This window comes from Bactrocera dorsalis, chromosome 5, assembly GCF_023373825.1.
Source record: "Bactrocera dorsalis isolate Fly_Bdor chromosome 5, ASM2337382v1, whole genome shotgun sequence".
Taxonomy (NCBI): Eukaryota; Metazoa; Arthropoda; class Insecta; order Diptera; family Tephritidae; genus Bactrocera; species Bactrocera dorsalis.
The window spans coordinates 49,665,663-49,809,841 of NC_064307.1; the positions used below are offsets into that span (position 1 = coordinate 49,665,663).

Below are 144,179 nucleotides of genomic sequence, written 5' to 3' on the forward strand. Positions count from 1 at the left end.
CCGTTTGTATGGCAGTTGGAACAAGAAAAAGCGTTTGAGCAGCTGAAAGAACTACTTTGTACGGCGCCGATGTTGGCTTATCCAATACCTGGAAAGAAATTCATCCTGGATACAGATGCGAGCGCTTATGGAATTGGAGGTGTCCTGTCTCAGCTCATCGACGGGCAAGAAAGAGTAATTGGGTATTACAGCAGAGTGCTCGGGAAACCAGAGAAAAACTACTGTGTGACGCGAAAAGAACTACTAGCTGTGGTGGAATGTGTAAAACATTTCCACAAGTATTTGTATGGACAACGATTCTTGCTGAGGACTGATCATGCAGCATTAAAATGGTTATTACAGTTTAAGAATCCGGAAGGCCAAATTGCACGATGGATCGAAAGATTACAGAATTACGACTTCGAAACGGAACATCGAAAGGGGATTCACCACAAAAATGCGGATGCATTATCACGTCGCCCTTGTCCACTGGAATGTAAACATTGCTCTAAATCAGAAGGAAAAGAAGGTATAATCGACGTGCGATTACTGAATATAGAACCTGAAGATGATTGGACTCCTCACCGCATCAGAATCAATCAGCTGGAGGACCCTGATCTTGCGAAGCTGGTAATGGCCAAAGAAAATGGGGTACGACCACCAAAGGAACAAATAAGTAGCGAGAGTCCAACTGCAAAAGCATATTGGGCCCAATGGAACAGCATAAACCTCGTTAATGGATACCTTCATCGTACCTGGGAAAGCGAAGATGGCAAACATTCTCGTCTGCTGATCATAGTACCGAAGTCCATGATCCCGAAAGTATTGAAAGAATATCACAATGGACCTAGTGGAGGGCACCTTGGAATTACAAAAACTATAGAGAAGATTAAACAACGGTTCTACTGGATCGGCTGTCGAGATTCCATAGCAGAATGGATAAGTAATTGCGTAGAGTGCATGGCAGCTAAAGGTCCTAAAGCCAAAAGTCGCGGTAGGCTACAACAGTACAACGTGGGATCACCATTTGAACGAGTCGCAATGGATGTTGCAGGTCCGTTCCCAACCAGTACGGCCGGAAACAAATATCTACTGGTTGTCATGGACTATTTCAGTAAATGGCCAGAAGTATATGCCTTACCAAACCAGGAAGCGAAGACAGTAGCCGAAGCGTTTGTAGAAAATTGGATAACAAGGTTCGGAGTGCCCGTCGAATTACACTCAGATCAAGGCAGAAATTTCGAATCTTCCATTTTCCAAGAAGTCTGTACATTATTGGGCATCCACAAGACACGGACAACAGCGTTACACCCACAATCAGATGGGATGGTAGAGAGATTCAACCAAACGCTCGAAGAACATCTGCGGAAAATCGTTGATAAAGACCAACGGAATTGGGACAAGTGCATCCAGATGTTCCTGCTGGCGTATCGTTCAGCGAAGCACGAGACAACTGGTTACACGCCAGTAATGATTATTTTTGGATCTGATCTGCGACTCCCTGCTGATCTTAAGTTTGGTACGAATCCTACAGCTGTAAGAAATGATGGAGATTATTGTTCTGCCTTAAAGGAAGAAATGAATGAATTGCATCTAATGGTAAGACAGCATACGCATCTGATGAGCAATAAGATGAAGGACCGGTTCGATCAAGCGGCAAATTCAAAAGGTTTTGAAGAAGGTGATCTGGTCCTGTTGTACAATCCACTTCGAAAGAAAGGCTTGTCCCCGAAACTGCAGACAGCCTGGGAAGGACCCTATATGGTGATGAAACGACTTAATGACGTGGTATACCGCATACAAAGAAATGGAAAAGCACGATGTAAAATGAAAGTAGTACATTTGGAGAGGCTCGCCCCATTTGGTTCAAGAGGATTTGTGCCTAATCGGGACGATTAGGCTTTAGTGGAGGGCAGTGTTACAAAAGTAGTATTAAGTTGTATTTGTATTACTATATGCATCCCTGATTATGAACAATAGCTGTAGGTATATGGAATAACATTTGTCTTGTTGTAAACATCTGGCGCCACGGCTGTCTGCTTGTCGAAACATTAGACATCTGGCGCCGCACTGTCTGCTTGTCTAGTTAAAACATTTGCTGAGTCTGGCGCCGCGACTGTCTGCTTGCGTCTGGCGCCGTATAGCCGTATGTTCTGGTAATTTCCAGACGCGATATTCTAGAAGGACACGTCGGCATCAGCGAGAAGTGCGTGGCTATATAAGCCGTGGCAGCGCCAACGTAATCAATCAGTGCTAAGAGTAAACTGTTATAGTGTAGACGAGTTGTGAAATAAAGAGTTGTTGAATTAAATTAAACAGTGTTGATTTTATTTGTCAATCCAGAGATACGAACCTAACAAAGTAAACTAGCAAGAGTAAATTCGTAACAATATAAAAAGAATGCCACATACGAAAAGTCGAAATCGGTCAGATGGGTCCTGAGATACGAGATTTCACCAAAATGTGAGCGGTGCCACGCCCATTGCCCAATTTTTACACCGGCTCCCGTAAAGCTCTCCCATACCATCTCGTAGGTAGAATTTAATGTCTCTGGCGTATTTAGCTATTGATTTATCGCGCTTTTAGTAGTTTTTAACAGTACCGTTATAATGGGGAGGGAGCGGGGTTATCTTCCAATTTCATCCATTTTCACACTGTCGGTAGGAGTTCTTATAATATTTGAGCTGGGCGAGTTTGGTTTTTGTAGCTTTATTGGTTTAGAAGATATGTACATTGAACTTATTAGAGGGCGAGGCCTCGGGGCCGACTTTTTCAAAATTTTTGTCCACATGTGCCCCTGGCTATTGCGATGTTCTCTGCCAAATTAGAGCTTTATATTTTAATTTAGCTAGGGCACTTTATATGTTTTCGGTTAATGGCGATTTGTGGGCGTGGCAGTGTCCCATTGCGCCTATCTACGAACTCGAACTTTTTTTGTACTAAAGAGTTTCATCAAGATATCTCAATTTTAACTCAAGTTACAGCTTGCACGGACGGACGGACAGACAGACAGTCAACCGGATTTCAACTTTTCTCGTCACCTTGATCATTTATATAAACATAACTCTATATCTATCTCGCTTAGTTTTAGGTGATACGTACAACCGTTAGGTGAACAAAACTATAATACTCGGAAGCAATTGGTTGTAAGTGTGTTATTACACACGGCAACTTTTATTGCGGCAATTCTTAGTTTATAGGCGAGGGGGCGACGAGGAGAGGAGAATCGCCCCGAGTTTCGAGTGTTCAGCAACAGGCTTTGTGTTCTTATTCGTAACCGTTCGCTGCGATGTTTTTCGGCATTCGTGTTCTTTCTTTCGTAGTACATACATAGTTGCATTTGCGTATATTTTTTTGAAATTAATATTTTGAATATATTTAAAAAATTTAACTTCATCTTTTGGTAAGTAATTTGCAAATATGTATACAGATATACATAATATAATATAAATATTTTAGAAAATGGAGTATGACGAAAAAATCGAATTAATCAAAGATATTGAGAAATGTATGGAGGAAGCAATACAAATTGATTCAGACGATAGTGAAAATATATATAATCTTTGTTTTAATTTTGAATTATAAATAAAATGTATTTTTTAATTGACTGAACTGATTAATATACATATGTGATAGAGTGGCCCAAATACCTATAAGGAAAAGGAAACGACAATGGGTTAAAGTAAAGTGAAAGAGAATGAGAAAAAAACTCAAACTGAGTTGCACAACATAAATTGCTCGTGTGAATGTAATGGGCGACAACAAAAGAGAATCGCCCGAGAATTAGCAACAAAAGTTGACGCGTGTAATAACAGACTAAGAGTATAAAATTAAGAGTCTATTCCAAATCGAATGAGACAGATGTAAGAGCGAAATAGATAACTGAGATTTCTTATGGAAGGCATACACGCACCAATTAGTTGGTTGATTGAGTTGGGCTTGAAATTGCCCTTGTCGCTATATACGACACAACTTTTAATACAATTTTAAGGCCAACTTCATTTTGAATATTCACTTCGTTGCTTAAACATGAGTTCGGAAGTTGTTGTCTTACTTATTATATATGACGCGCTCTCTTCGACATCCGAAATAAAATGGCGAAATCGTTTGAAATCGCACGACCAACCCAAACACGATCCAACTAACACAACCAATTTGACAAAATATCAAAAAGTTTTGATGTTCATCCAAACAGTTGGTACAACTCATACAACTGCCCCATATACGTAACAATCAGTTGTACAATTCGATGAAATTGGTACAATAATTGGTGCGTATTTGCCCTGCATTATAAGCAGAATGTGCGTATATATGTACATACATATGTATATGCATATCGTCACCTGTACAGGGTGGCGCACAAGTAATTCTCCTATCAGAAGATGCTATAAATTTTGCAATTGACCTCTAATGTAAGTTCTGTTTTGACATTTGTGTAGTAAACACATGCGAAACACATGTAAATAAACAATGGTACACTACACTGCTCCAGAACGCGGAAAATCCGCGTGTAACCCACGACGAGTCATTACACCCGCCCAAAGTCACTGTTTAGTGTGCTGTTTTCGCTGGAGGAGTCATCGAACCTGTTTTCTTCGAAGACGTCCCGGGCCAAACGGTTACTGTGAGTGATGAACGCTACATAGCAATGAGCAACGAGTTCTTTTTGCCGCAACTTGATGAATTGGGCTTGAAAAACATGTGGTTCCAATAGGACGAAGCAACGGTATACACTGCACGTGCACAACCGATATGCTGAAGGATGCATTTCCCAGGCGCCAAGTCTCCCGCTTTGGTGATTTGCACTGGCCAGCCAGATCGACTGATTTGACCGCTCCAGACTTCTTTTTGTAGGGCTTTTTTGGGAGTTTATGTCAACAAGCCTCAGACACTTGCAGCTCTTAAAGACAATATCCGTCAAGAATGTGAGGACCTATCGCCGGAAGTTCTGGCCAAAGTGATGGAAAATGCCATAAAAAGGGCTCAAATGATACTCAACTATGGCGGCGGCCATTTACATGATATCATATCCTTGACTTGATGTAAAAAAAAACTTAAAGGGCAAATAAAAATAATCCACAAGCAGAATCAAAGTTTTTCATTTTTTTTAAAAATTACAGCCAAAAAACAATGAAAGGTTATTTTTGCGGCAGCTTGTATATCTTAGATAAAAAATAAAGGAAAAATAAAGCAAATTTTATGGTAGGCGTCTTACGTTATTTTGTATTTTCATTTCTGCAACAAAATAACGTATGATCAATCTAAATTTGTATAAAAATGTAAAATTTGCACATTAATATATTTTTTCTTTTAATTTTAAATAAAACAGTTGCAAGTTTTTCATATTTAATTTTAATTTCATTATTAATGTGTACATAGATACTAAGAAAATAAACGATCTCCAGCCAAAAAATGAAGATAATTTTTAATTATTATTTGTTAAAAAATTAATTATTCAAAAGATATATTATCATAAAATAATGACAGTCTGCTGGAATCAAAGCGTTTACGTCCTGCAGATGTTGCCAATTCTTCTTTATTATCGTTAAACTTTAAGGCTGCTGAATTCCTAAAAGAACACGCGTCTAAACACTCACTCACCTTGACTTCATACCGGATCACTTGGTAATCCAAGCGGCATCAACAAAATTGTACACCAAAGTATAGACAGCGAGTGTGTAAGATGCGGTAAAAAGCGACATTGTGAAAATAGTTTAATGTGAAAATATAAAATGCAGGAAATACGATAGAGTTGGACATTTTTATCGGAAATGTCGCACAAGGTTACGGAAGGTAGATGAAAAGGATAAGAAACGCTGGCGGCGAAGAGATTCAGACCATAACAGAGGTACACCCCATAAGTAACGAAATTAGAAATGTACTCGACAGTTCGAAAGGAACTGCGCTATTCAGAGTGGAGAATGAGTCGTCACAAGAGGGGGAGATCCCGTGTAAAATAGGAAGTTACAGAATTACTATGATCATCGATTCGGGCTCTAAATTGAACCTGATTAGCCAATCAGATTGAAAACGATTATGCGAGCAAAATGCTGTTATGTTTAACTCATTACTCAAGATATTACAAGTTTTTGAGGCTCCAATTTCGATACAAAACGGTCTGCAACTGATTAATCAATTTTATGTAATCGGAAATAGAAAACAATCTGTTAGGACACAGCTATTGAACTCAACCTTCTAAAAGTAGGTTTGGACATTGCGTAGAGATGAGCAAGCTGAACCGTTTGCCAAATGGTGGAATGTTTCTGTCAAGCCGTCTATTAACGATGGAGTGCAAAATAACTGAGAAACTGGAAAAACTTTAAAGTTGGACATCATCGAACCAGTAACTGGCCCAAGTGCATGAATATCGTCGGAGATGATTGCCTTTAAAGATGATGGTGATAATCGGGTATGTATAGATATGCGCCGGGCAAATAAAGCAATACAGAGAGATAGCTACCCTTTACTGATTTTTGACAACTTTATGACCAAACTAAGAGGAGTCAAGTATTTCTCTCGACTTGATTTAAAAAACGCCTACCATCAGTTGGAGTTGGCTGAGTCCAACAGAGATATTACTACATTTACGCACCGGGGTTTATTTATTATAAACTTTTAATGTTCGGAATGAATTCTGCCCCATAGATATTTCAGAGGCTTCAGAACTAATATATCCTTGTCAAAATGCATTGAACTATATTGATGACGTAATCAAATAATGTTTTGCTGATATATAACCGAGTGATATATAAACCAAGGAAAGAAAATATTGCGGAATCACTATTAAGGTTTTCCCACGAAAACAACGCTAATCCATATGACTGGACCGGAGAGGAGCATAATTTTCGAGTCGTGTCCACTTTGATACCGAAATCACTTTCCATATCACAGATTACCGATCTCTTAGACAAAGAGATACAAGACGCAATGACGTGTCTAAGCCAGGACTCGTGGAAAGCGAACGGGTCAAGCCCTAATTTGATCCATTTCCATTTTCCCACGAAAGTTGCGAAAAATAATTCTGTGTCTCGCACATGAGAGACATCCAGGAATAAGTCCAAAGAAACGGAGGTTACGCTCCAAAGTTTGGTAGCCTTGTGTGGACAAAGATGCTGAAAAATACGTCAAGGCTTGTTAAGATTGCCTCATAGTGTCAATGCCCTCAAAAACAGCTCCGAAGGACAAGCACCTTTTCCCGAATGAACCCTGGAAAATGGGGATGATATATTAGTACTGATAATCAGTAACTGATTGATTACTAATCCAGATGTATAGAGTTCAAAGTGATCAAATCGATAACATCCAAAACCATTCGTAATGAAATGGAAGAAGTACTTTCAAAATTAGGATTTCCAGAGACACTAATGTCTGACAATGGAAGGCAATTCATAAGTGTTGAGTTTAAAAGTTTTTGCAATAACAACCAACAGCATGGCCACAGGCTAACAGTGAAGTAGAAAATATGTAGAGGCCCATAGTGAAGAAGAATGAAATTTAGAATTTTATTTTAATATACAATACTACTCCATATGGTACCAGGGGCGCTCCACCGACAGAACTAATGTTAAACAGAGTAATAAGAGAGTGCAGAATTTCGTGCACTCAGGACTTGGTAAGGGAAAGGTCAGACTCAGAAGAGAAAGATAAGAATATGCCGGAAAAAGACGAAAGGACACAGTTGACCGATAAGGCCAGGAGTGCGGGAGATATTGGCATCCAAGTGCGAAATGCAATACTCTTAAAGAATTTAATATTTCTGCACAAGTTGACACTTACATTTGATGGTACCACATATACTAAGGTAGTAAAACGAGAAGAAAGTGTTGCGCAGATTTCCGCTGTCGGCTAAACATACACCAGGAATGGAAAAGTGGATCACTCTTTATATACTATGAAGTGGAAGAATCACATTCCACGTAAAGTATTCATATAGCTTGATTGCAGTCTGATTTCGCCCATTTCTCAATGTAATATAAAAATGTCAAGGTATTAACTGCAATTCACCGATTATCACACCGTAAACAAGATTTATCCTGAGCAAGTTAAGCATTAATGAATTAAGAGTGATATAACTATAATATATCTACCTTTATTAGTGTTGCAAATTACCACTTGCCAAACAAAATTGTTATACTGTGCGCCAATATGTAGCGAGGATATAAAAATACAGAATTATTTCGAATTAACGAAAACATTAACTGTCAGGCCAATTCGTTATATGGAAGTTTTCGTTAATTCGAATGCTTACAGAGGTATGTTTTTCAATAAAAAGGAGTGAAATATTTAAAAAATGCAGATTAATAAATTGTTTTTTTTTTTTTGAATTATTTGTTTAAAAAAAAGTGTTACTTGGAAGGAAATAATGCGTTTGAAATAAATATATGAGAAGTACTTGTATGCACATAAATTTGTTCAAAATCTACATTTTTCAGGGCAAATTTATATCTTAATTTAAGAAATCATAAATGTTTGAAAGAAATTTCGAGAAAACGAGTTTTCAGTTTCGAATAAAATTACGTCTAGTTAATTTCTTGATAAACCCTCTATCACTTTTTTTTAGATGTACATTGATTTTGATACAATGAACTTTTTAATATATCTCTGTAAATAAATACAATTTTTTAAATAACCAATATTTATAGTTATAAATAAAAATAATGAGATTTTGAGGAAAAATGTCTGTGGCATGTATTGTTATATCCTATCGTAAAATATTTTTTTAATAATGGACACAATTTTATCAAAATCAATATTTTCTTAATTATATACATACATATAGCAATAATTTGAAGAAATTCATGAAACTCAAGAATTCTTCGCATAAAATTTTAACTTTACATTGTGAAAATCCCATTTTCTATTTTGTTAACTGTATGTCGTTGAAATTGGTTGGCACATTCGACATCTTTCTCTTGCAATATGTAAGATGCTACTTTTTAACCTGAAACAAGAGTTGATATACGAATTACTTCTTCGACCATTTATGGGCATATACAAATGTACGTACCTTTTAAAAATTGTTTTCAAGCAATCAAGGGTGTTTCAAAGTAACAAGTTAACGTTGAAATGACAATATGCTAGCTATATACAAAACTTTCAGCATTATTTACTACTTACCGATATCTATGTACTTATACCCAAAAATTTATAATACAAAATCGCGTCTAGGGTATTTATTTCCAATTTAATCATTTTAACCATTACACACCCAAATTTAAAGATTTCAAGTGCCATGAACAAAACACATTATTATTATTTTGTTTTTGTTTTTTTCACTACACTTATGTTTACGAATTTGATTTTGAAATCTTTATTAGATGTTGTAACGGCAGTTTTATCCATAAAATAATAAAATGTTAAAAGTTTAACTATGTGCTTAGAAACTAATGAAAATGTATACATAGACGAATATGTATTATGCAATTTTTTTTTGTTTTAATTGTTTGTTTTTGTTGTATTTTCCCCTTTTTGGATGTTGGCTTTCACTTTACTTCGTGTTGTAGTTTAAATAAATTTCTTATTTTGTTTGTATTTAATTAGCTTTTGCATTATCCGGTTTTCAGTTATTAAATTCTTTTATCATTTTCAGATGTATAAAGAATTAAAATATGTATACTTTATTATGTACAATTCGCTTAGGACTGCTCATCCACCAGCAGCATAATTTGTTGAGTTGTTGTCTGAGCAGGATTCCTTGTACATTCCACTTGATGAGCGTTCCAATCTTTTCGTTGACAGAATTCAGAGCAATATGGAGTCTTTCGACAAAGCGAGCACTCGGCTAAAGCTTCTCTGTTGCAATTAGCACACTAAATTATAAAATTTACGTTTAGTTAGTATATTATTCAAAAACATATTTCGGTATATAATATTGTAAATTAATTGTAAACGTTAATATAATTTTAAAATAAAAAGAAAAAAAATACGAAAATTCATTATTCAGAAACATGATATGAACGGTTTATTTGATATTGAACTAAGGATTTCATTTGAGGCAAACAATAATTTTTAACTGATTCAACTGATGTCCATTGAATAAGAAATGAAGAAAAAGAAAAACATTTTTTTACAAGAATTCTGAAAATTATATCAAAAATTATTTTACAAATATGTTTGAGTTTTCGCCAGATGTGGAGAAATGCGTCTTTTTATTAAAAAAAAAAAAACTTTAATTTAATATGTGATTCAGAAAACTGCTTTTTCTTTTTTCAATAATTGATTGTGAAAAGTAAACTTTCATAGTGTGACTTCGACAATGGAGTGAAAAAAAGTTTTCAAAATTATTTGCGATCGATATCGCCATCTACCTACTTAATGATTTTTATAAAGACAAAATTGGTCTAAACGAAGTAAAAATACTTTCACGTAATTGGTGTACAAGCAAGTTTTCAAAGTAGAAATCTTCTTTTGCCTTTGCAATAACGTTTACCCATTTTTTTTATTGAGAGGCATATCAATATTACTCAGCACTTTAAATTTTGACATTGTAATTCTTCTAAAATGTCATAACAGATTATATAAGGTCTTGTTTACAAATATATAGGCAGAATCGGAGTATGTAAGTTGACATATATTCTAACGTGTATCTACTTTGTGTGTATTTATGTCGGAATAGTTGATTACATACATTAGTGAAAATAACAAACCCAACACATTTTAGTTTAACTTGTATTGTTGTTAGTTGTGTTTTGGATTAAACGTATATGTACATTACTAAATCAAATTTAAATTGATTTACTAGTATGCTCGGTATGAAAACAATTACCTTCTTTGCCGATATTATTTCGTTTCCATGCAATGAACCAGAAATATTTGGATCTTCAAGGTTTCGCATGGCGGCCACTGCTGCATCCCGCTCCTTTTGAAGAATTTCAATCTTTCGATCATATGAATTCTTTAAATCGGTCAGAATACGTTTGAAATCATTTGTGGCCTTCACCATTGTGCAATAGACATTCTCCAGATTTTTCATTGCTTGACTATTATCCAACAAAGCAATGGAACTAGTGTCATTTATATTGACTACGTACGTCTCACGATCATAGGGATTAATTTGAGTTTGATCAACCAGTTCGGTCGATGTATCAAGGCTGTCATTTAATGTAGGCCAGGGTTCGTCTTTTGATGTGATATTATCTTCAGCAGTTAAGAAGATATTTTCATCAACCACAGTTGCAGTCGGTGGCGGTTCGACGTTATTATTACTGTTATTCGGGTTGTTATTGCGCTTTCGCTTCGGTACAGCATCAACATCAAGATCGGTTTGGTTTCGCTTCCGACGTTTATAAGGAGTAAATAAACGAACAGGACCAGATGCTACAAAAATATATATAATATTAGTATATCTGAACTATGTATGTATGCTTACAAAGAAAGATATTGAATGTATAATTTTATATATTATAATCAAACGACAAAGAATTGGAGATCGCTTAGTAATAAAAAAACATCACTAGTTTTCAAGTGTTTTAATTGCTTACTCCTGTATACATTGGTAAAATTTTGTTGTTTGTAAAAACAATTTTTGATTCTGGAAGTTGAAAGTTGGCCTTTTAATTAGAAACGACTTTGCAGTATATATTTTCTTAATTAATTTAAAAAAAATATTGCCACATTAAAACTATTACTTGGGATAAACGATGTAACACATTTTATTTGTTAAACACAAAAAACACCAAATTCAAATTGAACAATATGGATTTTTAATGTTTTGTTGGACAACCCTTATTTTTAACAATTCGCGGCAAACTTTGAATTAAATATTGGCATATTTGCTCTGATTCGCTGTTCCAACTTTTTTGAAACATTTGAAACAACTTTTCTTTATTCCGCGGTTTTTTGTCCCTAAAATCCCGTTTCACAATTACCCATAAGTCTTCAATTGGGTTGGATCATCACCCACATTTTGTAAGCGCCTCCCTATCATCCGAGCTGACATTTCTTTATACATTTCGCTTATTTGCTGCAAGACCGGCATAAGTCAAAAAATCGATTCTCCAGAAAACGCGTTTAAGGTTTTCAACTGACTACAACCTTACACGGTGACTCCAACCTTACACCTCTTCTCAAGCGGAGCATATAAGAGGTATTCATATGAATTTTTCACTCAACATGAAGTATGATATAACGAACAATTCTGCAGCATTAACTCAAAAATCACTTTTTTTGATTTATGCCGGTCTTGCAGCAAATGAGCGATTTGATGTCCAACTTCAGCTTTTATTTCACGTGTTCAGGGTTGTCTTTGCTTTTTTGTTTTGGTGCAAGCGAACATTTGTGCAATAGCCGACATTGACAATTTCTCCTTTTGATAGCACCTCACAATTAACTCCCTCATTTTTGGAGTACATTACTTTTTCCCATTCTTATAATTAATATAATGAGGTATAACTATAGTCATGCTTCTGGGTAAGCAATTACAGTCGTAGGGCTATAAAAAAAGAGGAAGCTTTAGCGGAGCCACTCCGACATATTCGGTTTACTGAATTCTAATTGCAGCGTCTATTCACCAGAGGTGCAGCCGCGAGTGGGCATCGGTCTTGAAACAAACAGCTCAATTTTAAGAAAATCCTAGAATATAAAGAAAAACCTCAGCGTTCAAATTACGTAGCCAACCAAGAAACACAAACCGGGGTATAACTTTAATTTTTAATAACCAATCAGCAAATATGCGCGTGCTTATTCAGCAAAGCCGTCCATCGCACACATTATGAATAACGGTAAACATAATTTACAGTGCGAGTCTTATAAAAAATATACAGCGATTTGATTTCTTTTAACATATCGTTTCTAATTATAAGTCCACCACTGTGTATGCTATATAAATTACATATTTTTTATTTATTATGGTTATACACATAAATTAAAATGGATGGATCACATTACAAATATGTTTATACTACTTTCGAAACAAAGTTTGCAATATTTTAAAACTAAATATAAATTAGCATTTATTTTTGTTGGAGTTATATATATACAATTATTATAATAAAATATTTTGGATTTATTAACTTGCAGCTTTTAATAAAACTATATAAATTTATATTTCTGTTAAATAATTAAACCTGTATAAACATGATATGTAACGCTAAATAATTTGTTATACGGTAAATAAAGAATTATAGAAGTATAAGGAACGTTTTCTCAATGTCTGGTCAGCAACCATTTGTCAGCTAAGTACTTTCCCGAAAGAAGGTGTCTTGTTTACATTAACCAGAACTTAACTGGCAGTTGGTTGCTAATCAAACACCGAGAAAACGGCCCTATATTAATGTGTTAAATTTATTTTTTATAATTGTTTACTCACCAGCTTCATCGTCGCAACAAACGGTGCAGCTGCAGTTTGTAGCGTGTGGTGTCAAAATTCCATCATCTATTAAGGATTGCAGAGATTTTCCACCATATTTAATGGATCTCTTCCAATCTTTACTCGACCCACGTCCACAAACATTTTCGAATTCGCTGGGCGTATACCATTTATCCTTATATTTGACACAACGTCCACGACCTCCAGATCCTAACTTACTACGGTACAAATCAGCGCTGGTTGTCTTGCAACGAATTGGAAAAACTTCCATATGGGTTGTTTCAGCCCAATTCACTCCTGTCCCTGACCCGCAGCCTGAACCAGCACCCTGAGCAGGGTGTTCACTGGTTGCTGTACTATCATGACTGTTATTACTGCCAGAACCGTCGTGATTGATTCCTACTCCACCACCTCCGCCTCCGGTCGTTTGCTGGATGACAATTGTCTTCAAATCTCCCCCCATACTGCCCACGACAGGGCTGCTCGATATATAACCGTTATCGACACAAAGCATTTGCTTAAAATGCGGTAATTGGTCCGGTGTGATCACATTAAATGATGCTCCTGTGATCATAGAGCCTATTGGCAGGGACACCGGTACAGAGACCACACCTCCACTGCCGCCGCTATTCTCGTTAGAGGTCACCATTCGCACTTTAGTATCCAGCTTTTAATTTTTCGATTTGTTAAAAAGTATAGTTATAAATGCAGAAGCAAACGAGAAAAAAAGAAAAAATTGTGTACACATCAATTGCGCTGTTGAAGACAGAAGGTTGTACGCAAGGGAAAGGGGTGTAAAAGCTGTGAGCGCGGGAAGGGGCTGCGCGCAAACTTGTGCTCAGAACGCCACGCCGCCAGCCCTAACACCAGTTTATTATAATTACCTGGTGACCAGAACTTTCCAAAATCACCTCTTCCTTCACAACATCGCGCGCTTCGTCATTGAGAACACCCAGGTCTTTTACATCTCGTATCCTGCCTAGATGCAGCTCAGCAGAATCGACCTGTTCCATCTTTACACTATACTTTTTTCTCACTTAATTTCACTTTTATTTGGTACTTCGCGCTTCTCACACTATTTTCCCCCGTATTTTAATGAATTTACGTTAAGTTTAATCAGCAAAGTTTTCAATTCGTTAGTTTTGTAAACAATAAATCACATTTTGCTTATAAATAAAATTTTGTGGAAAATATTAACTGAACATGACATTTCTTGATAACAAAAGGTTTGTTTGATTTGTGACCGCTCAAACAAAAATTGACATTTGGAAGGCGACTTCTTTCAAATTCCCTCATTCGTTGATATTGCCATATTTTAAATCAACAAGCTGACGAACATCAAAGTATTGATTTTTTTATACTAATTTTATAGTACTGTATCTAAAATTTTATAGATTAATGAAATCTATAATACATAATCTATCAAATTATATTAAAAATTACTCAGTACAAACAATTGGAACTTTGACAGTTGAAAAAAATGTGGGTTACCACATCAATTTTTAAATGACAACAAATATATTCCATCACATAGTTTTATAGTTTTGTCGTAAAAAAATAATTCATGGATTTCAACAATTTTAAATTGTGTACTCTGAAAGAAATTTGAAATGGTATTTTCAAAGCTTTTATATCGTTCAACACATTTCGAATTTAAACTCTAAATTGATTTAATGTGCATGGATGTAAGTACATATTCTGACTTTCGTTGACACTATAAACAATATCAGCGCTAATATTAAGTGATTTTCCTTTTTCTTATATATTGTCGTTCGGCAATTACTTCAGTAGTGGCTTCTTGCGCTACGACAACAGTATTAAACACATAATTAAATGGGGTTTCGAACTCCAATGACGGAAATGTACATTTGTGAATGAATTTTTTCCACATAACTGCAAGATTTTTTCTCCTTTGCCAATCAGAAACTACAAATTAAACTTAACCTTTCTGATTCCGCTCTAAGAGTGAGTTGATGAACCAATTCAATAGAACTAATACTAATATGTAAGTACGACACTGTAATTAAGGGTTGCCGCTTTTATTGCACATTTGTATATGGTGTGAAATCTATTATTACACCCTCACATTTTCGGTTGTATTTCTTTAGTGTGTATTTTCAACAACTTTTAAGGATTTGCAGAATATCATTGTTAAAAAATGGAGTTGGGTAAAAAGTTATTGGAACAAGGCTGGTAAATATGCTAAACGTTGGAATTCAAAATATTTTGTAAGTGTTTGAAATATAGGTACATAACTGATGAAGGCCTTAAAAAAGTTATTGCTGCAGCCTCTAATGGAGATGGTACGGAAGTCAATGATGTTCGAAAAGTAATTTCTGTCATAATGAATGTAAGGAGCTGATATCTAAATATCAAAGATATGGTTATTGAATTGAGTAACGTTTTGTGTCTGACAGATGGATTTACGAGAAATCGGTGGCGGCGCTCTTCCAATTAAAAAAGACAATAGTATTCCTGGTCGAATTGTTCTCCAATTGCAAAAGACAAGAAATATATCTGCGCCAAAATCAAATGAAGAATCCAAAACCTGTCCAAGGTTTTTACAATTGGAGCTGACTGACGGTCAAACCACAATTCATGCCTTAGAACTAGAAAATATTTCGACATTGAATATGAACTTACCACCGGGAACAAAAATTTATTTTCGTTCCGAACGGCTTAATTTAATGCAAAATTTTTTGATTCTACGTTCGTCAGAACTACAGGTTTTAGGTGGTCGTGTTGAGGCACTGGTGGAAAAATGGGAGCTGGCACGTTCTATGTTAAAATATGCCAAAAGCGGACGTAGAATGAGCGGAGCTAATGGTCCACCACCATGGATACCGTTTGGAAAAAAACTAGAAAATTCACTATCAAATGAGCGTAACTTTAAAAGTTTACAAGCTGCAGGATCAGAGGGAAAAGAAACAAAAGAGAACGAGGAGTTTAATGCAATGCGTAACGAAGCAATAGCTGAAGCAAGTAAAACGGGATCGAAAAAGGTATATATTACATCACTAAAAAAGAATTGCAACTCGAAAAATTCAATAAAAATAATATTTTCTAAGCAAAAGCATATGTATATGATATGTTCGTACTAAATTTTTAAACACATTTTATAGATCTTTGGCGGGGGCGGACAACAAATGCTGGATCATAATGTTAAAAAAATACTTGAAAAAGGTTTTAGTGAAGAAGATGCGAAACAGGTTTTGCGTACAACTAATAATAATTTAGAACGTGCCCTTTATAACTTAAAACGTCGAGGAGAAGTCAAAAGAGCGGAAGAAAATGGGAATGAAAGTGGAAATTTCAGAAATACTCAAGCTGGTACATTTATATCTTCGAAGAATAATCGAGGAGTCCCAACACGAGAAATGGGACCTGGAAAACGAGGAGGGCCATTAGTAAAAGAGGATGCTAATGTAGCGAAACCAGCCGGAAATGTATCCCTCTTTGATTTTTTGACTGATAAATTACCAGTAGATATTGGATCGAATAGCAATCCAGCCAATTCAACATTTACTACGAATATTCCTGACGAGCCGACAAAGTCAAATAAATTTGAAAAATATAAGAAAGAAGCACCCAAACCTAGTGGTACTGAAAAGAAAATAACTGAAAGCATTGTTCAGACTAATTCTAACACAATGCATGCAAGGTTTGAAAATACGATGTCTAGCAGTTTTGCCGCTAACCGCTCGACTGGACAAGTAAATGTACGTCAGAGAACTGATCGCGGTAATACTAGGGGAGGACGTAGTTTTAATGAAAGGACGAAGAATACCCCGACTTTTAATCCTTTTAAAGAACCTGGAAATGATCGTAATAACGATAATGTTCGTTCTTCTGGTTGCATCTCAAATCTAAATACAAACCAAGGTCGTAATAACCGGGTATCGTATGAACGAGGAAAAAATACTAATACTTCCAATGGAGATTTACCAGAAACTGAAATTAATTATGCAAACAAGCGAGGAAATGAAAAACAGCAACAGCAGAGAAATCCTGGAGGAGCAGAATATATTGGCGGAAACAATGAAAACAGAAGCCGATTTGCCAATAAACGTGAAAATAGCAATCAACGTCAAAATAATAATACTGATAGTAAAAATAGTAGTGCAACTAAAAGTACTGCCAGAGTAAGCAACAGCAGTAATACCAGCCAAATAAATAAATTAATTGAAGACACCTCCAAATTAAAAATTTCTGATCTCGGTCGTAGTCCCGGTAGCACAACTGGGGAAGCTTGCTCTAACTTGCAAATATCTCCGAACACATCACAAAATGTCGGACCGAGTCAGCAAACTAATCAAATGGAAAGCACTACGCAAGCTAATGATGGTTTTTCTTACGACACAAGTAAAATAATTGGTTTTCAAAACAAAAAAACTAATGAATTTGCTATGACCTTGTTAAAGAGCCAAGGTCTAGTTTCATCAAAGCCAGCTTTATATGCTCAACTGCAACAGCAACCTTCGTCATCCCGGTTACAAGCACCGTTTCATATGAATTCGTATGTTTCCTCTACAAGTGACTATTCGCTACCCACCCCACCGACAGAATCAACTGTAGCACCAATTCCAAGTCATTTTGGAATGGTACAAGGTGATGGCTGGCAGTGGAAGATTGGAGATCTTTGTTTTGCTAAATACTGGGATGATGGACGGGTAAGTTTTATAACTATCCTCTGGCAATATGTTGCATAGAATGGAACAGCTTTTATAACCACTGAAGTAAGATTCCGAACTGTAATTTCGTACAGAGGATCGCGATAACAAGAGACATCTGTTGATTAAAATGTTTTTAAAGTGGGCGTATGGTTTAAAAGGCTAAACGACATGTATTATAGCATATTAAAAAAACAGTAATATTGACTGAAAAATACTTGTATTATTTTGTGAAAAGCGTGGGGTGTTTGTGCCATATTGTTCGTAGTACGTCGATCATATCACACTTCTCTCAATAATATATGATTCAATTATATACAGTTTTGTATATAACCCAAAAGCTACAATTTGTCAAAAGTAATTGTACCAATAAAGTCAAAATGATGTTATCTTTTGTATTATTTTGTTTTTATGATTCAAAAATATTTTTTTCTAAAATTTCAACCAATCAGAATGCGTTTTAGTATGATAACTATAACTGAATTCGAATAGATTGAATATAACACAAAACCATCAAACGAAAAACAAAAAACAAAAGTGATTTTGACATTATGGATATAAACACTTCTTTCGTAAGAAGAAGCGCTTCGTATCGGCACAATTTTCTATAATTGATTAATGTAAATAACAAAAATTATACAAATGTAAACAGAAAATTCATGTAAGATTAAATCATGCAATAATACATATATTTTCAGTCAATATTACTATCAGTTTGCAATATATTAAGAATTATTTTTTGAAGTGCTTTAAAAGCGTATTTTTTTTAATTTTTCAATTAATTTATTTTAGTAACATTTAGCACACCGCATCTAGTTTGATTTAACTGAAAATATGTGATAGCTTATATCCCGGTTATGTTAAAAGCAAATCACTTCATAAATAAAAAATATACATATATAATATATGTACATATGTACATACACATATTTGTAAGTTTCAGCATAGGTTCAAATTTAAAAAAAGATGTATTATTATCCCAAATCGAAAATTCATTATATTTTCCATTGACAAATATTTGTAAATAATATTTTCCTTCGAACCATTGCACAGCGGTTTCGCCTTTATGGGAGCCTCGGGCAATAAATTCCTTAAGATGTAATATCGTTTCAAAATTTTCACCGAAAATCTATAAAACAAAAAAAAAAACGTTAACTTCGTCTGCACCGAAGCTAATATTGGGTTGTCAAAAAAGTCTTGCGGTATTTTTATTGAATCAATTCGTGTGGCACCCATACATCGAGCTTCTTAGTGACTCCAAGCTTCTTCAAATGGTTTATAACGGTTTGATGACTACTATGCCGGTCTCTTTCGACCAATTCGGCGATTTTATCGCAATTTTCGACGACAGGCCTTCTGGAGCGTGGCGCATCTTCGACCACCTCTACACCAGAACGAAAACGTTGAAACCATCGTTGTGCGGTGGAAATGGAAACTGTATCGGGTCCATAAACTGCACAAATTTTATTGGCGGCTTGAGATGCATTTTTGCCTTTATCGTAGTAGTACTGTAAAATATGCCGTATTTTCTCTTTATTTTGCTCCATGCTTGCGACGCTATAACTCACGAACGACTTAAAAGAAACGACAATCAATCAAACACGTGTTAGCGCGTGAAATGAGCTTTCCAAAAAGGTATAGCATGACCCGATGCGACGAATAAAACTAGAACTACACGCTTTCAGCGCCAACTAGCGAAAATACCGCAAGACTTTTTTGACAACCCAATATATCCTTCACAGGTGCATTTCTTTTAATAACTATATGTCCAGTTTATATGGCAGCTATGTATATGCTACGGTTAACCGATTATATCTTATAGCTCCCATAGTAACAGTCAGTACCGGATGGATCAATTTTTTTTTTTTAGTATAAGGCAAACTGAGCGTGGTTTTACTAATAATCATACAATACAAAAGTTAAATACACACTTTAAATAATATTCGCATTGATTGGTGGTACTCAAAAATGTTGTGATAACAGAAAAATAAGCCAAGAAAAATATTTATGTATTATACTTAGAAAACGAAATTCATTGGCTCATCAAGTAAATCTATAATCGATTTTAGTAGCGTTTATTTGTTATAAACAAATTGTCGTTACCCAGTTATAAAGAGCTTAAAAGCAGCTTTTTCAGAAAACTCTCCTAACGGAACCAAGGAATATTTTATAACTTCAGAACCATGAAGTCAAATTTTATGAACTGATGGAGAGAAATAAAACACTCCGCTCTTTGATAGCAACGAACATGCCCAATTTAGAACACCAATCTTTATTCTTGATAATGCAATTGAATTTTATTTTCCTTTAATCAAATCGATTTCAAATTGAAATTCGTTGAATTTAGATCTGCATCTTTGTATTTAACATTTGATTCCTTCGAAGTAAACGGTTGATGATCACTATCTATTTGGAAATCAACTCCAAGTAAGTAATGGCGGAACGTTTTAGTAGCCAACTATGACAAGTCTTTCATTTTCGATGCCACTGTAATTTAATTCGCATTCATTTAGTGCTGTGCCAATAAAGGTTATAAGACGATCATTTTGAGAAAGTACGGCCCCGCAGGAATTATGAAGTTGTAAAATTGATTCACTTATCAAGTATTTAAGCTTCTCGTAAGCCTCTACATAATTAAGTTTTTTCTTCCATTTTTTCTCATTTCCTTAAGCAATTGGTCATTGGTTTTGCTATTTTAGCGTAATTTCGAATAAAATACGATTTCGACTTCGAGAGAATTTGGTTTGATTCTATCGATTGTGACAATATGAATATGAAAGTTAGCTTCCTTTTTCAGGGATTCTCATTTGTCTAATTGTCATTTTAAATTTGCTTCCGACAATTTTTTAAAAAGGAGTTGTAATGAATTTAAGTGTTCAGCGTGATATGTGGAAAATACAATTATGCCAACCAAATAAACTAAACAATGTTTATGGAGCAATGGTCAAACAATATTACTCATGCATCGTTGGAATGTGGAAGGTGCGTTTCTTCTTCTTCTTCAAAAACGGTCAAGAGATCGCCTCGTTCTGGACGACCTTCGGCCTCTTCAACTGATGAAAAGAGTGAAGGATAAGTTACATGAAAATGGTCAAACAAGTGTTAGAGAGGTGGCAAGAGAGCTCGACATCTCTCGCGAGTCCATTCGAATGATTTTGGTGGATATTTTGGGTATAAGATCGTTTTTGCTCTACTCGTTCCGTCTACTACAGGTCTTCTTATGAATGACTCCATGAGTCATGGATTTATGAGTTTGACATGCAAACAAGTTAACAAATATCAGAATGGAGGGAAAAACGAACTGAAAACAAAAACAAACCACTGGTAAATTTCCATAAATGGATACTTACTTCTCACTTAAAGTCGAATTTTATGTTGAAAGTAATCTCTGCGTAACCGTTAAATCTTTACTTTAGTAAAGTGCACAGTCATAAACACCAAAATAGTTCGTGACCCAAATTAAAAATCACCATGGGAGGTGTCGATCCAAGTAGTAGCGTTAGACGTGTCAAAAACACACAACGCCTCTAGACGACATTTCAAAATCTATGTTATCTCCAAAGCTGAAGAAGTAGCCTACATATTATTCAAGTGAAGTCTTAATAGCATCCACATAGTGAGGTTCATATGCTACTAATTTAAGGGCATATCAATATCCTCTTCAATATTAATTATATTATAATTAAGTAATATTGGGAATAATACTTTCCTAAACAAACTGCCATATACGTATGCTCAATTACAACTGATATTGAGCACCACCAACACAGAGTTTAAAAACGTAATAAACTAGTTGGAGTTTGACAACACTTCCACTGACTTTTTTTTGAAGATTTCATTAAAATTTGTTTTAATGCAGTTGAATCCATAATATGTAACCATAATAGGGCTCGTTATTACATATTGTATATCTACAACAATATTAATAAAACCGTGGACAACTATTTAGAAAATATGAATCTTTATATCTTCGTTAATATTTGTAAAAATGAAGCACTGTATATGGATATTAATTCACATACATACATATATCAAAGTATTTATTTACGTTAATATTATTAAATTTATATTTTGCAGTATTATGAAGCAGAAGTAACCGCGGTGTCCGAGAAAACATGTGTAGTATTTTACCTTGGATATGGAAACCACGAAGAAGTTTTAAAGTCTGATTGTCTGCCAATAACCGATGGCAATCATTGTCCTGTGAATAATTATAACAGTTCTTTGCCTTATCAGCAATCATTTCCAGGAAAATCCAATGCAATAGCTCCAATTCATTCATCTCAACAAATCCAACAGGGTGCGTATCAACGCGGTGGAACGGGCACTCACCGTTTTCGAGGTGAGAGGCAAATGTATGTGCCACCACACAAACGGGAAAATTGACATGTATTAAAATGTGAATAATAAATGTGTTACATTTATTAAATTGACCACTGTTAAATAAATATTCACATTATATAAAAACTATAGATTAATTATGTCCATAGAAGACGGGCGAGTTAGATTACTTCAAAGGGCTTTTCATAAAAAAAATAAGAAAAATAATGTTACCAAAATCATGTATACATCAGAATTATTAAATTATGTAAAAATTGTTCAAATATATTAATTAGAACTCGTTCAATATAATTTCAATAAGACTATTATAAACTTTGAATCTAAATTTAAAAAAATATGTGTATTCCGTAAAATAAAACTCGATCCAATTGATTTATAAATACTACATGATAACGATTAACCTAGATGGCATAAAATACAAAACAAATAAAGTGAATTGGTAGAAGTCAAGGAAAATATTGTTTTTTTTTAGATATTGTTTTAGCGGTTAACTAATCACCGCTTGGGTGGTAAGATTCAAGTATGGTTTTATTGAAGTCATCTAACGGTAGGTCCAGGCAGAATGCTATTTCGACGAGGTCCTGGAATAGCGAGAGAAGTGTTAAATGAGTGGAAAGGGGATAGAGTCATTCGGGGCTCATTGCACTCGGCACATATGTATATTGGTATGCCTGGGGCAATTCTGGAAAAGTAGTAGTTCAACCTGCTTCAAGATATACTGAAGAAGTTGCACAAGGATCACTCTAGATTCTCAAGACAACTGTACCTCTTCGTCTGCTTTGGGTGGTGGTTTGACTCCAAATACGCCATTCAATGCAAATTCTGCTCTCTTGTCACAACAACAACAAAGATATAGAATTAAATTTAAGCAAGGGGCTGTGTGAATCCCCTGTATTCAACGTTACCAAGTTTTGTTTTGCATATTTTAGGCCAGTTTCATCATTGTGAATAGCTCCATGTCAGACTCGTCACCTGAACCTGTATGTATTTCTCCATCAACACCATCAACATCCCCATCAATCACTCCGCTTCAACCAAGTAGCCGTCGTAGAAAGATCACTGCAAGGCGGAGGGAACAGATTGCACAAACACATCGAAACATTTCCAGCTGTTCACCAACACTGTTAAATTTTCTGCAATTTTTAATTGAATATGAGAAAACGTATTATAAGTGTAATATTCTGCGATTTCACGATTTATTATAATTTATATAAATAACTAACAATTATAATATTATATTAATAACTATCGGCCTTCCCGTCCGGCACGGTTGGCGTCCAATATATATCTAATATCAAATGTCATATTTACAGACACGTTACATCAACGCCTTCCTTGTTGATAAATTATGAGAGCGTACTCGTATTGTTACTTTCTTTAACAGGTACAGATCTCCACATTCCTTCCTTTTTCTCCAGACGTAGTTTGAGGTTCTCGCCTAGCTTCTGCTGATCCTCAGATGTTGAGGTAGTTCGGGAAAAAGACTCGGCATCGAGGAAAACTGGCGCTGCAGGACTCAATGGGTTTGTGGTTACAATCTTTTTCAAATGACCAACATTCCTGGTGTATATTTACCACCAGCGGAAATCTGCACAACTCTTTGCCCCAAACAAATTTCTCCTTGCTCCTCATTAGTTTCCTTAGAGGCTCTGTGCTGTCTGCCAAGTCAATTACAAACTTACCCACATATGTAGCTAAACCAAGAAAACTACGTACTTCCTCTTTATTTTTCGGAGCTCTGAATGCTGTGGTCACTTTTACTTTTTCGGGATCAACTTCAATCCCTTCATCCGACAGGATATGTCCCTAAAATTTCAGCCTTTGAGTTCTTATTATGCATTTCTTTTCATTTAGTAAAACATTATTTGTTTTAAAAATTGTCTTAACCATTTCCAGTGCCTTATCATGTTCTTCAATGTTGCTTCCAAAAATGATTACATCATCAATATAGTTCAATGAATTTTGACAAGGAGATATAAATTCCTCCATTAGCCTCTGAAATATCTCTGGAGCCGAATTCACCCCAAACATTAAACGTTTATAACGAAACATACCCCGGTGCGTAATAAATGTAGTAATTTCTCTGCTGGACTCAGCCAACTCCAACTGATGGTAGGCATTTTTTAAATCAAGTCGAGAGAAATACTTAGCTCCCCTTAGTTTGGTCATAAAGTTGTCAAAAATCGGTAAAGGGTAATTTTCTGTCAGTATTGCTTTATTTTCCCGACGCATATCTATACATACCCGAATATCGCCATCATCTTTAAAGGCAATCACCACCGGCGATATCCAGGCACTTGGGCCAGTTACTGGTTCGATAATGTCCAACTTTAAGGCCTCTTCCAGTTTCTCAGTTATTTTGCCCTCCAACGCCGTCGGCACACGTCTCATGGGTTGTTGCACGGGAACCACAGATTCGTTAATAGACAGAAACATCCCGCCATTTGGCAAACGGTTCTGCTTCCTCAACTCTACGAACGTCCAAACCTACTTTTAAAACGTTTTGTTCGATAGCAGTGTCCCGTCCTAATAGAGATTGTTTACCATTTTCGATTACATAAAATGTAGTAATCAGTTCCGGATCTTTTTGTACCGAAATTGGAGCCTCTAAAACTTGTAATACCTTGAGTAGACGATCTGAAGCATATGCCCGAAACAGCCTTTTCCTCGCGTTGCCAATCTGAATGGCTGATCAGGTTCAATTTAGAGCCCGAGTCGATGATCATAGTAATTATGTAACCTCCTATTTTACACGGGATCTCCCCCTCTTGTGACGACTCGTTCTCCAGTTCCCTTCGAACCGTCGTGTCCATTTCTAATTTGGAATGTCCAATTCTATCCCATTTCCTGCATTTCATATTTCTGGCCGGACACTCCATACTATTTTCGCGATGTCCCCTTTTACCACATCTTCCACACTCGCTTTCTATAATTTGCTGTACAATTTTGTTTATGCCGCTTGGATTACCCTGGGGTGTCATAGACTGCGTTTGTTTATTGACTTGTTCATTAATACTACACGTTTTGATGACCTCATCCAAAGTTAGTTCGTTTTCAAGTAACCTTTTTTTTAAACCTAACGGTGCCCAGACATCGATGATTTTATCTTTTAAACATATTTCTTCAATCTGTTCTTTGGTCTCGCCAAATGAACATTTTGCTATCTGGCGGTGTAATCTCATCAAAAACTCCGTAAAACATTCTCCTTCCAGTGGTGTTATAGAACGAAACAAGTGCCTCTCAAAAGCGGAATTCCGTTGGGGCGAAAAATACTCATTGAGTTTTGTTATCAAAGGTGTAAACACATCGTTTTTTGCTTGCTCATCATATGGTACTAAAGCACCAGGAATGCTATATACCACTGCTTGGAGCTGGGATCCTCCCAAATGTAGGAGTTTATTTCTTTTCTTATATATGGAGGTGATCTCCTCTGCGTCAATATATATATAAAACGAACGCAACCACGCCTCCCACTCCGTACGCCATAACGCCTTGTCCATTGCCTGACATAGAAATGGTTTCAGTTCCGTCATTTTTATTTCTCGCTGAAACGATTACCAAAAACAACATTTTATTTTATAAAAAAACAAAAATCATATAAATTAATTTCGATTACATTTGGAAAACTGTGTTTTCTTATCTTTCATTCATTGAGAAAAAACTCAACAGCTAAATTTTCCTCATGCCCTTGTTGTTACACATAAAGAAAACAAATGAATCACTTTACCCTTGTTTCCAACGTTATTAAATTTGGAATATAGTCCTAATTACATTTAGTCCCTTTCTGTATTTCATATGAAATATACAAATATACACATATTCTCAATCATTCATTTCGCTCTTACATTTGTCTCATTCCATTTGGAATAGACTCTTTTCGTTTTTCCCTAGATTTCTCAAATCATCTTTAAATTATTTTCTATTTTTTTAAATATCTCAATTCATTTGCATTTGTCTCATTCCATTTGGAATAGACTCTTCACTTATTTTTCTTTTAATTTTTTAGATTTCTTGAATCATCTTCAAATTTTCTAATTTTTTAAATATCTTAATGCATTTGCATTTGTCTCATTCCATTTGGAATAGACTCTTTACATATTTTCCTTTTCGTTTTTTTTTTAATTATTTTCAATTTTCAAATTTTCCATTTTTTTTTTGAATATCTCACTCCATTTGCAAATTTCAAATTCTTTTTCCCAATTTCTCAATTCATTTTAAACATTTTTATTTTCAATTTATTTCAATCTCATTTCATTTGGAATGAATTAATTAATTATTTTCAATTTTCAAAGTTTCCATTTTTTTTAAATATCTCACTCCATTTGCAAATTTCAAATTCTTTTTCCCAATTTCTCAATTCATTTTAAACATTTTTATTTTCAATTTATTTCAATCTCATTTCATTTGGAATGAATTCCGTTAATTCAATCTCATTCCATTTGAAATGAATTCCGTTATTCAGGTAACGCTTCCCAATTCAGGTAATACTTCCCAATTATCCTCGTCGCCAATGTAATATTCTGCGATTTCACGATTTATTATAATTTATATAAATAACTAACAATTATAATATTATATTAATAACTATCGGCCTTCCCGTCCGGCACGGTTGGCGTCCAATATACATATATCTAATATCAAATGTCATATTTACAGACACGTTACATTAACGCTTTCCTTGTTGATAAATTATGAGAGCGTACTCGTATTGTTACTTTCTTTAACAGGTACAGATCTCCACAATAAGTAATAAAGAGAAAAACTATAGACGTTCAAGCTTGTCGAAATATTAATACTTATGTTAAAACGGTAAAGGCGATACACAATTTTTCAAGAAGAAGAATTAATAACAGCGCAATTTTTATTGTTAATTTTGGCGTTTACGAATAATTATTTTAAATTTATCTAGAGATAGAAACCAAGGCGATTTTTTTTTAACTAAAACTTTCTTTATTGCATATTAACAAGCCGAGAAAGACTCGTAATGTGTACATTGATAATTTCCTCGGAGATTTCACCGTTGCCTTCGAATATAATCCGTGCTAAGTTTTATGAATATATCTTGTAAGATAAACAAGTTTTCTATACAAGAAATTGATTTTGATCGGTCATCGGTTTGCGATTAATTTGTTATCTGTTCAATAAATTGTAATTTTGTTTGGAATGCTTCGGTTACTAAATACTTACATATATTTCTAGTGTCGCACAACAAAACTTTTACAGGACCTAATGGTGGATGATGAAGCCTCAGAGGATTCCTCTTCAATAGAGAATGGTGTGGTAAAGAACACCAAAATTCTGCTAACAGAACATCCCACGGATAATCGAGTGAAAATAACTGAAGTAAGTTTACTAAAACCGACTGGACATTGCTGGCCATGACATCACACGATATCTGTTTAAGGTTAGTGGCGCTTAGTACCTGGATTGGCATAGTAATAAAATTAGACAAAAGAAGCTTAATAAAATATGATTTGTTACCTTTTTTATAATTGCATCTGTTTGGTGGTTATACGTTTAATCAAACCGCTGCCTTCGAAACTGCATGATGAAAGAGAAACTTAACTATATCGCCTATAACATCGAAATGGAACAGCGAGTAGCTTTGGAAACAACTGTGCGTGTCACATATTGTTTACAACTACCGACTGTAGTAAAGAAAAAAATATTATGCCACGAAGCTTGTAACACCCAGGAGCAAGCGTCGAAGTCCCCATAAAGTATATATATAAATGATCAGTATGTTGAGCTGAGTCGATTTAGCCATGTCCGCCTGTCTGTATATATGCGAACTAGTCCCTCAGTTTTGAAGATATCGGTTTGAAATTTTGCAAACGTCATTTTCTCTTCAAGAAGCTGTTCATTTGTCGGAAGGACCGATATCGGACCACTATAACATAAAGCTGTCATACAAACTGAACAATCGTAATCAAGGGCTTGTATGGGAAACTTTCACATTTGACAAGATATCTTCACGAAATTTGGTATATATTATTTTCTAAGGCAACAATGTAATCTCCGAAGAAATTGTTCAGATCGGATTACTATAGCATACAAACTGAACACATAGTTACTAAAAGAAATATTAGGTTCGGTGCAGCCGAGGTTAACGTTTTCTCTTGTTTCTTTTTTCTCAATATTTATTTATTAGATCTGCTTTTTGTTTTAAAAGCCAATAATAATAAGTTATAAAATCTTAAATCTATTTAAAAACTAGACAAACCCAAGCAAGTGATTGAGATGTTTTGGTGATACGTTGCTCTTTTGTACGCAGTCATAAGTATGTATCTCTTCTTTTTAGGCGTGTTTGAGCGCAGGAATGTACCAAAGAATTAGCCAATGGGTTTGGGTGATCTCGGAGTTTAGATATATATACATATGTATATGTCATTCTGCTGTCCTCTACTTCTTTCTTTACAGCGGTTGCCTTCAGACGTGTGAGGAGAATTAAGACCAAATAAAAAATTTTCGAGTATTTATCAATTAACTAACATTTTCAGAAGTATTTTTCATTTTATAAGCGGTAAGTAGATTTAGAAAGATTATTTTTTGTGAAGCTGTTTAACTTCGTGTTTTTCTTTTAGAAAAATGAAGAAAATTACTGACTCTATTAAAAAAACTCTGCTTCAATGGTTGAAAGAAGGGCTCTTATATCGGCAAGTTGCAAATTTAGCAGAATTTTCGGAAATATCAGTACCAAAAAAAACGATCCGGTCGACGATTCGTTTTAATAACCACGATCGACGAACTATCAAGCGTCTGGTGACCTCGGTAGCAGTAAAATCAGGTACTGGGATTCAAAACGAACTAAGAGGACTTACTGTACACCGTGAGTTAAAAAAACAAGGGTTTAAAGCCAATTAAGTAGACTTTTGCTTACTTAACGTCATTAAGAGCTACGTCTAAATTTGGCTAAAGCGAACCAAAACTGGTCCCCAGTATAGTGGGCGATTCCTCTGCGAATGGTAGGCACCTTGCCGCGGTGCAGAGGCTTAGTCGCAAGGCATACTCGGCTCCCCCCAACCGGTGTGGATGGTGCTGAGCCGGGTGTATTCTAACGGAGCCTCTCCAACACCGGGCCGAATTGAGGTGTAACTGTGGCCTTATCACGCCAAGGGGCTCTGCCGTGGCGGACCTCCCAGTTCCCCATAAGACAAGCAGACCCGACAGCACACTCCGTTGAGCCAAGAGACGTACACGCGGCGGCAGCTTCGGCAGTCATAACGAGCAGATTCACAACGGATAAGCTGGGCATCCTGCTGATCCAAGAGACTTGGGTCTACAAAGGAGAGGTCAAAGGGCTCAAGTCGGAACACAACAAGGTAATCTGGGACCTCTCTAGTGAGCGACCTAGAACGTGTATAGTGGTCAGGAATAATATCGAGTTTTTCTGTATTTCAGAGTTCCTGACGCAGGATCTGATGGCGGCACAGGCCAGGGACTGGGAAGGCAAAGACTTCGTCCTGGCATCAGCCTACTTCCCAGGGGAGGCAGCAGCAGCACCCTCTGAAGTGCTAAGGCTAGTGGATTACTGCAAAAGGTACAGGCTGCCCCTCGTTATTGGATGCGATGCGAATGCTCACCATGTGGAATGGGGAAGCACTCAAGGGGTGAGTCTCTATTAGAATATGTATTAGGTAGCAACATAGCGATAGAAAATGTGGGCTGCAAACCCACCTTTATAACTATAAGCAGGAGGGAGGTGCTGGACATTGCCTTCAGCAACGAGCATGCGAACGGATGGGTCTCAACGGAGCCCTCCCTGTCAGACCACAGAATTGTAAGGTTCGCACTGAAGGTGGAGGTCAGACAACTTCCCCCAAGACCCAACCCTCGGAGGACTAACTGGAGTGCCTTCAGGGAAAAGCTACAGGAGGAATTGAATAGGGAGTGGCAGACCGACAATAGCGTTACGGGCCCGGGAATAGAGAGTAGAGTATCTGCACTGAACGGGTCTATCACTAACGCGTACAACGGTAGCTGCCCCCTAATAGTGCCCACAGATAGGCGCAACTGTCCCTGGTGGACAACGAAGCCTGCAGACCTCAGGAAGAAAGTACGTAGTCTATTTAACAAGGTAAAACGTACGGAGGTCTGGGAAGAGTGCAGGAGCAACCTAACCCTTTACAAGAAGGAGATTAGGTCAGCAAAACAAGCTAGCTTTAGGAGATTCTGTGAAAAGGTCTCCTCCACACCAGAAGCGGCTCGGAAAGACTGACACAGTGCTAGCTATCAAAAGGGGCGACGGGGCATTTACGACCAGCGCGGAGGACAGAGTGTCAGAGCTTCTGCGTGCTCACTTCCCAGAGACCATTCCGGTAGACCTATGTCTACCTGTGAGCGAACATAGGCCATCCCGCTCTGATTGGGTAATCGCTAGACAATTATTCACTGCGGACTCGATCAAGTGGGCAATGGCCTCGTTTGAAAAATTCAAGTCTCCAGGGGTGGACGGCATCTTCCCAGCGCCTTTACAACAAGGTGAACAGCTTTTGCTACCTCACCTGGTTCGGCTGCTGTGGGAGAGCCTCGCAATGGCGTACATCCCTGACCCATGGAGGACGGCTGAGGTGATCTTCATACCCAAAGTAGGAAGCAAAGACTATTCGTTGGCTAAATCTTTCAGGCCAATTAGTCTAACCTCCTTCCTACTAAAGACTATGGAAAAGATCATAGACCATGATATAAGGTCGAAGGCGCTGAAGACTGTACCCATGCATGCTGCTCAGCATGCATACAGAGCGGGAAGAACCACCAGTACGGCTCTGTACCAGCTGACCTCTGAGATAGAGAGTTCAGTGGAGAAAGGGGAGATGATGATATGTGCCTTCTTAGACATCGAAGGTGCCTTTAACAACACATCTCACAGGAGTGTATCCAGGGCGCTGGAGAGAAGGAATGGGGCAGCACCGGTGCGTAGATGGATAGAGGCCGTGCTGCGCACCAGGATCGCCGAGACCACAGTAGGTGGTACAAAGATTCGCCTGGGCGCAACAAGAGGCTGCCCACAGGGAGGTGTGCTATCACCACTGCTATGAACCTTGTCGTGGACGAACTGTTAGCACTGCTAACTGACAATGGAATCCACAGCCAAGGGTATGCGGACGACATTGTGATTATAGCAAAAGGCAAATTTGTGGATACTCTCTGTGACCTAGTGTAACAAGATCTAAATCTGGCAAAAGGGTGGTGCAGGGGAGTTGAATTAAATATCAACCCCTCAAAGACGACCGTAGTCCCTTTTACGAGGCGCAGGTCCCTACCCGGCCTCAGGAATCTCATACTTGGGGGCAGAGAGATCGAGATGACTAGCAAGGTTAAATACCTTGGTCTTACGCTGGATTCTACCCTGCGGTGGAAGCAGCATGTGAACCAAACGTTAGTGAATGCAACAAAAGCTTTAATGGTGTGCAAACGGTTAGCAGGAAAATTATGGGGCTGTAAGCCAAGGATCGTTAGATGGTTGTACACCATGATTGTGCGACCGATAATTACATACGGGGCGGTGTCCTGGGCCTCCATAGCGCCACAGGCTTCGGTGGTAACCCAATTATCGATGCTTCAGCGGCTCGCATGTGTATGCATGACGGGTGCTATGCGAACCTGCCCGACGGCAGCTCTGGAGGTCCTGCTGGAACTCACACCGCTTCATATAGTGATAGGTCAAGAAGCCAAGCACTCACTTCTGCAGATAACAGCAGAGGGATGTGGCAAAGGCAAGGTAATAACGTCCCAGAGGATGGAGATGATAAGTGGCAACATTCCAATTGCCCTCCTCCCGAAGGACGGTATTACCAAATCAATTAACTTCACGAAGAAGTTTAAGGTTACCCTCGGTAGCAAGAGTGTGTGGAACGACCCCACTCTTGAGCAAATGCTAAGGGATAGCACATTGAAGTGGTACACCGACGGCTCGAAAACGTCGGAAGAAATCGGTGCAGGTATCGCAGGTCCACGTACCAAGCTCTCCATACCGATGGGAAGCTTTCAGAGCATTTTTCAGGCCGAAGTCTTGGCCATAAGTCGGTGTATAGAGATAAACCTCCACCACAACAATCGCAATGAGGGAATAGCTATACTTAGCGATAGTCAAGCGGCACTAAAAGCGATCTCCTCTTACGAGATCAAATCGCTACTAGTGCAGGAGTGTAGAGAACGGCTGAACAACCTAGCTGAAAAGATCCAGGTGCACCTGATCTGGGTGCCTGATCACAGAGGTATAGCCGGCAACGAACTGGTTGACGAGCTTGCCCGCTCTGCAGCCTCCACCAATATGGTTGGGCCCGAACCGTTCACTGGGGTGGGTCCCCATACTGTGAAGGAGCTGCTCCGCAAGGAAGAAAGAGTGTGCAGGGAAAGGCATTGGCAGCGAGCGCATGGTATGCGACACGCCAAGCTGCTAGTTGGGGGAGATAACCAGAAGAGGTTCAAATCGATAATAAACATCCCAAGGGACAAACTTTAACATTTTACATCGGCCACTGAAAGTTAAAAAGGCATTTATCTAATATGGGCCTATCATCTTGCGCTAACTGTCGGTTTTGCGACAGGGAGCCTGAAAGCCCGGAGCACCTACTAATCGACTGCATCGCAGTCTATAGGCGCAGGTCGAAGGCGCTTGGATCCATGTTTCCGGATAGGGATCACATCGCCTCGCTAGCACCCTGCAGGATATTGGACTTCATCAATATGCTGGGGCTAAGTGAGTCCCTGTGAGTTAGGAGAGGGCACAATAGACCTAAGGTCGCGGTGCATTCCTCAATTATTTATCTATTCTATTCATCTATAGTGGGCGAATTTATTTTGGACAGACGAAAGCCAGATTAATTTTTACAGGTCCGAAGGAATTCATTACGTTGGGAAGGAGTCAACAAAAACTATTACCAGCCGCGATGTCAGCCCAACACCCAAATTTGGGGAAGAATAGGCCATTTTTGGGGTGACTTTTGCAAAAGCAGAGGTATTCGAGTAAAATATGGACGCGAATATGTACGAGTACATATATAGACATAAGTATTAAGGCAACGGTATTTTTCTTCGTTGGGAAAATAAGGTCTGGACAGTAGCAAAATCGGCAACGACGGAATTCGAAGTCAACGAATTGAAACTTTAGAATGACCCCCTCAAAGTCCCGAGTTTGATTGATGCTATCGAGAACCTGTGGTTTGTCTTAAAAAAAAGAGCACACAATTATGCCAGCGGTGATTGCGGCCAAAGGAGGCTTTACTAAATGTTAAAGCGGTAAAAATTATGATGTTTTATATTGAAGATGGACTGAAGAATGTATTTGAAAAAACTGTAACAATAGCTGAACTTGGTCCAGACGCGAAGGGTAGTGCTAGCAAGGAAATTGAAGCCAAGGCTAGAAAGGCCCAAGAAATAAACAACAACAGCAGCAGCCGGTACCAAACCCTGAAGCCGAAGTTTGGCTGCTAAGCAAGGGAAGGGGAAAGATGCCAAGTAGTGAGTAGTACCTTCAGAGAATAGCCAATTTGTAGATTGAAAACCCAGCGAAGACAAGGTATGCGAAGAAGCGACAAGCTGTCTACCTGCTGAGAAAAGTACAGCTGCAACCGCCTCCAAGAATTCATAGATTGCTCGAGAGCAATCTTGCCATATTTTACACTTGAACCCCCAGCAGTGGCGTCCAATGATAAGTCAGCCAAAAGACCAATGAGTAAAGGTGCAAACATCCTAAATCATTTGCTGATGTGGCCCGGAACCGCATTATGATCCTTGTGCTGATTGAAGGATATTCCGATGGAAGAGTCGCCAGAGCTCAATGGAAATGGATGCAAACTGCGCTGACTAATAATGTGGCGGTGAATGTGATATTAACCAATCGGGTATCTCACTGGCTTTACACAGCAGTTGTAAAATCGATTATGACTTACGACAGTTGGTGTGGTGGGCAAAATACGGAAAAAAATACGCGGTAAGACGTATGGAAAGCATACAAAGAGCAGCCAGTATTGCAACAGTAGAGTTCCCAGAACAACGACAAGCCAGGTAGCGTAATTTTACACTTATTGCCAACAGACTTGTTTTGTAAGCAAATGGCAGCGAAGTCAGCTCTAAAACTGGGGGAATAAAGCCTTCCAAGCGGATATCACAGCACTTAAAGAAAGCCTTCTTATTTTGACAAGAAGTTTGCTCACAACAATATATGTATGTACATATGTATGTATGTATACAAATATCTTTAACCCCGGTGGTATACAATGGCCTCCTATGGCCTAGCCGTGGAACAACCACTTTACCTACCTACACGGCCATTATTTTTAAAATTATTATTTTTTTCAAATTTCTGTCAAATCTAGCGAAACCTTATTTAATGATGCTATGTTTTTACTTTTACTTTTTACTAGCAAAAAAAAAAATTAATTGAAATTGTAATTTTTTCATGCCTTTTACTACACATAATCCCATAAACTAAAGTCTCAGCGACTTTTTTGACGGATTGAGTTTATTTCGACAATACCGAAGTTCAAAATTTCAACAAAAACCTAGTTGATTTGAAAACCGTAAAAGGAGCTTCAAATGCCCAAGATATAAACTCGTATGTTGATATACAAATTAGTTCCAATAATATTTACATAGCTCAAATTATCAGGCATTTTGCAGAAATCGAATGAAATTGAATAATTAGTTGTAAAAATTGTTAGCTCAAATTACATGTCCTTGAACATTCAGTGAAGATAACCTCATATTTCAAATATGAAAATAAATAAATACACATACATACATATCAATAATTCAAAAAAAGATCTTGGATTTTTAAAATAGCTATATTTTTTGATAACTTTATCTACATATTTTTAATCGGCTTATTTTGACGCAAATATTGCAAAATCGTGAATAATTAATAATTCTATTTCTTTATTTAGTAAAAAAAAAATCAAAAAAACTTTTTTTTAATAAACGGAATTTTTTCCGTACTTGCAACCTTCGGCCTTTGTCAATATTGCTAGCAATATAAATCTTTAACAATTTAAATTGTCTGGCGAGTTGCCCAGTTAGAAAAGGTAGGAAATACTTACCAGAGAACGAGGTGTTGCCAGCATGCCGGAATGTCAGAGAAGGAAAAGCGCAAAGCAAATGATATAAATATTGGCAGCTGTAATGAAAAGAACATTCGTGCCCCTTTTTTTGAGAATATTAGATCAAATTTTCGAGTAGTGTTCGGAAAAAAATAATTCAGCAAAACAACGAATAATTTATTTAATATTGTTGAATATTCTTGAAATATACCTTGTATAATATATGCAATTGAGAAACGTGGAGAAAACTTGTGAAAGTGCGCAAGAGACGAAACGCTTTGAAGCAATTTGATTATTACACGGAAGTCTTGCAGTAAATTTAATCAGTGGATTGTGCATTTAATTAAACGAAAGTAAAATAATTGAAACTAGCTATTTAAAAAGGCTAACCTACCTCTCCCAGTGAGGAGATTTTAGGTTTATGAATAATTGAAATATATTGAATCACCGATAACATCAACGTGAGACAAACAAAAATGAATTTATCATTTGCTGGATGTGGATTTCTAGGCATTTATCATGTAGGTGTGGCAGTATGTTTTAAAAAATATGCACCACATCTGTTGTTGGAGAAAATTGGAGGAGCATCGGCAGGAGCACTTTCAGCATGTTGTTTACTTTGCGATTTGCCCTTGGGTAAGTTTTATAATTAATAAATTTTAGTATAGCATCTTAAATGTATCATATTTATGTTAATTATTATTATTTTAAACATTTTGGTAATTTTCCATTTTTCTAAAAGCAAGGTTAAAATGTATTTTTATTTTGAACGGTTGTTGTGGAAATAAGTTATACATATGTACATTCAGACAAATAGTTCAGCGACACTATAATATTTTCGTTGTATTTTTTTTTTTTTGATTCACTTTCGGGCTTGGATTTAGAATAGCATCCCCCGTTTTCGGGGTTAAAATGGGTTAGCACTTTTTAATAGTTCCTCTTTTACTTTTGCGCACTTTTAAGGATTTGACTTAATTTTTTTTTTATTAAGCCACACTGCAATTGTTTATTAATATTGATATATTAATATGATTAGAGACCAAAAAATAGTATATTTTTTAATTTTTCTTTTTGAATATGAAACACTGCAGACAATGGCTATATTTTACAGTTACAGTTTAGAATGAGTGTGCGATGTAATTTTACCACCGAAATAGTATGAGAGAACTTTATTGGAGCCGGTGTGAAAATTGGACAATGGACGTGGCACCACCAACAATTTGCTGAAAATCTATATCTCGAGACTTGACCAACCGATTTTGAAAAATTTAGTACGTGGCGTTCTTCTTTCACTCTTATGTCACAATGTAAAAATGAACGAAATCGGACAACAACCACGCCTACTTCCCACGTAACACATTTTTTGAATTCCACTTGATTCGTTCAGTTTCCAGTACACATATCAAGAAGCAATTAATATAACGGGATAAACCTTGCACAAATAATGCCTTGCCTCATGACCAAAAATTATTTAAATTAAATAAAAACTGTTCAGGTACCCATAGTTGACTTCTGATCGAAAATGTCGGTCATGATATACTTACATATATAAGTGAAAATAAGGCATAATACTTTAATTAAGACTTTATTACATATACATATATTTTTTTTCAAACCTCCTTAATCTGCCTAATCATTTTAACAATTGAAGTTATGGATTAGGTTCCGCAATCAACAGAATTAAATCTTAAACAAAAATGTGTTGAAAGTAGAAAAGGTTTGCCATATGCATTGCACCCGATGTTGCCAAAGAGTTGCTAAGATTAGGTAGATTTTACATATGTATGTCTAAACTCTGCATGGACATAATTGCTGCTAGAGGATATAATTTCTTGGTTCAAAAATTGGTTTTGATTTTCATCCTATTTTTAAATCTAATGAAAGCCTAAGATGAGCAAATTCCTTTTGAATTACTTGCTCTTAATAATTGTTTTCTATTGGTCTTTACAAAATCTGAACCTTATTGCTTTGTCCATAACTGTATACGTATGTAGATAAATGCGTGTGAAATTCATGCATTGAAAATATAAATTATAACAATACATGTACATATGTATGTACAATCATTATTAAATGTATACAAATAGTACAATAAAGGCAATAATAAATCTAATGTCCCATTATTGTTCTTTGTTCGTATAATACTTAATTTTCTTTGTGCTTTTTATTATTTTACTGCCAAATACGTTATGTATGCACATTTATATAATACATTTGTTTGTATGAAGATAGGGATTCTAAACTGGGTAGGTATTAGAGTAAAGTTCATTTTTCATTTGTGACGATTATTAGCTGTAATGATTATTAGTATACTCCTAATTATGTTTATTATTATTTACACGATTTTATTCCATTTCACACGTTTCAAAATTGCTGGGACTACATTTTATTTGTCAGATTCAATGTTTACAAAATATGTTCTTATCACAAGTTTAGAGGAATTTCCTTTTTGTCAATACAAGCAAGTTTAGTGGTAAATTGTAAATAGCACAAAATAAGGAACGTCAGTGTCTTTTTAAAACTGTTTTTTTTTTAAATCAATCTACCGTGTACAAAAAGAGTTAGGTTATACGAGTATAAATAATATTAAAACAAAAAATATTCCATTAAACCGAATCCATAGGAAACTTAGCTTTTTGAGAAATGCTCTCGATATCGGATATACATATGTACATATGTATTTAAATCGGCATTCGAGAGGGATTGATTTCATTCATGATTCAAAAATTTGTCTTGATATATGTATGTACATACATACATATGTACATATAAAAATTTGTACATCCATATGTACATACATTGTTTTATGTCAAAAATGGGAGAACCTTAAAAATAGATCGGAAGGTTTGAATTGACGTCAACAATTGTTTTTATTAAATTTTTTTATATAATAAATATTATTCAGTTTAAAATGATATGCGTACTTCTATATGAATGCTTATCTTTACACGTACATACGTATGTATATACTATGTATGTATATGTATATAAAAATGTGTAAGTGCATTGACAAATAAAAAAAAAAAACTGAATATACATACATACATATGTATGTATGTAGGGTATGTGCCGTATGTATGTACATTCACACATTATTCACATTTTCCTATCAATGTAATTTCCTTCTGTGATAAGGAGGTTCTATTCTTTTTAATATACTTACGTATGTACATTCATACATATACATACATACCTAAATATTTCACTCAGTATATGTACTGTGAGCGTCAAAAAGAAGTGAACACAAATTCTTGCAACGTTGAAGTTGTTATTACAATGCAGTAATAACACAACAACAAGATGATGTTTACCACATTTATCAATAATAGTGCCTTTCAACTATTTTTCCAATTTCACGTCAACAATCATTCTCTTGATTAGTAATTGTATCCAAAGAATTTTTATAGCGTTTCCGAAAAAAGTATTAAAAAGCCAACGTGTGCTGTTACTACTTGAAGCGAAAAAAAACAAGTTTACTTTTAGTTTTTGTTTGTTATTTTTAATAACTCTTATAATATAATCCTTGCATTCTGTAGAAAAATTTATTGTTGTTTTATTATAAACGGTTTTCAAATAAAAACATCATTGTTAGTAAAATTGGTGTTTACTTATTTTTAACGCTCACAGTATATACTTATGTACATATGTAGTATGTATATACAATCATGCATATATGAATATATTGGATAGTCGAAAAAGTCTATTCGTATTTCATTGTTGTGCTACACGAACAGATACAGCATTGTCTCCGTAAACTTCACAAGCTTACGTGGCAATTCTTCCCTTTTTTATGAAAAAATAGTTGTAACTTTTTTTCAACTTCCCCGAATTTTTTTTGATAAATGAAGCTTAAAATCTCACCAATGCTCTATGTGATTGGTATAACTGACTATTGACAAAATACGAAAGAATTTTTCGACTACCTAATATGTAGGTATGTATGTATGTATAAAATGAATGTGAATACAAAGTTGCTTGGGGGTAAAAACTATTAAACGTTCGCGGCATCAGCAAATAGATTTGAAATTATCAGTATTCTTTTAATTGAATTGAAACCTTATATGTATGCATGTGTACATATATGTATGTATGTATGTATATAGAGTGAGTCATATATTTTTTATTTAATAGTGATACACCCCCATTCATTTGAATAGGTGCATACATATGATGTATATTATTTTTAAATTGCGACACAAAATCTCTTCATTTAGACATCTCAGGAGCTCCGTAAAACTTAATTTTAAAGATGCCTTAGTAATCTAACCAACATTTAATATTTGCTAATATGTATAATATTGATACCGCTTACATAGAACCCTTTCAGTATTCAGCACTCGAATGATAATTTACTTTACGGAGGCGGGTTTCAGAAGTTCGAAAAAAATTTTAATTTTACCATATTTTTTTAATATATGTTGTATGTATTTGGTTTTTCATCTCTCAAATCTCAAAAAAATTATTGCTTCCCTGGAAATAAAAAACCAAAACATTTTTTGTCAAATTTTCGCCATGTATTGGATCTTTCAGAGTTTTACTCGGATCGATTTAAAGTTTTAAGAAAATTTATTGTGCCATTTCCGACCACATGTGATGTTACCATTTATTTGGCTGAAGGATGACTTTACGGATCGAAAATGAATAAGCATTACTTACCGAATATTTTAACCTCCCGAAATTCAATAAGTTTTTCTGGTATTTTAAGTTTTTACCATAACGTTAATTCATGTATCGTCATATCTCACACAAACTACAAAAGAGTCACTCAACTAAACATTTTTCAAAATCAATTTGTTTCTATACATCAAGTGGTAAAATACTTCTCTTCCTACCCAAGAAATATCGTAAGGGAGTATCAACTATATAGTAATATTTGTAGTTGTCTCACTATTGCTGAAATAAATCGTAAATTGTGTGCTCTATTTTGTGAAGTGGTGCCATTATGTCTGGTAAAAAGTGAATTTTATCATCAGGGTTATTTGAATTAGTCCCTTTCGATGAAATAATTGTCACTTTATCCCTATTCTCCCTTTTCTGAAAGATTTGTATTATATTATGAATCACAAAGATATTGGCATATTAAATACATGTGAAAAATATATTGCGTTCAAAAAAGTAACGTTTTCGTTTTACAAAGTGTTGATAGCGTGTATTGGGAAAAATGTTGTAATAATAGAAAATACAATTTGGTCGAAATTGAACATGTGTAAATTGGAAAAAATAAATAAATCAATAATTTTCCACAAATTGATCGCGCACAGGAAAAACTTATAAAAAAATTAAAATTTCCTAACAATTTCCTAATGTAAATATTCATTTTAAACCGAACACTATGGCAACTACAAAAGAGTCTGTGTATGAACCGGCACTTTCGATAAAAAAAACCTGTCAGCATGAACATATTAAAAGGGCTCGTCTTGGGTGCGTGTAAGCACTTGGCAATAAAACAAGAATTTACGCAGCAAACGCAATAAGAAATAGTTGTTGCCTACAAACGGATTAATGATTTTACCGAGCATACAAATATCCAGATAACAAAAAAACCAGTACACACAATATTATGCTCAAAGGCCGAAACAAGGCCACAGAATGAATATATTATAAAAACTGTACTGTATATACATACATACAATATGTGTACATCTTTGAGCATGTAAATATGTATGTACATTTGTATAATTAAATACGACGTGGATATGCTTACATATTTGTGTACCAAATGTATGCGTACATACATATGTAACTTTTCTTACAACGCAATTAAAAAGAGAAAAAACATGGAAATGACACACCCCTTTTTCAAGTTTGAACTGTTTTCGTAAACAACAGTCTTGCTCGGACCCGTGCCCCCTATTTACTCGTTTCGTACAAGCGATTGCATACTCATCGAACAAACCTGTTTATTGTTTTTAAAATCCATCTACGTATGGTACATACATACATAAATATGTATGTATTTATGTTCTTAAAGAGGAAAGATATTCATACGTACATATGTAAGTACAGTTGTCCACAAAATAATAGGAGTGTCAATATGACGGCTTTAAAAGATTAGTGTTTCCTTTCTAAAATAATTTTTAATCAAAAAAGAATATTCATAAAAATAGAAAAGTAAGTAGAGTTCCATAATCTGGCAGCAATACAAATTAATTATTATTAATTAAACATTGGATTTTTCTTCGGTAGGTAAAGGAAAGCATTCTACTGAGCCAAGGTGAGAAATGAGAAAACAAATGAAAAGTGGTGGCAAATACCTTAAATTATAAGAATAAATATTAAATATCTAGGCGAAAGCGCCAAGCGCTCATTATCAGAGATCCCAATATGAAACACTACTACAAAATTAATGCTTTTAAGTTAGGCAGAAGAAACAGCGATGAATTAAAGTAGTAAGTTTATAATGAAGATATTCGTACGTTTGGCACAGAACAAAAAATCTATGAAAAGTACCACTACTAAAAAGTAAACACAACAAAAAAAAACATACCGCTTGTCCGTGACTAAATGGCGAAATAATTTTTGGTCAGATAAAATTGAAATTGATTTTTTGTGTAAAATATCAATACAAAAAAAAATGTATACATAGATAAAATATAGCAAAAAAACTTCAGGTACTGGCAAAACTTTATATTAAGGAATGTTGCGAAAGAATTCGACATGCATTATTTGACGAACGGGTTAAAAGGATTACAATCATGTTTGGAATCTCATTAAGTTATATTATAGGCTGTAAAATCACTTAGCCTCAATGCTATATTTTTCTTCATATTCGGGGTATTGGTATTAAAATCGGCCTAGTAAACTCAAATGAGATATACATATGTATGTATATGTGTACATATGCGATATGTGTAAATAATATAGAGTCAAACCTGGATAATCGAGAATTCAAGGGAGCACAATCTCATTCTCGCTTATAGAGGTTTCTCACTAACCCGAGTTTCTCGCTAATGCAGGTACATGGGTAGCGTTTCTCTCTTACGAGACATCTCGACAGGTAAAAATTTACCATTGCCATTGCCAAATCTGTATGTGGACATTCGTTATCATAACATAATCATTTGCGAAAAAGCGTCGGGTATATAGGTTCGAGCTGATGTACCGCTTGTTTTGAGCTATTGAACTATTTAAAGTTTTATATGGATGAAAAAAATTATATTGGAAACAAAAAAAGGAGAAATATTATTTATTATTATATTTTTTTCTACAAATGTATTTCTTGTAAAAAAATTTCATATTCTCGGACTATGATAATTATAGCATAAGTTTTATATTAAAATAATAAATTTGATATGAGCAATGATATTTGGATTTACATATGCTTGTTTAAGTTTATTAAATTTAAGACTTCGCTCATTTTTCCTATAAATTAAAAATATTAAACTAAATATTAATTTTTTATTATATAACACAACCGTCTTAATACTCGCCAATTGGATATTCCAAGCGAAACCAGGTTCTTCTCCACTTGGTTCTTCCAACGGAGTGGAGGTCTTCCTCTTCCTCTGCTTCCCGCGACGGATACTGCGTCGAATACTTTCAGAGCTGGAGTGTTTTCATCCATCCGTACAACATGACCTAGCCAGCGTAGCCGCTGTCTTTTAATTCGCTGAACTATGTCAATGTCGTCGTATATCTCGTACAGCTCATCGTTCCATCGAATGCGATATTCGCTGTGGCCAACGCGCAAAAGACCATAAATCTTTCGCAGAACCTTTCTCTCGAAAACTCGTAACGTCGACTCATCGGTTGTTGTCATCGTCCAAGCCTCTGCACCATATAGCAGGACGGGAATTATGAGCGACTTATAGAGTTTGGCTTTTGTTCGTCGAGAGAGGACTTTACTTTTCAATTGCCTACTCAGTCCGAAGTAGCAAATGTTGGCAAGAGTAATCCTGCGTTGGATTTCCAGGCTGACATTGTTGGTGGTGTTAATGCTGGTTCCTAAATAGACGAAATTATCTACAACTTCAAAGTTATGACTGTCAACAGTGACGTGAGTGCCAAGTCGCGAGCGCGACGACAGGAGATATTTCGTCTTGCCCTCGTTCACTGCCAGACCCATTTGCTTTGCTTCCTTGTCCAGTGTGGAAAAAGCAGAACTAACGGTGCGGGTGTTGAGGCTGATGATATCAATATCATCGGCCTAGCGTATTCCGTTTGCTGTATACTGTACTATGGATTGGACATAGCACACTTAAATTCCAATCGTTGGGCATGCTTTCGTCCGACCTTATTTTGCAAAGAAGCTGATGCATGCACCTTATCAGCTCTTCGCCGCCGTGTTTGAATAGCTCGGCCAGCAATCCATCGGCCCCTGCCGCTTTGTTGTTTTTCAGGCGGGCAATTGCTATTCGAACTTCTTCATGGTCGGGCAATGGAACGTCTGCTCCATCGTCATCGATTGGGGTATTGGGTACTCACGCATTTCTCTCGGTATCTATCCCATCCCGCACGTGTTGTGGTCGATCGTAACGTTGCGAGGTAGGCAGCCTGTTTTCTCTCCGCTGCGACACGGCACTCCTCGTCGTACCAGCCTTATACCGAGTTGTTGACGAGTGCTCTCAGAGAGCAGGAGTGCAAGCCGAGTAGAAAATCGTTCGGCTATCTGTCGTGATTGCAGCTTCTCGACGTCAAACCTTCCTTGTGTTTGTTGACGTGCGTTTTTTTGCTGCACAGAGGCGGGTGCGAATCTTAGCTACAACAAGATAGTGGTCCGAGTCGATGTTAGGACCTCGGAGCGCACGTACATCTAAACCACTGGAGACGTGTCTTCCGTCTATCACAACATGATCGATCTGGTTGGTAGTTTTTCGATCCGGAGACAGCCAGGTAGCTTGATGAATCTTCTTATGCTGGAATCTAGTACTACAGATAACCATATTTCGGGCCCCGGCGAAGTCGATCAGCCTCAACCCATTTAGGGATGCTTCCTCGTGGAGGCTGAATTTACCGACTGTAGTGCCAAAGATACCTTCTTTGCCCACCCTGGCGTTAAAGTCGCCAAACACGATTTTGACATCGTGGCGGGGGCATCGCTCATAAGTGCGCTCCAAGCACTCATAAAATCCCACACCAAACTTGCGCTCCTTTATATGGCCACTGTAGTAAATGCTACAAGGACCAGTTTCTTACATTTCGAGCTCATTTTTTAAAGCTCACTAACTTTCAAATGATTTAATCTATAGCTGAATGTGTGTTTGTTTTTAATTGTTAAAATTTTTGATAAATAATATGTCATAAACTTATTTCTAAATAAAAATATACATATATATCTATACCGCAAAAAGTGCCACTATAACTTTACAGGTTTATAACGGTTTGATGACTACTATGCCGGTCTCTTTCGACCAATTCAGCGATTTTATCGCAATTTTCGACGACAGGCCTTCCGGAGCGTGGCGCATCTTCGACCACCTCTACACCAGAACGAAAACGTTGAAACCATCGCTGTGCGGTGGAAATGGAAACTGTATCGGGTCCATAAACTGCACAAATTTTATTGGCGGCTTGAGATGCATTTTTGCCTTTATCGTAGTAGTACTGTAAAATATGCCGTATTTTCTCTTTATTTTGCTCCATGCTTGCGACGCTATAACTCACGAACGACTTAAAAGAAACGACAAATCAAACACGTGTTCCAAAAAGGTATAGCATGACCCGATGCGACGAATAAAACTAGAACTACGCGCTTTCAGCGCCAACTAGCGAAAATACCGCAAGACTTTTATGACAACCCAATATTTTTATATCTATAATTTTTTTAATCTTCACACTTTTTCAAAATATTTCTTGGATTGTTATAATTAAATTAGGATAGTTTATTTAAAATCATATATTTTTATAAAACAATTATTAAATTTATTTTTTTTTTTAACAAAATTAAATTTTTGGTTTACATTTATTTGTTCGTTTATTTTTCGTCTGTCATTAGTTTAGTAAGTGATTTTGAATTATCTGTCTGCCATTACATTGGTTTGTCAATATTTATATGTGTTAAATGAAATTTACCTGTTAGTAAACCCTAATTTTTCTGTCAGTTGTTGTCATATATGCCTGAACTGTAGATGTTCATCTCTGTATCATTATTATCATTTGAAATATTAGAAAACCTTAATTGTTTTTTTAATATTGGTAGGATGTATGTATATTTTCCAGTTCTTCTTTCTTATACCTGGTTGTTCTTTATGTCTAACAAGTTTATAATTTTTGATAAATCTCTCTCCCCTATTCTTCATAATTTTGGTTGTTTTTATTTAATTTATTTACGACTTTATATTATTTTCATTTAAATTATTTCTTACTATATCTTCACTTATTTGATTATTCTGTAATTGATTTGGAGTACATTTAGTTGTCGAAGGAAATCTATCATTATAATTTCTAATACAGGGTTTGTCCGCAAAGTAATAGGACTGACTCCATGATGGTGTAACTTCCAATCGGCTGCGACGTCTTGTCGGACCCGATTGACCCTTCGTTTGAGTCTCTTTAGGACTTCCACGTAAATCTTGGCTTTTACAATTTGTCCAGAAGAAACAATTTCATGCGTTTAAAACTACTAATAATAGGAATACAAAAAGTGTTGTCATGTGTGTTTCATATGTTAAAATCGCATTATTATAAAAATGCAAATAAAATACAATACTTTGGCAAATCTTGGTAAAGTTAAAAAAACTCATTTTCAATTTGTTTCCAACAAATTTGCAAAGTTAATAGTTTTGATTCTCACACATTTCTTGAAGCACACTGTCCTTATTATTTTTCACATAAAGGTATATACATACATACATATGTACATATATAATTTTACATTTTCAGTTGGATTTTACTGAAACTTCATTAGGAAATAAATTACGGTGATGTCTATGCAGTTTTCGGTATTCTTGGGCTGTGTTACTTTAGGTACCAAAAATTTCCGTTACATTTGGTGGTTGAAAATCACCATTGTGCAGATGGTAGATTAACAAACGCCATGTGTAAAAATATCCCACATCAGATAAACATAGGTATACCTTTGTAAATATGTATGGCTGTATAGAATACCTACTCACATTATACATATACATAAATATTATGAATGTATCTACATTATATTTCGACATTAAACTTATCCGTTTTTCTAATACGGAATCGCGTTAAAGTTTTTACCACTTATAGAATAACTTTACGTCGAAACATTGATACATAGGTATATGTAGGTATTGTACACGTACTATATAATCATTTGTGTGCATATTTATACTTTAAAAGGTATCAATGCTACTGATAAATAAATGTTTGTCAAAGGATTTTTATATTAATAAAACTCTTTAGATTATCCAGAATAATTTGATTTATTGTTATTGATAAGAAACACTTGACGCACGCTTATTTCGTTAAAAAAACTAAGTTTTACAATTCCTATTTTCCTTTTTAATGATAATAAATCATTTTTAAAGTTTTGTTAAATGCAGATATATTTGTACAGTTGTGTTCATGAAAATAGTAGTGCAACAGGGTGTATTCAAAGTTCTTTCCTAACATATGTATACGAAGTTGTGCAAGTCAACAAGCGTTATTATTTTGGTAAAGTTGATAGTTGATATTTAAAATTTGTTTATATTCAAGATAAGCAATCCTAAGATATCCAGTTCTTACTGCGAACAGTAACCCTGTATATAAAAAATAAATCGGATAAAGGCTTCTCTTGGCCGCATTATACCTAATAAAAAGGTTGACTTTACTCCTTGTATCATATGCCCCACTCCCACATTATTTTCGTCTTATGACGAATATGTCGCCCAGTGTGTAAGTTATCATGTTAATATATAATATGTGCTTATGCAGTAAAAGGTATTTGAAAATTAACCCAAGTTCGGAATTAAATACAGGGTATCCCAAAATTAGCGCAAGGTTTAAATTTGCAGCCATTGCAGTAAAGTGTTAACAACCCAAAAACAAAAAGAAGATATCGACAGCTGACAGTTTAGGCTTAGTAAAAATGCGTCGTTACATGATAGAACAATGTGTCTTCATTATTGAACAATATACAAATTCCAACAACAAATGAATGCTCACTTTCGAGCAAAATCATTCTAAGCGCTGAAGCACATTTTGACCTTAATGGGTTTGCTAATCGCCAAAATTGTTGCTTTTGGGGTTCTGAAAACTCATATGTGATTATCGAAAAACAAATGCATCCACAACGTGTCACTGTTTAATGTGGATTTTGAGCTGGAGGCATAATTAGACCATGCTTTTTTTGAAAATGTCACATCAAAATAAGTAGTATAGGTTTGTCTTTCTGTAGTACTTTCGGCGATTTTTACGATGAGTGAAATTATTCAACATAAGAGTTCCATTAAATATTGTGATTGGTACAAATTATACAAAGAGGGTCGAGAACCTTTTAACAAGTTACCACGTTCAGGACGGCCATTAACATCAACTGGTGAAAGCACAATTGGTTTCAAAATCACTCTTTCTGTTTTCAAAATACCGCGCCACGTCAACAACTGTGAAACAATGCTTTTCAACTATCAGGATGTCATGAAACGTACTATTATTACCATCCGGAAACAGACGGTCAATCGGCTGAATATTGTGGCAAAGGTGAGCCGAAGCTGAAAAAAACACGTCAAAGCAGGTCAGAAATTAAGGTTATGTTGACACTTTTCTTCTTTTCCGGCCAAACTATCAACAAGGAATACTATTTGAATGTTAATCGTCGTTTGCGAGAAGCTGTTCGTAAAAAGAGACCGGAATTATGGGCCGAACAATCTAGTTTTTGCACCACAATCATGCACCGTCACAACCAATCAATTGCCGTCTGTTTTGAGATGTTCAGAACGATCCGTAGAACGATTTTATAGAAAAATGTCGACCCACTCTAAAGTACATATAGTATACTTGTATAAGTAAATATGGCTCAAGTTCATTGACGCCAGAAAATATTTAAAATAATGCACCACAATCATAATATTGATTTAATAACTCAATTCCGTAAAATAAGATGATTTGCGTCAATCTTTGTGCACAGTTTTATTTTTTTGTTTAGTGGTACAGCCACAGACAAGTAAAGGGTGATTTTTTAAGAGCTTGATAACTTTTTTTTAAAAAAAAACGCATAAAATTTGCAAAATCTCATCGGTTCTTTATTTGAAACGTTAGATTGGTTCATGACATTTACTTTTTTAAGATAATTTCATTTAAATGTTGACCGCGGCTGCGTCTTAGGTGGTCCATTCGGAAAGTCCAATTTTGGGCAACTTTTTCGAGCATTTCGGCCGGAATAGCCCGAATTTCTTCGGAAATGTTGTCTTCCAAAGCTGGAATAGTTGCTGGCTTATTTCTGTAGACTTTAGACTTGACGTAGCCCCACAAAAAATAGTCTAAAGGCGTTAAATCGCATGATCTTGGTGGCCAACTTACGGGTCCATTTCTTGAGATGAATTGTTGTCCGAAGTTTTCCCTCAAAATGGCCATAGAATCGCGAGCTGTGTGGCATGTAGCGCCATCTTGTTGAAACCACATGTCAACCAAGTTCAGTTCTTCCATTTTTGGCAACAAAAAGTTTGTTAGCATCGAACGATAGCGATCGCCATTCACCGTAACGTTGCGTCCAACAGCATCTTTGAAAAAATACGGTCCAATGATTCCACCAGCGTACAAACCACACCAAACAGTGCATTTTTCGGGATGCATGGGCAGTTCTTGAACGGCTTCTGGTTGCTCTTCACCCCAAATGCGGCAATTTTGCTTATTTACGTAGCCATTCAACCAGAAATGAGCCTCATCGCTGAACAAAACACGCGCGCGAAACACATTTCGAACCGAACACTGATTTTGGTAATAAAATTCAATGATTTGCAAGCGTTGCTCGTTAGTAAGTCTAATCATGATGAAATGTCAAAGCATACTGAGCATCTTTCTCTTTGACACCATGTCTGAAATCCCACGTGATCTGTCAAATACTAATGCATGAAAATCCTAACCTCAAAAAAATCACCCGTTACTTGTACCCCCTCTTATCGGTTGCGAGAATTGAGCAAACAAATTTTAAAATTTTGTTTTAATTACGTGGATATAAATATAGCAACAAATACATTAGATTATATTGGTTTTGTATTTGATTTAGTTTATAATACATTCAATTATTCGCTAAGGTTTGATTGTTTATAATGCAACAATATTGTCTTCTAGTCAAAATTTTCATGCGAACTATAACTTTACAAAAGTAAATAAACTGATAAAGAATTGTTTTTATTTTATGTATATTTTCAGGTAGCATGACATCTGACTTTTTTCGCGTAGTTAACGAAGCTCGGCGTTATTCTCTCGGACCTTTTAGCCCTTCATTCAATATACAGACCTGCCTATTTGAGGGTTTACAAAAACATTTGCCTGAAGATGCTCACAAACGTGTTAGTGGACGTTTGCATGTCTCCTTAACACGAGTGCATGATGGCAAAAATGTCATCGTTTCCGATTTTGAGTCACGCGACGAGCTCTTACAGGCTCTATTGTGTGCATGCTTTATTCCGGGCTTTTCTGGCATATTTCCGCCTCGGTTTCGAGGAGTACGGTATATGGATGGAGCGTTTTCCGACAATTTACCAATATTAGATGAGAACACAATAACCGTGAGTCCTTTCTGCGGAGAAAGCGATATTTGTCCACGCGATCAAAGTTCGCAACTTTTCCATTTGAATTGGGCCAATACGAGTATAGAAATATCACGACAGAATGTTAATCGCTTTGTTCGTATACTTTTTCCACCACGTCCAGAATTTCTTTCGAAATTCTGTCAGCAGGGTTTTGACGATGCGATGCAGTTCCTTAATCGTAATAATTTAATAAACTGTCGCCGTTGTGTGGCAGTACAATCAACGTTTGTAGTATCAGAAACCGTGGCACAGCCACAGGACTTTGATCCTGAGTGTAGAGAATGTAAAAAGCATAGAAATGTGAGTACGTCCTATTTTACAATTATAGGGAGATTGCATTTCATTTTATAACTGTGTATATGTCATTTTAGGATGCTTTAAGCTCAAACATGCCACAAACTGTATTGGATGTAATTCAGGATTATATAGAGCAAGCTAATAAAGGACTGGCGAATTGGATATTCAGACATCGAGGAATAAAATTATTGTCATTACCAGCAACTGTGCCATTAGATTTCTTTATGGCAACAATGTCAAAGTAAGTTATTCACTGCTCCTTGTATATGTAAAGAAAATAGAGAACGTCATTAAATGAAAACTTATAAAGTGACATGGCTAAGCACTAAATTAAGATATACTACTGTGATCAAATTGAAATGTGAATTTTATCCATTTCATTTCCTTCAAAAAAATACACTTATGCCAACGAATTTTCCAGTCATCATAGCACTTGGAAAAATCCTCAGAGTCTTCTTCGATTCAGCTTTTATATCCTCAATTGAGTCAAAACGGTGTCCTCGGAGTGGTCATGTGAATTTGCTGAATAGCCAGAAGTTACACGAAGGTAAATCAGGCAAATGCGGTAGTTGCGGCACGATATTAGTTGAAAATGTGTCGAAATGATCACGAATAACCAATGCAGTATGATATGATGCATTAACGCACTTCTTTATTCAATAAAATCAGACATAATACAAATCGAAGAGTTGACGTGAAATTTAGCATAGATGTCACTGACAATACTACCAACTTACAGAAAAAAAAATTTACCAAAACACGCGAAGTATAAATTAAAAATTGACCTTTCAATTTGATCACAGTAGTATAACAGTATTTTGGCACAGGGGTCGCAGTGGCAAGGGGCACCTGAGAGCAAAAAAATTTGTAAAAATAGGCGTGCCACCGCTCTTTAAAAGGTTTAATGTATATATCGCCCAAACCATTCAAGCTATTATATAATAACCAGAAAAACTGGTATATTCAATATTATTTATACTTCCACTTAATTTTGCTAAGATTTCTTACATAAATCCAACAGGAAGTTTGAAATTCATTATTTATTCATTTATTTTATTATATGGGTCCAGGGAATGTTTTTATCCAGGTTTAGTATTACGTCATGCAATTACCAGAAATAGAGGCCTTCTGAATTTAATTAAGAAACCTCACATATTGACCAAAATATAAGGTATAAATCAGGGACCGGAAATAAGAGTTATTTTACAATTTTTAATAAAAAAAATCATACGTAAAGGAACATCGTAGAAAAGTTTTGTTTACACCATCATGATTTTTAGGTGAACTATATGCGAAATATTGTATGATTTTTAAATTTAGATTTTTATATATTTAGATCAAAAATAAAAGTTATTTTTGATTTCTATTTTTTTAGATCAAAAATAAAAGTTATTTTTGATTTTTATTTTTTTAGATCAAAAATAAAAGTTATTTTTGATTTTTATTTTTTTAGATCAAAAAATAAGAATTATTTTTGATTTTTATATTTTTAAATCAATAATAAAAATAAATTCCAAATTTGTGGCATAATATGTTTCTTAATTTCTGTTAAGCTTTAAGCTTAGTACGCAGCTCTCAAGAAACGTAAAAACTTCATATAAAAAAACACCTAAGAAACGGTCCGGAAACGTTCTTGCGATAAAGTTACTTGTGCTAGTACGCAGCTCTCAAGAAATCTAGTACTCATTTTTAATACTTTTTTTCAATAAAATGTGAATATGGCAAACCTGGTTTTGCAAAGAAACATCAAATCAACAATTGTTTCTTGAGGGAAATTCGAAGTAATCGTCAAATTCATCCTAAATTAGTTGAAATCATTATTATAAAGTATATTCCATTTTGAAATGTTGTATAAAACCAACCAATCATCAACAACATTCCTTAAATCTCAATGAAAATATTTGTGTTACCATACACATACATAACGGGTGATTTTTTTGAGGTTAGGATTTTCATGCATTAGTATTTAACAGATCACGTGGGATTTCAGACATGGTGTCAAAGAGAAAGATGCTCAGTATGCTTTGACATTTCATCATGAATAGACTTACTAACGAGCAACGCTTGCAAATCATTGAATTTTATTACCAAAATCAGTGTTCGGTTCGAAATGTGTTTTATCGACAAATTTTGTTCAGCGATGAGGCTCATTTCTGGTTGAATGGCTACGTAAATAAGCAAAATTGCCGCATTTGGGGTGAAGAGCAACCAGAAGCCGTTCAAGAACTGCCCATGCATCCCGAAAAATGCACTGTTTGGTGTGGTTTGTACGCTGGTGGAATCATTGGACCGTATTTTTTCAAAGATGCTGTTGGACGCAACGTTACGGTGAATGGCGATCGCTATCGTTCGATGCTAACAAACTTTTTGTTGCCAAAAATGGAAGAACTGAACTTGGTTGACATGTGGTTTCAACAAGATGGCGCTACATGCCACACAGCTCGCGATTCTATGGCCATTTTGAGGGAAAACTTCGGACAACAATTCATCTCAAGAAATGGACCCGTAAGTTGGCCACCAAGATCATGCGATTTAACGCCTTTAGACTATTTTTTGTGGGGCTACGTCAAGTCTAAAGTCTACAGAAATAAGCCAGCAACTATTCCAGCTTTGGAAGACAACATTTCCGAAGAAATTCGGGCTATTCCGGCCGAAATGCTCGAAAAAGTTGCCCAAAATTGGACTTTCCGAATGGACCACCTAAGACGCAGCCACGGTCAACATTTAAATGAAATTATCTTCAAAAAGTAAATGTCATGAACCAATCTAACGTTTCAAATAAAGAACCGATGAGATTTTGCAAATTTTATGCGTTTTTTTTTTAAAAAAAGTTATCAAGCTCTTAAAAAATCACCCTTTACATACATGCATACGCACAAAGTTTGTTTACTTTGTTTATTCTCTCTTGCTCTTCTAATGTGGATCATTCACAATGCGTAACCAGCTGTCAACATTACTTGAGAAATAATGTATTTTTGTTCTTGAGCAATTACTTGAGAGCTGCGTACCAACCTTTAAAGTAAAACTAAGGTGTACTGTTATAATAACAGCAAAAAATAAAAATTTTGAATTGATTTTTATTATTGATTTAAAAATATAAAAATCAAAAATAATTCTTATTTTTTGATCTAAAAAAATAAAAATCAAAAAAAATAAAATAACTTTTATTTTTGATCTAAAAAAACAAAAATCAAAAATAACTTTTATTTTTGATCTAAAAAAATAGAAATCAAAAATAACTTTTATTTTTGATCTAAATATATAAAAATCAAAAATAACTCTTATTTTTTGATTTTTTCGATAAAAGTCATAAGAGTTACGGTCCCTGGTATAAATTGAAGCAGATATTTTAAAATCCGTATATTAGAAATATGAGGACTATTGTATATTCTCGTTTAAAGGCGTTTTGTGAGCGCGGAAGTAGTCCTATCTGAAATACCGACCTCCCTTGCTCGTTACCTTGTTAAATGAGCAGACCAAATATTATTCTCTGTAGCAACATGATGCGAAAGTATGCAAATATTCGCTGCACCATTTTGAACATTTGTATTAAATCTTTTAATATTTTTATACTTAAAATATAATATATGTGTATTATTATTTTTTAATTTTGTATTTGGTCATTTAATTCTAGAACAGTGAAGCAGCTTCCAAAGCCATTTGGGAAGACATTTACAAGCGCTTAACATTTAGTAAAAGTTGCACGAGTAAAATTTAGTAAAATTGTTTACTTATAAACTAGTTAATTGCAAGTCAATTTATCATATAAATATTATACTTTAATAAACGAAAATATCGAAAACAATTAAGGTGTGGAATATTTACATATGTAGTTTAATTACAGAGCAACATAAACGAAAAATGTAAAGTTATTTCTATTATTTACGCATTTCCTTCATTTCTTTAATTAATTTTTTTATTCGTAATTGTCCAATAAAAATGTGAGTAATTAATAATTAGAATTTTTTAACATATTTTGAAATTCTTATGAACTATTTTGGTTAACATTAATATATTAGTTAGATTAATACTTTTGTTTTGCTTTTCTAATATAACTAATTTAATCGCGTTTATTGAAACTAAATTTAAAATATGTATATATATATATGTAACTTGATTTCATTTATCATTTTTGAGAATTAAGGATAAGATATTAAGTGACGAGTTATCATAAAAATTATCATCTGCAGACATATGTATATTTGAGTTCTAGATAGGTTTGACAAAGATCGTTCAAAAAGTAAACGATAAAATACGTTCAAGTGCTGCAAAGTTGTGCAAGGGTGTGAAATTATGAAATTTTGCTAAAGAAAATGTATAACGGAAATGTAAGTTACAGAAACCGTTATATAAATTTTATTGGCTTACCAAATTGGCTTGGAAACTTCACTTCTGCTTAACTATTCTTTCCAATTATTTGAATTTTCGTAATCTGCAAGAGCAAAATAATATAACTAATAAATTGTTAATTCAAAATTTATCAACCATTTCACTTTTGTTTCCACTATGTATGCACTCTATACTTTTATCTTCGCTTCATAGGATAACTACACTCACACCAAAATTAGGCAAACACATTCGCGGCAGGATAGAAAATATTTTAAGAAGATTAATTGAAACTGTACAAACCCACATTATAAGCAAATTCACAGTAAGTTAAATTTGTTATTAATTTCTACTAGGATAACATCACTTAAATTTTTTGTCCTCTAAATAGATCTGTGAACCGCCACACTTTGATACGACAGGTTTACTGCATTCGAAGCGTCTATACGGACCAAGGGTATCAATATTAGTTGATGAATGGTAAGTTTTTCAAAAACATATTTATCTATCTATATATACAAGTAACGAAGGACTAAGTACGGGTTAATTCGAACATTTCACCTTCAGGTGTTGGCAAAACTACATATTAAAAAATTTTGGGAAAGAATTTAACATTCAATGTCAAAGAGATATATCTGACATAAATGTGAGTAATCAGATGGCCAACCGGAGGTTTGAAAATCCTTTATTAGATAAATGGGAGATTGACACGATTTTATCTATCTTTAGCATTACTACATATTACTAATAGAATAAGATGCCGCCTGAGTTTAGTGAAGTACCTTACATACCGTTAACAATATATAAGAAGCAAAGTCAACCGGATGTGTGAAAATAATGATGTTAGTTATGTGACTTATATATGGGGAATAAAGTCAAACGGAAGTTCGAAAATCATTATATTAGGTACTCGTATATGGGAACTAAAAGAAATATTGATCCGATTTACCTCGTTTTTGACACACAAACATACTATTCTCAGGAAAGGATTCTCTCCTAATTTTAATAATATATCTCACTCTGGGGTCCACATTCCCGGAATTGAGGGCTAGAATAGTTATGGCCCGATTTTAATCCGATTAAATATTCGTACAAATTTGTATCTCGATAATTAATGGGTACTTGAATTGCATACTGGAAAGTGAAAATATCTGATAGTTATTATAATATAGTTATATTAACAAAACCGTTATATGGGGAGTGGACGTTGTTATCATCCAATTTCAACTTTTTTCAAAAATATATCAATCAAATTATATTAGGGGCGGAGCCACATACACTTTTAAAAAATATTCAAACCACAGGGTTTCGTTATTACTATTCGTTACACCAATTTACAGTTTTTTGTCTGAATCAGAGGCTGGTTATGGTAATTTATAGGTTTTCGATTAATGGCGTTTTGTGAACGTGACTATCTATGAACTAATTCTCACTCTAGATACAGGAACGCGAATACCATGTTTCATTACGTTATCTCAATTTCTACTGAAGTTACAGCACAGACAGACGGATGGACAAACAGTCACTAGAAATTCAACTCGCGTCGTCATCCTGATCATTTATATATGTATATATAACTCCATATCTATCTCAATTAGTTTTTAGTGGTACAAACAACCGTTAGGTGAACAAAACTGTCAAACACTGTAGCAATATATTGCAAGAGTATAAAAATTATGTGTCACATTTTCTCCGGAATTAGCTTCTAAACCAGTGAACCGATTTTAATCAAATTTAGTACAATGTGTCCAGTTTGATCCAACTTAAAATTGAAACAATTTTAAATAAACAAAATGGTTTTTGTAAACAAAAATGAAAAGTTATAACGTTTTGTCGTCGAAAATGTCTTTGGAAATATTCTTAAAGAACCCATTTTGACTGAGATGTATAATGGAGAAATGGTCCTGTTACGGCAAGCCAGTATTCAGAAGTCTACCGTTTCCCATTTAATTTAATATTTGTAATGTTTATTAATAAGCCCCAAAGCTAAAAACTTTAATTTTCGGTTTAGATTTTGAAAATACAATCTCCTGGATTCCTATACTAGCAATAAAGCGTTCATCTTTATTTGTAAATAATATCTACATGGTATTGAATAGTTATTATAATAGTTATAGTATACACAACAGCAAACGGGTGGTCAGATCTACCAATCTCCTAAGATTTGACAGTAATAGTAAAATTTTTAAGAAGACGCTTTTTCATAAAATATATACAATTTCAATAATTTTAAGTTGCTTATAAACTTTTTTTTTATATATGTAGTGTATAATAAAGCTATGAATTTTTTCCAGTGGTGCTCCTTCAATAGAAGGAGATGTGGACAACTACGAACATGTTCTCAAAGTAACTACCCATAACGATGCGCTTTATGCTTATTATTATACGGACGATCTTACAAATAAAGTAAGCAATTTTCGATAAATATTACAGTATGAAGTTTTCTTTAAAATATCTATCCTACAGGTCAAAGTTACAGAAATATTTGAAATTGACGAAGAAGAAAAACTTGCGGTTGATCCGAAACTATTCGAAGGCATTGTTGAAGATCATCCAAACCCTCGTCAGCATCACCATAATGTTGTTAGTGAATGGAACGGAGTAGAGTCTGGTAAGAACAACAAATAGTGTATATTTAACCTATGTCTGAAGTTCATTAACGTCGTATAAAATGGCAACACGTTCATAAAAAATAGGTTAACTTAATATTTCATTCAACACTATTTCATTATGAATTTTAGTTTTTAACTTATATGGAACTTCAGATCGAATTTTTTACTAATGATACAAATGTCATATTCTCGAAATCAGTTTCATCGCTTATAATATAAGATCACTTCAATATTGTTGCATTTTTTCTTTTACAGTACAAGTTATACCCAGCATACCAGAAAGTCGTGAAGATATTTTTTAAAAGAAATGATTATGACACCAAAATTATTACAGTTACGCTGACAATATATTGATCAAACATATTGTTTACAGTATTAGATAATACAAGATGGACAGAGATAAATTGGCTACCAAATGACAGATTTTGAAGCGTTTGTATTTTCTTTGAACTTTAAGTTGTTTTGTTATCGTTTGTAATTGGTACTAACTGTTTGCATTTGTAGAAAGTATATAATCATTATTAGTTATGTTGATAACTGAAGTATATATCTTTACACTCAGTTTGTCTTTATCGTCTATCATCTTTCTAATCAAATTGCGAACTACTTTTGTTGTAAATCAGCTACTTTACTGACTTACGAGTATATTAGTATCTAAGGCCTAAAATCTCGTGCATCTGATCGTTTTTCAATACCCAATGTGTGAGGCACTTGAAGAAACTTGAGCTAAAAGCGGTTACAATCTAACATTTATGAACAAAATAGATACATATGTATATGGATAATGTATATATGAATGTCATTAATTTAAAATGAAAATGTTTTGTGGGAAATATAATATGTATGGAACAAGCTCTATTATAACAAGTAAGGATAGGATAAGTTCGGCTGTAACCGAACATTTTATATTATTGCAACGTGCAAGGTTCATTCGGTTTGCGTGTGTATGTAACAATTTTTGGACTCAAAATGGCATACCTGAAAGAAACTATTTGTGCAAAGTTTTATCGTAATATATTCATTGGTGTACGGTAGAGCGAAAGAAATGTGGAATTTAAAATTGAGATATACGGAAAGTAGGCGTGGTTGTAGTCTGATTGCGGTCCGATTGCGCCCATTTTTACAATGTATCACAGTATCGCCAGGATAATATTAGTTATGTACAGGTTCAAATTGTCTTTTAGGTCCATTTTCACATTGTTGGTAGGGGTTCTTATAGGAATTGTCCTAAGCGAATGGTTTGCGTGTGTGAGTGTGTTTTATGTATATACATACATGCAAGTATATAACCCTCTAACTCGATTATTTTGAGACGATGAAACAACCGTTAGGTAAACAAATTATTATACTCTGTAGCAACAAATATTAAAGACTTTGTTTTCCTTTTTATTTCGGGAAAAACCAATTTTAATCAACTAATATTGCTTTATTATTTTTCAAAATATTCGCCATTAAGACATACATACATTTTTGCATGCATTTGAACTAATTGTCGAAACAATTTTTCCACCCTGATTCAGATGTCTCCCAAACATCCATACTGAACGCACCCACTTCCTCTTCAGTTGTCGTTGACCTCCTAGTTTAATTTTTTCGCAGGGGAATATAGATAAATCATTCGATGGTAAGTCAGGAATATACGGAGGACGACTCATCTAATTGATTTTTTAATAACACAAAAATGCAATCGTTTTGTGTCGTGTGGAAGAGTGATCTGTTTTCGGTGGTAGGTTTTCCTGATATCATAAAAGACAATTGGCAAACAAATCATCTTGAAACATCCATATAGTCGACTGCTGTTTATTTTCGGGTTCAAACGCGCATGCCCGTGTACATCTATTCACTCTCGATGAGTTAATTCACGTCGAAAGTTGAATATTTTATGTTACTATAAACAGCAAAAATAGCGTTGGTATGCCATTTAAAATTTCAAATTTTACGATCAAAATGTGAGGTTCCAGAGAAACCTATTCAATAAATGGAAATAAAAAACACTGAATGAACATCTGCAAGTACTTAATTTTGTGCTTCCACGAGATATCCATAGAAACCTACACACATTGGGTATTAAAACTTCAGTATAACTCGACTGGACCAGTTTGCTTCTATTTTGTTTGCACACTTAGTATATTTGCCCATTCCATTCATTAAGTAGAATTAGTTAGTAGAATTAATCCGTATATTTCGCACATAACTCATAACGAATTCATAAACAATCATTCAGTTCGCAAAACTATACATTTATATATCTACAATTGTTATTATTATTATTTCCATAGCCTTTTATATTGATGAATACGCATCTAACCAAAGGCCTTTCGAACGAGATATTAAACGAAAAACTCATATAAGCACTGACACTGGATACCAGAATGAAGACGAATATGCGATCATTAACGAGAATGACATTGCCGCCAAAGATATCGAATATGAGGTATTCAGCGACCCAGAAGTTGATCACTACTTTGGCCTTCAACAGCAGAGAAATAATAGAGATGGAAAAAGGGACTTCTCTAATGCTAATATATTTACATAATAAATTTGTGGAAACTCCCTTTTTGGAAACGGAAAATTTCAAATCCTATAATTTGAAAATTGGATCGTTAAAATATTTTAATTTATCATAAATAATACTATTAAATATAAGATTTGTATGTGAGTAAGTATTATAACTCTTTAGTTTACGGTTTTTATTTATTGAATTTGAAACAATATGGTAGACTGTCGAAAATCATTAATGTAAAGTATTCGTTTTGTATTTTTATGTTATAATAGGGGAAGGTGTCGTACGTGCGTAACTATCGGGACCTGATAATTTATAATTACTTGCGGATATTTGACACAATATTACCTCGATGATTAATAATCGAAACAGTTTAACAACTTGCATTAATTACTTTGAAAGTTTACTATTATTTTGCTATTTTGGGTAGAAGACCAACTTGATTTTAAATATGAATTGTTAAAAAATTTAATAGCAATTAATAAATTAGCTTATTACCTCAAATTCGATGTATTTAATCTAGCAAAGATAAGGGCGATTGCCTATTGACTATATGAATGCATACTCTTTATTTTGAGTATTAACCTTTCGATGTTACATTTGATCAGATTATATAACTATCTATTATTTCAGAAATTAAGTAATGTGTTTTTAATTTAAGTACTCGAGATATATAAATTATATTAAGAAAATGTCAAAAATATTTTAAAAGAGTTACATATATGCACGTGTCAGTTTTCTAAAAAATATATATATTTATTTGTAGCAATGAGGTAAAATTTATCGCTGTCCTATACATTTAAGAGATTTAAATATACATATAATATCTATACACTCCAATTCTTTTTATTATTATTATTATATTTTTCTTAGAATTGGAAAAAATTCCGAAAAATCATGTAATTACTGTTAATCCCCTAGCATAATTGCACCCGGTTCATTCTCCTCTCCTCGTCGCCCCCTCGCCCATAAACCAAGAATTGCCGCAACAAAAGTTGCCGTATGTAATAACACACTTAGAGACAATTTTTGAGACTTGAGACGATTTTGCTATTCTGTATATGTCGATAACAAATATTAAATTTTCTACAACATCGTAAAAAAACATATTTACCAATAAAAATGAAAATATATGTTGACTTTGTTTCATATTATTTGCGAAATTTATGTAAAATTGATTTATTTTCACCTCTTCGTGTTTGAGTTGCTACAAAATATTGTTACGAATTTACTCTTGCTAGTTTACTTTGTTAGGTTCGTATCTCTGGATTGACAAATAAAATCAACACTGTTTAATTTAATTCAACAACTCTTTATTTCACAACTCGTCTACACTTTAGCAGTTTACTCTTAGCACTGATTGATTACGTTGGCGCTGCCACGGCTTATATAGCCACGCACTTCTCGCTGATGCCGACGTGTCCTTCTAGAATATCGCGTCTGGAAATTACCAGAACATACGGCTATAGCCACGCACTTCTCGCTGATGCCGACGTGTCCTTCTAGAATATCGCGTCTGGAAATTACCAGAACATACGGCTATACGGCGCCAGACGCAAGCAGACAGTCGCGGCGCCAGACTCAGCAATTGTTTAACTAGACGAGCAGACAGTGTGGCGCCAGATGTCTACAACAAGACAAATGCTATTCCATATACCTACAGCTATTGTTCATAATCAGGGATGCATATAGTAATACAAATACAACTTAATACTACTTTTTGTAACACTGCCCTCCACTAAAGCCTAATCGTCCCGATTAGGCACAAATCCTCTTGAACCAAATGGGGCGAGCCTCTCCAAATGTACTACTTTCATTTTACATCGTGCTTTCCCATTTCTTTGTATGCGGTATACCACGTCATTAAGTCGTTTCATCACCATATAGGGTCCTTCCCAGGCTGTCTGCAATTTCGGGGACAAGCCTTTCTTTCGAAGTGGATTGTACAACAGGACCAGATCACCTTCTTCAAAACCTTTTGAATTTGCCGCTTGATCGAACCGGTCCTTCATCTTATTGCTCATCAGATGCGTATGCTGTCTTACCATTAGATGCAATTCATTCATTTCTTCCTTTAAGGCAGAACAATAATCTCCATCATTTCTTACAGCTGTAGGATTCGTACCAAACTTAAGATCAGCAGGGAGTCGCAGATCAGATCCGAAAATAATCTTTGCTGGCGTGTAACCAGTTGTCTCGTGCTTCGCTGAACGATACGCCAGCAGGAACATCTGGATGCACTTGTCCCAATTCCGTTGGTCTTTATCAACGATTTTCCGCAGATGTTCTTCGAGCGTTCGGTTGAATCTCTCTACCATCCCATCTGATTGTGGGTGTAAAGCTGTTGTCCGTGTCTTGTGGATGCCCAATAATGTACAGACTTCTTGGAAAATGGAAGATTCGAAATTCCTGCCTTGATCTGAGTGTAATTCGACGGGCACTCCGAACCTTGTTATCCAATTTTCTACAAACGCTTCGGCTACTGTCTTCGCTTCCTGGTTTGGTAAGGCATATACTTCTGGCCATTTACTGAAATAGTCCATGACAACCAGTAGATATTTGTTTCCGGCCGTACTGGTTGGGAACGGACCTGCAATATCCATTGCGACTCGTTCAAATGGTGATCCCACGTTGTACTGTTGTAGCCTACCGCGACTTTTGGCTTTAGGACCTTTAGCTGCCATGCACTCTACGCAATTACTTATCCATTCTGCTATGGAATCTCGACAACCGATCCAGTAGAACCGTTGTTTAATCTTCTCTATAGTTTTCACAAGCGTTCTTCCTACCAATATGGGTGTATCTATTTTTGTTGGTTCCACAATCCACAACTCTTCAGTCCCACCTCCTCCATTCACTTTAGCCCATACAATCGCCTCAGATTTTGGTGGAATACTCTGATTATCATCAACAATCACCCTCTTACTTTCAACGTTGGTCACATATCCGGTGTTTATAGGCATCTCCATGTTCTGGCAAAACAGCATTTGCTTGTTTAAATCCAAAGTAACCCCGTGATCAATCATGAAATCTACTCCCATTATAATTTCATCCGTGATTTCTGCTACGATGAAGGTGTGATTAACTTCCAGGGTACCAATCATCACTTCGCAAAACACTTTTCCCGCGACAGCTGCTTCCTCCCCGGTGGCCGTTCGAAGCTTGCAACCGACTAATGGTTCAACCGTCCCTCTTACCACATCCGGTCGGATAATTGAATGTGTGGCACCAGTATCCAAAGTAAGCGTTGACAGTCGTCCATTTACGATGCCGTTGATAGTAAGATTGTTGTCATGGCGACCTATTTGTGATATCGAGATGGCGGGGCAAATAGTTGTGGGAACCAGCTCACGCCCCTTTGAACTGTTCCGTTTTAGTTTAACGACTTGTGAGATGTGGGTGCTTCGTCCTCGTTATCTGTTGGTTGTTTCCGTTTTGATGGGTTTACTTTTATATTGCAATTTCGGGCAAAGTGACCCGCTTTTCCACAGTTGAAACATCTGCCTGTTGTATTTACTCGCGGTGCAGCAATTGTCTTCAGAGTCTTCAATATTTCTTCCATCAGCGCCGGTTGTTCCATTTCAACCCTTTGTACCTTGTGTGCTGGTTTACTTAGTAGGGAAGCTGTTTCCTGTGTGAGGGCGTGCGAAACCGTTTCAGCAAACGTTCTTTTTGGCAATGCATATGTGGCGCGTTTGGTGTCCACATCACGAATTCCATTTATGAAACATTGAATTTTTACCCTCTCAATGTAATCCACAGGTGCATCTGCATTTGCCAAATGAGCCAGTCGTTCTATTTCAGTTGCGAACTCTTGCAATGACTCGTTCATTTTCTGACCCCTATTTTGCAGTTCGATCTGGTATATTTGTTTCCGGTGCTCACTACCATATCGTCTTTCTATCGCACTCATCAATGCCTCATAGTTGTCCCGTTCACAGTCTGGAATAGTCTGAAGGATTTCTGCCGCAGGTCCTTTCAATGATACAAACAAGGACGCCACTTTGTCCGCTGCATTCCAGTTATTGGCCATTGCTGTCTTTTCAAACTGAAGTTTGAAAATTTGAAATGGAATACTTCCATCGAATGTGGGTGCCTTCAATCTTGGATTATTTGTTGATGGTGCAGGGCCATGCAGTTGCAGTTCTCGCACACGATTACTTAATTGAAGAACTTCTGATCTTAAATTTTCTTCGTCATTTTTTATTGTGCTTAATTCGTCTTCAAATTTTGAAAATTTCTCTTGCACTTGTGTAGTATTTTCTGTAATCTGTTGTACCAAACGCTTTCCTAACTGCGTATTATTTTCAGTCATTTGTTGTGCCAGACGATTTTCTGTTTGCACTGCATTTTCTGCCATTTGCTTAATAGCCACTAACAACGTGTTCATGTCTACACTTGATGATGTTCGTTGTTCTTCTACTTTCTCTTCTACCTTTGTAGAAGTTTCTGGCCCAACAAATTCGAACTCGTCCACATTAATTCCATCCGCTTCCATTGCTTCACGTAATCGTGCCTGCAGATCCGCCTTTTGCCCGCTTATCGGCAAATTACGCTCCTCCAGTTCCTTTTTTAATTGCTGAATTCTCAATTCTCCGAATTTAACCATCTTGAATTTGGATTATTTGACAATCCCACTTCTGACACCAATTGTTACGAATTTACTCTTGCTAGTTTACTTTGTTAGGTTCGTATCTCTGGATTGACAAATAAAATCAACACTGTTTAATTTAATTCAACAACTCTTTATTTCACAACTCGTCTACACTATAGCAGTTTACTCTTAGCACTGATTGATTACGTTGGCGCTGCCACGGCTTATATAGCCACGCACTTCTCGCTGATGCCGACGTGTCCTTCTAGAATATCGCGTCTGGAAATTACCAGAACATACGGCTATACGGCGCCAGACGCAAGCAGACAGTCGCGGCGCCAGACTCAGCAATTGTTTAACTAGACGAGCAGACAGTGTGGCGCCAGATGTCTACAACAAGACAAATGCTATTCCATATACCTACAGCTATTGTTCATAATCAGGGATGCATATAGTAATACAAATACAACTTAATACTACTTTTTGTAACAATATAAAAAAAAAAAAATGGATCAATCTATGATGATCTCTATTCAGTATATTCAAAATGGCAGCAAGAGTTCTTTTTAATTTGTGACCTGCTAACTATCAGGTTTCAAATTTGAGTCGATATTTGAGACTAACGCTAGAGACAGTTTAGTGAATAGTAACATTCACAAATTGAGACTTTACCTCAAAACGTCTCAATTAGAGACTAGAGTCTGGTTACAGAATCCCGCTATATGTATATCTCATTCTGTAAGAACATATTGTTACAAAAGTAGTATTAAGTTGTATTTGTATTACTATATGCATCCCTGATTATGAACAATAGCTGTAGGTATATGGAATAGCATTTGTCTTGTTGTAGACATCTGGCGCCGCACTGTCTGCTTGTCTAGGTAAACAATATCTGAGTCTGGCGCCGCGACTGTCTGCTTGCGTCTGGCGCCGTATAGCCGTATGTTCTGGTAATTTCCAGACGCGATATTCTAGAAGGACACGTCGGCATCAGCGAGAAGTGCGTGGCTATATAAGCCGTGGCAGCGCCAACGTAATCAATCAGTGCTAAGAGTAAACTGTTATAGTGTAGACGAGTTGTGAAATAAAGAGTTGTTGAATTAAACTAAACAGTGTTGATTTTATTTGTCAATCCAGAGATACGAACCTAACAAAGTAAACTAGCAAGAGTAAATTCGTAACAATATGTAAATATGCAATGCTAATAGACTCATCTTGACTATACAATGACAGCATCTACTTATTGCAATATTTTTTGTCATGTGTTAAGGATTACGATTTAAGGCATACACCAGAAATATCCGGTCCCATAATTGGGAAGGTGCCCTTGCCCAGCTGGTTGAAGTCCTTGTTAGAGTAAAGTCTGATATCATCGCCGTCCAACAAATCCAAAAAAGGTATCTTTGATACAAAGGTCGGTAAATTCGGTATCCATGATGAAACATCCCCAAAGGGGTTGAGGCTCGACTTCGCCGGTCCCGAAATTTGGTTATTTCTAGTACTAGATTCCAGCACTAAAAAATTCATCAAATGTCCACCGTCAACAAAGTGATTGAACCTTATCAGTATGGCTTCAGGCCTGGAAAATCAACAACAGACCAGATAATCACCATGCGCCAAAACTGACGTTGAGCAATACCGAAAGCTCCGTCTGGATAGGGAAGGACCTCTCCGAGCCGTTCAATACCAAAAGAGGTTTCAGCCAATCGACTCTCTATCATGCGACTTCTTCAATCGTCTGCTGGAGAAAATATTTCGAGCTGCAGAGCTGAATCGAGAAGGGACAATCACAGCTATGAGAGAGTACAGCTACTGGCGTAGGCCGGTGATTTTGATATCATTCATTTGCGCCGTTAGTTTTGCTTTCTCCAGACTGTATAAGAAAGCGGAGCAAATGGGCAAGTAAAGTTCTCTCTCGACAAAAAAAAAGGCCAAACGCTATAAGTCACTCATTATTCCCGTCCTGTTACATGGTGCAGAGGAATGGACGATGACAACAACCGATGAGTCGACGTTACAAGTTTTCGAGTGAAAAGTTCTGCTGAAGATTTATGGTCCTTTACGCATTGGCAACGGCGAATGCCGCATTCGATGGAATGAAATGGATGGATGAGCTGTACAACTTTTATGATGACAATGACATAGTTCAGCGAATTAAGAGACAGTGGCTACGCTGGCTAGGTCATGTCGTCTGAATGGATGAAACGCTCCAGCTCTGAAAGTATTTGACGCAGTACCCGACGGTGAAGCCGAGGATGATTAAGACCTCCACTCCGTTAGAAAGATCAGGTGCAGAAGGACCTGCCAAGACTTGGAATATCCAATTGACGCCAAACACCGAAGAGAAAGAACGATTGGCGCGCTATCATACCATATCCTCTTGTTAAAGTTTTACATCGTAAAGTATTTCCCTGTCTTTGATTCTTGCAAGTGGCAAAAAAGTATAAAATGTTCGCTTACACCTGAACTTTGCACTTCTTTACTTGTTCATTTTCGCACGAGCCGGTCCTGAGGTATGTAGTTTTACCTATGTGTGGCGGTGTCATAGATCAATTTTTACACCGGCTCGTATGTATAAAGCTTTCTCATACCATATCGGACGTACAATTTAATTTATAAGCTTTTTCTTGGCTTTAGTGCTCTGGAAGTTATGTGCATTAAACCTAGACACGCCCACTTTTTCAAACATTGCAGCATCCAGATAAGTTTTGCTACTGGTACCAACTATTCCAAATTACAGCTCTATATCTTATTTTAGAACTTAAGTAGTTATGACACATTATAGGTTTTCCTTTAATGACGTTTTGTGGGTGCGGCAATGGCCCGATTACGCCCATCTACGTAAGGGGGAGCTACTTTTTTGCCAAGCAACATGTGTACTATCACGATATCTTAATTTTTACTCAAACTAACGCTTGCACGGACGGATGGACAGACAGACAGCCACCCGGATTTCAACTCCTCATTTATATATACATATACATATCTATAACACTATATCTATCCCGCTTATTAATAGATTATACGCACACAATACCTGATCAAAAATATTATACTCTGAAGAAAAATGTTGCAAGAGTATAAAATCAAATTTTCTTGATCTAAAGGACCTCCTCTATCCGTATATACCCATTTCAATCCCGAAATCGGGGGATGCTATTCTAAAATTTACACGTAAATTCAAACGTTTGAAGTGCGTATTTCTTTGATTTGTAATGAATAATATACATACCTTTAACATTTATATCCACTAAAACTTTACGCATTCGTTTCTATACATTTATTTCATAACGAATAATGGAAAAATAGTTTAAATTCAATATTTAACATTTGTTGAATTCTTTTTATTTTAAATTACTTCAGGAATGTGTTCTGCCGCTATAACAGCACGTTTCCTGGGTTCCCTGTTAGAAACGCATATTTATAAGTCCTTAATGTGTAAATAACGTATCTGATAAACATCTAAGTTTTTTTTACATAATTTCCTTTCAAGTTCCGCAGAAGTAAATATTTTACATTGAATGTCGTTACGGAATTTATTTGAAAAATGCAGATGCAACGAGCCATGACGTATCTTTTCGACAAAATTATTTATTGATCTTAACATTAAGATTGATTATAACATTTCGATTTAGCAGATTTCATTCCTTAAACGACAGATATAAATGTCCTTGATGTTCCAAAACCAAATTTCGTCGAAAGAAGCGCTATGCTTTTATTTTACCTAATACGAAAGGAGCTGCAGCGATAAACATATTATATTTAATGAAATGGCTTAAAACGCATTAATATTTCATTTACTTACCAATTCGGATAGCAGCACATAATACTGTAAAAAAAACAAAATTGTTACGCACATCTGCTTGGGTTCGCTTTTTCTCCTCAGCAGGATCGATTTGTGGTGGCATTCGAAACATATTTATTTTATTAATTTTACAGATTTTCTATATTAATTTTCACGTGTTTGTGTTTAGATAATAGAGCTGCAAAATAATCGATGTAACTATCGATAGTTTATTTTGACTATCGTTGACTTATGGCCTAACTAGATTTGCCAACGTTTTTTTTTTAAATTGCTAACTTTCACTTAATAACCAATTTCTTACCAATTTCATCGAATCGTACGACTGATTGTTACGTATATGGGGCAGTTGAATGAGTTGTACCAACTGATTGGATGAACATCAAAACTTTTTGATATTGTTACGAATTTACTCTTGCTAGTTTACTTTGTTAGGTTCGTATCTCTGGATTGACAAATAAAATCAACACTGTTTAATTTAATTCAACAACTCTTTATTTCACAACTCGTCTACACTATAGCAGTTTACTCTTAGCACTGATTGATTACGTTGGCGCTGCCACGGCTTATATAGCCACGCACTTCTCGCTGATGCCGACGTGTCCTTCTAGAATATTGCGTCTGGAAATTACCAGAACATAATGCTATACGGCGCCAGACGCAAGCAGACAGTCGCGGCGCCAGACTCAGCAATTGTTTAACTAGACAAGCAGACAGTGCGGCGCCAGATGTCTATTGTTTCGACAAGCAGACAGTCGTGGCGCCAGATGTCTACAACAAGACAAATGCTATTCCATATACCTACAGCTATTGTTCATAATCAGGGATGCATATAGTAATACAAATACAACTTAATACTACTTTTGTAACACTGCCCTCCACTAAAGCCTAATCGTCCCGATTAGGCACAAATCCTCTTGAACCAAATGGGGCGAGCCTCTCCAAATGTACTACTTTCATTTTACATTGTGCTTTCCCATTTCTTTGTATACGGTATACCACGTCATTAAGTCGTTTCATCACCATATAGGGTCCTTCTCAGGCTGTCTGCAGTTTCGGGGACAAGCCTTTCTTTCGAAGTGGATTGTACAACAGGACCAGATCACCTTCTTCAAAACCTTTTGAATTTGCCGCTTGATCGAACCGGTCCTTCATCTTATTGCGTATGCTGTCTTACCATTAGATGCAATTCATTCATTTCTTCCTTTAAGGCAGAACAATAATCTCCATCATTTCTTACAGCTGTAGGATTCGTTCCAAACTTAAGATCAGCAGGGAGTCGCAGATCAGATCCAAAAATAATCTTTGCTGGCGTGTAACCAGTTGTCTCGTGCTTTGCTGAACGATACGCCAGCAGGAACATCTGGATGCACTTGTCCCAATTCCGTTGATCTTTATTAACGATTTTCCGCAGATGTTCTTCGAGCGTTCGGTTGAATCTCTCTACCATCCCATCTGATTGTGGGTGTAACGCTGTTGTCCGTGTCTTGTGGATGCCCAATAATGTACAGACTTCTTGGAAAATGGAAGATTCGAAATTCCTGCCTTGATCTGAGTGTAATTCGACGGGGACTCCGAACCTTGTTATCCAATTTTCGACAAACGCTTCGGCTACTGTCTTCGCTTCTTGGTTTGGTAAGGCATATACTTCTGGCCATTTACTGAAATAGTCCATGACAACCAGTAGATATTTGTTTCCGGCCGTACTGGTTGGGAACGGACCTGCAACATCCATTGCGACTCGTTCAAATGGTGATCCCACGTTGTACTGTTGTAGCCTACCGCGACTTTTGGCTTTAGGACCTTTAGCTGCCATGCACTCTACGCAATTACTTATCCATTCTGCTATGGAATCTCGACAACCGATCCAGTAGAACCGTTGTTTAATCTTCTCTGTAGTTTTTGTAATTCCAAGGTGCCCTCCACTAGGTCCATTGTGATATTCTTTCAATACTTTCGGGATCATGGACTTCGGTACTATGATCAGCAGACGAGACTGTTTGCCATCTTCGCTTTCCCAGGTACGATGAAGGTATCCATTAACGAGGTTTACGCTGTTCCATTGGGCCCAATATGCTTTTGCCGTTGGACTCTCGCTACTTATTTGTTCCTTTGGTGGTCGTACCCCATTTTCTTTGGCTATTATCAGCTTTGCAAGATCAGGGTCCTCCAGCTGATTGATTCTGATGCGGTGATGAGTCCAATCATCTTCAGGTTCTATATTCAGTAATCGCACGTCGATTATACCTTCTTTTCCTTCTGATTTGGAGCAATGTTTACATTCCAGTGGACAAGGGCGACGTGATAATGCATCCGCATTTTTGTGGTGAATCCCCTTTCGATGTTCCGTTTCGAAGTCGTAATTCTGTAATCTATCGATCCATCGTGCAATTTGGCCTTCCGGATTCCTAAACTGTAATAACCATTTTAATGCTGCATGATCAGTCCTCAGCAAGAACCGTTGTCCATACAAATACTTGTGGAAATGTTTTACACATTCCACCACAGCTAGTAGTTCTTTTCGCGTCACACAGTAGTTTTTCTCTGGTTTCCCGAGCACTCTGCTGTAATACCCAATTACTCTTTCTTGTCCGTCGATGAGCTGAGACAGGACACCTCCAATTCCATAAGCGCTCGCATCTGTATCCAGGATGAATTTCTTTCCAGGTATTGGATAAGCTAACATCGGTGCCGTACAAAGTAGTTCTTTCAGCTGCTCAAACGCTTTTTCTTGTTCCAACTGCCATACAAACGGGCGATTCTTCTTTGTTAAATCATGTAAACTTCTAGCCACGTTCGCAAATCCAGGTACAAAACGGCGATAAAACGTGCATAAGCCGAGGAAGCTGCGGAGTTCATGTATGTTGGTGGGTTGAGGCCAATCTTTAACTGCTTTTATTTTTCCCTCCTCGGTGTGAATCCCCTCAGTTGACACTTTATGTCCGAGATATGTGACCTGCTTCTTCCATAATGAACACTTTTTGGGATTCAAGCGTAATCCGGCTGATACTATTCGCTGAAAGACTTCCTCTAGATTTTTCAGATGATCATCAAAACTTTTTCCCATGATGATAATGTCATCAAGATACACCAAACATGTCTTCCAGTTGAGTCCTTTTAACACATGTTCCATCAGTCGCTCGAACGTTGCAGGCGCATTACATAACCCAAATGGCATCACAGAGAATTCCCATAACCCGTCGCCCATACTGAAAGCGGTCTTTTCACGGTCACGTTCATCAATCTCGACTTGCCAATATCCACTTTGTAGATCTAATGTAGAAAACCATTTCGCTCCAGACAAGGTGTCTAATGTATCGTCGATTCTCGGTAGAGGATAACTGTCTTTCTTTGTGACATCATTCAACTTCCTATAATCTACGCAGAAACGGGTGCTACCATCTTTCTTTTTAACTAAGACGATAGGTGAGCTCCATGGACTTATTGAAGGTTCGATTACACCGTTTTTGTGCATGTCTTCAATAATTTTGTTAGCATCTTCACGTTTTGCTAGTGGAACCCTACGCGGAGCTTGCCGGATTGGTTTAGCGTCTCCGGTATTTATGCGATGTTTGACAATGCTCGTTCTTCCTGTGTTGTTTCCTTCGTTTGCAAATATGGATGCGTATTTTTCTAACAGTTTTTCTGCTTTTAATTTTTCATTTCCATGCAGTTCGTTCAGCAAATTATTTAGGAGTGTAGGACTTATCTGCTGTGGCTCAATAGTAGGCTTCTGTTGTGACTGTTCGCATCGTGCTATTGCACTTATATTCTGGCACTGTCCAATTACTGCTCCTTTCTTCAGACTTATAGGCGTGTTGAATTCATTCACTACTCTGACCGGAATGGTGGCGTCTTCTCTAATTTTCACAAGCGTTCTTCCTACCAATATGGGTGTATCTATTTTTGTTGGTTCCACAATCCACAATTCTTCAGTCCCACCTGCTCCATTCACTTTAGCCCATACAATCGCCTCAGATTTTGGTGGAATACTCTGATTATCATCAACAATCACCCTCTTACTTTCAACGTTGGTCACATATCCAGTGTTTATAGGCATCTCCATGTTCTGGCAAAACAGCATTTGCTTGTTTAAATCCAAAGTAACCCTATGATCAATCATGAAATCTACTCCCATTATAATTTCATCCGTGATTTCTGCTACGATGAAGGTGTGATTAACTTCCAGCGTACCAATCATTACTTCGCAAAACACTTTTCCCGCGACAGCTGCTTCCTCTCCGGTGGCCGTTCGAAGCTTGCAACCGACTAATGGTTCAACCGTTCCTCTTGCCACATCCGGTCGGATAATTGAATGTGTGGCACCAGTATCCAAAGTAAGCGTTGACAGTCGTCCATTTACGATGCCGTTGATAGTAAGATTGTTGTCATGGCGACCTATTTGTGATATCGAGATGGCGGGGCAAATAGTTGTGGGAACCAGCTCACGCCCCTTTGAACTGTTCCGTTTTAGTTTAACGACTTGTGAGATGTGGATGCTCCGTCCTCGTTATCTGTTGGTTGTTTCCGTTTTGATGGGTTTACCTTTATATTGCAATTTCGGGCAAAGTGACCCGCTTTTCCACAGTTGAAACATCTGCCTGTTGTATTTACTCGCGGTGCAGCAATTGTCTTCAGAGTCTTTAATATTTCCTCCATCAGCGCCGGTTGTTCCATTTCAACCCTTTGTACTTTGTGTGCTGGTTTACTTAGTAGGGAAGCTGTTTCCTGTGTGAGGGCGTGCGAAACCGTTTCAGCAAACGTTCTTTTTGGCAATGCATATGTGGCGCGTTTGGTGTCCACATCACGAATTCCATTTATGAAACATTGAATTTTTACCCTGTCAATGTAATCCACAGGTGCATCTGCATTTGCCAAATGAGCCAGTCGTTCTATTTCCGTTGCGAACTCTTGCAATGACTCGTTCATTTTCTGACCCCTATTTTGCAGTTCGATCTGGTATATTTGTTTCCGGTGCTCACTACCATATCGTCTTTCTATCGCACTCATCAATGCCTCATAGTTGTCCCGTTCACAGTCTGGAATAGTCTGAAGGATTTCTGCCGCAGGTCCTTTCAATGATACAAACAAGGACGCCACCTTGTCCGCTGCATTCCAATTATTGGCCATTGCTGTCTTTTCAAATTGAAGTTTGAAAATTTGAAATGGAATACTTCCATCGAATGTGGGTGCCTTCAATCTTTGATTATTTGTTGATGGTGCAGGGCCATGTAGTTGCAGTTCTCGCACACGATTACTCAGTTGAAGAAATTCTGATCTTAAATTTTCTTCGTCATTTTTTATTGTGCTTAATTCGTCTTCAAATTTTGAAAATTTCTCTTGCACTTGTGTATTATTTTCTGTAATCTGTTGTACCAAACGCTTTTCTAACTGCGTATTATTTTCAGTTATTTGTTGTGTAAGGCGAGACTCTAACTGTGATGTATTTTCAGCTATTTGCGTTATTTGCTGTGCCAGACGATTTTCTGCCTGCACTGCATTTTCTGCATTTTCGGCTATTTGCTGTGCCAGACGATTTTCTGTTTGCACTACATTTTCTGCCATTTGCTTAATAGCCACTAACAACGTGTTCATGTCTACACTTGATGATGTTCGTTGTTCTTCTACTTTCTCTTCTACCTTTGTAGAAGTTTCTGGCCCAACAAATTCGAACTCGTCCACATTAATTCCATCCGCTTCCATTGCTTCACGTAATCGTGCCTGCAGATCCGCCTTTTGCCCGCTTATCGGCAAATTACGCTCCTCCAGTTCCTTTTTTAATTGCTGAATTCTCAATTCTCTGAATTTAATCATCTTGAATTTGGATTATTTGACAATCCCACTTCTGACACCAATTGTTACGAATTTACTCTTGCTAGTTTACTTTGTTAGGTTCGTATCTCTGGATTGACAAATAAAATCAACACTGTTTAATTTAATTCAACAACTCTTTATTTCACAACTCGTCTACACTATAGCAGTTTACTCTTAGCACTGATTGATTACGTTGGCGCTGCCACGGCTTATATAGCCACGCACTTCTCGCTGATGCCGACGTGTCCTTCTAGAATATTGCGTCTGGAAATTACCAGAACATAATGCTATACGGCGCCAGACGCAAGCAGACAGTCGCGGCGCCAGACTCAGCAATTGTTTAACTAGACAAGCAGACAGTGCGGCGCCAGATGTCTATTGTTTCGACAAGCAGACAGTCGTGGCGCCAGATGTCTACAACAAGACAAATGCTATTCCATATACCTACAGCTATTGTTCATAATCAGGGATGCATATAGTAATACAAATACAACTTAATACTACTTTTGTAACAATATTTTGTCAAATTGGTTGTGTTAGTTGGATCGTGTTTGGGTTGGTCGTGCGATTTCAATCGATTTCGCCATTTTATTTTGGCTGTCGAAGAGGGCGCATCATATATAATAAGTAAAGCAACAACTTCCGAACTCATGTTTAAGCAACGAAGTGAATATTCAAAATGAAGTTGGCCTCAAAATTGTGTTAAAAGTTGTGTCGTATGTAGCGACAAGGTCAATTTCTAGCCCAACTCAATCAACCAACTAATTTGTGCGTGTATGCCTTCCATTATAGGACATTCTGTAAGCAGTCTCTAGTCACTATTTGAGATATTTTTAAGTAAAGTCTCAATTTTTGACTAGTTACTATTCACTAAACAGTATTGTTTTTGTTTTAACGGTATATCAATCCCGGTTAGGATTGTCAGTGCCTCTCTTAATTAAAGAAAGATCTCTTGATGCTCATAAGAGCTCCAAGCAGGTAGCTGCAAGGGTGATTTCTACGAAAACATTCTAGTAGGAACTGCTAGGAGATGAATTCATTATGCTCCTTAACTGGAAGCGTAAGGGTCTCACTATGTAGGTGTTCAGTGGGCATCTTGTCATGGTCCTCGTCTGCGGACCACTGCATCCAGGCGACCATATTGGTATGGTGTAATTGAGGACCGGCCAGCCGATTGCCTTGTATGTTGTCAACAACGTTTCTTTGTCTTTTCCCCATGTGCTGCCGGCTAGCGCCTTGAGGATTTTGTTGCGGCTCTGAACCTTGGCGATAATCGCGGTCATATGGGGAGTAAAGGAACATAGACTATCAAAAGTTACACCTAAAATCTTAGGATTATTGACAATCGGAATTTTGAAGCCATCGACTGCAATATTAAGGTCAAGTCTATACTTCTTAGCCCAGTTCGTAAAAATGGCCGCTGTGGATTTAGTGGGAAAAATGTTGCCCGACGACAATATCGTGCAATCATCTGCGTACGAGGCTATGGAAACCCTTTCTGGTAACTGTGGGAGTTTCAAGATATAGAAGTTAAACAGTAGGGAGAGGACACCACCCTGCGGAACCCCCTGTTTAATTCTTAACAGTTTAGATGTTTAACCTCGAAATAGTACGGGTGATTGTCGACCGCTCAGGTAGTTCATAGTCCACCTCTTCAGTCCAGAGGAAGCGTAGTTTTCTCGATGTCCTGCAGTAGCGTTGTGTGGTTGACTGTGTCAAAAGCTTTTGAAAAGTCCAACGCTACGAGGATCGTTCTCTCACAGGGTGGTTTCTGGTTAAGGCTAAGAACTATATCTGCGTTTATGATGCTAAGTGCTGTGGTGGTTCTGTGCACTTTTGGGAATCCATGCTGGTGGCTGGCTAGGCTCAGGTGGTGAGTGAAGGTCGGGAGTAGCAAGACCTCAAGTGTCTTCACTACTGGGGAGAGGAGAGTTATGGGACGATAAGACTCCCCTTTGTTGGCAGGTTTCCCAGGTTTCAGTAGTAGGATCACTCTTCCGACTTTCCACGCATCGGGTATTTGCAGAGTGGTCAGCGACAGGTGTAGGACCTTGGTAAGAAAGCTTGTAAGATTTTGATTTGTTGATGACATTCTGAACCTCTCCGGGATCGGCATAGCGTAAGATGTCGCGCTCATTAGCTAAAATGGCTGCTTCGGCTGGGAAATTGGGACGGATTTCCGCTATTCTTCCAGCCGGGATGAAGCGAGCGGTGGCTGCTGCGATCACCTTTCGGAATCGACATTCGCCAACGGGTACGTCCGTAGGAATAGGTAGTGCGTTGAAGGTGCTCTCAGTAAATTCTGTGAAGCCGACCCAGTTAGCTTCGTTAAAGTTAACGAAGGTGCGATTGTCCACAAAAACAAAATCGGGAGGTTTCTCGATCGAAGTAATTATGGGCAGATGGTCAGATGCGAGATGCGAGCAATGGTAGTATCAGGCGAGCTATTACAGGTGCCGATAACTCTGGTGGGGGCTTAATCATTCATTGTGCAGAATGTCGAATCGCCAATCTGTTCCACCAGCTCCATCCCCCATCGATCGTTTGACAGGCAGGAATGCCAAAGATCGTGGTGCGGGTTAAAGTTGTCTAGTACCAAACAAAGTAGAGCACCTATATTCGGGTGATATCTTGTAGGGCAACATGTAACTGGGGGATGTATATATTAAATATTTCGAGCTCGACATCGCCTGACCGGACAGCTATACCGTGACATTCTAGGGTAGTATCCCTGCGGTCAATGTCTTCAGTGATTAGACGATACTGCATGGTGTTGTTCAATATGAAGGCTAGGCCACCACCATTATCTCGCTCGCGATCCTGACGTAAAATGTTGAAACCGACACAACTCAGAAGATCTGAGCAGCTGTTTAACTTGATTTCTTGGACCGCAACTATCGATACGCATTCCCGGTTCATAAGCGTCTGGCACAAGGAACAATCTGTGCGAGGAACCAAGAGTTGCTGATTGGATTGGAGCGGTATGAAGGTTGGGGAGAGGGAACAAGTCAGAGTGGGAGCTTGGTTGACTGTTTGTTGAGCTCCTGGGGACCGTGGAGGTCCTCTGTTGGCCATTCGGGATGAGTGGCGGCGCAGCGCGCGAACTGTGTGTAGATTGCACAGCCGTGGAGACTAGTGTCGCCGTATTGCGTTGGCAACATGGGGCCACGTAACTCGTGGTTCACTCCCTATGGGTCTTAAGGCCTGAGCAGGTCTTAAGATTGCTCCAACCATTGCATGTATTACACCTGACCGAGGTGGAGTTTGGATGGAGCGTTTTAGCGCAAACGCAGCCCCAAAATTCCTCCTGTCCCGGGTTCGAGTCAATGCCAGCACGAGTTAGGAAGATACGGAGAAACCCTGCTGCAAGGCATTGCTCTAATGACGACAAACAAGCTTTAAATCGCCGAAAAACCAGCCCTTGGCCGGATAAAATCCGGGTCAATTCCGGTGCGTAGAACCGGCTGTCGTGGTAATTGTAATGAACTAAATAGTCTCTAGCATTAGTCTCAAAATATTGACTCAAATTAGAGACCTGATAGTATGCAGGTCACAAAGCTAAAAAGATCTCTTGCTTGCCATTTTGAATATACTAAATAGAGATCATCATAGATTGATCGATTGTTTTTTTTATATTTTGTAAGCAACTCAAACCCGAAGAGGTGAAAATAAATCAATTTTACATAAATTTCGCAAATAATATGAAACAAAGTCAACATATATTTTTATTTTTATTGGTAAATATGTTTTTTACGATGTTATAGAAAATTTTATATTTGTTATCGACATATATATTTTCATTCAAGTGTAAAAAACATCTCTGAATAATGAAATGCAAGAGATTTTGTGACTGTCACTTACTGAATAGCAAAATCGTCTCAAGTCACAAAAATTGTCTTAAATTTAGAGATTTATGCCTGTATCACAGCACAGAATTGCACGGCCAGTTTTGCGGAAGATTTATGGTCTTTTGCGCATTGGCAACGGTCAATATCGCATTCAATGGAACGATGAGCTGTACAAGGTATACGACGGCATTGACATAGTTCAGTGAATTAAGAGACAGCGGCAACACTTGCTAGGTAATATCGTCCGCATGGATGAAAACACTCTAGCTATGAAAGTATTCAACGCAGTACCCGCCGGGGAAAGCAGAGAAGAGAGGCCTCCACTTCGTTGTAGAGATCAGGAAGAGAAGGGCCTGGATTCGCTTGGAATCTCCAATTGGCCCCCCTCGACGGGTCAAATTATTTAAGCAGAGAACGTGTATGATGCAGAAAGTTCACGACGCAAAGAACGTATCTTTTCACAAATCGGTTCAGCCGTTCTTGAGTTATAAATATAGATATAAATTGCGAAATGGAGGGGGTTTTGCAAAAAGGGCGCCTTTAGGACCTTGTCCAGGACTAAAGGAATACCCGTACATACATACGTACATTTACACGTCTTTCCGTGCTGCGGTTCGGAAGTAATGCGCGGACATACAAAAAAGGCGTTTCATTTTTATGCATAAGATAAAAATTTGAAAATGTTTTCATATTTATTTCTTTTAACCACTAACAATTGAATTTCAATATCATTTTATTTAAAATAATAAATGTTATTAATTTATTAATGTTTTATAATAAATAGAAAAAATATGGAGTAAGATATTACGGATTTTAATACCTTATATCATAAATTTGATCTTCAAATTAAGAATAATGGGCATTTAATACATTTCGATTGATTAGAGATTAATATTTTAAGATTTCGTTTCAAAATATTAAATTGCGGTACAGTAAATAATTTTTTACCATATTCAAAATATTTCCTTGCGGCACTAATCGCCGTTTGAACTTACGTCCGGAAAACATAGAGCGCGACAGACTGCAAGCGACATACGTTCTTATGGTTATGTTGTTGTGCAGCTGCCTCAATAACTGTGTCCTTAATATTTGACAGATGTCGCTTGCAGTCTGTCGCGCTCTATGTGTACCGGGCGTTAGTATATCAGAATCTATAACACTCCTAAAGGGGCAATTTAAAATCGCCAAAAATCTGGATTGCTAACGCGGCATCTTGGCAAGCAAAAGTCATACTAACAGTCAAATCTACTGCCATTGTCAAAACGGTATGTGGGCATTTGTTATCATAATATAATCATTTGTAAATGGCGTCGAGCAGGAAAATACGAGCTATGAAAAAGCTTGAAATTTTGAAAAGACTTTATGAAATTCATAAATAAACAAAAATAAAAGAAGACTGATCTGTCACACTATTGAAATGACAGTTCTTTGCATGAAATAGTTTGTATAAAAATTTGTATGCCATATATTGTATTAGATAAGTAATTTGGAATGTCCACAGCCAATACGTACAGCAATAAAGTTAGTATACCATAAACTTTTGCCTGTCGAGATGTCCCATAACATATTGCCAATGGAGACTGCGCATTGCTAATATTTAGCAATTGATTTCTAAATATATTTCATGCCATTCATTGCTAGCAATGTACCGACATTTTGGTGGTTTGACTAACCGGTTTTCATTATTCCGCATGATGGCAGCAAAGATGAATTGCCAGCCAATGCCCCATGTTTTTTGTTATATTGCGTAACCTGCAATTTAGCAAAATAATATTCAAAACATAAATTTGAACAAAAGGGTAAATAAATACATACATATGTATATATATGTATGATTAATATTTTAATATTAGTTAATAGTATAAATAAATATCATTGCTCATATTAACTATATTAATTTAATTGGTAAATAAGCATTATGCAAAAATTATTTAAGCCTTAACTTATGAAATTTGTTTTGTTTTTGAGAAATACATTTGTAGAAAAAGGTTCATTCCATTTCCAGTCATCCTCGTAAAATTTTAAATGCTTCTAGAGATCAAAGCCTATACAGTGTCGGACAAAACATAAAAAATCAGCATACTTTTAGTTTAACCAAGTTTCTTTATATAAAAAGTTATGACGCGATTAAAATTCCACTTATTTCAAAGAAATTAATAAAAAAGGGACCATGGCTGGAAATAAAAATTAAATTCTATTAAAAGAATTAATAGCCCTGACAGACGAGCAAAATTAATACGCGTTAAGCAACGCTAATGCGCATTGAAATTTTATAATGACAGACGGCAGACTTTGACATTTAGACAGCTGATTGTGAAATTTGTTTATTTATTTAAAAAAAAGTGAAATAAAAATGAATAAGAGAAATTATTAATAGAAATTTTGGTATTTTTGGAAAATCAATATAAATTTAACGAAAAAATACGTTTATTATTAACTACGTTCAAAGATAATAGAGTGAAATTAATAGCATTAATTGATTGTAATGCGGAAAAAGTGTGCAAAAAAGTTAAGAATATTGGAAAAAATAGATAGCAAACTGTGCGTTGTTTATTTTCTGCCATATAAAAACATTAAAATTAGTTTTTGTTAATATACTTGCTTTGATGCTGTAAACGCAAAGGAGGCGGCAGACTTCAACCGACATCTGTCAAAAAATAGTAAAATCGGCCATTTTTGAGCAGTGTTGTCTACTTGCAATAACATGGGTCAAATGCACAAGTAAATGTAAATTAAGCCCACTAATGCAAGTTATAGCCCTGACAGACGAGCAAAATAAATGCGCCTTAATCAACGCTAATGCGCATTGAAATTTTATGGTAACAGACGGCAGGTTTGTGCATTTAGACAGCTGATAGTGAAATTTGTTTCTTTATTGAAAAACAAAGTGAAATAGAAATGAATAAGAAAAACTATTAATAGAAATTTTGATAATTTTGGAAAATCAATATAAATTTAACGAAAAAATTCGTTTATTATTATCTACGTTAAAAGATAATAGAGTGAAGTTAATAGCAATAATTGATTGTAATGCGGAAAAAGTGTGCAAAAAAATTAAGAATATTGGAAAAATGGATAGCAACAGTGCGACAGTGTTAAAAAATAGCAAAAAATCGGCCATTTTGAGCAGTGTTGCCTACTCAAATTTGGTAAATTCAGCTAAATGCACGAAATTCTTGTGCATTACAAATTCGCATTAACATGGATCAAATGCGCAAGTAAATGTAAATAAAGCCCGTTAATGCAAATTAGCGCTGTCGTCTGTCAGGGCTATAAGCCCACTAATGCATATTAGCGCTGTCGTCTGTCAGGGCTATAATAGTAAAAACTACAGCAATGATTTATCACAAAAAGACATTTGTAACAAATTTTATGTCAACAAATCAACAGTGAGCTTTATTATAGAGAAATTCAGGGACAACCGATCTGTGAAAACTCACCATCGCGGAAGACGACTCAAAGCTACAATACGACATGATGATTCAAAAATATTTACGAGAACTAAATTAGTTTCTATATAAGTCGGCAGCGAGCGTGGTTAAAGCCTTATATTTGAAAGTTACCAGCCGTACTGTAGAAAGAAGAACGTCTGCAAGTTATAGGGCAGCTAAAAAGTCTTCTATATCAAGAAAAAATAGACTAAGACGTTTACAATTTGCTCGGGAACACATATACTGGTTAGTAAAACGATGAAAAACAATACTTTTCTCTGATGAATTAAAATTTCATTTGAAATATTCAGACGGAATGAGAAAAGTTCGACAACCAAAAAATAAGAGGTCAGATCCCCAATACTGCCAAGGCACGGTTAAGCATGGTGGAGATGGCATTATGGAATATGTATGGTTTTCCGGGCTTGGCCTTGAACCTCTTCATCGAATCAATTGGATCGATTCATATACAAGGATATCCTTGAGTACGTGATGCTTCCCCAAGCCGTGTGGATTATGCCACTTTCATGGTCATTTCAACACGACAACGACCCAAAGCACACGTTGAACCAGTGGCAAATCGGTTCGTTACTTAAAACATTAATGTCCTAAAGTGGCAAGCTCAATCGCAGCATCTCAATCTTATTGAGAATCTTTTAGCCCTGACAGACGACAGCGCTAATATGCATTAGCGTGCTTAATTTACATTTATTTGCGCATTTGACCCATGTTAATGCAAGTTTGTAATGCACAAGAATTCCGTGCATTTGGTTGATTTTACTAAATTTGAGTAGGCAACACTGCTCAAAAATGGCCGATTTTTGCTATCTATTGACAGATGTCGCACTTTTGCTATCCATTTTTCCAATATTCTTAACTTTTTTGCACACTTTTTCCGCATTACAATCAATTAATGCTATTAATTTCACTCTATTATCTTTTAACGTAGATAAAAATAAACGAATTTTTTCGTTAAATATATATTGATTTTCCAAAATTACCAAAATTTCTTTTACTAATTTATCTTATTCATTTTTATTTCACTTTTTTCTTTTTAATAAAGAAACAAATTTCACTATCAGCTGTCTAAGTGCACAAGCCTGCCGTCTGTCACCATAAAATTTCAATTCGCATTAGCGTTGCTTAAGGGGCATTAATTTTGCTCGTCTGTCAGGGCTATTTGATTTATAACAAATAGACAAAGAAGGAGTGAATGAGTGAATGAATAGGAGATGGTAATGTAATCCGTTGGTAGGAGTCCAATATATTTTGTCCAACACTGTATATCAACTTGAACATACCTACCAGACGCCATTTCGAGAATGATTATTTCATGATATCAAATGTCCATACAAAAACATTGCCAACCTCAATAGCAAAGTATTTTACAGATTGCAACCCTAGCTGGTACTTTTCTCTCATTGAACACTCTCCACAGAGTTGATTAGATAATTTTACATCAATCTGTTGTTAAAAAAATAATAATAATGACTTACCATACTATTTAGCTTAGTTAATTACTAAATGGTATGGTTAATTGTGTACAAGTAGAGGTTAAAGTTATTGGAAATTTTAGGAGGAATCTAATATAATTTAAAATCTGTAATCTTTTGGCAGCGACATCTACAGTGCTTCTATAATTTTCTAGAACGAAAATAACCTAAAGGAAATTTCCAGTATCGAACGACAATAAAAAGAGAAGGTGAAAACTAGCATTTAGTACTCAATAAAGCACGCTGAAGAAAAGTAATATCGTGGTAAATAAAATTTTCTTGAAAGAACACGTACACTTTTTAATATAGTAAAAAATCAAATTCATGAACAGGTATTTTAAATGACTATATCCACGAAAAGAAAAATATTTTTTATTTGATTTGAGAATGTGAATTGTGCAAGAAGTTAAAGATGGGCTAAAGAGCACAGATATAAATGAATGAGAAAAAATATGTACCGAACACTGTGAAGCTGTAGTTAATCAAAATTAGTACCACTGTTGATTTAATTCTTAGTATTTAGTAAACATTAATCTTCCAAAATATATGTATAAATAAACTAATGTATATCATAGAAGTGATTTAATATTACAATTTGATACAAGTACATACATATAAATGTAATAGGTTAGTAACAATTATAGTACAATGTAGTTGAAGAGTGGGGGGGAAGCTTTTAGTCCGGTGCAAACTTTTCGTTTCGTTATCCACATGTTCGGTTTGGGGCGAGTTATTAGTTCAAAGTGTTGAGTCGCGTGGTGGTGGATGAGAATTAGGCTTGTCGAAATTGGTTTGAAACTTCTGGAAAGAAAAAGTCGTAAATATTCAATCGTTTCCCTAGTTATTTTGTATTTACTTTTAAATGAAAACTTAAAGAAAATTAAAGTTTTCCTGTGATTTTTCTTCTATTGTCAAAAATTATAGAATTTGTGACTCATTGTGCTGAAAGGAAAATTAGCAGTAAATCTTTCAAAGGGACGAAAGGGCAACACGCTTTTAACGACGGTGCTGATTATACTACACTTGAATAAAAGTTATTAAAAAGTAATTGAGGTATCTGAAATAACGTATCGAAGAAATGTCTGTGATTGGAATCGATTTTGGCAATGAGTCTTGCTATGTTGCTGCCGCCAAGGCCGGTGGTATTGAAACCCTTGCTAATGACTACAGTTTACGTGCAACGCCGTAAGTATAATAATTATTTTATTGTAAAATTAAGGAACATTACATAGTGCAAAATAAATGCATGTTTTAAATTATCATTTTTGAGGTTATGGTTGTCTCTTATCGCCGCTGTACTCTGTCTACGAGGAAAAAATAATATACATAAGCCAACATACATTTGTATGTATAATTGCTTAGAAGAAAAATAAGTCAGACAATGAATGTTGTAATATTTGTATTTAAAGTAACAATATTGGTTGATTACTTTCTTAATACGGTAATATCTAAAAAAAATAATATGTACATATGTACGGAATTTTCAAATAATAACTTTTTTTATTGTTAGATAAATGTCAGGTCAAATTTTATTTTTGCAGCAGTAAATATTACTTGAGAACCGGGCTGGGATTTAGAATAGTATCCCCCAATCGTACGATTAGAGGAAGTCGTCGTTGAGTCGTCGACTTATGATTTTTGAGATATTAGCATTAATAATGAATTTTACGTTTATATTTTGATATCTGGCGAACTTCCTGTAATTACTTCAATTCTCCCTAATCTCATTTTAACTCTGAATTCGGGATCCGCTATTTTAAATTTTAGTTGACAGTCTTTGTTCGGATAAAAAATCCGGATACTTTCCGGTTACATAAACTCGACTGTTTTGGGCACGGTGAGCGTTGAGTAATTTTTGTTAGTTACACCTTAAAATATATGAGCTGGCGTGAACTTTCGCCGGATTTTTTTTCTTATAAAATAAACCTGTATGCCTTATTTTCTAATTAAATGTTATTTTATAATAACTTTTATAGCAAAAAAAAAAAATATATATATAATATTGATGTTAAAACTATTATTTTACTCTTATTTGTTTTTTAAGTGGTAGGTAAATAAATATATTGCTAACTGGGTTAAATAAGATAATGTCAATGCTTAACTATTTAAGGGAGTTACGAGATAAATGACATAAAATATATATTAATTATCGGTGTATGTATTATTTAATATAAACTATACTTTAAATCGCTTATATTTTTTTCAGTTCCTTTGTGGCTTTCGATGGAAAGAAGCGCATTATTGGCGTGGCTGCTAAAAATCAACAAGTCACAAATATGAAAAATACAGTGAGTGGTTTCAAGCGTTTGTTGGGGCGTAAATTCAACGATCCACACGTTCAACGAGAACTTAACAGCATTCCAACGAAAGTGGATCAACGTACTGATGGCAGCATTGGCTACAAAGTTAACTACTTGGATCAGGAACAGTACTTTTCCCCCGAACAACTGACAGCAATGTTATTCACTAAATTGAAGGAAACATCGACAACTGCTCTGCAAGCACAGGTATGTTTTGGTTCTCTTTTATATAAAGTCTTCAATTTCATTTTCGTGGATTTATTAATTGAAATTAGGTTAATGACTGTGTAATCGCTTGCCCAGCATACTTCACTAACTCGGAACGTAAAGCATTGTTAGACGCTGCTCAAATTGCAGGTCTAAATGTTTTGCGCCTTATGAACGAAACGACAGCAACTGCGCTGTCATATGGTTTTTATAAGCAAGATTTGCCTGACGAAAGTAAACCACGCAATGTTGTATTCGTCGATTGTGGCAATTCTTCACTTCAAGTAAGTGTGTGCGCCTTTACTAAAGGTAAATTGAAAATGCTTGCAAGTGCATGGGATCAGATTGGCGGACGCGACTTTGACAATGTGTTGGCAGAACATTTTGCCAAAGAGTTTTACGATCGTTATAAGCTGAATGCCAAGACAAATCCTCGTGCTTATCTACGTTTGCTTACTGAAATTGAGAAATTGAAGAAGCAAATGTCTGCGAACAGTACAAAATTGCCTATAAACATAGAATGTTTTATGGATGATGTTGATGTTTCTTCGTCAATGCAACGTTCCCAGATGGAGGATTTAAGTTCTCATTTGTTTAAACGAGTAGAGATGACGTTTATTAAATTATTACAAGATTCCAAGCTGTCGCTGGATGACATACACTCAGTTGAAGTTGTCGGTGGTACTACTCGTATCCCGGCCATAAAGCAACTTATTGAACAGGTAATAATAAAAGCTCATATGAAGCTTATAATTTTTTGATATTCAAAAGTTACTTATTAATACATTAATCAATGTTTAGGTATTCGGAAAACCTGCTAGTACCACATTGAATCAAGATGAGTCGGTTTCACGCGGTGCCGCATTGCAATGTGCAATCATGTCACCAGCAGTTCGAGTCCGCGAATTTGGTGTAACTGATATCCAAAATTACGCTGTTAAAGTGAGTTGGGATGGTGAGGGTTCTCAAGCCGGCGGCGAAATCGAAGTATTCCCAGCTTTTCATTCCGCTCCGTTTAGTCGCTTACTAACATTGAACCGAAAAGAACCCTTCTCAATGACTGTGCAATATGCACAATCTATACCCTTCCCAGATCCAGTTATAGGAAAATGGTTTATTAAAGATGTTAAACCAAATGAACGTGGAGAGCATCAGGAAGTTAAAGTGAAAGTCCGCATCAATCACCACGGTCTGGTATTAATATCTAGTGCTTCTCTTGTTGACAAGAAAGAAGAAGAAACTGCCAATGCTGGAGTTGCTGCCGGGGAGCAAAATTTAGCAGCTAGCAGTGAAGAAAAAGGAAATGCTGGCGATCAACAACAGCAAACTGGTAACGGTGGTGAACCTATGGATGTACAGCAAGAGGTGAGTTCAAGTGTTGTAAAATAAGAAGCATTGTTTATTTGAATATAATTATTTGTTATTCATTTGAATACATGGAATAGGATATGCATTTCCTTACTTACCGAGTTTTTGTATTTAACTGTAATTTTGTTGTGCTTTTAACGATAAAAACCACCACCATGTCTGTATGAGTAGTTTCCTTGTAGGTTGTTGCAATTCAATATTTCAATCAAAATCAATCAAAAAAATTGAATATTTTTTAACAAGCATAGCTCTAAAATAACCATTGACGAAAAAACTATTACGCGCCAAGAATAGCTAATCATAAAATATTTACAGTAGGGGTATGTATGTTATGTAAGCGGGGAGACTTGAATATCTTTAATATGATGCCTTCATTGATTGCTTAGAATCCTTGTTAAATACATGGTGGCGCACAAATCGTGCTTAAAAAACAAACCGTAATAATTTTTTCTAATGAATGCATTCCATTTAAAATTACCTAATAAAAAAAATTATGGTGCAGTCAGGTCAGGCCCAGCGGAAAGTGCAGTTTCTTCATATTAATTTGTTTTCAAATTTTCTTTGGAGCTCTGCAATAATCAGTCTGGCTATGTGTGCAGTTGTTCCATCTTGCTGAAACCAAATGCTATTGAAAGGGTTACTTCTTCGACGCAGTTCTCATTCAACATCTTTACATAACGGTGCCTATTGACATTTACTGTTACACCGTTTTCTTCAAAGAAGTATAGCGCGACAATACACCTTGATAACACTGCCCATCACACAGGGACTCATTCTGTCTCGGATTATTTCTGGATTTAATTCACTCCATATTCGGTAATATTGCTATCGTTTTTTTTGGCAAAATTCCATGAGAATAGGCAAATGTAGAGTGGTTCACTGGCTTGTTATTTGAACTTTGTACGGAAACAGATTTAGGTAAAGTCTGTTGTAAAGACCGTCTGCATATTTCAAGTTGCGCCTAAGAGTTACGAGTTTGGATTTGCCTGAATTGACTATGCAACAGCCGCGATTGTTACTTGAATACGAATGTACGGACCTCGATTGTACGGTCTTTTTGCAATACTTCCAGATTCGGCAAACATGTCTACCAACCTCATAATGGTTCATCTAATCGGGATAGTGTCTTTTCGTTATCCCAAACATTCATTTCTTAAAAATAACCTGCCAAATAAAAAAGTGAAGTCAATTAAAGCAAAAAGTTATTACGTTTTTTTTTGTAGCACGGTTCGTGCGTCTTCCTGTATTTGAAGTTCTCTGGATAGTTTTATCAACAATTTTTTTTTTATTCAAACACTCGAATTATGTTCTAATCTCTGTATATATACATATATATATATGTATGTTTTCCGGAAAGTAATAGGACTGATTTTCTTCCACCGCGACTGAACTTCGCGCACCGACTGGATTCGGTAGAGGGCACTCCTAGCTAATGAACGAGCGGCTGGTCAGTTGTCTCCGAACATCTCGAGAGTCAGAACAAACATTTTTACGCGACGAAAATCCAGAGGTACGCTATTAAATTCTGTGTGATACTCGGTAAATCTGCGACATAGACATTTGATTTGATAAAGAAGGCTTACCCAGATGTTGCTTTAGAAGAAGTGGTGTGTTTCGGTGGAAACAGTCCTTTTTGGAGGGCCGGGAAGAAGCGCTGATGAAGACCGTGCTGGGAGACTTGCCACAAACACCGACAATGTGACTCGTGTGCGCAAAGTTTTGAACTCAGACCGTTGACTAAGTATTCGTTTAATTGCCCAGATGTTAAATTTATCAAACTCTGTAGTTCATGACATTGTAACGGAGCACTTTAACATGCGCAAGGTCTGCGCGAAGATGGTCCCAGAAGCCCTCACTGACGATCAGAACGTGCGGCGAGTGGAAGTGTACCAAGAAAATTTGAATAAGTGTGAAAGTGACCTCCAATATTTAAATAATGATGTGCTGATTGAAGATGTGACTCCCTCGGACTTTTTTTTTTTGTTTCCTTGCTTGAAAAGGCCTCGGCTCTCAAGGATATTCCGGAGAATGCCTTCCGTGACGCCTTCAATGCTTGGAAATCGCTCTGGTAGCGTTGCATCGACGCAAAAGGAGCCTATTTTGAAAATTTTAAAAGAACTGTATCGATTGGTTCAATACATTTTTTTTAAATCAACTTATTCCTATTACTTTCCAGACAAACCCTGTATACATTTCCCACTCGTTGGTATCTGTAAATAAAGCAAGCAAGTACGTAAATATTTCCCGTTGATACATACATACATATTTAGATAAAATAATTATTGTCGAATATGAAGGCGATATTTAAAATAAAGGCACAAATATTGATTAGTGCAGAAGTAATTATATATTTATGAGTTTATTTACGATTTTTTTATTCTCTCTTTGTTGTAGATTTTTTAGTAGTAATTTGCCTAGAACGTACATTCGCGCATGCATTTATTTTAGATATACTATACATACAGTTATGGACAGAGATTTAGCGCACTTGCATTCATAATTAGAAATATTGCTGTTACTACAAGAGAGCGATTTTTCCATAAATTTGTTATTAGGAGATCAATACTGCTTCTCACGCCTCTTTAAATGTGTGGAAAAATAACCGTTATCATTTCCATTCAGATGTTACTAATATGTTTTTGTTAAATTTCGTCATAAATTCATTGGACAATGATTTAGCGCACTTATAGTTTTCGATCATTAGTTGTGTATGATTTAACAAATAACCGCTCTCAGTTGTGTAGTTGTAATTAATACATGGTTAATTTTATTACAAATTTTAATTAAACGGCAAAAGAAAAATACTGTTAATTTGAAAAAAAGACAAATTATTTGGGACCTTTACAAAAACGGTACAAACCAAGTAAATATAGCTTAAATAGTGAAATGTTCCAGAAAAATTGTACTCAATTAACATTACATGAAAATGTTAAGAATGACACCAATCTGTTATCTCAAAATATAATTTGTAAAGTGCGACCTCGCAAAACAACCCAACGCGATTGTTAGAGAATGTAAAGCTGATCCTTTCAAATCCTCACAAGCAATAATGGTCGAAATCAATACAGAATTGGGCTTAAACGTGTCAAGTAGACTAGTGCGGGTACGTTTAAATGAAAATAATTTCTTTAGGCGTGTGAGCATAAAGAAACCAATATTGTCGAAAAAGAAAATTAAAGTACGTTGACCATTTGCTCATAGTCACAGATCAAAAGATTTAAATTTTTGGAAAATGATACTTTTTATGGATGAAATTGAAATAAACCACATTGGTCTTGATGGAAAAACATTTATGCACGATAACGATCCCTAGCATTTTGGAAAAATTGGCTTACGCAAAAAAAGTTCGACTTGTTGATTGGCCAGCGCAAAATCCAGATCTAAACCCGATCCAAACTTGTGGAATGAAGTCAAAGGAAAAATTGGGTAAATAAAATTTTCAAATTGCAACGATCTTAGGGCAGGAGTAGAGGAAGCATGGAGCTAAATACTTGTCCAAGTCAAATATTGACTTAATAATCGAACTGAACCAAATATTGTATATTTATTAAAAGAAACTAAGTATTTTCAATTATTTTACTTGTTAGTGAAGTAATAAATAGTTTTTGTACAATAAAACGCTTTTACTTTCTTTTCCTGTAACGTTATGAAGTATTGTATTTCACAATAAGAAAGTGCGTTAAATCTCTATCCATAGCTGTATGTATGAGGTCTGTTAAAAAAATAAGGCAAATTTCGCGGGCTACATTCAATTATCGTTTTTTATTTATTTTGTTGTTTTCTTACACGGGTCTCGAACATATCACACACTAACAAAAGAGCCAAAACTAAAAATCTTTCAAAATCAATTTTATTAATATGTCAATTCATAGTACACGTATCTACATACCCAAAAAATTTTATTGACACCATTAGGTCGACTTTTGTGTTAATTGCGGCGTTCGTGTCCCTTGTATAGTATCAACTGAAGAGTACTATTAGTACATAGTTGTGCCGCTATTGCTGAAGTAAATGAAGTGTACATACTAATATAACAAAATAAAAAGATCGTTAAAATGTTATGTTATATTTTGAACAGACCTGGTTTTTTTTAATAATTTTAACAAAATGAAAAATACTATGGACATTATTTTCCGCTTAGTTTTTGTTAATAGAAATAAACATTCAAGTTTTATTTTTTAATAATGCTATAGGTGCCTGTACCTCAATTTATTTAAGGCAAACATTTTTTTAAGTTAAAATAAAAACTGCAAAAACACAAATATACATATGTACTATATGTATACATTAAGTCGAATAGTTTGCTGTAACACTAGTTGACAAGGGAGGCGAGACAACCTAGTCGAAATTTTTTCGACGACAATTCAATTTGTGCAATGTGCACCACCAATAAAATATTTTTCTTTTTTCATTTGGTTTGTTTTAACCACCAAGAAGGCAGATATACCGTCCAGCATGCATGAGTCATGACTAATCATCTCTCTGCTTGCATGAACTCCACTCATTTAACACCCCTCTTCCTATGGTCCGACCCGTTCGAAACAGCATGTTTTCTGGGCCTACCGTTAGATGGCTTTGATGACGACCAACTCGAATCTTGCCACCTAAGCTGGGATTAGATAACATTGAACAACAACAACATATACATATCTGAATTTTTTTCAGAACATTGAAAAGGAAAATTATTTATAATTAAAGTATTCGAAGTTTATTAAACGCGACAAATTAAAAATACTTACAAATATTAACAGTAATCCCAAAAAAATTGTTGCATTTCATAATTGTACATGCAACACATGAAAATTAGTTGCACAGAAATAGGCAACAAAACCATCTATGCTAAGTAAAATGTCATTGCTAGCTAAAATGTAAAATTAAGTTAAATAATTTGATTTTATTTCTGGATTTTTATTTTTTTTTATTTTATTGTTATAGTAGAAAGAGATATTACGTGAAATTGTTGAACAATCAATTTGACTGTAATACATCACTGTTAAAATAAAAAAGCCCAATGTGCCACGAAAACATCAGAATGGTTTTACAAATACGTGGATATATTTCGCATATTTTTATGTTTGAAAATGCAAATTTTCAAATGCGCAGTTTCGTGCAAGGGCATCAGTTATTTGGCATACAATTAATAGACAGGCGAATATATTTTAGTTAATGTGCATTTCAATTGTTTTAATTTATATTAATGTTTTAGATTTTTTTTTTAAATAGATTCAAGAATTTTTAACCCATAGTTGTATCACAAAAGAAAACAAAATATTTATTCCTGTAAATTATGGTGTTTTCTTTTTGAAGGAAAGTAATTGACAACGTATGTATAATATATGTATATATTTAGCAGCATTACCATTTGTTTTTCATTTCCTCCTTGCACTTATTCATGAGTTTATTGCAACTGTCCTTTAACCATCTGCCTGTTTTTTATTACTTCTTTCGCTTAAACTGTTTTGTTTGGTCCCAGACAGACTATCCCAAGTCTAGTGAGTTGGTGAAGTTATTACATCAGTATACAATTGACTCATTCAATTTTGATTGATTTGTTTGTTGTTTTATATAATTGCGTAGGCATGTTATGAAAATGAGGAAGATAATAATACATCAACAGCCTCATCACCTGGAGGACAAGGGTGGGCTCAGCGGGTCAAAGGCTGGTTTAGTTCGGTACGTTTTCTAGCAATTACCAAAGTAAATATTAAAATAATTAAAAAAGTTCATGAGTCTTCTAAAATTGTATTTATTAACATTGATCGATTATTAAAAATCAAAAAACATCTAATATGAATTTAACTACATATATATATGTACCTGTTGAATTGAGAAAGAAGACCGCTCACAAGCCATGCCTACACCCTGTGTGCCCCAAATATCAGTAGTATTGCATTTCACACAATGAATTTAAACCAAACTACCATATATATGTACTTTAACATTTATCTATATAATTTTCTTTTAAAACCATCATACTACTCAATTTATAATTCTATTTAAAACCGATATACATTTGCGTACTTGTATGCAAAGTTACGTGTTAGTTTAAATTGATTTGAATTAGTACCTGTTTTTATCTATATTAATTAAAATTTTATAAAATAAAGATTTATAACACAACTTTATTGTTATTTAACTTGAAATAACGACAGGGTTTTGCTTACTGATTACTAAGACAATTTTGACGTTTAAAATTTCTATAGGCTGTTGCTGTATGAGCTGTTTCCTTCCTTTGCATTCATTTACATGAGCATATCTTCTTTTTAAATTATGAATATAATTATATTTTTAGAATACAACTGTATTCTCGGCAAGTCATAAATGTGGATTGTTCTGTTATTTTCAGGGCTCTGACAAGAAAAAGAAGAGCACTAAATTAATAGAGCTTCCAATGGAAGTGAAGACTCATGGTTTCTCATCACCAGACTTGCAGAACTTGGTACAACAAGAGGCTAAAATGATTGCAAATGACGCCCGGGAGACCCAACGCGTTGATGCTAGGAATGCCCTTGAGGAATATGTGTACGACATGCGTAACAAACTTCAGGTAAGCATTTACTATTAACGATGTTGTAAATTACAACTGGTTTTGACATTTGATGCGGTTTTGCTATGTTTTTATGATACATACTTACATTGTTAATTATATTAATTTCAAAAAGGAGTGATGTCTTACATAGTGACCGTTTAAAATGTTCAATTAAATTCTTGTCACGAAGTAAAACTAAAGGGCAAAGTTCAAGAACCGAATTTTTATACTAATGCAACTAGCAAGAATCAAAGCTAGGGAAATATCTTAAGTTGTAGTTGTTTGCGTTATATATATATATATATATATAGCTATATCCGGGTTTCCAACCAATAGGAAAGAAAAAAATGGGAAAAAGTTGGCCTTGACAACATCTGGTTCCAACAAGTCGAGGCTACGTGCCACACAGTACCGTAACCACCGAATTATTGCGAGATAAATTTAGAGATTCGATTATTTCAAGAAATTGTGAGATTTAATAACCTCCAAGATGTTTTAATTAGACACTATTAGACTACTTCTTGTAATAAAGCAGACTTTCTTCAAGCTTTAGAAGTCAACATTGAACGTACTATTCATTATGTACGACTTGATTTAGTGGAAAAAGGAAATAAAAAGCATGTGAACTTCCTTAACAATCCATCATGTGGAATAAAGTCACTCGGATGTTATATTTTTTTTTATATAGGGGCTAGATCAAGTAGTCGCCCAATTTTATCCATTTTAGGTACAAAGATATACTGTTAATCCGAAAAACACGCTCTCTTATTTTATATATGCAGTATAAAAATACCTGGAAGTTCGAAAAGCGTTGTGTTAGGTGTATGATACATAGACATACCATTGTCAGGAAAGGATTATTCCTGAATTTTAGTTATATTGGTTTGTCAAAAAAGTCTTGCGGTATTTTTATTGAATCAATTCGTGTGGCACCCATACCTCGAGTTTCTTAGTGACTCCAAGCTTCTTCAAATGGTTTATAACGGTTTGATGACTACTATGCCGGTCTCTTTCGACCAATTCAGCGATTTTATCGCAATTTTCGACGACAGGCCTTCCGGAGCGTGGCGCATCTTCGACCACCTGTACACGAGAACGAAAACGTTGAAACCATCGTTGTGCGGTGGAAATGGAAACTGTATCGGGTCCATAAACTGCACAAATTTTATTGGCGGCTTGAGATGCATTTTTGCCTTTATCGTAGTAGTACTGTAAAATATGCCGTATTTTCTCTTTATTTTGCTCCATGCTTGCGACGCTATAACTCACGAACGACTTAAAAGAAACGACAAATCAAACACGTGTTCCAAAAAGGTATAGCATGACCCGATGCGACGAATAAAACTAGAACTACGCGCTTACAACGCCAACCAGCGAAAATACCGCAAGACTTTTTTGACAACTAATATATCTCACATATTAACCAAATATTCGAAACTTAAGGATTTGAACAGTTTTTTGTTGGATTTGGTCATAAGGAGGCTTACTCTAACGGTATTATACATGTAAGGTTGTATTCCGTTGGATTAATTGCGTCTTGATTTGTACACGGGAAAGGTGTGTATCAAATTTGTGTTATATAATGAGGAGAATGTCACTTACCAAATTTAGTTGAACTCGATCAGGCGGGTCCGGAGATATGTGGTTTCACCTAAAATTGGGCGGTCCACGCCCATTCTCCAGTTTTTACACAGGCTCTTAATAAGCCTTCTCTTACCATCTCGTATGTAAAATTTGCTGTCTCTCGACAACCACACAGACACGCATTTTCCAAAAGGCCATCTTACTTCGACAATCAAATCCTTTCTCATGGACTTTAGCTAAAATAATAATACAACATTTGTATATATTAATACTTGTATATTTGTAAATATTAATCTTAAACAATGATTTCTTTCAGGGAGGTCCACTTGAACGTTATGTTTTGGAAGCAGACCGTGAAGCCATTTGCTCTCAACTTAATGATCTCGAAAACTGGTTGTATGAGGAGGGAGAAGATTGCGATCGTGATACGTATGTTAATAAATTGAAAGGACTTCATACCCAAACAGATCCTATCAAAGAACGCGCTAATGATTACGAGAATGCTCCAACCGCTTTTGACGAACTTAACCATAGCATCCAAGTAGCGCGCGCTTCTATAAATGAGTTCAAAAAGGGCGCTCCTAAATATGATCACCTCACAGAGGCCGAATTTTTGAACATCTCTGAGGCAGCTGATAAAGCGCAGAAGTGGCTAGACAGTAATATGGCAAAATTTACACAAACGCCACGCATGCATGACAGTCCTGTCAAAGTTGCCGATATACGCCATGAAGTGCAGACGCTGAATGCTTGCGTCAACTCGGTTATTAATCGTCCTAAACCAAAACCAGCTGCGAAACCAGCGCCTGCGAAAGACGCCAATGCAGCGGGAGCGGGCGAGCAGAATGGTGAGAATGCAGAGAAAGAAAACGATAAAACAGCACATAATCCAATGGATGATGCTACCATGGATGTGGAATAAATAAATCAAGAACTAGTTGCTTTTGTGGTGGGGGTGTTTATAGAATGTAAGTCGTCCTGCCTATACGTTAGGAAGCCAGAAAATATAGAACAAACATGAGCTTTTTTCTGCTTTGAAATAACAAAATGCGTATGATATCTGTGTTTAGGCGAGCATCGAATTAAAAGTGAAGTGAGAATGAGAAGAAGAGGGATATATCTTCGTAATATTGCAGTTGGGAGCGATAATAGGTACCAATATAACCACTGAAAACAGTCAGTAAATATTGAGATAAAAATAGAAAACAAACGCCGTGTGAATTCTGTTATTACTTACATACAAACTCAATTAAAAGAAATTCAATATTTACAATAAAAATAATGATTTTAATTTTTACTAATTTAATAAAATATTGACCAAATAACATATAACCGAAAATAAATCAATTCCTAAATATCAGGTGCAAAACAGATTACAATCATTGCTTTGGCTAAAAACCTTTAAACTTTGGTTCACAAAAATGCTTTCAACTTATTATTTTGTCTATTGAAATTGGAGTAAATATATTTTTTCACATGAATATTGTATAAGCAAAATAATCACTGAGTCCTCATAAAAATGTTTTCTCTTAATACAAATTTACAATCAGCTCGAATGGGAAAATTTTATATTCGTAGAAATACCGAGGATTCAGAGACAGCTAATATTGTATCAACTTTATGTTGATGAATTTCAGAATTTGCAAAATTCTTGGCATTTTTAGGATGTAATTTAAACTTATCAGATACCATTTAATTTTATTAACTATTTTATTTATATTACCAAATGGACCGCCATTGGAGATGCAATGCACCATACGATGATGACATTTCTGTTGCTTTACTTTTAAGCTTATGAACAATTAGGTATGAAGAAGTGACAGCTATAAACTATAAACATACATACGTATTATCACATTGCAAAGCGCATTCACGTAATAATTAAGGTTATGTATGTATGTACAATGTAATTGAATTAATTGCTGCGGTATTAATTTCTAGAATTTAGCAGATTTTTCAAATAATAAAATTTACAGTTTGGACTAAATTGAATTTATAAAGGAATACACCTAATCTAATAAACTAAAACGAAATAAACAACACTCAACAACAATTGCTGGTTGCATTTGGTCATTTATTCTATAGAGGGTAAAAGAAATTAGATTATTATGTGACTCGAAATTTCAGTTCAATACTTGATGTATGTATATACATATGTATATGTACATAGCGTTACAAATATGTGGGTTGTGTTAAAAAATAAATAGGTTTCTAAATATAATTTATTTACTTTGAATACTGTTTAACAGTTCTGTTCAATAGACGTCGAAATAATATGGAACATATTAGTTTTTCATCGTATCCTTTTACATTAAAATGATAAATGAAGATAGTAAAACAGAATTTATCACTCTAGTATTTGTGGCAAGTAGTAGCACACATAAATGTACATATCGCTCACTTGCTGCAAGACCGGCATAAATCAAAAAACGTGATTTTGGAGTTAATGCTGCAAAATTGTTCGTTATATCATACTTCATGTTGAGTGAAAAATTCATATGAATACCTCTTATATGCTCCGCTTGAGAAGAGGTGTAAGGTTGGAGTCACCGTGTAAGGTTATAGTCAGTTGAAAACTTTAAACGCGTTTTCTGGAAAATCGATTTTTTTGACTTATGCCGGTCTTGCAGCAAATGAGCGATATGTACATACATATATCGAATATGGTGATCTTCATGCCTATGAATATTGGTAAACTTGTGGGGTATTCTAATGAAAGATGAGAGATTACTTTAAGATGATTTTAAAACTGAAAAATAATTTGAGGGGTCCCATTTTTAATGATATGACTTTGCTTTTTTGTTTTACATTCTTTTCGTTCAAAAAGCACATTTTTGCTTTTCGTGATCAATTCGAGGAAACCTGTTTTTATTTTATGCAAATTAATAAATTTTACTCATTTGCCATCACTGACACCTACAATTCGGTTAGGTTTGTTCGATATTCTTGTGTCACGTCGTGCCCTGAAATAAGAAGTATTAATGCTTAGTATAAGAAACATTTTGAGCAGCTTTCCAACTAAACATCCTAAAGGTCCCAAAACGGCTATTAAAAATACTGCAATAATTAAATACGAGTTGCACATTTCTAAAGAGATAGTCTGATCTTTATGGAGATGACAAGCCAGAATGAGGGAAGAATGATGCGGCATCTAAAAGTGGGGAAAAAGCTATTGTTTCGCTCTTAGGGAAGAAAAATGTTTTTTAGGAATAAATATGGGACTTACTTCAGAGATCTGGCATCAAGTGCAACAGTACTGTAATCAAACCACTACTTTCAAAAACACACATTGAAAAAGGTTGCATTGACGGTAGGAATACATCAATCGTGATTGGAGCAATGTATTATTTATTAAGGACAAAAATTTATTCAATGGCGTGTTAAGCACCTCCAAAAGGTGCATGTTTAAGGGTGCTTTCATTTTTTGTTTTGAGGTGCTTCACGGAAAACCTGAACGCCAGCACAATGATGAAATAGTACAAAAAATGGATATGTAATGCTTTCCGGCAAAAATAACCATTAGTGGATACTGCGGGAAGAAAATGATTCGGAACATTGGAAACAAAAACTATATTGTTACTTTAGATTGGCCATAACAGCCATCAGATCCCAATTCAAAAGAGAATATTTGGGCTTTAATGAAAGCAAAAACATCAAGAAAACATTCAACCTCAACAAAAGATTTGAATCGGCTACTACAACATACCTAGAAGTCGCTTCCTTTGGAATATGCGGAAAATTTTGTTGCAAGTTACCATCAAAGATGTCAACCTATAACATACAACGCGGGAGATTCGAAAATATTTAACTGTAACAAAACAATGTATTTTCTATAATTACAAAATTTTTTTAAAACCATATTTACACTTTGAAAAATAAAAACGTTATTTTTTTAATAGATTCTATTTGCCTCTTTTGCCTTTTTTTAATAGTGGTAATGTAATAACAACAGATAAAGCAAATTATGATATGTATGTTCTCTGATAATAATACGTCAAAAGCTTTTTTGTCATTCTTTATTTATAATCTGGCAGCCTATTTAGAAAAAGTTATCGATAAATAAACTGTATTGAAGTTATATGTAACCTTGTGCAATAAATAAAATGTAGACCGTGTGGCCTAATGGATAAGGCGTCGGACTTCGGATCCGAAGATTGCAGGTTCGAGTCCTGTCACGGTCGCAAATACAACATTTTTTTTCTATTATTTTTATTTCCTGAATTATATTATTATATGTATTACATACATATATTTATTTTGCCAGTTTCGCTCAACGTACTGTGGATTGATTTAATAAAAGTGTTAGTCTTAAAATATCAAAAAACCTGGTAGCAGTTACACGGTCAGAACTCCCAAGTCAAGTGAAGACTGCACTTGAGGGAATAAGGAAAAATGTGCAATTTCTGGAAGGAAATTTGGCATCCATCACTATGGACAAGATTCTTAAAGCAAGAATTGTTCAGAAGTGGAGCTAAGGCAATTAAAAGCGAACAATTTGTATTAAAAGAGACATAATGCATGTCTATACTTTAACTAACATTAAAAAGCTTTCATTTGTATACATTTGTTATTTTTTGCGGAAAATTAGGTGTGACAGTTTTGAAGGCACATACAGTATATAAATTATTGAAGAGATCGCCACTAGTCTCTCAGTTTTTCAGATGTCTAACTGAAAATTTGGATACGTTCTTTTCTCCCCAAAAAGCAAATCAATATAGAATATAGCTGCTATATGAACTTATTGATCGCAATCAAGGCATCGTATGGAAAAATTTTGTATTTGAAAACGAAATTCGACTTAAACTGTTGTCCTAGACAATGCTACACTCTCTGAATCTTCTCTTCAAATGGAAAGCAAAATATTTGAAACCCAAAAGAAACACAACATCAAACAATGTTTGTCTTGTTAATTAAATTATTAAATATACTCGAAAAATGAATATGTGCAAGCGATAACTTGAATAAAAATTTAATTATCCTAATAAAACTTGGTATATTTAAATGATCAAGATCAAGAAGTTTAAATCCGGGTGAATGAGTCTCTGCACGTTCGAGTGAAAATTGTGAAGTCTCAATGAAATAGAGACATTAAATTTTATTTCCGAGATGGATAAGAAAGCTACATACGACCCGTTGTAAATATTGGAGAATAGGCGTGGCACCGTCCACTTTTAGGTAAAATCACATATCTAAGGACTTGGTCGAACAATTTCAACCGATCTCAGCATGTAACATTCTTATACCATGTCACAGCGCCAAAAAAAAAATGGGCGAAATCGGACTATATAAATCAAGAAGCTGTTAATATAACGAGATAAAACTTTGTACAAATAATTCCTTTAAAGTATGCCACCTTATGACCAAAAATTGTTCAAATATAAGCAAATCATGGATCTTTGAGTATGATCACAAGTAATCCCGATGAAAAGCAAGGATTTTGAGACGACAGAGAGAATCCAAGCAACATGCACCTCGGCTCTCAAGACTATTCCGGAGAATGCCTTCCGTGACACCTTCAACGCTCTGGTAGCGCTACGTCGAGGCAGAAGGAGATTGTTTTGAAAGTTTTTAAAGAATTGTAACGATTGGTTCAATAAATTAGTTTAAATCGACTCCGTCCTAATACTTTCCGGACAAACCCTGTAATAGTTGTCAAAATTTTACATGGCCCTTAAGCCCGGTAAAATTCTGACATTCGGATTCACCTCCATAAACGTACACATTTTATCTGTCAGAATTTTAATTTCCCTACCGTTTGGCACATAATCTAACCAAAGAATGAGAAGAATAGAGAAGACGCAAATGTTAAATCCAATCTTTTTGAGTACTAGTTTGTAGATTTCACATTAGCAAACATCGAAAACACAACTTAGGAAGTAAGGGCTAAGTTCTGCTTCATGGTTTAGCCATCTCGCGTGGGCGGGGTTATCATCCAATTTTATGGCACTTTATAGGTTTCCGGTTAATGGCGATTTGTGGGCGTGGCAGAGGCTCGATTACGCCCAACTACGAACTCGAACTTTCTTTTGTACTAAGAAACCTGCACACAAAGTTTCATTATCTGAATTTTTACTCAAGTTGCAGGCTGCACGGACGGACGGACGAACAGACAGACAGTCAACCGGATTTCAACGTTTCTCGTCACCCTGATCATTTATATACATATATATATATATATGTATATAACCCTATAACTATCACGATTAGTTTTAGGGGGTACATAAACCGTTAGGTGAACAAAACTATAATACTTTGCAGCAACTGGTTGCAAGAGTATAAAAATGACACATAGTTGAATTAGAAAAGTCTGAAGTAAATACATACATATGTATATAAGTATACCTGAATATTTAAATATTTTTATATTAACAATAGCTACGGGTGAAAACCTTGCTGGTTGTATATGTATAAGTTTACCTATAAAGCAAAGAATTCGAGCAAAACTAGGGCACTGAATGCAGAATCAAAGGAAGAAAGAAACCCAAAATGTTTCGTTTTAATTAAATATTCTTTCGAAAATTTCTTCATTTGGTCGATCGGTGTCGTTCAGTTAACATGGCGAAATTTAAACGATTTTTTTCGAAATTACTAGTGCTTTTGGCGCTTTTGGCTTTGTGTGTCGAGGGGCAACAGCAGCAAAAGATGAGTGACAAGCGCCAACAGTCGGCTCAAGTTCACAAACAAAAACCAATACGCCAAATAATTAAAGAACGACCGGTGAACACTCAAAAGCTCCGTTACATTACAAAGGAAATTCCCAACTTGGGACGCCTTCGGGGCCGTACATTTAAAACGGTATGGTCAGGTGAAAACATAATACAATTTCTTGACATTCCCTATGCAAAGTCTCCAGTTGGTTCATTGCGGTTTAAGGTTCGTGAGCTATTTTTTGGCTTTGCTTTATTTTCGTTTTCATTATTATGTGTTTTTATTTTCATATATTTTACACTATAGCCTCCTGTGCCAGCAGAGCCGTGGGAGGGAACACTGAATGCTCACAAAGCTCATGTGGGTTGTCCATCTCTTCAAGATTTACACAAACTTAAGCTTTGGCGAAAGGAGAAAATTGACTTTGAAAACTGTCTGCGTTTAACCATCAATACGAAAAATGTAAGTTACCGAATCAAAGTATTATAAAGAATTTGAAATATAAGTGGATCAGAAATGATGATGAACTTTGGTGGTGAATATTTAAATATATTATTAGAGGTATTTATACACTCGCCCCATGTTGGTAGGGAGTAAAGAGTTTTATTCACCTAACGTACATACATATGTATGCATATTATATAGGGTGATTTTTTAAGAGCTTGATAACTTTTTTAAAAAAAAAAACGCATAAAATTTGCAAAATCTCATCGGTTCTTTATTTGAAACGTTAGATTGGTTCATGACATTTACTTTTTGAAGATAATTTCATTTAAATGTTGACCGCGGCTGCGTCTTAGGTGGTCCATTCGGAAAGTCCAATTTTGGGCAACTTTTTCGAGCATTTCGGCCGGAATAGCCCGAATTTCTTCGGAAATGTTGTCTTCCAAAGCTGGAATAGTTGCTGGCTTATTTCTGTAGACTTTAGACTTGACGTAGCCCCACAAAAAATAGTCTAAAGGCGTTAAATCGCATGATCTTGGTGGCCAACTTACGGGTCCATTTCTTGAGATGAATTGTTGTCCGAAGTTTTCCCTCAAAATGGCCATAGAATCGCGAGCTGTGTGGCATGTAGCGCCATCTTGTTGAAACCACATGTCAACCAAGTTCAGTTCTTCCATTTTTGGCAACAAAAAGTTTGTTAGCATCGAACGATAGCGATCGCCATTCACCGTAACGTTGCGTCCAACAGCATCTTTGAAAAAATACGGTCCAATGATTCCACCAGCGTACAAACCACACCAAACAGTGCATTTTTCGGGATGCATGGGCAGTTCTTGAACGGCTTCTGGTTGCTCTTCACCCCAAATGCGGCAATTTTGCTTATTTACGTAGCCATTCAACCAGAAATGAGCCTCATCGCTGAACAAAATTTGTCGATAAACACATTTCGAACCGAACACTGATTTTGGTAATAAAATTCAATGATTTGCAAGCGTTGCTCGTTAGTAAGTCTATTCATGATGAAATGTCAAAGCATACTGAGCATCTTTCTCTTTGACACCATGTCTGAAATCCCACGTGATCTGTCAAATACTAATGCATGAAAATCCTAACCTCAAAAAAATCACCCGTTATGTACATAAATGATTTGGATGACGAGACGAGTTGAAATCCGAGTTAGTGTCTGTCCGTTAGTCCGTGCAAGCGATAGCTTGAGGGAAAAATTAGATATCTTGATGAAACTTGTACATTTGCATGGTATGTTCCTTGGAGCCCAAGTAGGGTTGGTATTGCAGATGGGCATTAACCCTTTCAGCCCCAAAGGACTTTTTAAACGATGTCAAACATATATAGAAGTTGCTTATAAGCAACTTTGGGGCTGAAAGGGTTAAGCGAAAGCTTATAAAGTGCTATAACTAAGCCACACATTAAGATACAAAACTATAATTTGGTATAAGAATTCACGGTATGGATGGGCACGCGTGTTTGGAAAGCTTAATAAAGTGAGAGTGGCCCCGCCTCTAATAAGTTTAATGCACATAGTTATGGATCTCATAAACCATAATAATTAGTAAAGTTTAAAAAAGTGGGAGTGACTCCACTTCCAATTATGTTTAATGTACATATCTCTTAAATCTTAAAAGCTATATCAACCAAATTTGTTTAGGAAAAATTTCTTTGACACTTCGTTCGACAGTGTGAAAATGAATAAGATCGGATGATAACCCTTCCATTCCCTATATATCTAATATTAGTGGAAGTGGGATAACTCAATGAATAAACGGTTCAGAGACATTAAATTTTATACTCGAGATGGTACGGGAGAGCTTTGTAGGAGCCGGTGTCAAAATTAGACAACAGGAGTGACATTGCCCACATCTATGTGAAATCCTGTATCTCAGAAACAACTTTACCCATTTCTACCAAAATGTGGATCAGTGTGCCAATCATCGTTGAAATTCGGGGAGAATCTTTTGCCAATAATAATGTTGCGATTTTGTCAATAATATCTTAAATCGGTTCAACGGTAGCCTTAGCACCCATATGCCTAAAATAAATATTTCCGAATTTCGCTATGTCAATAAGTTTTAATAAAATTCAGAGATTTCAAACTTTCGGTTGACTTTATACAATATATGTATATTGAATATTGTAAAGAATTAGATTTGTGACCAACTCACTTCAGATTGACAATGAGTATCATAAAATTTACATACACCTAATTCATTCATCTACGACACGCTTATTTGTTTCCTGTTGCGTTGCCTATATTTTTATTTCGTCCTGTATACAAGACTAGGTATTAGTTATAAACTAATTTATAGTTGAATAATGAGTTAAAGTGATTTCAATAATTTCTTTTACAGTTCAGTGGAAATGCACCCATCATGGTTTACATTCATGGCGACTTCCTTTATGAAGGTAGCAGCACAGAGGCAACTCCTGGATATTTATTAGAGGAAGATATCGTGTTAGTCTCTGTACGTTATCGTTTGGGTCCATTTGGTTTCTTGTCAACGATGACCGATGAAATACCCGGAAATGCCGCAGTGCAAGACGTTATCTTGGCGCTAAAATGGATTCAACAGCACATTGCAGGTTTTGGAGGTGATCCTACTCGGGTTACCCTTTTTGGTCAAGTTGGTGGATCAGCTTTGATTAATGTATTAACTATGACTCCAGCAGTAAGTATATCGCAACCGAATTATTATTGTTCTCAGAAGTTTTCAAAAGTCAAAAAATGTTTTAGGTTCCCGATGGTCTATTTCATCGCATTATTTATCAATCCGGTACGGCGTTATCTCCCGCTTTCATTACTGATAATCCACTCCCTGCAAGTAAAGATATAGCGAAATACGCAGGCTGCAAGAATATTAGAAAAGTAGAAGCGCTCAATAAGTGTTTGCGAAAAATGAATACCACCACTCTATTGAATGCATTCAGTGCACATGGCGACGCCAATGCACATTTGGGGGTTGGCAATTATGGAGGCGTTCAATTTGTTATCGGTGGCCCATCGGGAATCCTACCAAAACATCCAGGCCAACTATTAGCATCCGGAGAGTTTAAAGCATATCCCACACTCGGTGGTAGCGTTAAAAATGGGGGCACATTTTTGCTTAAAGGTGGAATATCAGTTTATTTAATGGAAATAATATAACATACATGTTTTTGTTATAGATATTTATATTGATAACTTCAATGAGACTATTATTGATGATAAACTTGATGGCATGGGCTATATCGATCACATAATAGCCCAGGCTAATGGCGACGATCCTACTGGTACTTGGAGAAAATTTGCACGAGATGTAGTTTTCACAAATGAAGAGATCAAGAATGGATCCTTTTACGAACTCGTCCCAGGGCTGATTGATGTAAGAATCGATATTTACTTCTCTAATGACTTTATAAATGTTTTGAAACATATTATTTAATATTTACAGTTGTGTAGCACTATACCATTTAAAAACCCTGTTCTATTGACCTTACAAGCGAATGCAAAGAAACTTCCAAATAGCACTTATCTTTTCACATTCGATTATGAAGGCGAACTAAACCGTTATTCCGTGAGCGAAGATGTGGATGGTTCAGCGCCTTTTGGCCTTGGTGTCTCATTAACCGACGACAATTTGTATCTTTTCCCCTGGCCAAGGCATAAATCTTTAAATCTAAATCGTGACATTAAAGTTGCTAAACGAATGGTGGCCTTTTGGACGTCGTTCGCAGCCAATGGCGTACCAACTGCACCAAACACACCCGCATGGCCTGCTATGACAGAAGAAACCGGTCCATACTTAAAAATTGGTCGTATTGTAACAGTCGGTAAAAACTACATTGATGAATATAACATTGCTGTAAAGGAGACTCGGCAGGGATATAACTTGGTTAACGACGACTTCTTTGGCAGTTTAGTAGAAGTAACTGAATCTGAAAAAGACGCTGATGATGCGGAAAGCATCAAAGAGGATGAAGACAATGATAAGGAGGATATTGGTAGAAACTTAAATTTTGTATTCATAGCGAATAATGGTGCGCGATTTGGTTTAACTAACTACGATTAAATTTGATTGTAGTGCTAAAAATAAAATTATTTATATAATTACGTATGTACGAGTTCTTATATGACTACATTAAAATTATATACATATACATATGTATATTATTGAAATAAAGCGAGCAAAAGATCATATTCGTATGTAAAAGCTTGTTTGATATCTTCTGTCTAACTGAAACTAGATTGTCATCGTTTACCTTAATCTAAATTAATAATACGCATGAAATGTATGTTTCAAATTTTAAATATTTGGAATGAAAAGAGAACTACACTTCAAAATTGTATGAAAATTTCTGCTAAGTATCGTCAGAGTTTGATTATTATCAAAATTAGTATTTACCTATCGTAGAGGCGTCTAAGCGCTGCTAAGCCTCTCATTTTAACAAATCGACCAATCTTCTAATACAATATTTTCGTTATCATAGCTTTGATGCAACTAAAACTGGTAAATTTATTTTACTGCTGCGAGACTTTTACCACTATATATTCTAGAATAATATATTGAAAATATGTGAAGAATTACCAAGGCAATTTTCTATTTGGTCTAAGAGCAAAAGACTTACAACTCAGCAGCATAATAATAGCATATATGAGTGGCATTATAAATATATGAATCTCGATTAAAATCTTTAAGTCCCATTTATTGATGAATAATTAATTTAGGCGAGTGTCATTAAACTCCACGCTTTGTTTACAATCATCCAAGAAGTTCGCAACATCAATTAATCAAGATTCTGTTTAATCGAATACGAGTACTATACAGCAGAAACCGATTTACTCTTTCAAGCAATTCTTGATAATTTTTTCTAATATAGGTTTAAATCACAAATGTAGTTAATAATAGTTTTCAGATATAACCATTTACAACAGCGGCTATTAGTACTTAAAATTAAAATTAGCATCACTGTTGGTTAATTTATTGTTTTTGTATTTTTTTCCTTCAGCAGATATATATTTTGCTAAACGTTTTTTAACTTAAAATAAATAAAAAATCATATTTTTACTTCCCTTTTACAGAACTGATTTATTATCGTTTGCGTATTTAATGGATTTATCATGTTTAACCTAAATAAATACGTTAACGAAAATGATGGTAATGACACCAAAATCTTGTCCGAAGCGTTCATAACGTAGCACAAAGAACCCAGCATACTGACATGAATATAAACTGGCACATATGTACATACATATGTATATGTACCTGGCTTTAGATATTGACTACTAACATATGATTAAGCTTATTTTTATACTCTTGGAGCATGTTGCTACAGAGTATAATAGTTTTGTCAATCTAATGTTTGTATATATCACCTAAAACTAATCGAGATAGATGAAGGGTTATATACTATGTATGTATATAAATGATCAGGATGAAGAGACGAGTTGAAATTCGGGTGACTGTCTATCTGTCCGTCCATATGACAGTGCAAGCTGTAACTTGAGTATAAATTAGAATATCTTGATGAAGCGATAGCATTAAGGAAAGGACCTACGGTTTTCTAAAAAGTGTGCGTGTCCCCGCCCCTTAATAATTTTAATGTATGTATATATCTTTTAAACCAAATCACTGCATCATCCAAATTTACACAGCGCAATATTTTTCACCCTTTTTAAGATAGTGTGAAAATAGACGAAATCGGATTATAGCCTTGCCCACTCCCCATAAAACGGTTTTTTAAAACTACTGTAAGTGCAATAAGTACACAACTAAATGCGTCTGAGACATTAAAATTTGCACTTGAGATGGTACAAGAGGGTATATATAAGATGTCAAATTAGGACGGTAGGCGTGACAGCGTCCACATTTCGGTGAATATCCATATTTCGTGACCTATTCGACCGATATCAACCAAATTCGGTAAGTAGCATTTATGTAATATGCCTATGTATAATGCAAAAATCCGAGAAATCGGACTACAACCACGCCTATTTCCTATATAACACAATTTGAAATTCCATCTGATTCTTTCACATTCCACAAAATCACAAATTAAGCACTAAATAAAATAACGGAATAGAACTTTGCATGAATGCATGAATAATGCCTTTGAAGTGTGCTATTATGGCTAAAGCCTTTCCAAATCGAACGAAAACTGTTCAAGTCCTTAATAATGGTGACCACAGTACCTATAGTGGACTTTTTACCGAAAATATGGGTCAATGTGTGAGAAATGCTTTACTGATAAAAGGATGCTCCAAGGTCAAAAACTGGTTAAATCCGGTCAATACCTGCCTTAGCCTCTATATACCTAATATAAAGAATTTCGAACTTTCAGTTGACTTTTTATCGGCAATTAAATAGTTTGTGGCATGTTAATACGAGTAAATGTGTAAAATATATAAAACCGATTGTAATCCATTCACGGCCGGTTGTGATCCTTACAAGTTGAAATAGTGTAAAAGGTTCGGTTACACCCGAACTTAGTCCTTCTTTACATGTTAGGAGTAAATTCTTAACTGGCTCGAAAGTCATGACAAAATTATTCGAATTATTTTTTATCTTCTGTTCATACTTACAAGAACGTAAATTCTACAATGTGAAAATAGAGCTTAGGTAACATGGTTCAAAATATTCATTAATAACTTCACCGGATTCAGCAAATTTTGTACTAAAAATTCGTTGTATGGAGTATATAGAACCAGAAAATGTTGAACATATGTAATATTATGTATGTAATTTGAAGTAGTGAAGCGTAATCAATAAGACACTCAAGTTCGAATTTTTTGATGATACGTTATTTTGCATTTCAGGTGACGATATGTAAGTGAGGCTGAACCTTTTGGAAGATTGTTACCAAGTATAATGGATACACACATGTATCTCCGTTATATACGTTGTTAGCGTGATTATTACCGTATTTTGCCTATTTTAACATTTTAATACTAGAAACTAAATAGCATTTTAATACCAACAAGAGCTACAAAACTCTGAAATGTAAGAAATTGAATGATCACCCATATTCATTCTTCTGAATTGGAAGATTGGCCATTATGTAACCAGTTAGCCCACATCTTTATTTCAAAATAGAGTTACTTGGATTTATGATATTCTCGTCAGATATAAATAACATTTATGCACAATAATTAACCTAAATTTTAATATTGAAATATATGTATTCATTCTATTCGACTTGTGATGAAACTAGTTTATTCTTAATTATATTCATAACCTCGATTGAGATACATATATAAATAATGAGACAACAGAACAGATTAATTGGGGCATTATTATTTTAACTTTTACTTCTTATATGGCTTTGTAAATCTGAGAAATTTATGCAGCTACTGTTGGGAGAAAGGGATGTCAAAAATATCTCAACTTAAATATTAACACATGTATAATGTGTGTGTATAGGTATATCTCTATAAATATATACATATATATTTATACAAAGAAGAATAATTAATAACCTTAATTCATTTTCAAATTCCTCCCATAAACTATGTGTGATTTTCTTGTTTTGTTTTAGTTTTTACCTTTTTGATTATACCGCTAGAACACTCATTAAGCTGAAGAGAAATCGGATTTTTGTGTCACTATGCATAATTTAGCATTGTTGTTATTTTTGCGAATAACAATTTCTCATGTCTTTCACCAGCTATAGTCGCTTTCCTGTCTTCAGTTTATTCAACAACCAGTCTAAAGAACGGCTCAGAGCTGCGCGGTATATTCTTTAAAATTTAAGAAGAGTCTCAGTTTGACAGCTGTGGCAGCTTTGTTAAAATGTTTTATTGTGTTCATTCGAATTTCAATTAATTAAAAATCTATGTGCGGCATATACACAACATATTTGAACCCAAGTGTTTTTTCTTCAGGGTTTCTTTAATACGAAGTTTTAAAATATGTTTGAGAAACTGTATTATTTTCACATCATCCGTTCACCACGGTGTTTAAAATTATTTCTAACTATATTTGTTTTAATCCATTTCGTCCGGGCCCAATTCGATGACGATGATACTGTCATAGATTTACCCAAATTGGGCTCCATTCAAGGAAAAGTTATAGAGACAGCGTGGTCGAAAAGAGAAGTATTACAGTTTGTGGATCTCAAATATGCGGAAGCTCCTACAGGAAAATATAGGTTTAAGGTGTGACTTTATACAACATCTGAAGATTTAAATTAATAGAGTAAAAGGCATGTAATTTGCAAAAAAAAGTGATTCTAGCATGCACCTGCGAAGGACTTTTCTTCGTGAACTTTCGTACAACAAAAATTATCGCCTGCAGTAATATTTAATAACAACATAAAATATTTAAAGATATATACATATATTTTATATATATTTTTTTACGTAAACTACGAAAATACGTAATATCCTTCTCATGTGTATTTCTTAGAGCAACTATACATACATACATATATACGTATATAACTAAATCTGAAAACCTAACCAGCCAACGGTTTGTATGCAAGGAAAATTGTTTTGCTAGCTCTTTCTAGCCATGCCGTTAATTTTGAACGGTCAATTTGAATGCGAACTATTTGCTATCGTGGTCCGATCTGAAAAAAAATTCGAATAGCATTGTGTTGGACAATAATCTGTGTCAAATTAGTAGAAGGTATATTGTTAAATAAAAAGAGTTTTCTTACAAAGGCTTGCTTTTGATTGGCCAATTTGCTTGACAATTATATGCCAAAGCAGTCCAATCTGAATAAATAGTTCGGAGGTTAGAGCGTTATCTTAGAAAATAATCAATTCTAAATTTTGTTAAGATATCTTGTCAAATAAAGAAATTTGTCATACAAAGAGTAGACTTTGATCAATCAGTTTGTATGGCGGCTATATCATCTTTGGGGAGAAAAGGACATAAGCGAAATTTCAGTTCGAAATCTAAAAACTGAGGGCCTACTTCGGATGTACCCGACTTATATGGCTAAATCGCCTCAGCACGTCACGCTGATCATTTATATACTTTACAGGGTTTCCGGCGATTCCTTCTGGTTGTTACCAACTTATCGCCAAACTTAATATACTCTGTTCAGGGTATAAATTCACATATAGTATATAACGAATAGGTGAAATTCATACTGACTTGTAAAAAACTATTATCAAAGTTCTGATAAAACGTTCTCGACCTGAAAGATAATGAAGCGTAAATAACTTTGTAAAATACATTTATGCATACATATGTATATACGAAGCATATATCTACTATGTGTATGTGTTTTGTAAAAGACTTAAGCCATTTAATAAATATTCGAAACAGGTTAAAAGATATAAAACAAAAGTGGTTAACATTGGAAGTCAACATGCTAGATGCTATATTTCTTTATTAATTTCACTGTTTGAAAGATGAATCCATATTTCTTTGTCTTAATCTAAAATTACTTGGCAGCCTCCGCGCCCTGTAGAACCATGGGATGATATCATGGATGCAACAGCAGAGAAAATCGGTTGTCCATCGGTTGTCTCAATGGAATCTTTAAAGAGACTGGATGACGTATTGGACATCGAAGACTGTCTCACATTAACGATAACCACGCCCAACACCACGGGTCGTTATCCCGTTTTAGTGTATATACATGGAGAGTATTTGTATGAGGGCAGTAATTCTGAAGCACCGCCGGATTATTTGTTAGAAAAGGATATTGTATTGGTGACACCGCAATATCGGCTGGGCCCATTTGGTTTCCTATCAACAAAGACAGATGAAATACCTGGAAATGCGGGAGTACTTGATATATATTTGGCATTACAATTCGTCAAACACTTTATACAATATTTTGGTGGTGATGAGAATCATGTGACGCTAGCGGGTCAAGTAGGCGGTGCAGCTATTGCACATTTACTAGCTATTTCCCCAATAGTGAGCACCAGTTTCCCACAAAGAAGGAATTAAAGCAATAATAACTGTCTTTTTCCCACAAACTTACAGGTACAAAAGGGCCTCTTTCACCAGGTAATCTATCATTCCGGATCCGCACTGATGCCAATATTTTTGGAAGGTAACCCGCGCCAGCTTGCACAGGAGATTGCTGAAAAGGCCGAATGCAAAATGAAGACGGTGCGGGATTTAAATGAATGTTTGATGGATTTGTCACCGCTAGAATTGCTCACTGCATTTATGGCGCACGCTGTAAGTATTGTTGCTTAGCGGATGGGTATGTACGTATGTGTTATATGATAAATATTTATTGAATGAAGCTCGAAAAATCTGATTTGGGAGTGGGTTATACTGGTGGAATCCAATTTACAATTGGTGGACCAAGTGGTGTCTTGCCCGTACATCCTTATGAACTTATATTGAATTCGAACTTTTCTTATCCAGCAATGGGTGGTTGTCCAAAAAATGTTGGATCAAGAGTTTTGAATGGTGAGTAATTGAAATATTTCAAGGATTCTTCGCTTATGCTTTATGAAAATTTTAGAAATCGTCGAAAACGATTTCGAGGGTGTCATACCAGACGATGATTATAACACATATGATTATATTGATCATATCGTTCGACAAGTGGTTGGTACTGACAAAACGATGTTGTTGACGAGCTTCGTCACACATGACTTTTTCAACAGAAAATTAATGGAAAACGGTACATTCGGCACACTTATACCCCGTTTAATTGACGTAAGCCACAAATTTCAAGTTATTTATAAGAATAAGGTAACAATTTCATAATTTTCTTCAATAATTATTTTTCAGGTTGGTGGAACCTTAATGCATAAACTACCAGTACTATTAGCTCTCAACATGAATAATAAACATGTTCCTGAAAATACATTCCTCTATTCTTTTGATTACATGGGTGAATTTAATCGATATCGCGATTTAGATGAGGAGACAAACATGCAGAGTCCTTTCAAAGCGGGTGTGTCTTTAACAGATGAGGCACTCTATCTTTTTCCGTACCCACAACATGTTGCCAATTTGAGTCCCCCCGATAGGACAATGGCCAAGCGTATGGTGGACTTGTGGACTTCATTTGTGATTAACGGAAATCCTTTTAGTGATGTGCGTGCGGGATACTGGCCACCAATGACCACTTTATATGGTCCATATATGAAAATAGATGATACCTTAACAGTTAACGGAAATTACTTTAAAGAATTCTCAGCAACGTTAATAGACGAAGAAAATGGTCACAGTTTAATCAGAGAAATTTATTACCTACGAAATAATCGTTCCAAAAGCCGGCAACAAATGAAACGTAATAGGCGGAGGAAACTAAATGGTAAAAAATCTTTGGTGAAGGGCATATACTCATCGAAAATACGTGCTTAATTTGTGATATTGACTTTTATATATTTATTTGTCGAATTTTATATAATTTAAAACCCTATATAGTATCTAAAATATATACATTTACTTCACAAAAAAAATGAACTGAAATTGTAACTTTCATATATAGTATGCATAGAAATAAATATTTTTGAAATAGGTATGTACATACATACCTTGATTATATGAACAGTAATGATAATATAATTGCAATACAAATCGATAGATCACGAAATTATCGAAATATTTGGAAAGAAAGAGCGTTAAATAGAGATCGCGACGGCTGAGATAGTTTAACCGCGACAATATTGGTAAGAAATCTAAAATATTGGTCTTAGGCTTCCCGCAACATACTTTTTCCTCTTTTATACTTATGCAAAATGTTGCTACAAAGTATAATAGTTTTGCTCACCCAACGGCTGTACATATTAACTAAAATTAATTGAGATAGATATAGGGTTATATATGGGGTATTCCATACCAAATCGACCACTTTCAAACCCGACCCCTTTAGATTTTGCTGAAACTTATCCATCCTTTTTTACCCTTTGAATAACATTTTTTCAAAATTTTTGGTCCAACTTCAAAAAAGTTATGAATTTTTCAAAAAAATGGCTTTTTTATTTTCAAATAGCCATAACTTTTGTAGAAATTGACTTTTGGGGACCTTTTTTTTAAATTTTTGTTTTTGAATGAACTTTTCGAAAAAATACACGAAAAAAATTTAACACGATCAATTATATAAAATAATCGGATTTTTAAGTAAAATCGTAATTTTTTAAAAGTTCGCCATTTTATTTTTTTTTTTCTCAAAAAAAAAAACTTCAATTAATTTGACAACTATCCTTGCTAATCCCGGAGTGGGTCGATTTTTTTTTATTTATTTAAAAAAAATTGTCAAATTTTCAAAAATGAAAAAAAAAAATTCCCGTAAACTTTATTTCTATCATATAAAAAAATAATCAGTACGTATCATTCTTTTCATCATATTCCTATGTTATAGTTAAAATGGGCGAAATCAGACTGCAAACACGCCTACTTCCCTCATAAGACAATTTTACATTCCATTTGATTCTTTCACAAATAAAGAAATAATTAATATTATGGATACAATTTTGCACTAATAATTCCATTATTACTAAAAATCGTCCAAATACAACTAAAACTGTTCAAGCCCCTAGGTACCGAATATGTGGACCCCAGTATCTATAGTTGACTTTTGACAGAAAATATTGGTCAAAGTGTGAGATATACAATTGAAATTCAGATATCCTCTTTTACTGACAATAGCAACTCTGTCTATCAAAATGGGTTGAATGGGATCAATACTTCCCTGAGTCTCCATGGATTTGCGAGCATAATAGTTAATAGATAAAATCGGGTGAATACTACCAACTCCCACATACTACCTATAATGATTTTCGTTTTTTTAACAAACCGTATGCTGAATTTGTCGGTCAGTGTATGAGTTATATATAGTATACATATGTATATATATGTATACTTTTTTGTATTCCTACATCTGAAGGTATTACCCTGACTTTGACTCTTGCAAGTTGCAAGAGTATAAAATGGTGGATTGCACACGAATTTAGCCCTTTCCTAGTTGTTTCTTCTTACTTACTTTCATATTTTTTTTTTGAGAATATAAATTATTCCATAATTTTGAGTAGTTCCGAATTCCAAAATTTAAGTTCTAACATAGGAAAGTATTTGGTTAATAAAAAGTATTTGGTCTAATAAATAATACTGAATTTGCCTTGAAATTTTTTTTTTAATTTTTTGAACCATCTGCATATCCGTATATTTCTACTCGTATTTAGCCTTTTTTCTTCGTATACGTACGTTCAGGACATACAATTACATTTGAAACTTAAGAATAATATTGGCTTTCACGTCCATAGAGTTGCGACTGGTTCCTTCCATTTAGTACATTTGTACGTGGTCTATAATGATAATTGTCTGGCTGCTGATAGCTTTGCCTATAATTTGAGTTATATTGTTGATAATAAGTCGTATAAGAAGGATGATTTAAATAGGGTCTTGGTGTAGTGGTTGTTGTGGTTGTCGCTGTTGTGTTTGTAAAGTACTCAGGATATAAATTTGGTACTGGAATTCCATCTCCAAAATGATAATCCAATTCCAACGTTGAAGCTTTAAAATTGACAATTCTCAAAAATGGACCTATCCCATTAGTGACATTGGGCCAAACGCCTTCGAGATTATTAGGAACACCATATGTAGCAAAGTTGGTCCACATGGTAACGAATTCGCGTGATAAAGCGCGGTCTTTTGCATTTAAAATGCTCACTTCTTTCGGGTATGGGAAGAGATAAATGTTATCATCGCTAAGTGTAGCGTCAGTTTCAAATGGGAGTGGGTTTTTCAAATGACCAAAACGATGGTATTCACCTCGGTAATCGAAAGAATATAAATATGTTGGAGCTTTCTTGTAAGTGAATCTAATCGTATCAATTATTGGACCACGGTATAAAATTAAATTAGTAAGCTAAAAAATAAATAAATTTTTTTAATGTTTACATGTACAAGTAATAATAAGGAAATAAATACCTCTAATAATCCTGGGATCAAAGCATGTAAAGTGGGATTACGTATTTCCTCTTCATTAAAAATTTCACGTAATGCCAAATTCTTCCAGACTAAATAATCTCGCGGCAGTGCTGTGTGTTTCAACACAACATTGATATAGTCGGAAACGTTATTTGAACGCAAGCGAGATAATTCATCATAAAAACCTGAAAAAACGGAAAAGCTTAAATCCCATAAATCGTTTAATGTTTATTTAAATACTAGTCAAAATAAAAGATCCAGCATCTTTGGCCATTCCAATTATTATTGGAAATGTACGATTGGAGACCAAAGCCGCAGGATGGGCGGGCAGATATCCAAGGGTATCTCCTACACTTAGTTTGAAGCCTCCCATGAAATGCAAACCACGGGGTTCGTTTTCCACCTACATATATATTATAAAATAAAATAAGTATTTGTTAACGAGATGAAATAGTTGATAATTATAGTACTCATACATACATAATGCCGCTTCATGGTTTTTAGAATTTCTGTGGTGCTTAAACGTTCAAAACAATTATGAAGATTTTGTATTTCTTGGGCGCTTGTTCGCGGACAACGAGCCAAATTAGCAAAACTGCGAGCTATGGATAGAGCATCTTGTTCCAAAAACAATGGGTTCAAGGCAGTACCTGACTGTAGAATTAATCTGTGAAATAGACCTTGTGCCTAAATAAGAAATTTGTGTATATTATATGTATCCGATCTGTAATTATATATCAAATGTAATATTAACCTTGCCACTTAAACTTAATGCGTGTACTAAAGTTGCTCCACCCGCCTGACCGAATAGAGTCACCTGCAGTGGATCACCTCCGAAAGCACGTATGTATTGTTGAATCCATTCTAGTGCTAACTGTATGTCAGCGAGAGCTACATTTCCGGGCATTTCATTTGTGAGTGTTGTAAGGAAGCCAAATGGTGCAAGACGGTAATTTATTGATATCAAGACAACATCTTTTTCCATGAAATAATCTGGTTGACCTTCTTCAGCTCCTCCATCGAATAGCATTTCCCCATGGACAAATACCATCACAGGCAAAAGTCGAGTTCTTTGCTGAGGTCGATTTGCATATGATGGTACATGAATATTTAGTGAAAGGCAATCGTCAACATTTTCACGGCGCGCTTCCGATTCTATTATGGTCATCAAATCAGGAAACTGTGGACAATGTGGCGCCACTTGTGTTGCGTCAATTTGCTCATTATTGTAGTATTTATAAATAGTGGCTCGCTAAGAAACAAAATAAGTTTTCTTTATCCACCGACAGAAATAAAACTGATATGATAATATTTAGCACACTCAGATTGGTATGTTTGAAACCTAAGAATCCAATTATTTCATTTGAATGCAAAAATTAATCGCATAAAATTAAAAAAAAATTTAAATCGGGGGCGCTAATCCCTAAGTTGTAACCCCCATCTGGAAACAAAATTGTAGGCACAATGAAAATTTTTCGACAGAATGAGTACCAGTACCTCCTAAAGGTCCTACGTTCTCGAAAATTAGTTAAAATTATAGAAAAAAGAAGTCTGAAAAACTAGCTAACGATTATTTATTGAAGTATAGTAAGTAAATTTTAGCATATAGTTTGTAATTTGGTATTTATATAACTTTATATATTATATCAATAGACATATTTGGTAGATTATGATGCAACGATATAACACTGAAATAATAGTATTTTTAATAATTTAACAGACATCATATTAATATACGAAAGGAATGGACTTCATTAGTCTTAAGTAAGGATTTAAAATAAAACGCGTACATTTTGCTTAATCGGTGAATATAAATTTTTACGCCGGCCCTTAATAAAGCCCCCTCATGCCATCTCGGGTGAAAAATTTTATATCTCTGGCGTATTTAGATATTGCTTTATCGCACATTTAGCTGTTTCTAACAGAGGTTTGGAAGCGTGGTAGTGGTCCAATTATGCCCATCTAGGAACTGTTCCTTTTTTTTGCTAAGGAACCCGTTTACGATATCTCAATTTATACTCAAGTTATAACTTGCACTTGCATATAGATGGTCGGACAGACAGTTGGTCGTCGTTTAACTCGTCTCGTCTTCCTGATAATTAATATTGTGACAAACACGAATGTTTTTACATATGGTTCAAGCAGCTCAAGACCTCCGGTGTTAGACCAAGTATACTCTGTGTAGCTAAAAAACATTCGTTTGAAAGAGAGCTAAAGTGAGAAGGTGAACCAGGGTTGTGCGCTGGATTTGGGACTCGCCATGTAAAAAACACCCTCACTGAAAACTAAAAAACAGCTTCTGTCGAGAGACCCCTTTCGATGACGACCATGGCAAACGGAGTACGATTTAAAGGCATGCACCTGGAATGTCCTGTCCCTTAATTGGGAAGGTGCTGCTGTCCAGCTAATTGATGTCCTCGTAAAAATAAAGGCTGACATCGGCACCGTCCGAGAAGTGCAATGAGTATGATGACGAGTAGGTCCTTTTGACATTTAATACAGTGCCCATATAAAGGAGAACAAATTCAGTGTGGTATTCGTGGTGGGAGAGAGACTGCGTCGCCGAATCCTGGATGAACGTCTAGCCACAATCCGCATCAAAGCGAAGTTCTTTAACATATCACTGAAGTTATGTAAAAGTTATTAGAGCTGCCCTCAACACAATGTCAAAATCGTGTTTGATCGTGGCAAAGAAGGTATCTCTGGCACAACGGTCGGTAAATTCAGCCTCCATGTTAAAACATTTCCAAATGAGTTGAGGCTGATTAACTCTGCCGGGGCCCGAAATATTGTTATCTGTAGTAGTAGATTCCAACATACGAAAATTCTCTAAGTTACCTGGCTGTCTTCTGATCGAAAAGCCACCAACCAGATCAATCATGTTGTGATAGACGGAAGACACGTCTCCTGTGTTTTAGCGTCAAGAACACAAGGAAGGTTCGACGTCGAAAAGCTGCAATCACAGCATACGCTCGAACGATTTTATACTCGGCTTGCACTCGTGCTCTCTGAGAGCACAAAAAGGAGCTGCCTTTAAACTGCGATGTCTGAATTTGGTATCCCCGCAAAGCTAATACGGCTGTGTAAACTGACGTTGAGTAATAACAAAAGCTTCGTCTGGATCGGGAAGGATCTCTCCGAGTCGTTCGATACCAAACGAGGTTTCAGACAAGGCGACTCCCTTCCATGTGGCTTCTTCAACCCACTTCTGGAAAACATAATTCGAGCTGCAGAACTAAATAGAGAAGATACCATCTTCTATAAGAGTGTATAGCTGCTGACGAACGCCGATGATATGGATGTCATTATTTTCAACAACGCACCGTTAACAATCATAATTAACAGCAACAACAATGTTAGCCTCAAAATTCAACGCAGCTACGTGCTACTTCGGACTGAGTAGGCAATTAAAAGGTAAAGTCCTCTCTTGACGAACAAAAAGGTGGAGCCGTAGTTAACATTTTTCCTGTTTGTTGTTACTCTTGAGTTATTTTCTGTTTTTGCTTGGTTAAAAAACACTATTTTTATTTATTTCAAAAATGACTATTAACACTTTTTTTTAACCAAAACTTCATATTCAATATTGAATGCAGTAAAAATATACAATACTTAAATCGTCATTTATAGCTTACTTGAAACCTGCCCAAACCAGGACGAACTACTCCATATTTTAAGCCCAAATAAGAATTTATTGGTCTGCCACTTATATTCTTGTAGCCAACTTTTCCGCGAACCGTCCCTAAACCGGGTACAACCAACTCATCCGGACGGGCAGGTTGAAATCCGAATTTAGGAATTTGCTGTATCACCGTACCAGCTGGATTACTGTATAAGCGGTTGTTGTTTGGGGCTTCGTTTTCGATCTCAACTTCACCGCCTTGAATATCGTAGTCATCGTAAGGCCAGTGTTGCGCACTGCACAAGGATAACAAAAGGACTAATGATATGATCACACTCGAGAGTGGGGAAAATCCCTCCAAATGCCAAAACATTTTGAACAAATGCGATAGTGTACAACCGACCGATGTGAACTCGCGCGTCTCACTGAACTGATATCTTCTACCCTCTAATAGAACTTGCTGCATATTATAAAAATAGTTTTAAAGATTATTTTCTTAATGATTGAAAATACAATACATATATACAGTAATCAATGCATACTTTTATAATCTGTACATAACATAACAGTAGTCGCTATGTCTTCAATGCAGTCGTAATATTGGTATTGTACATAGTATTGTTTAAAAGTAAGAATGTCCATTTTCGGGAGGAACGAAAAGCATTATAAAGTATATATGTATGTATATGTACATATATATTTTTAGACTCTCGCAACAAAGTTGCTAAGGAGAGTATTATAGTTTTGTTCACATAACGGTTGTTTGTAAGTCCTAAAACTAAAAGAGTTAGATATAGGGTTATATATACCAAAGTGATCAGGGTGACGAGTAGAGTTGAAATCCGGATGTCTGTCTGTCCGTCCGTGCAAGCTGTAACTTGAGTAAAAATTGAGATATCATGATGAAACTTGGTACACGTATTTCTTGGCTCCATAAGAAGGTTAAGTTTCAAGATGGGCAAAATCGGCTCACTGCCACGCCCACAAAATGGCGAAAACCGAAAACCTATAAAGTGTCATAACTAAGCCACAAATAAAGATATTAAAGTGAAATTTGACGCAAAGGATCGCATTAGGGAGGGGCATATTTGGAAGTAATTTTTTTGGAAAAGTGGGCCTAATTTTCCGTAAGAAATGGCAGAAGGAAGCTACACCCAGGCTTTTTCTAAAAATTGAAAATAGGCGTGGCGTCGCACATTGGGATATCTGTGGCCGAAATTCAAAAATTTCATGTTGTCTGATTTGAATGAAAATTTTACAGTTTGTTACTAACTATCTATACATTATTTTCCCAAAGTATTAGGATTCTATCTGCATTAGTTTTTTGTCCAGAAATACCCAAAGTTGGTGAATGTAGAGAACATCAAAATTAGCAAAAAATTTACTCAAAAGTCAAATCATTGACACAATAAAACAACTATTGAAATTCAACTTTGTTATTATTTTTCATTTATAATATGTATCAAAGAAAAAATTTGCATCAAAATCCATTGAAAAACATAATGCATAAAAAATTTTGTGGAAGAACATAATTTGGACGTCAAAATTTCAATGCTCTTCAAATTCAAAGTGGTGCATCTTTTTAGCGCTGTCTACCGCTGTCGACATACATATACCGAATTAAAGCCTGAAGTCTCGGCTAAACGATAAAAAAATTCAGCTGCCCCAAATTGCCCCCCTTGAAAAAAACAATGTCAGAATGTCACGAAGATGTAAAAAAAGTTGCTAAAAGAGACTTGATAAAAGAGAATTTAGTTGTATGGGAGGTGGGCGTAAAAGTGGGCGGATATTATTGAAGTTTAACACCAACATATATAATGTCATAAAAATGCTATGTACCAAAAATCAGTGCTGTAGGACAAAAATTAAGTTTCACCTTATATGGGAGGTGGGCGTGAAATAAATTTTTTTAAAAAAATTTCTTTCATTTTTTTCTTGATTGGAATCCAAAACAATGATGTACTAAATGTCATTGTCCTGCGACAACTCCTTATATTTTTAGCCGCAGTATGCACTAGCATAAACCTATGTGCGTCGCCCACTTATGGTCCAAAAACCATATCTCAGGAACTACTAATCAAATTAATTTTACAGCAAAATAAAAAAATATGTAAATGACGGATAATGAAATCTCGATTATCACTTTATCATGCGAGAGTATAAAATGTTCGGTGACACCCGAACTTAGCCTTTCCTTACTTGTTAGATATAAGCATGTACATATTGTCCTTTACAGAGCAGTACCGATTCCGATGGCTAATTTTTATTCTTTGTGAAAATCGTAAGAAATCATGATGGAATAGGATGTTGTACCTTTTCAAATTTCTTTTGCAAAATTTACGTCACTGTATCATAAATGTGCTGATGAATAGTCAAATAACTCAAATCACAACAAAAAACGCAGTCTAGTGCACATATGTATGTATGCGCACTAAGCAGGGTTTAATGGCGTGATGTAACACATAAAAACATAAAAGAGTAAGAAAATGCCAGTTTGGGTGTAACTTTCTGTACTCTTGCAACTTGCAATGGTCAAAGTCGGCTAAATAACTTCAAGTGTTGACAAGGCTAAAAAATGTACTTCATTGTTTGAAGAAATCGTGACTGGATTAAATCAAATTTGGTATTATATCAACTCATTTTGGACTTTATAGACTCACCAAGTTTTATTAATACATTGTACTTTTTGTAACTATACTTCATAAATCATCAATTTCTCATATAATCACTTCGAAAAATTGATTTTTTTTTTTATATTTTAACAGTAAAACCTATTGAAAACATGCTGTGAAAAATTCGGACCGAAATTCATAGTACATATTTGCTAAATTACAGCTCATAGTCGCCGACGTGTCGTAAGCGACTGTCTACCAGGCGCCATGACTAAACCACCAAGTCTTCAGCTGCTACGTTTCTAAACGCATTTTTCTCGAATCATCATTTTCTGAAACTGTCATGGTCCTGAAAAAAAGTATTCAACCGATTGCTTTAAAATGTACACATGTTCTTCTACTCATTTATAGTTATGGTCCCTATCAGAACTGTTTATTTTCGAAAATATGTTCATAAATTTTTTTGAACGATTTTTAACGGGAAAAAACAAGATTTTCGTGATTTTTTTGGGAAGTTCGACATTTTTTTTAATGAAATTGATTATATTTGGTAGGGACGATAGCCGCAGAACTACTGAATAATAATCCATTCGATTTTTTATTTCAGAAAACATGAACAGCCGCTATCCCCATGACCAGTGAGTTACTTTTTTTTTCTTGGAGACTACTTTGATAAAAAAAAATATATTAAAAATGTAAAAACGAAATTTTTTTTTTTTTGTACATTTCAAAATACAAATAAAAATATATTAAATAATTAAAATGATTGAATTTTGTTGCCGCATAAAAAAAAACTTTCCTAAAAAGTGGTAAAATGTATGCGTTCACATGACAGTACCCCCTTATGTGACATAAACTCAATCGAAGAGGCTTAATTTAATACATATTTAGTTGATGTGGAAAACGTCAACAAAGAATCTAAATTCATTGTATTAGAGATCTAAATTCATTAGATTAGAGATATGACCGATTTCATTAATATAATTTTAAGACTTTTAAGAAAACGTCCCAACTTAATTTTATTGAAATATCACTCAACCAACCTAATGACCGTATAAAGGGTTTAATTGTTAGCTAGATTTCTTCCTATTTCCCCTTCAACAAAGCAGTCACTACTATTTCCATGAACAGACTAATTTTTTTTATAAATCTTTTTAGTAAAAAATACATATGTATACATATACCGAAAAATAAAACTCTGTATGTACTAGAAATACTAAAACATGCATTTTGAACATGACTTCTTAATTTTATAGTTCTAACCCTATTTATCTCGATTAGTTTTAGTTACAACAAACAACCGTTAGATGAACAAAACAATTATACTCTGTAGCAACCTGTTGCAAGGGTATAAACAAATACCTGTACTTGCATTTATGAAAATACATATATATTATATATATATATATATAAACCATAATATGTATGTAAGAATATAAATTTGATTAAACGGTACACATTTCCCATGTTGCAATGCTGATTATAATAGACGCACTTTCGGTTGGGGTTATCACCGCACTCATACTTAGACTGTCCAGAAGTATGTCGACCTCAGATTTGTTTTAATCCATACGATTAGCCGGCTTTACTTGTTCGTTATTATTTCGAAACGGAGAGAGGAATATTTTATTTATATACAAACTTATTTATGCTATATGTTCGTATGCGTGTTATGTATTTAAGCACATTACATTTATTTAATATATATATTCAATATTAATTTAAATATTATCTTTTTAATAAAATACCTGGTTAAGAATTAGTTGTTTTTAGGGAAGAAAAAGGAGAAATGCTAAAAATTTGGAATTTTAGTCGTATTGCACATGCTTTGTTTTCATGCCCGAAATAGTAATGATGGTATACCGATATTTCATGATTAATTCCTCAAACATTTAGCTAATGAAGGATCTTCATTTTCCAATTTCTTCAGGGCGATTTCCGCACAATCTTTGTTACTGACCCTCGAAACTAATGACGGACGTTCAACGCATCCGGGAGGATAGAGGTGATGTCCATTTTCGAGTGGATCTTTTCCTCTTCTCTTCCGTCCCCATTAGAGACTGCGGATCATCTGCCCTAGCTTCTGTCGGCAGTATCTGAGGACCACATTCTCGAAGCCTCTTTTAGATCCCGAGGTACTCCTTTTTTAGGAGTATCAGCCCTTGCCGATTTGGCTCTTTGGTCCTTTTCAGCACAATCACCAGTCCAAGGTGGGAAGAGAAGGATTGCAAGGGCTTCCCCTTTGGGCCGCCAATCGACAGTCTGACCTCAGATTTTTAGCTGCAGTCACACGCTTCCACACAGGGTCTTTAGCGTTCGCTGAAGACCTCGTGCTCCCTATGAACTTAGCAGAGGTTTCTTTAATAGTGCTGTCGGAAGATTCCTACCGACTTCTTCTGACTTTCCGCCCCATGACGGTAAGCCATGATCCCCCAGTATTGACTTCACCCTTATCAAGTTACTTAAAAGTAATAAGCTTCTATGGTCTCTTTTCAAGACTGGTCTTCTAAGAGGTCATACTCAGCTTTATGGCAGTTTGGATAACGCCAAAAATTGTATGTTCCCTTAGGTATAAAACAAGTTTTATTTTTACATATTTCATAAACCGAAACCGCTTGTTTGAACCAAATATAAAAGGACAAAATCCATTGATAATTTTCTGAATTACTGTATAGAACTTTGAGAAAAAAAGAACGTGACGAATCTGCCCTAGTTTACCCTATCAGTGGACAATATTTGTTTGTAACTTGTGTGGTATCTTTGCTTCCATCTTTTAAATTACTTTACGGAATGACAATATTCAACATTTTAAAGGTTTGGGCAAGTAACGGCGAAAACGAGACCTCAATGTTCTTTTCTGCTCAACATTTTTCATTAGCCATACAGGGAAATTTTTGATTTAATATTCCAGAGGGACAATGATCTATATTAAAGTGGAACAATATCATGTAAATATTTTCGAAAATTTCCGCAAATATAATTCCATTTCGTTGATTTTATTTGGTGATGGCCGATGTAAAACAATATTTCGGTTTTATAAATTTTCACCCTTGCCGGCAATAGCAACTTCGCTATTAGTTTGGCATCAGACATCGATCGCGTCTAGTCGCGTTCCAAAAAATTTTTTTTGGATCTCCCGGTTTGGCAGCAACTAGATACGCCTCTAGGTACTGCTGCACAATTTTCAGAGATCCTCCTTCAGCTCCTTTGTATAATGATTCAGCTGTGTTTTTATTACGGATCCGAAGACGTCTCTTCTCTCTCCGCTCTGTCTAACTTCATTGGATCAGAGATGCCCGTTCCGCTGGTGGTAGCCCTATGTGGATCTAGCAACAGGCGTCGTCAGCAGCAGTTTGTATGCTTCGTGTTAGGGCTTCCGCAGGCTAATCAAATCTGCTTCGCTGCAAATGTTGATATTGGGGTCCACATGGTTCTCTAACCATGGAGTGTAGTTTAAAATGATTGTCTCTTTTGCAAGAAGACAAGTGGGTTTGTTCATTGCGAGAACCGGCGTGTTGTCAGATTGCGGGTCCCAGCGGGTGAAAGTACGCATGTATGTAGGTGTGTTGAGTTAAAAGCTTTCGAAATAGCTAAATCAAGAACGTCTGGAATGTTTACGAGTTGGCTCGTTAGCTGAATGACATGTCAAGTCTTTGTTCCAAACACAGTTCAAAAGTGCTCAACCTTTGGTATTTGTTAGCGATGAGCCTCACAGGTGTTTTTGGAATTGTAACACCACTTAGTAATAAATTTGTTTCCAAAGTGGTCCATAACCTGCTCATACTCGTATACAATATTACTTGGGATAGATTGTGTCGCGGAGACACGTTAGATCGTTAGATTTAGAAGGCGGGTAGGCAATATGGCCATTGCTGCCTACACCCATGAAGGCTGAATCGGTTCAAGTTCCGTGTGAGCATTACCAGAATTTATAAGAACTGCAGCCTTGCCTCTTGTATTACCACTGGGATGGTTCGATTTTGACAGTTCGTATCTTGGAGTTTTGAAATATGTCCGATCCTTAAAATGGGTTTCTGCTTCAATAAGCATCATTTGCGTAAATCAAACTATCATTTACACGACATTTGTTACATAAACCCTTCCGGTTTTTTATTATTGACGGTTCATCGACGATTATGTAATGGGTTGGGGAGGATTACCTGACAAAAGTTGCACCAAGAATAAATTGACTTGGTGAAGCAGACCGAGATTTATTTTGATTAACACATCGAAAAGTTGTGTTGTAGAATATCTGCATGCCTCCGAACTCTTGGCATCTAAGAGAAGGGAGAGCAATGGGGAGAGCAATGTAGAATGAAATAGCCGAAGCCGATCTAACAAAATTTTGCCGCAGCTTCGATCAATTCGTCAGAAACAGTTTATTATAAATCTCTAACCAAAGGCAATAGGGGTATTCTCTTGCACGGTGCAAGAATTGCAGATTTGCAAGGGCTGTAAAATATGTCAGACCAAAACCCATGTATATTTGCGTGCAATGTCACGCAAAAATAAAATTGCAACCCTGTTGTAGTTGCCATTTTACATAAAGTCATATTTTGACGTTAAATTCTTGAGGAAGGTAAGTTTTAAATAGATTTTGTAATTTTTATTTAAATTACAAAGATTTGTTACAGTTTTTTTTGTTTAAAATACATGCAGAAGGTGCGCCAATTCACAATAGCCATGCACAATAGTCATTTACTTACTGAATCAGTCGCTCATATATCACTAGATTCTGCAAAGGACGCTCTCGTGCCCTTGTATATTTCGGTGTAGTATTTTTGCATCTGCAATCTTGCAAGAGCAAGAGAATACCCCTAATGTGTACAGTTTAGATTAGTGCATAGGATAAATGTAATCTAATAATTTAAAATTTTTGTTGGAAACTTAGTAATAGACAATTTATCTGAATTCGCCTAGCAATCGACTTTCCTAATCAAAATATGCATCCATTATTTCAGTCAAATGGAAAAAAGCTTAAAACTTCTAATAGCCCTGACAGACGACAGCGCTAATATGCATTAGCGTGCTTAATTTACATTTATTTGCGCATTTGACCCATGTTAATGCAAGTTTGTAAAGCACAAGAATTTCGTGCATTTGGTTGAATTTATCAAATTTGAGTAGGCAACACTGCTCAAAAATTGCCGATTTTTGCTATTTTATGACAGATGTCGCACTGTTGCTATCCATTTTTCCAATATTCTTAACTTTTTTGCACACATTTTCCGCATTACAATCAATTATTGCTATTAATTTCACTCTATTATCTTTTAACGTAGATAATAATGAACGAATTTTTCTTTAAATTTATATTGATTTTCCAAAAATACCAAAATTTATATTAATAATTTATCTTATTCATTTTTATTTCACTTTTTTTTTTAATAATTGAACAAATTTCACTATCAGCTGTCTAAATGCACAAGCCAGAGAACATAAAAGCTTGGTTTATTCACTTGGTGCGCCCTCTAGTGGTTACTAGTTAAAATTATTACAGTTGGTACCTCGCAAAAGGCTGCTATTTAATTAAATCAAACCCGGAACACTAAGACGACAGCACGACACGACCGCACGGCAATGAAAGGATTTTTTTAAATATTTAACAGATGTCGCTTGAAGTCTGTCGCTCTCTATGTGTTGAGCACGTACAAATTGTGCAAATGTCGTCGAAGTCAGCTTCTTGAACATTTTGTAGACAGCAGCGACATATGCAGCAGCTGATATACACAATTTCGTTGTTGCCGTACTAGAAATTTTCACTTCAATGAACTGGAAATGTTTTGGTCAAAGTGAAATTTTTTGTGCAAAAAAATTGGTATAACTTATGATATACTAGGGCCATTTTATGTTTTTGTTGACAAAATATCTTTAGACTTATTAGAGCTAGTTATCTATTATAAATATAAGTAAGTATTTGTCTACATATAATTCTTGCCAATAAGTGCTACTTCGGACTGAGTAGGCAATTGAGAAGCAAAGTCCTCTCTCGACGAACAAAAACCAAACTCTATAAGTCACTCATAATTTCTGTCCTGCTATATGGTGTAGAGGCTTGGACGATGACAACAACTGATGAGTCGACGTTGCAAGTTTTCGAGAGAAAGGTTCTGCGAAAGATTTATGGTCCTTCGCGCGTTGGCCACGGCGAATATCGCATTCGATGGAACGATGAGCTGTGTGAGATATACGATAACATTGACATAGTTCAGCGAATTAAAAGACAGCGGCTACGCTGGCTAGGTCATGTTTCCCGAATGGACGTAGTACCCGCCGGGGGAAGCAGAGGAAGAGAAAGACCTCTACTCCGTTGGAAGGACCAAGTGGAGAAGGACCTGGCTTCGCTGGGAATATCCAATAGGCGCCACGTAGCGAAAAGAAGAAACGACTGGCGCGCTGTTGTTAACTCGGTTATAATCGCGTGAATGGTGTCTACGCCAGTAAAGAAGAAGAAGAAGAAGAATTTGTCTATTACAATAAATATGTAACTTACGGTCTTTGTATATTTACTTCTTTCTCAGTATGAATAAAAAGACATATGTATACAAATTTGTGTTTAAATAATTCGGACAAAATTTTATTTGTAAATATGTATGTATGTGTGTATTTAATACCATACATGTGCGAATAAAAAGATATATATATATGTACATATGTTGAAATAATAGGCTGGAATGCTGCAGCTGCACCTGAGTTTCACATTTTGAAATCCTAAAAATAAATGAAACTATCGCATATGCACCATATTTAATAGATTTGCAAAATAACTCACTTTTATTGGTTGACCATCTCTTTATTTTGTTTTGATTGTTTTCGTAAAACAACTGCTCCACAGCAAAGAGCTTTCCACGTCATGTGGTGATATTTTTGTGCTTCTCTCTTGCGAGGTTTGAGTAAAATACGTCTATAGTATTAATTTATTTAATTAATTAATAAAATAACAAGTTTGCATTAGAAATTACATATGTATGTGTATTGGATGAAGTCTACTGGAAGGATGAAAAATTAAGAAATAATTATTTCTTCAAATCAATCAAGTCAATTAAGAATTTTCAAATCTTACAAATTCCTTACTAAATTAACTTTTAGTACTAGTTTTCAGATCGCTTTTCAACGTCTAAACCACATACACAGTACATACATAGGAACATACAATACACATAAGCTTGAGGTGATATCGTCAACCACTAACGCTAGACACATTTGTCACGCAATATGTTTCCATTTTCGATTTCATTATCATGCAGAATGTGACAATAATGGCCAATTGAAATTATCATATTTCTTTTCGTTTTATTGTTTGCTTCAGTCCTTGCCTTTTATGATCTGCTAACATTTATAAGATGGCTTATTATTGGTGCCCTTTACTACACCACACACACACACACACACATACACCAAAATGACATAAACGCATGTGAAAGTAAGTTAATAGGGGAGCAATCGCACTCACACACAATTGCAATATTATGACCACTAACTGGTTGAGTTTGGCTATGGAAGAGGACATAAACTTACAACATCCAGCGTAGCAGTTCAAATACTTCTATAGTTGTTGTTGTTAGCTTTTATGACAAACTTTTTGTTGGCTTTGATGAAGACATTAAAGCGGCCACATTATGACGCTGAATCGGTCCATTTAGATTTACTGGTTGTTTGGAGTGTTGACTAAATGGGGATGAAGATTGTACATTGCAGGAGGGTGAAGTCAATTTCAAGAATGTATAAATACATACATATATTTATACTGATGGTTAAGTATTTGCAGTGGTAAAGACAGAACAATTCATGTCTTTTAACTTCTTTAATTGAAAAAATTTGGTTCTGTTTGCATCCGAAACTTATTCTCAACTGAAAATGTCACTTTTTGAGCCGAATTCTCGACATTTGTGGGAAATTTTGCTTTTCTTTTTTAATTCCAAAAAAGTGCGGCTGAGGACTCGTCCACACTTTATTAAGGCTGACACATACATAGATAATACTAGTACTCTACTACTACCATCTATATGAGATCTATTAGGTATTAAAAATATAGAATTTTGTAAAGCAACTTGTGTTAGTTTACAAAAAAATGGATCATAAAGCATTGCTTTTTGAGGGAATAAGGGAAAATACTTTTGGACCGTTTTTATACAATAAAGCCTTAAATTTCCAAAAAAAAACGGCGGAAGCAAAGTTGTAGGCCTAATATATGTAAATGATCAAGTCAACGAGATATTCCATTTGACAACAAATTTTATAACCTCAACAGAGTATATTAAATTTGCCACGAAGTTTGTAAAACCCTGAAGGAACCTTCGATTACGCAATAATATATTTATATATGTACGTACTTATATTAACAAATCTTCTTCTTCTTTACTGGCGTAGACACCGCTTAAGCGATTATAGCCGAGTCAACAACAGCGCGCCAGTCGTTTCTTCTCTTCGCTACGTGGCGCCAATTGGATATTCCAAGCGAGGCCAGGTCCTTCTCCACTTGGTCCTTCCAACGGAGTGGAGGTCTTCCTCTTCCTCTGCTTCCCGCGGCGGGTACTGCGTCGAATACTTTCAGAGCTGGAGTGTTTTCATCCATCCGGACAACATGACCTAGCCAGCGTAGCCGCTGTCTTTTAATTCGCTGAACTATGTCAATGTCGTCGTATATCTCAAACAGCTCATTGTTCCATCGATGGCGATATTCACCGTGGCCAACGCGCAAAGGACCATAAATCTTTTGCAGAACTTTTCTCTAGAAAACTTGCAACGTCGACTCATCAGTTGTTGTCATTGTCCAAGCCTCTGCACCATATAGCAGGACGGGAATTACACTAGCCGACAATTTTGACATTTTTTTTCTGCTCTGAAACCAAACTTGTTTTTTTATGTTGCCTTGATAAGGTACATATATAATTTGAATATAAAAAAAATTTGCTAGGTCCAGGTTAAGAGAAAAATAAAAGTAAAGTTTTTGCAAAAAATATATTGAATATTACAAATTTTTATCCCTCAATTTATATTTTCTTGTACTTTTTTGAACTTCTGCTGTATTGGTAGTCAGGATTATCACGTAAACATTTCCAGCAATAGTCTGCCAGCATGCTAGGAGTCCATTTGCCTTGATACCTTTTCTCCATACTCAATATGTCTTGGTGAAATCTCTCCCCATGTTCATCACTGACTGCACCTAAATTGGGAAGAAAGAAATCCAAGTGCGAATGTAGGAAATGTATTTTCAGGGACATGTTACACCCTAAAGCCTGAAAATCCGTCAATAGGCTTGATATGAGTTCTTCACAATCGGGTGATTTGGTGTTACCCAAAAAATTTTTTACAACCTCAACAAATGAAAGCCATGCTTTTTTTTCTAGCGTATTTAGTTTAGAGACAAAGTTTTGATCCTTCATAACTCGTAGTATGTCTGGCCCCACAAAAATCCCTTCTTTTAATTTCGCATCACTAAGTCTCGGAAATATACTTTAAAGGTATTGAAAACCTTCTCCCGTTTTATCCATTGCTTTTACAAAATTTTTCATTAAGCCTAATTTTATATGAAGGGGTGGCAATACAATACTCTAGGGTTCAACAAGACGAAGATTGGACACACTTTTCTGATTAGGTACATAGTCTGTTCTTTTTGGCCACTCTTTTTGGATATAGTATTTGCTTCGAGCTCTGCTATCCCATTCGCACATAAAACAGCAAAATTTTGTGTAACCAGCTTGCATACCTAGTAACATCCCAACTACGAGTACTTTTAAATCAGAACAAATTTTCCAAGAATGTTTAGCATACTGTATTTTTTGTAGTAGATTTTTGATATTTTCATAGGTTTCTTTGATATGTACTCCATACGCTAGAGGTACAGATGGAAGTTCGTTACCATTATGTAACAAAACCGCCTTCAAACTTATTTTCGATGAATCAATAAATAGTCTCCACTGATCAGGTGAATAGGTACAAAACATTTTTTCATAAGCCCATATATGGAAATGACAAATTTGGTAGAAAAGCCGAGCTGTGCCGAAAGAAACGAACAAACGATCGCCGATTGTCACCACTTCGCCTGCTACTCGAACAAGGTTGCGTAGATTCATATTGAGCAAGGTTGCGCAACCTGAATCTATCGAAACCTTTTCCGAACTCGTATAAGAAGTATAACTTCAATAATATTATCGGAACTGGACCTAAGGATTTTTTTTATTATTTTTCTAATGATATACATACTAACAGGAACCAAAATATATGATTTTTATTTCAGAGCAAAATCCATTGTCGGCTAGTGTTATGAGCGTCTTATAGAGTTTGGCTTTTGTTCCTCGAGAGAGGACTTTATATTAACAAATACCATATATAAAACAGGCTTCTAAAGCATTTCAAATTAAAGAGTCAAACATAATTCTTAATACGAGTATAAACTGCCACCTTTTGTTTTCTGTTTGCTCTGAGAACGCTTCTACAAGGGCTTCGATTTTAGGCTCCGTCAGGTTTTGGTCAGCTAAATATAAATACGGATTTATACAAATACATATGTATATGTCTATATATATAGGTGACTTTGTACCGCAGTCAATATGTGAGCTATCCCAATGAAAATAAGAGAGTGTGTTTTATTCATAACAGTGTATCTTCGTACCTAAAATAGATAAATTTGAGCGAAAACTTGGCCTAGCCCCTATATAACTAATTTCAATAATTTCGTGCATACTTCTGACTTTACTACATATGATTGGTTTGAGTTTTTTTCCACAAAATTTGGGTTCCGTCAGTGATGAACAGGGAGAGAGGTTCCACCAAGATATTTTAACAATGGAACAGAGATATCAAGGCCGCTGGGATCCTGCAGTGATGGGGGATTATTGTTGGTTCCTAATGAAAGAAAGTAATAGAGAATACAAGAAAAAAACGCCATTTGCAAAAAGGAAATCTACAAAACAGGTTCAATAGTTATATGTAATTATTACACGATATAATAAACGTCTTACATAAAGTAAAAACTTTTTTTATTTTTAAATTTTATCAGTATATTAGTCAACAGGGCATTTTTCAAATATTTCTTCAAAGAGACTTTTTTTTTGATATAACTGGAAAACTTCTAAATCAAACTTAGGAACCTTCAAAGATAACGATGCACGCATAGCCAAACAGTTGCATTTTTTCGCTTTTTATTTGTAGACTTGTGTAATTTATTTTTAAAAATCGATTTTCAGTAGTCGAAGTGGATTAAGAATCGGTTCTTGACATTCGAAAAATCGATTATTTTACGAGAAAACTCGATTCTCGAGTAGAATCGGGATCGAGTTTACCATCCCTACTGGCAGCCATCGGGGCACATATAAAACCTCCGCACAATAACCACCACAAAAAAAAAATGATTTTTTTTCCATGTAATTTATATGGAAAACAGAAAATTTGAAATAGGCACCTCTTAATATTAATATTAAGAGCTCATCTTTTGAGTGACTTTTTTTTACACATTTTCTAAAGTTTTGAGTCTGTTTTTCAGTTGAAAAAAAAGGTTGCCTCAGAATGACACACTCTAATATACATACGTATGTACATATGTGTTATAAACTAGCACAATTAGTGTTATCATTGACTCAACAATCAAGGATATGAATGTTATATTATTTTGCAATATTTCATCACATTGAAAGATATTGTCATCCTACACAACTGCGCAGATCTTCCATCAGCAATCGGTGCACTCTTTGAGCATCTGTTAGCCTTTGTTAACATATCCTGCCCGTGGCACCTGATGATCGCTTAAGGGCGTTCCTTATTATTTTATCTATCGCTTCTGTGCAAAGATCCACTTATTGCCAAAAAGGATAAACAGACCATAGATGTGTATATTTGTATGTATTTTTCCAATGAATATGAATACAAAGCCTTGCCGGAAATGGCGTAATTGTTACACTTGAGTTCATGTACATACATATATCTTTTGCAACATTCAGATTTGTATGGATGTTTATCTCACTAAACATATGCTATACATACGCATGCACTTATGATACGTACATACAAATGTTGATATATGCCTGCAAATTAAGTTTCGTGTTGCGGTGAACGGGTTTTTAAAAATAGTCAAATATGCGCCGATCTCCAGCTAATGGGTGTCAAAATCAGAATATTTTATCTCAACCAAGAAACTTAAAATGATAATGATAATTTTGAAAATGTTTACTCACTAATTTTGAATATCAATTTCTCATTGTCAAATTGTAATATTTTGCCAATAGGCTGGAAATAATATTATGTTACAATTTGCTTAGCTGTCAGATTTGTCGACGGTACCGTTAGGTGTTAACGCATAATTGCTAATACATACATCCCCAGCCAACCACGGCTACCCGCTTGTGACAAATATTTCAATACAACTACACATTTTTTCTCTTTGCACTAACACCAACGCACATTTTCGGGTTATTTTTTGTTGTATGATCACATGTATACGTACGTGAGTGGGTTAAATATTCGGTCGGCCTAAGACACACTCTATATGTTTATCCCCTCGTTTACCACCATGTTACCCACTGATTATCTGGTTTTTTACCCGCTGATGGTTTGCAGGGTACATATGCATATACATACATACATACATATATGTACATATGTATATAAACAAGATGTCGCTTTGGAGCAGTGTTGTCCAACGTGACTGTGTGCACGTTATGCTTGTGTTGGTTATTCTAGCGTCAACTGATCGCAAAATTCTGCTTTGTTTGCCTACGAAGTTGAATACAGTAGCACAATCGTGCTTTCACAGACACTTGTCGCGACGTGTTGGTGTGAGGTGTCTGGCACTGTCCGTGCGCTATTGTGCGCATAGGCCGTGGGCAACGCTGCTTTGAACACAAAGACGACTGCAAGCCAGCGAGAGTTTTCTGTCTGCAATGTCGTCTTAAATCCAGCTTCTTGAATATTATGCAGACCGCTGCGACATATCAAGCAGCTTATGTACACAACTTCGTTATTGGCTTCCTCAAACTGTTGACAATAATAAAAAATTTAAATGTTTTACTCAAAGTGAAACATTTTGTGCAAAAAAAACTAAATAGGTCAGTTCATCGTTTTAAATGATCAATTCTTGATATATTGTATTAGAGCCATTTTATGCTTCTGTTGATAAAATAGCGTTAGACTTGTTAGAACTTTCAAAAATTTTACATTTCACTAATTAAATAACTGTTCCCATAAGAATGTGTCTGAAATAAAACTTAGCAACCCATGTACATGTGAGACATAAGTAGGTATCAACAAACAATCGTAAAATACACTTGCAAATACTGCTGTTGCCACACAAATTTAATTTGCATACTCTTGCAACATGCTGCTACAGAGTATAATAGTTTTGTTCACTTAACGGTTGTACGTATCATTTAAAACTAATGGATATATGTATATACAGGTTATATATACTATATGTAAATGATCAGGATGGAGAGACGAGTTGAAATCGGGGTCTCTCAGTCTGTCCGTACGTCCATGCAAGCTGTAACTTGAGTAAAAAATGAGATATATTGATGAAACTTTTGAAAAAAGTAAAAAGAAATTACGAGTTCGTAGATGGGCGTAATCGCAAAACTTCCACGCCCAGAAAACGCCATTAACCGAAAATCTGTAAAGTGCCATAAATTTTGCAAAAGTTGGCGTGCCTCCGCCCTCTAATATGTTATAAATATTTCCAAAACTACTAAAGCTGCAACAACCACATTTGCGTAGCACAAAGTTTATAAGAACCCCTAATCGCAATAAATCAGTAACTAATTTCGGCAAAACTTATTATAGTACGAGGCATTCTTCGGATATTCCTATGCCAAAGCCCACTTTCCAGTACACAAATCAGGAAGGAATTGATATAACGGGATAAAACTTTGCAGTAATGAGTTCCTTTAAATAGTGCCATCTTATGACCAAAAAATGCACAAATCCAACAAAACGTGTTTAAGCCCCTAGATACCGAATATGTGGACCCAGTAGCGATAGTTGACTTTTGACCGAAAATATCGATCAATGTATGGGATAAACAATTGATATTCAGAGAGAATCTTTTGCTGACAATAGTAACTCTGTGTATCAAAAATGGGTTGAGTCGGGTTAATAGTTTCTAGGGCCTCCATATACATAATATAAAGATTTTCTTCCGGGTAACTTTATACCGCACATATCGGCAAATATTTTAGAATCTCATGGAAAATTATAGAACGTATTTTACTCATAGTAGCGTACCTAGCCTCCATATAAGTTATATGATATGTATAATTATTATCAGGATTTTCGAACATCCGGCTAACTTTGTACCATATGATAGGTGATTGCATGTGAGGTACCTTAACCCAGGGACATTTTTTTAGATTGTGGCATGATAATAGCTAACAGATAAAGTCGGGTCGGTACTACCCCAACTTCCATATACTACATATACTGATTTTCGTTTTTCAGAGTTATATAAATATGTATAATATGTGCTTATGAAAAATTGCTTGGATTCCGATCTTTTGGTTGACGTTTTATGCCCAAATATTTCCCTGGCTTTGATTTCTGCAAGTTGCAAGAACTTTGCCCTTTCTTACTTGTTAACTGATTATTTTTGTTTATGTTGGCGTACCCTTATTATGCAATTATTTTATTTCAATCACCTCCAGTCATTGCTGACCTCATATACTTACATATGTGCCTTTTTATACTCCCGCAATATGTTGATACGGACCATAATAGTTTCGTCCACTTAACGGTTGCAGGTATCACAATATGTACATAGATATTATATATACATATACATATGTACATAGTTACGTATCGTGACCTAACGTAACAACATTTTCGAAAATTTACAAGGGAATGAATGAAACATAAAATTAAATGGAACATGAGTTGAAACCAAATTTAAATATTGGTTAAAACTGGGTTATATCTGATAGCATATAAAATATTCAATTTCGAATTTTTTGCTCATACGTTATTTTGCATTTTAGATGAAAGTTAAAATTCAGGTGATTGTCTGTCCGTCCGTCTTTTAGGGCAAACGATAACTTGAGTAAAAATTGAGACATACTGACGAAACTTGCTACGTGTGTTCTTTGGCACCAATGAGAGGTCGGTATTGCAGATGGCCGTAATCGGACCACTGCCACAAAACGAAAAATTATAATCTATATATAATTTTAACTGGGCGTGGCCTTACGTATTAAATTCATAACCCAGATGAAGCAGAAGAGCTTTATGTGAGCATGTGCTATCATAAATTGTGAAAATGGAAATCAAATGTCAATCACGTTGACTTCCGATGCGACAAACATTTAAATTCCATTTGATTCTTTCACTTCCAGCCAAACACCAATTAATATATTGGATAAAACTTTGCAAAATTGTGCCTTTATTGGATTTAATCAGAGTCAAGATTTCAAGGACCCTGGCGCTAAATTTCTGAATCCAAATGCATTTGGCTGTTTTTTTTACTGAATATATCGGTGAATTTGTAAGTTCTTGTATTGAAATTTTGGGAGAATATTTGGGGCGGTACTTTTCTTAGTCCCCATATATGTATGTACTTAGTAAAAATATTTTCGAACTTCCGGTTGACTTCCATTGTACGTAAGAAATCTTAATGAAATTTAAAAAGAACCAACCATTAGGTGAACAAAACTATTAACTCCGTGGCAGCATGTTGCAAGAGTATTAACATGGCTCTCTTATGTGCCTAAATCATATAATATGACGTCCTCACAAGGAGTGTGAAAACTTAAATACGTTAATTTTGTCGACTTTAGAGCAAGCTAATGATATTAGATAACTAACTTAACTAAACTCTAGGAGTATGGTTTTTTGAGCGTAATCGAAGCCAAAAATGCATTAAATAATTCCATTCATTAGCCTATTTTTATATAATATTTTGTTTTACTTTTTTCTACAATTGCATCAAAATTCCGAGCCCTGAATGCCTAAATAATGGGGTTAAGTAGTTTTTTTTATGACACCAAATGTTTTCAATACCCTAATGGAACCAGACATCAAGATAAGGTCTTACGATAGTGTATCAAAATGGCGCTACCAGCGCTAATTAAGCCCGAAGGCCAGCATCCCTATCTACGTACACACCTGCATCAAATCATTGAACATGCTTCTTATGTAAGTGAGTGGATGAAAAACTTCGCGCAAACTCCATTTTGTTCTAAATTTCCGATTTATTGCATCTATAAACTAATTATAAATAAAAAGGCTAATAGTGGTTTATTTATAAAATAAACTGATTCATGCAGATCCAAAAACAACATTTTAAAGTCCTTTAAACTGTGCTCATATTACGGTAAGGCTGCACTTGTTACTATTCATAACCATTATTTCAGAGGATAACCGCAATGTTGCCGCCAGAGATTATTTCAATTTAATTATTTGTATTTTACGGGTTTGCTAAAGAGTTGCGAAGCGAATTGGAAGCACAATCAATCACAATAGGGAGCTCGTGAAAACACTCACCTTTGATGTATTTATCCACTTATACAGTTACAAAAACATACAGATATCTCGAGCTGAAAATTTTCCATTTAATTTTTTTTAGGACAGAGTATACGAATTGCCACAATTTTTGTGCTTTTAGTATATTGACCGTATTGGCTTGTATCGGGTTGACTAGACGTCGTTTTTAGATTACAATAAAACGTCAAAATAAGAATGCTCAGTTATTTGGAAGTCATTTGCACACGCCTGGAAAATATTCAAAAATAAACACAGACATTAACACTCGCAAAATGTATTCTTCCTAGAAGCCATGTCATTTCCACCTCTAAACGACTCTTTAGTAAGATGTTACCTACGTATGCAAGTATGTCATATTTGTTTATCATTATGGGTTTGAAGGTTCATGCAAGCACGCGTAAATGTGTCCGTATGTATTTGTCGTGTATATGTACATATGAGCTGGTTTGTAAATTTGAATGCAAATGCTGACGCTTTGTAGGTAGCCGTTGGCGACGTCGTCGGTATACGACCTTGATATCCCAATAGTGTGTGTAATGTTTACATATTTTTGTTTTCAATTTCACGGTAATATGGTCCCGCACTTTAAACGGTATTGTAATTAAAATCTAAATGTTTTGGTGTTTAAGTGTTTGTTCGTCTCTTTATGTCTTTCAACAGATGGGCGGTACGTTTGCTGCAAAGACTATAGGCAATTTTGTTAATATTCGGGCCAAGAAGGACTCTATTGATGTTCTGGTTTAACGTGGGCATCGAAAAGGCCGCGAAATTGCAAGAAGTAAACGCTTTTTCTTTTTCTTAAAATAACAAAAAAAAGAAGGCGGCATATTGTACATACCATTCTGGATTTTAGCATTTCGTCTTTTCCACTGTTGACAGTCGAAACTTCGAAGTCGTAGAAAATTTCGTATATCCAGGAACCAGCATTAACACCAACAACAACGTTAGACTCGAAATCCATTACAGAATAAACCTCGCCAACAGGTGCTATTTCGGGCTGCGTAGACAATTGAGTAGTAAAGTTCTCCCTCGACGAACAAAAACCAAACTCTACAAGTCACTCATCATCCCCGTCCTGCCTTACGGTCCAGAGACATGGACGAAGTCAACAACTGATGAGGCGGCGCTACGAGTTTTCGAGAGAAAGGTTCTGCGGAAGATTTATGGTTCCTTGCGTATTGGCAACGGTGAATACCGCGGTCGATGAAACGACGAGCTGTTCGAAGTATATGACGACATTGTAATAGTTCAGCGAATTAAGAGGCAGCTATAGTATGTCTCTTAATTCGCTGAATAGGTCATGTCGTCCGAATGGATGAAAACACTGCGCCTCTGGAAGTGTTCGACGCAGTACTCGTCGGGGGCAGCAGAGGCTACACTAGGAATCTCTAATTGCGCCAAACTACTAAGAGGAAGAAAGTCTGACGCGCTGTTGTTAACTCGGCTATAATCGCGTAATCGCGTAGAAGAAGAATATTTATGACGGGGATTGGTGAAGAACATGGGTTTAAGAGTACCGTATACTTAAGGTAGTAAATAAGGAGAGGCTAAGCTTGGCTGTAAACGAACATTCGTGATTTATGTGGCTGAAAGGTGGTGAAATATTGGCAGGAGTTGACAAAATTTTATATTAAAGAAATAGAAAAGATATTGCAAAGTAAAGTGATGTAGTTTTTCATATATACATACTTATATAGTTTAATTAAAATTACGATATATTAGATTCATTACTTACAATCAAACAAGAAGATTTAAAAATATTTATATTAAGTATATGAGAGCTAAGGAAGACACAAGGGTAGTCTGTCATAACAAAATACTAGAACTCACAGATTGACCGACAGGTTCGGTAAAAAATCAGAGAAATGCACGGGCTGCCGATATTCGGTGCCTCGGTCTTTGACAAATTTTGAGAATAAGACTAAATATATCAGATGCACTACTTGTGCAACGCTTTATCGCGATCAATTTTTTGGTTTTTGATTTATCTACTGGATGTGAAAGAATCAAATGAAATTTAATTCTGTGGGCGTGATTGTTATCCAATTTTGACAGTGTATAATAAAGTGCTGTGGAGTTAGCTTCAGTGGTTTGAATGTCGTGCATGACGTCTACGCTTTTTGCGAAGTTTAATAGAGATGTAACATCTAACTCTGATACTTAATCTAGTCCCTTGAACTGCGAATCTCCTTTATATCGAAGTCAAGTTCTAAATAAGGCCGTATGTAAGGAGAGAGAGAGCGTTTCAGTGTCTCTCTCATACTTACTTCCCTACACTTTCTACATCTGCAAATGTTAGTGATGTGATCGCACGTACTGTCAATAAGTTGTGACCTGTAACTAGGCCAACAACCGTCATGCAAACTTTTCGAAACCATGTGAAGAAAAAGCTTGCGTGTTTTCCTTCCGCCTCTAAGGCATTCCAGCTCACCACGATTTGTCTGCCAGACCTTTCGGAAATTTCGTTGTGTATCGTTTTTGACGATTTGCGAAGTCCTGCACGTAGTCAAACAAATGGCATTTTTACCGGGTCGCCCTTGTGGCTTTGGCCCAATATATATACAGCCGCTTTCCAACAGCCACTATATCTACTTTCTCCCAGATTCTAGGAACATTCTCTTACGCAATACGATCTGTGATTATTGCTGTAATTGCCGCTTATTTCGACAGCTTGAAAAGTTGCCCGAGATCTAGTTAAGTATAATAGATTCCGGCGCCTACTTCATTTGTCAATTTTGATCCGTCCGTATATATGTACATATGTTAAGAGTTCTGCTGGTTGTTCGCGGGCCTGCGCGCTATCCACCCTCTTTTAGCGTGAGGATAAAGAGTGAGGATAAGTAGACCATTTTATCGACCAATCCCCTGCCAATCGAGCTATATCCGAAAGTTCTTTGATTCCTGCAAGTTGCAAGAGTATAAAATTTTCGATTACACTCAAACTTAGCCCTTCCTTACTTGTTTACAATTGTTAAATACAGAATATATAAAAAATAAAATATATAAATAACTTGTTAAAAAGTTGTTCACAACAAATTTTGGTTATAGAGTGTGCTATGTGCGTGTGGTTGCACTTTTCACTAAAACAAGTGTTAAACTATAAGTTTATTATTTGGAAATGGTTTAAACATGAAGTAAAGTGGTTGATTCTCAAAAAAAAAAATCTGTCTTACTTAAGATAAAATGAACCATAGCTTTTCAATATATTTAGTCACTCTGCAAAGTGCGTAGCTCAAACGCGAAATCATAGGGATGCGTGCTTATGATTAAGAGGAAAGTAAGGGCGCCTGCTGCTGGGCAGGGCTTGCGCGTTAGAAGGAAACTTTTTCAAAAGGCAGGTGAAACTGAATGTTATTTGTGTATATGTATATGTATTTGCTTTCTCCTTGTGCATATTCAGTCGACAAATCACTATTTACAAAAGAGGAATTTAATTAAAATCTTGCGGTAAGTGATTCCTTTGTAATATTTAACGATATATAAAATGTGTCTACGCAGGGAAAAATACTTCGGATCTGTAACTGTTTCATATATGTATGTACGTGCATGAAAGCTCTTGTCTAAGAAAAAATATTCACTCTGATTACTAAAGTCCTCGAAATTCTTTCAGTGTTAAAGTTGAGTATAGTTATTCTGCCTGGTAAGCTGTGCAGTTGCAATTCTATTCTCAATCCTGACCCTTGTGTTCACGTTTATCGACCTGTTTGGTTGTCATTATTCGAGGCTCTCGGTGGACATCTTTTAGGAACCACACAGTTCGCTATATAATTGTGCTTTTGCGGTGTGGGGTTTTAAAATGGGCTTAGAATCCGTTCCTTTAAATTTCGTTGAAAAAAAAGGCTACCAAGCCTCGAAATCGTCGTTTAAAAAAACTTTTCTGCAGGGGACACTTAAAGTTCTTGGGTATATTTTTTGGAAAATTAAGAATCCGTGCTTGGAAAGTTTCGTAAAAAATACTTGAAAGGCCACGAATAATGGTACTTGGATTGCTGGAGTCTGCTTTTCCGTTGTGATGGTGGGGCAAAAAATAGTAAGACTTTTTAATTTAAATTTCGCGCGAAACCCCATTCGTTGAAATATTTTTTTTCTAGGTTTATTTGAACTGTCAGTGACATCAGTGCATTCGGCGATTTTTACGATGAGTGAAATTATTCAACAAAAAGATTCTTTTAAATTTTGTGTGGGGAATCAAATTTCTGGTGCCGAAACGTTCAGAATGCTATAAAAGGCCTTCGGGGATAATTGTTTGTCGCGAGCAAGTGTTTTTGATTGGTATAAATAATTCAAAGAGGGTCGAGAATGCGTTGACGACGAACGACGTCCAGAATGGCCATCAGCATCAACTGATCATCAACATGTCAATAAAATAAAGGAATAGGTGCTTCAGAATCGACGATTAACAGTCTGAGATCTTACTGGCAGCGTTGAAATATCGGAAAGGTCAGTGAAAACCGTTTTGAAAGATCATAAAAAATGTGAAAGAACGAAGAAGAGATCACTCAAATTTTTTGAAAAATAACGTCGCGTTAACGTCTGTGAAACAATGTTTTCCGATTATCAGCATGTCATGAAACGTATTATTACAGATGCTTACGACCGGAAACACGATAAATCGACCCAATATCGCGACAAAGATGAACCGAAGCCGAAAAAAGCATATCAAAGCAGTTACAAAACAAGGGTTTGTTGACAATTTGCTTTAATTATCCAAGTGTGGTGAACTCAGAACTCCTCTCGACAGGCTAAACTTTCCACAACGAATACTATATGAGTGTTATGTGTCGTTTACGTGAAACTATTCGTAAAAAGAGGCCGGAGTTACGTTAATATCAATTTCAACAAAGCGAGTATTCCAACGGAGATGCTTAATCTGGCGAAAGTAGAAGAGTGAAGAGAAAGTGTCTAGACGTTTCCAGGCTTCGCAGCCCACATTTCCTGGTTGCTGACCAAAACCAGCTGAGATCTCGAAGCTCATAGATCCAATGGCTGAATGCACGTTTCCAACCTGATAGAATTTGGGTATTTGTTCCTTTTCTTGTAAGCTCATCGGTTTTACAATTTGTGACGATTCCGCTCAGAAGTATAATATGCAATTAGTTTCATAGGATTGGCAGTGATGTTATGCACTCCTTGATTAGGTTTGGGCTCACTGTCAGCGATCTAGCAGCTCTGTTTTCGTAGTGGATGCATATCTGTCTAAAATAAGCCGCATTTTGTGCTTTTTAAGTGCGGGTTTTTCAATAAGAGCGCTACAATTTTTTTTTTTTTAATTAAACAAAAACGGTTTGGGATAGCACTGAAATTCTTTATTTCTGTGAAAGTACATTGGCACGTACTCCATGAGTCAGCATTGCATCCCGAAACATATACGGTTTGGTGCGGTTTATGGGCCGGCGGCGTCATTGGGCCGTACTTTTTCCATGATGATCAAGATCGGCATGTTATTGTGAATGGGAATCGCTACCGCTCAATCATAACCGAACATTTTTGGTACGAATTGAATGCTATGGGTTTGGACAGTATGTGGTTCCAAAAGGACGGCGCCACAAGCCATACAACGAATGTCACAAACGATTTATTGAAAATCAAGTTTGGTGAACGTGTTATCTCACGAAATGGACCAGTAAATTGGTCGGCTCGGTCATCCGATATGACGCCGTTAGACTATTTCCTGTGGGGCTACGTCAAGTCTATGGCCTATGCCAACCAGCCAGCGACGATTGATGAACTTCGTAAGAATATCGAACGTGAAATTGCAGCTTTACCTACCGCTTGAAAACCGTCGAAATGCTTTTATTTGGTACAACCATTTTTATAACGAGTTTCTGTCATACTTAGTTTTAGCATGCCTGTTTT

The 144,179-nt window shown here is 35.7% G+C and overlaps 9 protein-coding genes and 1 non-coding gene across 22 annotated transcripts; 6 read left to right on the forward strand and 4 right to left on the reverse strand.

Moving 5' to 3' along the window:
* Positions 1 to 9,137: 9,137 nt before the first annotated feature.
* Positions 9,138 to 14,532, reverse strand: LOC105223450 (deformed epidermal autoregulatory factor 1). The gene is made up of 4 exons (XM_011201186.4): positions 14,170 to 14,532; positions 13,286 to 13,952; positions 10,745 to 11,295; positions 9,138 to 9,788 (listed from the first exon to the last, which is right to left on the reverse strand). The coding sequence occupies exons 1-4, from the start codon at positions 14,296 to 14,298 to the stop codon at positions 9,615 to 9,617; spliced, it is 1,521 nt and encodes a 506-aa protein (XP_011199488.1). The 5' UTR covers positions 14,299 to 14,532; the 3' UTR covers positions 9,138 to 9,614.
* Positions 14,533 to 15,321: 789 nt separating this feature from the next.
* LOC105223449 (tudor domain-containing protein 3) lies at positions 15,322 to 22,752 on the forward strand. 2 transcript variants are annotated; one of them, XM_011201184.4, is made up of 5 exons: positions 15,322 to 15,478; positions 15,533 to 15,635; positions 15,703 to 16,287; positions 16,408 to 17,955; positions 22,033 to 22,752. In XM_011201184.4, exons 1-5 carry the CDS (start codon positions 15,444 to 15,446, stop codon positions 22,339 to 22,341), a joined length of 2,580 nt encoding a protein of 859 aa, XP_011199486.2. In that variant the 5' UTR covers positions 15,322 to 15,443; the 3' UTR covers positions 22,342 to 22,752. The 2 variants fall into 2 exon arrangements, with proteins under 2 accessions (XP_011199486.2, XP_049314383.1); XM_049458426.1 differs by having other exon boundaries at positions 15,454 to 15,474.
* Positions 22,753 to 35,401: 12,649 nt separating this feature from the next.
* LOC105223448 (1-acylglycerol-3-phosphate O-acyltransferase Pnpla3) lies at positions 35,402 to 60,562 on the forward strand. 4 transcript variants are annotated; one of them, XR_007423008.1, is made up of 9 exons: positions 35,402 to 35,972; positions 49,602 to 50,284; positions 50,356 to 50,522; positions 54,824 to 54,932; positions 54,999 to 55,087; positions 56,902 to 57,013; positions 57,074 to 57,218; positions 57,475 to 57,651; positions 59,499 to 59,703. XR_007423008.1 is itself a non-coding variant. In XM_049458431.1 (8 exons), the coding sequence occupies exons 1-8, from the start codon at positions 35,813 to 35,815 to the stop codon at positions 59,753 to 59,755; spliced, it is 1,722 nt and encodes a 573-aa protein (XP_049314388.1). In that variant the 5' UTR covers positions 35,403 to 35,812; the 3' UTR covers positions 59,756 to 60,562. The 4 variants fall into 4 exon arrangements, 1 of the variants encoding a protein (XP_049314388.1); XR_007423006.1 differs by lacking the exon at positions 57,475 to 57,651 and adding an exon at positions 59,995 to 60,562 and having other exon boundaries at positions 35,403 to 35,972; positions 59,499 to 59,878; XR_007423007.1 differs by lacking the exon at positions 57,475 to 57,651 and adding an exon at positions 59,995 to 60,562 and having other exon boundaries at positions 35,403 to 35,972; positions 59,499 to 59,874.
* A 2,533-nt stretch (positions 60,563 to 63,095) lies between these two features.
* On the reverse strand, positions 63,096 to 74,452 carry LOC125778864 (uncharacterized). The gene is made up of 2 exons (XM_049458436.1): positions 72,811 to 74,452; positions 63,096 to 63,317 (listed from the first exon to the last, which is right to left on the reverse strand). Exons 1-2 carry the CDS (start codon positions 73,930 to 73,932, stop codon positions 63,096 to 63,098), a joined length of 1,344 nt encoding a protein of 447 aa, XP_049314393.1. The 5' UTR covers positions 73,933 to 74,452.
* Positions 67,888 to 68,356, reverse strand: LOC105223447 (uncharacterized). Its single transcript, XM_019989307.3, has 2 exons — positions 68,122 to 68,356; positions 67,888 to 68,055 (listed from the first exon to the last, which is right to left on the reverse strand). The coding sequence occupies exons 1-2, from the start codon at positions 68,231 to 68,233 to the stop codon at positions 68,024 to 68,026; spliced, it is 144 nt and encodes a 47-aa protein (XP_019844866.1). The 5' UTR covers positions 68,234 to 68,356; the 3' UTR covers positions 67,888 to 68,023.
* An 8,151-nt stretch (positions 74,453 to 82,603) lies between the features above and the next one.
* On the forward strand, positions 82,604 to 96,745 carry LOC105223445 (heat shock 70 kDa protein 4). Of its 9 annotated transcripts, none has more exons than XM_011201180.4 (8): positions 82,732 to 82,913; positions 83,629 to 83,889; positions 84,911 to 85,211; positions 85,280 to 85,933; positions 86,013 to 86,576; positions 92,157 to 92,252; positions 92,926 to 93,126; positions 95,009 to 96,745. In XM_011201180.4, exons 2-8 carry the CDS (start codon positions 83,783 to 83,785, stop codon positions 95,612 to 95,614), a joined length of 2,529 nt encoding a protein of 842 aa, XP_011199482.2. In that variant the 5' UTR covers positions 82,732 to 82,913; positions 83,629 to 83,782; the 3' UTR covers positions 95,615 to 96,745. The 9 variants fall into 9 exon arrangements, with proteins under 9 accessions (XP_029405015.2, XP_029405014.2, XP_011199482.2 ...); XM_011201179.4 differs by having other exon boundaries at positions 82,735 to 82,968; XM_011201178.4 differs by having other exon boundaries at positions 82,903 to 83,036.
* A 2,055-nt stretch (positions 96,746 to 98,800) lies between these two features.
* On the forward strand, positions 98,801 to 98,873 carry Trnar-ucg (transfer RNA arginine (anticodon UCG)). Its single transcript has one exon. It is a non-coding gene; the product is annotated as a tRNA-Arg (tRNA).
* Positions 98,874 to 101,083: 2,210 nt separating this feature from the next.
* On the forward strand, positions 101,084 to 105,983 carry LOC105223444 (glutactin). The gene is made up of 6 exons (XM_011201176.4): positions 101,084 to 101,565; positions 101,647 to 101,802; positions 104,151 to 104,468; positions 104,534 to 104,909; positions 104,965 to 105,161; positions 105,231 to 105,983. Exons 1-6 carry the CDS (start codon positions 101,248 to 101,250, stop codon positions 105,846 to 105,848), a joined length of 1,983 nt encoding a protein of 660 aa, XP_011199478.2. The 5' UTR covers positions 101,084 to 101,247; the 3' UTR covers positions 105,849 to 105,983.
* A 3,495-nt stretch (positions 105,984 to 109,478) lies between these two features.
* LOC105223443 (glutactin) lies at positions 109,479 to 113,251 on the forward strand. Its single transcript, XM_011201175.4, has 6 exons — positions 109,479 to 109,930; positions 111,180 to 111,650; positions 111,720 to 111,920; positions 111,989 to 112,157; positions 112,213 to 112,409; positions 112,485 to 113,251. Exons 1-6 carry the CDS (start codon positions 109,685 to 109,687, stop codon positions 113,061 to 113,063), a joined length of 1,863 nt encoding a protein of 620 aa, XP_011199477.2. The 5' UTR covers positions 109,479 to 109,684; the 3' UTR covers positions 113,064 to 113,251.
* Positions 113,252 to 114,897: 1,646 nt separating this feature from the next.
* On the reverse strand, positions 114,898 to 119,730 carry LOC105223442 (glutactin). Its single transcript, XM_011201174.4, has 6 exons — positions 119,264 to 119,730; positions 116,386 to 116,883; positions 116,112 to 116,318; positions 115,872 to 116,034; positions 115,632 to 115,816; positions 114,898 to 115,569 (listed from the first exon to the last, which is right to left on the reverse strand). The coding sequence occupies exons 1-6, from the start codon at positions 119,714 to 119,716 to the stop codon at positions 114,934 to 114,936; spliced, it is 2,142 nt and encodes a 713-aa protein (XP_011199476.3). The 5' UTR covers positions 119,717 to 119,730; the 3' UTR covers positions 114,898 to 114,933.
* Between the last annotated feature and the right edge of the window lie 24,449 nt (positions 119,731 to 144,179).

Bases quoted from the DNA above. Each gene is read 5' to 3' on its own strand.
- LOC105223443 (XM_011201175.4), top strand. From the start codon at position 109,685: ATGTTTGAGAAACTGTATTATTTTCACATCATCCGTTCACCACGGTGT. The intron at 109,931-111,179 runs GTGTGACTTTAT...ATTACTTGGCAG, and splicing joins CAGGAAAATATAGGTTTAAG to CCTCCGCGCCCTGTAGAACC. The intron at 112,410-112,484 runs GTAAGCCACAAA...ATTATTTTTCAG, and splicing joins TTATACCCCGTTTAATTGAC to GTTGGTGGAACCTTAATGCA.
- LOC105223449 (XM_011201184.4), top strand. From the start codon at position 15,444: ATGGAGTTGGGTAAAAAGTTATTGGAACAAGGCTG. The intron at 15,479-15,532 runs GTAAATATGCTA...TTTGAAATATAG, and splicing joins AAGTTATTGGAACAAGGCTG to GTACATAACTGATGAAGGCC. The intron at 16,288-16,407 runs GTATATATTACA...CACATTTTATAG, and splicing joins GTAAAACGGGATCGAAAAAG to ATCTTTGGCGGGGGCGGACA.
- LOC105223450 (XM_011201186.4), bottom strand. From the start codon at position 14,298: ATGGAACAGGTCGATTCTGCTGAGCTGCATCTAGGCAGGATACGAGAT. The intron at 13,953-14,169 runs GTAATTATAATA...AAAAATTAAAAG, and splicing joins TGGAAAGTTCTGGTCACCAG to CTGGATACTAAAGTGCGAAT. The intron at 11,296-13,285 runs GTGAGTAAACAA...ATATTTTTGTAG, and splicing joins TTGTTGCGACGATGAAGCTG to CATCTGGTCCTGTTCGTTTA.
- LOC125778864 (XM_049458436.1), bottom strand. From the start codon at position 73,932: ATGATTAAATTCAGAGAATTGAGAATTCAGCAATTAAAAAAGGAACTG. The intron at 63,318-72,810 runs GTACAAAGGGTT...CCAGCACACAAG, and splicing joins TAAGTAAACCAGCACACAAA to GTACAAAGGGTTGAAATGGA.
- LOC105223445 (XM_011201180.4), top strand. From the start codon at position 83,783: ATGTCTGTGATTGGAATCGATTTTGGCAATGAGTCTTGCTATGTTGCT. The intron at 86,577-92,156 runs GTGAGTTCAAGT...ATAATTGCGTAG, and splicing joins CTATGGATGTACAGCAAGAG to GCATGTTATGAAAATGAGGA. The intron at 92,253-92,925 runs GTACGTTTTCTA...TGTTATTTTCAG, and splicing joins TCAAAGGCTGGTTTAGTTCG to GGCTCTGACAAGAAAAAGAA.
- LOC105223448 (XM_049458431.1), top strand. From the start codon at position 35,813: ATGAATTTATCATTTGCTGGATGTGGATTTCTAGGCATTTATCATGTA. The intron at 54,933-54,998 runs GTAAGTTAAATT...TCCTCTAAATAG, and splicing joins ACATTATAAGCAAATTCACA to ATCTGTGAACCGCCACACTT. The intron at 55,088-56,901 runs GTAAGTTTTTCA...AATTTTTTCCAG, and splicing joins TCAATATTAGTTGATGAATG to TGGTGCTCCTTCAATAGAAG.
- LOC105223442 (XM_011201174.4), bottom strand. From the start codon at position 119,716: ATGCAGCAAGTTCTATTAGAGGGTAGAAGATATCAGTTCAGTGAGACG. The intron at 116,319-116,385 runs GTTAATATTACA...TTTCTTATTTAG, and splicing joins CATTAAGTTTAAGTGGCAAG to GCACAAGGTCTATTTCACAG. The intron at 115,817-115,871 runs GTATTTAAATAA...CCGTTTTTTCAG, and splicing joins TGGATCTTTTATTTTGACTA to GTTTTTATGATGAATTATCT.
- LOC105223444 (XM_011201176.4), top strand. From the start codon at position 101,248: ATGGCGAAATTTAAACGATTTTTTTCGAAATTACTAGTGCTTTTGGCG. The intron at 101,566-101,646 runs GTTCGTGAGCTA...TTTACACTATAG, and splicing joins TTGGTTCATTGCGGTTTAAG to CCTCCTGTGCCAGCAGAGCC. The intron at 105,162-105,230 runs GTAAGAATCGAT...TAATATTTACAG, and splicing joins TCGTCCCAGGGCTGATTGAT to TTGTGTAGCACTATACCATT.
- LOC105223447 (XM_019989307.3), bottom strand. From the start codon at position 68,233: ATGTTTCGAATGCCACCACAAATCGATCCTGCTGAGGAGAAAAAGCGA. The intron at 68,056-68,121 runs GTAAGTAAATGA...TTATCGCTGCAG, and splicing joins ATGTGCTGCTATCCGAATTG to CTCCTTTCGTATTAGGTAAA.